The 142,059-nt window shown below is 41.9% G+C and overlaps 8 protein-coding genes, 1 long non-coding RNA gene and 1 pseudogene across 17 annotated transcripts; 5 read left to right on the forward strand and 5 right to left on the reverse strand.

The window, feature by feature from the left end:
• The first annotated feature begins 4,708 nt into the window (after positions 1-4,708).
• Positions 4,709-23,073, forward strand: LOC118360805 (ras-related protein Rap-1A-like). Of its 3 annotated transcripts, XM_035740235.1 has the most exons (10): positions 4,709-4,890; positions 10,637-10,795; positions 13,881-13,989; positions 15,651-15,739; positions 15,863-15,931; positions 16,016-16,072; positions 16,578-16,718; positions 20,890-21,033; positions 21,225-21,343; positions 22,323-23,073. In XM_035740235.1, the coding sequence occupies exons 4-9, from the start codon at positions 15,683-15,685 to the stop codon at positions 21,312-21,314; spliced, it is 558 nt and encodes a 185-aa protein (XP_035596128.1). In that variant the 5' UTR covers positions 4,709-4,890; positions 10,637-10,795; positions 13,881-13,989; positions 15,651-15,682; the 3' UTR covers positions 21,315-21,343; positions 22,323-23,073. The 3 variants fall into 3 exon arrangements, with proteins under 3 accessions (XP_035596128.1, XP_035596129.1, XP_035596130.1); XM_035740236.2 differs by lacking the exon at positions 10,637-10,795 and having other exon boundaries at positions 4,725-4,890; XM_035740237.2 differs by lacking the exons at positions 4,709-4,890; positions 10,637-10,795 and adding an exon at positions 10,902-11,045.
• Positions 23,074-29,333: 6,260 nt separating this feature from the next.
• LOC118360807 (XK-related protein 7-like) lies at positions 29,334-42,411 on the forward strand. Its single transcript, XM_035740244.2, has 5 exons — positions 29,334-30,457; positions 30,661-30,783; positions 30,985-32,550; positions 39,210-39,409; positions 39,961-42,411. The coding sequence occupies exons 3-5, from the start codon at positions 31,934-31,936 to the stop codon at positions 40,917-40,919; spliced, it is 1,776 nt and encodes a 591-aa protein (XP_035596137.2). The 5' UTR covers positions 29,334-30,457; positions 30,661-30,783; positions 30,985-31,933; the 3' UTR covers positions 40,920-42,411.
• On the forward strand, positions 30,140-31,044 carry LOC118360808 (protein LKAAEAR1-like). The gene is made up of 3 exons (XM_035740245.2): positions 30,140-30,457; positions 30,661-30,783; positions 30,985-31,044. Exons 1-3 carry the CDS (start codon positions 30,140-30,142, stop codon positions 31,042-31,044), a joined length of 501 nt encoding a protein of 166 aa, XP_035596138.1.
• A 1,556-nt stretch (positions 42,412-43,967) lies between the features above and the next one.
• LOC118360806 (CDK5 and ABL1 enzyme substrate 2-like) lies at positions 43,968-61,700 on the forward strand. Of its 4 annotated transcripts, none has more exons than XM_035740241.2 (9): positions 43,973-44,635; positions 46,867-46,962; positions 54,561-54,638; positions 54,902-55,007; positions 55,081-55,252; positions 55,352-55,449; positions 55,714-55,820; positions 55,983-56,187; positions 59,432-61,700. In XM_035740241.2, exons 1-9 carry the CDS (start codon positions 43,995-43,997, stop codon positions 59,600-59,602), a joined length of 1,674 nt encoding a protein of 557 aa, XP_035596134.2. In that variant the 5' UTR covers positions 43,973-43,994; the 3' UTR covers positions 59,603-61,700. The 4 variants fall into 4 exon arrangements, with proteins under 4 accessions (XP_035596131.2, XP_035596134.2, XP_035596133.2 ...); XM_035740242.2 differs by having other exon boundaries at positions 43,985-44,635; positions 59,462-61,700; XM_035740238.2 differs by having other exon boundaries at positions 43,968-44,635; positions 55,714-56,187.
• Positions 61,082-64,209, reverse strand: LOC118360809 (proteasomal ubiquitin receptor ADRM1-like; annotated as a pseudogene).
• Positions 64,210-66,009: 1,800 nt separating this feature from the next.
• On the reverse strand, positions 66,010-69,779 carry LOC118360813 (uncharacterized). Its single transcript, XR_004820925.2, has 4 exons — positions 69,649-69,779; positions 69,345-69,446; positions 68,944-69,027; positions 66,010-66,092 (listed from the first exon to the last, which is right to left on the reverse strand). It is a non-coding gene; the product is annotated as an uncharacterized LOC118360813 (long non-coding RNA).
• On the forward strand, positions 66,085-81,849 carry LOC118360812 (protein SOGA1-like). Of its 3 annotated transcripts, XM_035740247.2 has the most exons (10): positions 66,085-67,634; positions 68,088-68,180; positions 73,178-73,402; positions 74,494-74,652; positions 76,943-77,008; positions 77,092-78,297; positions 78,436-78,576; positions 78,778-78,864; positions 79,743-81,017; positions 81,265-81,849. In XM_035740247.2, exons 3-10 carry the CDS (start codon positions 73,184-73,186, stop codon positions 81,352-81,354), a joined length of 3,243 nt encoding a protein of 1,080 aa, XP_035596140.1. In that variant the 5' UTR covers positions 66,085-67,634; positions 68,088-68,180; positions 73,178-73,183; the 3' UTR covers positions 81,355-81,849. The 3 variants fall into 3 exon arrangements, with proteins under 3 accessions (XP_035596140.1, XP_035596141.1, XP_035596139.1); XM_035740248.2 differs by lacking the exons at positions 66,085-67,634; positions 68,088-68,180 and adding an exon at positions 69,664-70,363; XM_035740246.2 differs by lacking the exons at positions 66,085-67,634; positions 68,088-68,180 and adding an exon at positions 71,488-72,664.
• Positions 81,850-87,427: 5,578 nt separating this feature from the next.
• LOC127913020 (golgin subfamily A member 6-like protein 2) lies at positions 87,428-108,705 on the reverse strand. The gene is made up of 4 exons (XM_052484212.1): positions 108,210-108,705; positions 99,340-99,727; positions 87,601-87,690; positions 87,428-87,431 (listed from the first exon to the last, which is right to left on the reverse strand). Exons 1-4 carry the CDS (start codon positions 108,247-108,249, stop codon positions 87,428-87,430), a joined length of 522 nt encoding a protein of 173 aa, XP_052340172.1. The 5' UTR covers positions 108,250-108,705.
• A 1,504-nt stretch (positions 108,706-110,209) lies between these two features.
• LOC118360815 (microtubule-associated protein RP/EB family member 1-like) lies at positions 110,210-114,841 on the reverse strand. 2 transcript variants are annotated; one of them, XM_035740250.2, is made up of 8 exons: positions 114,674-114,841; positions 114,070-114,203; positions 112,737-112,882; positions 112,441-112,633; positions 112,190-112,237; positions 111,865-111,977; positions 111,507-111,659; positions 110,210-111,377 (listed from the first exon to the last, which is right to left on the reverse strand). In XM_035740250.2, the coding sequence occupies exons 2-8, from the start codon at positions 114,188-114,190 to the stop codon at positions 111,321-111,323; spliced, it is 831 nt and encodes a 276-aa protein (XP_035596143.1). In that variant the 5' UTR covers positions 114,191-114,203; positions 114,674-114,841; the 3' UTR covers positions 110,210-111,320. The 2 variants fall into 2 exon arrangements, with proteins under 2 accessions (XP_035596143.1, XP_035596144.1); XM_035740251.2 differs by lacking the exon at positions 112,190-112,237.
• Positions 114,842-119,224: 4,383 nt separating this feature from the next.
• On the reverse strand, positions 119,225-136,714 carry LOC118360816 (DNA (cytosine-5)-methyltransferase 3A-like). The gene is made up of 25 exons (XM_035740252.2): positions 136,613-136,714; positions 134,813-134,961; positions 134,012-134,157; positions 133,607-133,829; positions 131,676-133,483; positions 130,494-130,665; positions 129,640-129,699; positions 128,633-128,700; positions 127,753-127,908; positions 127,062-127,145; positions 126,794-126,946; positions 126,592-126,699; positions 126,298-126,433; positions 125,956-126,066; positions 125,800-125,841; positions 125,588-125,667; positions 125,320-125,432; positions 124,951-125,219; positions 124,596-124,741; positions 124,256-124,346; positions 123,895-124,043; positions 123,294-123,379; positions 121,442-121,511; positions 121,125-121,243; positions 119,225-120,846 (listed from the first exon to the last, which is right to left on the reverse strand). Exons 2-25 carry the CDS (start codon positions 134,940-134,942, stop codon positions 120,705-120,707), a joined length of 4,662 nt encoding a protein of 1,553 aa, XP_035596145.1. The 5' UTR covers positions 134,943-134,961; positions 136,613-136,714; the 3' UTR covers positions 119,225-120,704.
• Positions 136,715-142,059: the final 5,345 nt, after the last annotated feature.

The following is a 142,059-nucleotide window of genomic DNA, read 5'->3' on the forward strand; positions in this document are numbered from 1 at the left end:
GAACTCAGATGCATCGTTTCCATTGACCATCCTTGAGATGTTTCTACAACTTAATTGGAGTCCACCTGTGGTAAATTCAAATGATTGGACATGATTTGGAAAGGCAAACACCTGTCTATATAAGGTCCCACAGTTGACAGTGCATGTCAGAGCAAAAACCAAGCCATGAGGTCGAAGGAATTGTCCGTTGAGCTCCGAGACAGGATTGTGTCGAGGCACAGATCTGGGGAAGGGTAGCAAACATTTCTGCAGCATTGAAGGTCCCAAAGAACACCGTGGACTCCATCATTCTTAAATGGAAGAAGTTTGTAACCACCAAGACTTTCTTTGGCTGCCCAGCCAAACTGAGCAATCATGGAGAAGGGCCTTGGTCAGAGAGGTGACCAAGAACCCAATGGTCACTTTGATAGAGCTCCAGAGTTCCTCTGTGGAAATGTGAGAACCTTCTAGAAGGAGAACCATCTCTGCAGCACTCCACCAATCATGCCTTTATGGTAGAAGGGCCAGAAGGAAGCCACTCCTCAGTAAACGGCACATGACAGCCCACTTGGAGTTTGCCAAAAGACACCTAAGTGTCTCTTAGAACATGAGAAACAAGATGATCTGTTCTGATGAAACCAAGATTGATGTCTTTGGCCTGAATGCCAAGCATCACGTCTGGAGGAAACCTGGCACCATCCCTACGGTGATGCATGTTTTTCAGCTGCAGGGACTGGGAGACTAGTCAGGATCGAGGGAAAGATGAACGGAGCAAAGTACAGAGAGATCTTTGATGAAAACCTGCTCCAGAGCGCTCAGGACCTCAGACTGGTGTGAAGGTTCACCTTCCAACAGGACCCTAAGCACACAGCAAAGGCAACGCAAGAGTGGCTTCGGGACAAGTCTCTGAATGTCCTTGAGGGGCCCAGCCAGAGCCCGGACTTGAACCCAATCAAACATCTCTGAAAAGACCTGAAAATAGCTGTGCAGCGACGCTCCCCATCCAACCTGACAGAGCTTGAGAGGATCTGCAGAGAAAAAATAAATAAAATATAAATTAGTAAACATTTCTACAAACCTGTTTTTGCGTTGTCATTATGGGGCTTTGTGTGTAGATTGATGAGGGGGGAAACAATTTAATACATTTTAGAATAAGGCTGTAACGTAACAAATTCTGTAAAAAGTCAAGGGGTCTGAATACTTTCCTTTGTTTTTGTCAAAATTGCTCAAGCTCAGTAAATTTGTTTGGGAGTCATTGATGGACAGCAATATTCAAACCTTGTCTCTGATTTTCAAGCTGATTTAAGTCAGGACTAAGGCTGGACCACTCAGGAACATTCAACCTCTTGGAAAGCCATTCGGTGTGTCTTTGTTGTTGAAAATCAGAGACAAGGTTTGAATATTGCTCTCCATCAATGACTCCCAACGTAATCTACTGAGCTTGAGCAATTTTATATAGCGCAATAAAGACATCTGAATATTTTCTATAATTTTTCTTTAACTTTTAAAATGTGGAGTAGTTTGTGAAGATACAGTTGAAGTCGGAAGTTTACATGCACTTAGGTTGGAGTCATTAAAACTCATTTTTCAACCACTCAACAAATTTCTTGCTAACAAACTATAGTTTTGGAATGTCGGTTAGGACATCTACTTTGTGCATGACACAAGTAATTATTCCAAGAATTGTTTACAGACAGATTATTTCACTTATAATTCACTGTATCATAATTCCAGTGGGTCAGAGGTTTACATACACTAAGTTGACTGTGCCTTTAAACAGCTTGGAAAAGTCCAGAAAATGATGTCATGGATGCTTCTGATAGGCTTATTGACATCATTTGAGTCAATTGGAGGTGTATCTGTGGATGTATTTCAAGGCCTACCTTCAAACTCAGTGCCTCTTTGCTTGACATCATGGGAAAATCAAAAGAAATATGAAATCAGCCAAGACCTCAGAAAAAAAATGTGTAGACCTCCACCAGTCTGGTTCATCCTTGGGAGCAATTTCCAAATGCCTGAAGGTACCATGTTCATCTGTACAAACAATAGTACGCAAGTATAAACACCATGGGATCACGCAGCCGTCATACCACTCAGGAAGGAGACGCGTTCTGTCTCCTAGAGATGAATGTACTTTGGTGTGAAAAGTGCAAATCAATCCCAGAACAACAGCAAAGGACCTTGTGAAGATGCTGGAGGAAACATGTACAAAAGTATCTATATCCACAGTAAAACGAGTCCTATATCAGCAAGGAAGAAGCCACTGCTCCAAAACCGCCATAAAAAAAGCCAGATTATGGTTTGCAACTGCACATGGGGACAAAGATTGTACTTTTTGGAGAAATGTCCTCTGGTCTGATGAAACAAAAATAGAATTGTTTTGCCATAATGACTATCGTTATGTTAGGAGGAAAAAGGGGGAGCCTTGCAAGCTGAAGAACACCATCCCATCCGTGAAGCACAGGGGTGGCAGCATCATGTTGTGGGGTTCTTTGCTGCAGGGGGGACTGGTGCACTTTACAAAATAGATGACATCATGAGGAAGCTAAATTATGTGGATATATTGAAGCAACATCTCAAGACATCAGTCAGGAAGTTAAAGCTTGGTCGCAAATGGGTTTTCCAAATGGACAATGACCCCAAAGCATACTTCCAAAGTTGTGGCAAAATGGCTTAAGGACAACAAAGTCAAGGTATTGGAGGGGCCATCACAAAGCCCTGACCTCAATCCTATAGAAAATTTGTGGACAGAACTGAAAAAGTGTGTGCGAGCAAGGAGGCCTACAAACCAGACTCAGTTACACCAGCTCTGTCAGGAGGAATGAGAACAAAATTCACCCAGCTTATTGTGGGAAGCTTGTGGAAGGCTACCTGAAATGTTTGGCCCAAGTTGAACCATTTAAAGGCAATGCTACTGTAACGGATGTGAAACGGCTAGCTTAGTTAGCGGTGTGCGCTAAATAGCATTTCAATCGGTTACGTCACTTGCTCTGAGACCTTGAAGTAGTAGTTCCCCTTGCTCTGCAAGGGCCGCGGCCTTTGTGGAGCGATGGGTAACGATGCTTCGAGGGTGACTGTTGTTGTTGTGTGCAGAAGGTCCCTGGTTCGCGCCCGGGTATGGGCGAGGGAACGGTTTAAAATTATACTGTTGCATTGATGCTGTTGACCCGGATTACTGGTTGCGGAGGAAGGTCAAAAGGGGGGTGAGTGTAACGGATGTGAAACGGCTAGCTTAGTTAGCGGTGTGCGCTAAATAGCGTTTCAATTGGTTACGTCACTTGCTCTGAGACCTTGAAGTAGTAGTTCCCCTTGCTCTGCAAGGGCCGCGGCCTTTGTGGAGCGATGGGTAACGATGCTTCGAGGGTGACTGTTGTCGTTGTGTGCAGAAGGTCCCTGGTTCGGGCGAGGGAACGGTTAAAAATTATACTGTTGCATTGATGCTGTTGACCCGGATTACTGGTTGCGGAGGAAGGTCAAAAGGGGGGTGAGTGTAACGGATGTGAAACGGCTAGCTTAGTTAGCGGTGTGCGCTAAATAGCGTTTCAATTGGTTACGTCACTTGCTCTGAGACCTTGAAGTAGTAGTTCCCCTTGCTCTGCAAGGGCCGCGGCCTTTGTGGAGCGATGGGTAACGATGCTTCGAGGGTGACTGTTGTCGTTGTGTGCAGAAGGTCCCTGGTTCGGGCGAGGGAACGGTTTAAAATTATACTGTTGCATTGATGCTGTTGACCCGGATTACTGGTTGCGGAGGAAGGTCAAAAGGGGGGTGAGTGTAACGGATGTGAAACGGCTAGCTTAGTTAGCGGTGTGCTCTAAATAGCGTTTCAATCGGTTACGTCACTTGCTCTGAGACCTTGAAGTAGTATTTCCCCTTGCTCTGCAAGGGCCGCGGCCTTTGTGGAGCGATGGGTAACGATGCTTCGAGGGTGACTGTTGTCGTCGTGTGCAGAAGGTCCCTGGTTCGCGCCCGGGTATGGGCGAGGGAACGGTTTAAAATTATACTGTTACACTACCAAATGCTAATTGAGTGTACGTAAACTTCTGACCCACTGGAATGTGATGAAAGTTGAAATAAATATTTCTCTCTACGATTATTCAGACATTTCACATTCTTAAAATGAAGTGGTGATCCTAACTGTCCTAAGGCAATGAATTTTGACTAGGAATACATGTCAGGAATTGTAAAATACTGAGTTTAAATGTAATTTGCTAAGGTGTATGTAAACTTCCGACTTCAACTGTAGGTAGGAAAAGAATACAATGTATTCCCTTTTGAGATGTAATTTTAAGGTAGAAAAATGTGAAGACCGTGAGAGTTCAGGTGGGCCTTTGCGCTTCAGCAAACAAAGGAAAGGAGGGGTGCTGTGAAAGGGCTTGTACTAGGTACTGAATGTCTGTTTGAACAAGTAGAGATGGTTTATTTCTGAGAACTCCAGTGGGAAAGTATGCTATCTAATTGCACGCTACAGCATTCTGTTTGCCGACATTATCCAAACACAATTCGTATGGCAGTAGACCTACTTGATAACTATAGGCTATTTATTACTTTGTTGTATAGTTTTTGTCACAGTCCTCAGTTTATAATGTGGAGACCATGGCAACAAATTTGTAATCTCTTATTTAATAGTATTTGCACTCAGTGTGTGCATGGTCGCCAAAATACTCAGATGATCCATATGGTTTTATGCCTGGACTACAACATTGTGAATACCCAGGTCGCCTTGAAACTACAGTAGCGTGCACCGTCCGTTGCCATTTATGGTTTGAGAGGTTAGCTAGGGAGTGACGTTTGTTAGGGAGTGACGTTTGCAGTGCCGAACGAGGTTCATTGAAGTCTTGGTTGAAGTATATTTTCGACCTAGATTCATTGAAGTCAGCAACTCCAGTGAGGCAGCGGGGAGACCAAAACACGGTGAGTAACGATTATATCAGGCCATAACAACCGTTTTGGGCTAATCAATACGCCAATATAGATCGGTGAAAATGTTAGAAATGTGTCAGATGGCAAAGTAGGACAGCTAACTATGGTAGTTGCTCGCTAGTTACAGCAAAAGTCTAGGCCGGGTGGAAGGGAGGCTAACGTTAGCGAGCTAAAGCAGTTAGTTACAACAGCTAGCATAACAAGCCGAAGGGAGTTGGTTGTAGCTAATTCGTCTTAGTTTACTAGCTATTTGGCAATTGATGAACATACCATTTAACAAATTAGCCACTACGTGGTTGGCTCACCCAGATCGTGGACTGTTAGCTAGCTGTAACTTTAAATCGGCCCAGGGTGGTAAACGTAGGGGTTAGCTTAGCTAAATAGCTAGGAAGGCAACTTCGACAGCTAACTAAATAGTAACTTGGCTGGCTAAGTTGGATACAGATTGTTACACCAGATAATGCGATTTAACCAACGATTTTTGGTATCCAAAACTGGGAGTTACAGGTTAGGTACTCTTTGGTGTGATACATAGAATTTCCTACCAAGTAAAGGAATAATCCACCCCAGAAATACAATCAATTTGATGAAAGCCTATGTTCAGTGGGTAAAAACATTATCTCCATGATTTAACTTGTAAGTGGTCTGTTTGAAATCTTGTAGGAACTTGTCATATATATTCTTAACAAAAATATAAACACATGTAAAGTGTTTGATCCATGTTTTTTGAGCTGAAATAAAATATCCCAGAAATGTTTCATATGCACAAAAAGCTCTCTCAAATGTTGTGCCCAAATTGGTTAGTGAGCATTTCTCCTTTTCCAAGATAATCCATCCATCTGACAGGTGTGGCATATCAAACAGCATGATCATTACACAGTTGCAGCTTGTGCTGGGGACAATAAAAGGCCACTCTAAAATGTGCAGTTTTGTCACACAACACAATTCCAATGATGTCTCAAGTTTTGAGGGAGCGTGCAATTGGAATGCTGATTGCAGGAATGTCCACCAGAGCTCTTGCCAGAAGCCACCTCCAACTTCGTTTTAGATAATTTGGCAGTGCGACCAACCGGCCTCACAACTGCAGACCCAGTGTAAGCAAGCCAGCCCAGGACCTCCACATCTGGCTTCTTCACCTGCGGGATCATCTTGAGGCCAGCCGGACAGCTGATTAAACTGAGGAGTATTTCTGCCTGTAATAAAGCCCTTTTTGTAGGGAAAACTAATTCTGATTGGCAGGGCCTGGCTCTCCAGTGGGTGGGCCCCTGGGTGGGCCCCTGCCCTCCCATGGCTGCGCCCCTGCCCAATCATGTGAAATCCATAGAATAGGACATAATGAATTATTTCAATTAACTGATTTCCTTCTATAAACTGTAACTCAGTAAAATTGTCGTTTTATATTTTATTCAAAATACAAAATACATGGTTCTCAATTTCCTCCTTAACTGTAGTTAATGGTGAGAAGGTGAAAAAAAAACAGGAACAATTTGTGCTCTTTATGAAACACCATTTTCCACCACCATGCAAAAGTGGCTAATGCCTAGGAATGCTAGTCCTGGATATTGCGTTCAGCCAATCAGGTTGCAGCAGTCTGTTTACCCCTGGCTGAATGCAAGGCGCAACATCAGTAACATTAACCACTAGCATGGCAGTGGAAAATTGTTTCAAAAAGAAAGTATGCATATTTTCCTATTTCCTCTCATTCTCGCCATTAAATATACTTAAGGACGAAATTGACGCCTTAGCAGCCTGAATGGAGAATTGTTGTTAGGTACGAACCATAAATATGACTATCTGTCGGCCTTTAGGCTAGTTCTCGTCACTGGAGATAGGGGATAACACACTATCACATTTTAATAACGCTTTTTAAACAATTACCTGCTTTTCAGATCACCAAATCAGCTAATAAATGGTATTGGCATACTTGTCTAGAATACACCCATCCACCTATATCGTCAGGACAATGTATATACTTCGCTTAGATGTGCTCAATCTAAACAGTGTGTATCTGTGGGAACGGACCGTTGTTGCCATAACAACGTACTCTTGCACTCTGGGTGAGAGAGACTCCTAAATTGATAGTGCAGTTTGTTTAGGCGATTCAACAGCGAAGCCAGCTACTTCATATGCGGATATTAACTGGTATTATTGTGTGTAGTTACGTTTGCTACTTAGCTAGCCAGCCAGCCCAGGGAGCATTGCATTGTGGATTTAGTAGTTGACTTGAGCTGCAACAGATTTCCACAATTTTCACATGCTGCTACTAAACTTAACATTTGTTCACAAAAAATACGTAAAATTTTGCGCTATACGTGCAACACAGCATTCCTAAATTAGCTCACAGTGTCCGCTGTGTGGATCGAGCCGTCAAGCAGTCATTTGAAAGAGTAACACAATTTCACCGAGACAACTCAAATGCGAAATCCATTAAAACCAAGATAATGGAATTGATTGCCCTTGGTAATCAACCGTTCTCTGTCGTGGGTGATGTTGGCTTTCGCCGACAATTCGAGCACCGGTTAACACTACCAAGTGCGCTATTTTTCCGATGTTGCCCTAACGGAGTTACACAGTAATAGCGTCACTGCTATGAGCTTCACGACACACATACTATGGAACTCCGTTTGGGTCTTTGCGTGTCTCAAATTATACAGTAGCCATGTCAAAGCTGAACAAAAAAGTTAGCAAACACCAGCCACAAATTATGTTTACAATACCGCGTTGGTAATAACGCATCATTTGTTCGACCGTAACTTCTGGGTTATCTAGTTTTGGCTTGGTACCTAGTACCAATACAACCAGCCTGAAAACAATTGTCAATAAAAAATGCAGTCATTTTCATTATTCTTAGCAATGATTTAGGAATCCTTGTGAGAAAGTATTAGCTTGTTTGCCACGTGTTGTTCGCCTATTGAACTTGAACTTCAGTTCATAAAAATAAATAGCTAGCCAGCTACTTAACCCTGTTGGACAAAGCTAACGTTATAAGCAGCCAGCTAGCTTCATCTGGCTAGTGAGGCTCGACCGGACCGGGTTATGTGTTGTGAAGCTAGCCACAATAAGGATTAGGCACAATAGTGGAATTTGCGGTTTGCCTTCAAAATAAAAGAATGTCATTGACAGTGATGCAAATGAATACGAATAGAATTATGCCAGACTTTTATTTTCAAGTCCACTATTGTGGCTAATCCTTATTGTAAAACTAGCTTCACATAGATGGTCCAACCACCATTAATCAAATAAGAATAGTCTTTTGTAAATTAGCGTTATTTTAGATGACACCTAGCTATATAGTTAGCTAGCTAACAGATTGTTCTTCCCCAAAAACATACAAAACGACATTGTTTAAATCCATGAGCTAGCTAGCTTTTTTTGTATGACCAGCACTGTAGCACTTTACGAGCATCATAGCATACGTATTGGCGAATCGTTGTGACGTATGAAATACGAGTGAAAGCGTAATCAATGTGTAATAACTACGTAAAGAAATGTATGAACGCGTTAAATTATTATGTAACGTGCAGTCATATTCAGGTCCTGGTTGGTCAACAAGCTTATTTGACACGCTAAATAGTATATTTGTTGACACGCAAAGACCCAGGCGGTGTTCCATAGAAATCCTGGTTGAGAATGAGACCACTGAACAAATGAACAACAAAACAGCGCAGCAAGTAAGTGAAAGAAATAGGTTTTGATGATGTTTTACTGGTAATAGGGACGGACATACGTAAATGCGAACAAAATAACTTTATGGTCTGTGTGTGTGTATAACCATTTATTTAACTAGGCAAGTCAGTTAAGAACAAATACTTATTTACAATGACGGCCTACCCCGGCCAAACAAGGACAACGCTGGGCGTATTGTGCGCCGCCCTATGGGACTCCCAATCACTGCCGGATATGATACAGCCTGGATTTGAACCAGTGACTGACTCTTGCACTGAGATGCAGTGGCTTAGACCGCTGCGCCCGTGTAACTATTTAACTGTACTAGAATGCTTAAGGCGTAGGCGGCAGCAACGTAGCCTAGTGGTTAGAGCGTTGGACTAGTAACCAGAAGGTTGCAAGTTCAAACCCAGAGCTGACAAGGTACAAATCTGTCGTTCTGCCCCTGAACACGGCCCTGTTCCTAGGCCGTCATTGAAAATAAGAATTTGTTCTTAACTGACTTGCCTGGTTAAATAAAGGTAAAAAAACATGTTTTAAAGGCTGCAACATTTTTTTAAATCGGTTATCGGTATCAGGGTTTTTTGCAAGGAAAATATTGGATATCAGTATCGGCCAAAAATGTCATATTTGTGCATCACTAGTAAATCAGTCAATTGAAATGAATTCATTAGGCTCTAATCTATGGCTTTCACATGGCTGGGAATACAGATATGCATCTGTTAGTCACAGAGACCTTTAGAAAAAAAGATAGGGGTGTGGATCAGAAAACCAGTCAGTATCTGGTGTGACCACCATATTCCTCATGCAGCACGACACATCTCCTTCGCATAGAGTTGATCAGGCTGATTTTGGCCTGTGGAATGTTGTCCCACTCCTCTTCAATGGCTGTGTGAAGTTGCTGGATATTGGCGGGAACTGGAACACGCAGTCGTACATGACGATCCAGAGCATCCCAACCCTGCTCAATGGTTGACCTGTCTGGTTAGAACTGGTACATTTTCAGCTCCCAGGAATTGTTCAGATCATGGGGTTGTGCATTGTCGTGCTGAAACATGAGGTCATTGTTGCGGATGAATGTGTATGATAATGAGCCTCAGGATCTAGTCATGGTATCTCTGTGCATTCAAACTGACACTGATAAAAATGCAATTGTGTTCATCGCCCATAGTTTATGCCTGCCCATACCATAACCCCAACGCCACCATGGGGTACTCTGTTCACAACATTGACATCAGCAAACCGCTCGCCAACACATACTGTCTTCTGCCCACTACAGTTGAAACTGGGATTAATCTGTGACGAGCACACTTCTCCAGCATGCCAGTGGCCAGCGACGGTTAGCATTTGCCCACTGAAGTCTGTTATGATGCTGAACTGCAGTCAGGTCAAGACCCTGGTGAGGATGACAAGCACGCAGATGAGATTCCCTGAGACGTTTGGCAGTTTATGCAGAAATTCTTTGGTTGTGCAAATCCACCGTTTTATCAGCTGTCTGGGTGGCTGGTGCCAGACCATTCCGCAGGTGAAGAAGCCGGATGTTGAGGTCCTGGGCTGGCATGGTTAAATGTGGTCTGCGGTTGTGAGGCCGGTTCAACGTACTGCCAGATTCTCTAAAATGACAGAGGTGGGTTATGGTAGAGAAATTAACATTCAATTATTTTGCAACCGCTCTGGTGGACATTCCTGCAGTCAGCATGCCAATTGTGCACTCCCTCAACTTGAGAAGTGTCACATTTTTTTATGACAACTGCACATTTGAGTGGCCTTTTATTGTCCCCAGCACAATGTGCAGCTGTACAATGATTGTTGTTTAATCAGCTTCTTGATAAGGCACATCTGTCAGGTGGATGGATTATCTTGGCAAAGGAGAAATACTCGCTAACAGGGATGTGAAAAAATTGAGAAATACATTTTTTACATATGGAACATTTCTGTGATATTTTCTTTCAACTCATGAAACGTGACTTGTTTATATTTTTGTTCAGTATACAATAATTGTTTTGCAACATGAAAGTAATCCAACAATGTGTATGCCGCTATCTTGTCTATTTCAAATCTTCTCTCATAGGTTATGATCAAACGTAGCAGGCATAGAAGGATCCCTGAGCGGAGTCCCTACTTCTGTTTTTTTATGGGAAACTGAAGTTGGGTTGAAAATACTGTATCCCTGAAAACCAGAAACATCCGCTTTCTTCCGATTCCGTGGAGAGTGCATTGATCGAGACAGGTGAGTGTCATCATGACATGCTGCACTTTGGGGTGGAACCACCTGTCTCAATCAATGAGGGGGGGAAAAATTCAATGGAGAAGATGGCGACGTACACATTGTTTGATTACTTAATGGAGCAAAACATTTCTTTGTTTTAGTAACAAAGCCTTTTTAAAATTCAAATGCACCACCTGCAACTGGACACTGACATTTTAGAAGATGCATCTTTGGCAAAAATCGAGAACAAAGCTAGTATCGCCAAGTAAAGGTTGGTAAAAATGTTGGGCTACACCAAACAGTACCTAACCTGTAATTCCCACTAATGGATAGGGCTGTTACGGTGACCGTATTACTGCCACACCGGTGGTCATGGGTAATGATGGCAATCAAATTACCACGTGTCTGTTTTGTCAAGGTAATTAGGCTTCTCCAACTCTGATGCTGCTGATGGTCATTAGTAGCCTACCAAACTTGCTAACTGCCTGGTACTCAGCACTCTATTGTCCCTGTTTAGACAAATGCATGATAATGGTCCATTATAAATCCAAACAAATTTCACACATATTATTAATATATGTAAAGATGAGATTAAGTCAAGAATAGTCTGATGGGTGACAATATTAGCCTTTCACTTGTGAATTATGGCTAGTTTAAGGCAAGAAATAGCACATGCCTTTTTTTGGTGTTTTTTGTGACTTTAAAAATAATCATAGTCGCACACCTCATGTAGCCTAGCCCATAGGCTTATATGTTTTGTTAAGATTTGTATCACAACTAAAGTTGCCAAATAACTTCTTAAAATGTAGCACATAATCTGCTTTACAACGGGTATAGACCCTAACTGGCATACATGTGCAGTGCCTGAGTTTCAAGTTTGGAGAAGATAATTTTCACCATATAAATGTACCTTTACAATAAAAGCAATACATGCATAATTGCAATTGCGGTCACTTTTGCTAATGGTGTGTTCATGCTAATGGACATTTGTGCTTATAGCCTACTGCTATGTGCGCATTGCTGCCCTCTTAATGTGATGCAATAGCCTAATAGTTTATCACCATTTTAAGCTAGATGTTCTGATTAGTTGCGTCAGGCTCATTGCATTAAAACAGTTTTTTTGATGCTAGTGGTCTGTTTGGAATATTTCTTTCTCCAACAGAATAGGTCAACTTTTGAACTATGGGGGATAGTAGATTGACTTAGGCTTTTGTATTTTAGGCCTACTCATATGGTTGGCTGACCAAGTAAATGTGGACCGTTATTACATCGACTAACCTGTACCCCCGCACATTGACTCGGTACCAGTTCCCCCTGTATATAGCCTCGTTATTGTTATTTCATCATTTTTTACTTTAGTTTATTTGGTAAATATTTTCTTAACTCTTTCTTGGACTGCACTGTTGGTTAAGGGCATACTCTAAATGAAGCATATAGGAATACCTGTTTCTTTGTTAACCGCTCAACACAGTATAGCCGCATGTGCGCACTCCCTCAAATCGTTTGAAGAAAATATCCTTTTTATTTTATTCAGTTGTTCTATTCTTCATACTATAAAATAATGCCATGGAATTCGAAGCAAATCTTGTCTGCTAAATTAACTAGTGTAGACCACGGCCCTATTGTATAGCCAGATCATAGCCTAACATAAGGACAACTTAAGCTCAGTGACTTTCAACGTGGCACCGTCATAGGATGCCACCTTTCCAACAAGTCAGTTCGTCAAATTTCTGCCTGCTAGAGCTGCCCTGGTTAACTGTATGTGCTGTTATTGTCAAGTGGAAAGATCACCATGCGCAATGCCAACCGTCGGCTGGAATGGTGTGAACCTCGCCGCCATTTGACTCTGGATCAGTGGAAACGTGTTCTCTGGAGTGATGATTCACCCTCTGGTCGTCCAACGGACAAATCTGGGAGAACGCTCGCTGCCACAATGCCTAGTGCCAACTGTAAAGTTCGGTGGAGGAGGAATAATGGCCTGGGTCTGTTTTTCATGGTTTAGGCCTCTTAGTTCCAGTGAAGGGGAATCTCAATGCTACAGCATTCAATGGTATTATGGATGATTCTGTGCTTCCAACTTTATGGCAACAGTTTGTGGAAGGCCCTTTCCTGTTTCAGCATGACTATGCCCCTGTGCACAAAGCGAGGTCCATACAGAAATGGTTTGAAGAGATTGTTCTGGAAGAACTTGACTGGCCTGCACCGAGCGCTGACCTCAACCCCATTGAACACCTTTGGGGTGAATTGAAATGCTGACTGGCCCAACATCAGTGCCCGACCTCCCTAATGCTCTTGGCTGAATGGAAGAAAGTCCCTGCAGCAATGTTCCAACATCTAGTGGAAAGCCTTCCCAGAAGAGTGGAAGCTGTTGGAGCAGCAAAGGGAGGGATAAACACCATATTAATGCCTATGATTTTGGAATGAGATGTTCGACGAGCATGTGTCCACATACTTTCTGGCAAAGTAGTGTATGTAAATAGCAAGGGTGGCTAGTGTTGTCTTTTGAGAATTATGATTTGATGCATGACATGCCATTCAGGAGAACATCCATGCGCAATAAAAGCAAATAATTAACCACATTCCCATCAGGTGCCCCTTTGTATGCAGTTAAGATTGTTGAAAAGATGTTATCCATAGATAAAATAATTGTCTCTCAATTTAGAGAACTCTAACATGTTTAAAGTGGAAAATGTTTTATAATCTGCCAGAAACTCGCTCTCACTCAGAAGTCTGAAAGAAGACAGGAATGATTTGGCTGTCTGACTGATAAGCAAAGTCAGCTTTTATGCAGTAAATTGCAGCTCAATTTTGAACAGAAATCTGAGTAAACACAGATAACCTTATGTTGCCCTTTCATTGGCACATTCTGCATGAGTTTCTTTTGTAGTCCTAACAATGGTCTGGTTTTCTTATCATTTAGGCCTTTTTCAAGTTAAGTGAGTATTTTGAGACCATATTGATGGTGATTAGTAATGTATGCCTACCGTTTGACAAAATGTTTCCCACTCCCTCAAAGTGCAGGCCTAAGATTATTTTCAAAAAGTGAACTGCAACTTATATATTTCTTCTGTCTTTTTCCTATCTTTGTGGGGATTCTCTGGCATAGCCTAAATCCTTTGGCTCCCACCACAGCCTCCACACCTGTGTGTCCTGGGAACTGCTAGCCTTCCCTCACCAGATGTAGTGGGGAGTTGTCGTTTCCAGCCTTGTACACGGTAGGTTATGTCCTTAAAAGTGGGTGTTTTTGCTGGAAAATTAGTTTGTGCAGATACTATGCTATATGCTGCTTGGGAATGATCAACTCGCATAGCGTTAGTAAAAAGAACAACAAAAAGTTGTCTAGCTACAGGTTTTCAGTCCAGTTAACCGCTGTCTACTGTGTTAACTGGATCTGAACCCTCAATGACTTGCAAGATTTCAAGAGGCTAGTGTTCTCACTGCCAGTGGGCATGGTAGATGTGCCAACATCCTGTCAACATGGAAACACTCTCCATATCAACTGTGCTTTGCAGGAATTCTAAGATTGGGATTGACCATGTGAAGTTCTACAAGCATTTATTTGCTTAAGTGCTACTCCAGATGTGTTATCTCTAATCTGAAAGAGGCTACTAAAGGCTGTGGCCACGTCAGATATAAATGAAATGCCATTTTGAAGCGTTTTTGGCTGGCACTTTGTTTAGCATTCTTACTGTGTCTGTGGGTTCTAAGTATGCTTCGAGATTGGAGCTGATATCGGAATCAAACACACACTGCCTTTCTTGGTCTGGTCATTATTTTACATCAGTGGTCATTCTCTTACTCTAATCTCTTTTCTGTTTTCTATATGCACAACATTTTCACAGAGGGGGGTGTATTGCAATGGCCTGAGGATTGAATGGACCTTTGTAACATCCCTCATACTGCCCATCTGTACATTGTAGGCTTGTGGTGCTGCTGTCCTTTGCAATTTGTTAGATTTGTGTAGGGGGTTAGGATTGTTTCTCTGCACATAAAACCAACATTTTCTCATGGAGTAGCTTTTGCCATGGTGGTTATCCCTATTTGACAGAAGACATGTTGATTTATTGGTGGAAAATATGCACGTTAAACACGTTGTTTCCAATATGGTCCCCAATGGAATAAGCACAATGCAGACGAAACCAAAATAGGTTTTGTGGGGATAATATTCTGGGGGGGAGTGTATCTCTTGGCAGGTGCCTCACATTTACATGGCTGGCTCCAAGAATATCAAGTCATACATGCCTGACTGTTTTAAGAGTTTTATAATGTTGTGCTAATTTTACAAGCGCTACTTATCACTGTGCCAAGCTGATGGTTGGCGACTCCTCGCCCCACACAGCCTGCTCCTAAGCATGCTAATGAGATTAAGCTATTTGTGGTACTGCGGCTATTACCCACCAACTCCATAGAGACTGAGCTGTGTGACAATTAGCATCAGCTCACTGTCACTTACTCAAGTGTTAAAGACGTAGTGCATAATCCCGAGGGTGGAACAAATCTCTGGGTTATTTTTGCTCTTGTCTATTTATTTCCTTCTTTTGAAAAGGGAACATGGCCTCGTCATGTCAGCTGATGTCCTTGGGTAGTGGGTAGGATGGAGGGATTCTTTTTTTGCCAGAGGGAGAGGAGTTTCAGTTCCTGAATATGTGTTGTCAAAGGGATACCACAAGCAGACCGTTATGTTCCGGCTGAGCTATGTATGAGTAGTTAGATAATGGGCAAGCTGAGGGGAATGAACAACTGCCAAATGTTACTTCTAGATCTGATGAAAGACATTATTGGGTTCTCATCTGTGGCTGGCAATGTGTTTAATTTATATAAATAGTGACGTAAGTAGGCCTAACCAATGCTCTCTCTCTTGTCTCTCCTCTTGCAGACCTTTCTGCTGTCTAGTAAAGTAACCCCACCATGCGTGAATACAAGCTAGTGGTGTTAGGCTCCGGAGGTGTCGGCAAATCTGCACTGGTGAGTAGTGCCTTGCCTCGGTTTCTATTAAGGCATTCTGGGCGTAAGTGATTTGAGTGGGCATTTGCTTTTGAGAATTGATATCACTATTATGTTCTTCTTTCCTTGCTTATTCTCTTCCAGACAGTCCAATTTGTACAAGGTATTTTTGTGGAAAAATATGACCCCACAATAGAAGACTCATACAGAAAGGTATGCTGCCCTAAAGTTACTAAGAGCTCCATTGCCACCACTCAAGTGTCAAAATGGTACTAAACTTTACTCCCTCTCCCACAGCAAGTTGAAGTGGACGGGCAGCAATGCATGCTTGAAATCCTTGACACAGCTGGAACAGTAAGTAGAACATGTCCATGTTAGCCGTGGTAACAGATTGTATGACGGCAGTAAACGTTAGCCGTGGTAACAGATTGTATGACGGCAGTAAACGTTAGCCGTGGTAACAGATTGTATGACTGCAGTAAACGTTAGCCGTGGTAACAGATTGCATGACTGCAGTAAACGTTAGCCGTGGTAACAGATTGTATGACTGCAGTAAACGTTAGCCGTGGTAACAGATTGTATGACTGCAGTAAACGTTAGCCGTGGTAACAGATTGTATGACTGCAGTAAACGTTAGCCGTGGTAACAGATTGTATGACTGCAGTAAACGTTAGCCGTGGTAACAGATTGTATGACTGCAGTAAACGTTAGCCGTGGTAACAGATTGTATGACTGCAGTAAACGTTAGCCGTGGTAACAGATTGTATGACTGCAGTAAACGTTAGCCGTGGTAACAGATTGTATGACGGCAGTAAATATGACCAGTATGTCATGGAGTCTTTCGTCTGCTGTTTTACAGGAGCAGTTCACAGCAATGAGGGACCTGTACATGAAGAACGGTCAAGGCTTCGCTCTTGTATACTCCATCACTGCACAGTCCACGTTTAACGACCTACAGGACCTGAGGGAACAGATCCTGAGAGTAAAGGACACTGAGGATGTGAGTATTGTAGTTATTCAGGACTCGGCCACTGTCGTTGACACTGAGGATGTGAGTATTGTAACTATTCAGGGCTCAGTCACTGTCGTTGACACTGACACGTGACCCAAACCGGCTGCACTCGTGCTCCATTGTGCATAAATGTATATTGTCCCCCCACACCAAACGCGATCACGACACGCAGGTTAAAATATCAAAACAAGCTCTGAACCAATTACATTAATTTGGCGACAGGTCAAAAAGCATTAAACATTTATGGCAATTTAGCTAGCTCGCTTGCATTTGCTAGCTAATTTGTCCTATTTAGCGAGCTTGCTGTTGCTAGCTAATTTGTCCTGGGATATAAACATTGAGTTGTTATTTTACCTGAAATGCACAAGGTCCTCTACTCCGACAATTAATCCACCCATAAAACAGTCAACTGAATTGTTTCTAGTCATCTCTCCTCCTTCCAGCCTTTTTCTTCTCTTGACTTTATATTGTGATTGGCAACTTTCATAAATTAGCTGCATTACCGCCACTAACCTCGTTCGTCTTTCAGTCACCCACGTGGGTATAACCAATGAGGAGATGGCATGTGGGTACCTGCTTCTAGAAACCAATGAGAAGATGGGAGATGCAGGACTCACAGCGCGATCTGTGTCACAAATAGAACTGATTTCGATTTTAGCCCTTGGCAACGCAGATGCTCGTTAGCGCGCTCGAGCAGTGTGGGTGCAATAATTTAATAATATAGAATTCTACATTTATTTTGCAACGCGGGTATAACCACGTAATAGAAGTCAGTTCTATTTGTGACGCAGAAAGCTCTGCAAGTCCTGCCTCTCCCTTCTCCTCCTCGGTGTAGTCAGTCTGGGAGGATGTGAGTATTGTTGCTATTCAGGCCTCCGTCACTGTCGTTGATGTGCTTCCAACACTTAGGCCTTGTTGTCAATGTGTTTATTACAGCTGTTACGATCACTATGATTTGTATGCAGTTATGTTCTAAAGTGCCTTCATAAATTATTCACACATTTACTTTTTCCACACATTTTGTTGTTACAGCCTGAATTTAAAATGAATTAAATTGAGATTGTGTCACTGGCCTACACACAATACCCCATAATGTCAAAGTGGAATTATGTTTTTAGAAATGTTTACAAATTAATGTAAAATCTGAAATGTCTTAAGTGAATAAGCAAGCTCTTTGTTATATAATATAATAATAATAATATATATAATATATGCCATTTAGCAGACGCTTTTATCCAAAGCGACTTACAGTCATGTGTGCATACATTCTACGTATGGGTGGTCCCGGGGATTGAACCCAAACGCAAGCCTAAACATTAAAATAAATTTGGGGGAAAAAATTAATTTGCTTAACAAGTCACAAGTTGCATGGATCATGTGTGCAATAAGTGTTTAACATGATTTTTGAATGACTATCTCATCTCTGTATCCCACACATAATTATGTGTAATGTCCCTCATTCGAGCAGTGCATTTCAAATGACAGATTCAACCACAAAGACATGGGATGTTTTCCAATGCCTCGCAAAGAAAGGCGCCTATTGGCAGATGGGTACAAGTAAAGAAAGCAGACATTGAATATCCCTTTGAGCGTGTTGACGTTATTAATTACACTTTGGATGGTGTATCAATTCACCAAGTCACTATAAAGTTACAGGCGTCCTTCCTCACTCAGTTGCCGGAGAAGAAGGAAACTGCTTAGGGATTTCACTGAGGTCAATGGGGACTTTAAAACAGTTACAGATTTTAATTGTTGAGATAGGAGAGAACTGAGGATGGATCAACATTGTAGTTACCTCACAATCAAATCAAAGTTTATTTGTCACGTGCTCCGAATACAATAGGTGTAGATCTTACAGTGAAATGCTTACTTACAGGCTCTAACCAATAGTGCAAAAAAGGTATTAGGTGAACAATGGGTAAGTAAAGAAATAAAAAGACAGTGAAAAATAACAGTAGCGAGGCTATAAAAGTAGCGAGGCTACATACAGACACCGGTTAGTCAGGCTGATTTTGAGGTAGTATTTACATGTAGATATGGTTAAAGTGACTATGCATATATGATGAACAGAGAGTAGCAGTAGCGTAAAAGAGGGGGTGGCGGGACACAATTCAGCCCGGTTAGCCAATGTGCGGGAGCACTGGTTGGTCGGCACAATTGAGGTAGTATGTACATGAATGTATAGTTAAAGGGACTATGCATATATGATAAACAGAGAGTAGCAGCAGCATAAAAGATGGGTTCGGGGGGGGCACACAGTGCAAATAGTCCGGGTAGCCATTTGATTACCTGTTCAGGGGTCTTATGGCTTTGGGGTAAAAACTGTTGAGAAGCCTTTTTATCTTAGACTTGGCACTCTGGTACCGCTTGTCATGCGGTAGTAGAGAGAACAGTCTATGACTGGGGTGGCTGGGGTCTTTGACAATTTTTAGGGCCTTCCTCTGACACCTCTACTGCAAATCTACCATTCCAGTGTTTTACTTGCTATATTGTATTTACTTTGCCACCATGGCCTTTTTTTTGCCTTTACCTCCCTTATCTCACCTCATTTGCTCACATCGTATGTAGACTTGTTTCTACTGTATTATTGATGGTATGTTTGTTTTAATCCATGTGTAACTCTGTGTTGTTGTATGTGTCGAACTGCTTTGCTTTATCTTGGCCAGGTCGCAATTGTAAATGAGAACTTGTTCTCGACTTGCCTACCTGGTTAAATAAAGGTGAAATAAATAAATAAAACCTACCCTCTGTAGTGTCTTGCGGTCGGAGGCCGAGCAATTGCCATACCAGGCAGTGATGCAACCAGTCAAGATTCTCTCGATGTTGCAGCTGTAGAACCTTTTGAGGATCTCAGGACCCATGCCAAATCTTTTTAGTTTCCTGAGGGGGAATAGGCTTTGTCGTGTCCTCTTCACGACTGTCTTTGTGTGCTTGGACCATTCTAGTTTGCTGTTTGAGTGGACACCAAGGACCTTGAAGCTTTCAACCTGCTCCACTACAGCCCAATCGATGAGAATGGGGGCGTGCTCGGTTCTCCTTTTCCTGTAGTCCACAATCATCTCCTTAGTCTTGCTTATGTTGAGGGATAGGTTGTTATTTTGGCACCACCCGGCCAGGTCTCTGACCTCCCTATAGGCTGTCTCATCGCTGTCGGTGATCAGGCCTACCGCTGTTGTGTCATCTGCAAACTTAATGATGGTGTTGGAGTCGTGCCTGGCCATGCAGTCGTGGGTGAACAAGGAGTATAGGAGGGGACTGAGCATGCACCACTGGGGGGCTCCAGTGTTGAGGATCAGCGTGGCAGATGTGTTGCTACCTACCCTTGCAGAGGGAGGTGTTTAGTCCCAGGATCCTTAGCTTAGTGATGAGCTTTGAGGGTACTATGGTGTTGAACGCTGAGCTGTAGTCAATGAATAGCATTCTCACATAGGTGTTCCTTTTGTCCAGGTGGGAAAGGGCAGTGTGGAGTGCAACAGAGATTGCATCATCTGTGGATCTGTTCGGGCGGTATGCAAATTGGAGTGGGTCTAGTGTTTCTGGGATAATGGTGTTGATGTGAGCCATTACCAGCCTTTCAAAGCACTGCATGGCTACGGACATGAGTGCTACGGGTCTGTAGTCATTTAGGCAGGTTTCCTTTGTGTTCTTGGGCACAGGGACTATGGTGGTCTGCTTGAAACATGTTGGTATTAGACTCAATCAGGGACATGTTAAAAATGTCAGTAAAGACACCTACCAGTTGGTCAGCACATGCCTGGAGCACACGTCCTGGTAATCCATCTGGCCCCGACGCCTTGTGTATGTTGACCTGTTTAAAGGTCTTACTCACGTCGGCTTCGGAGAGCGTGATCACACAGTCGTCCGGAACAGCTAATGCTCTCATGCATGTTTCAGTGTTGCTATCCTAAATGACAGTGAGAAGCAATCCTGTACAGACATTGGGGGAGCATGTCAGAGAAGATGGTGGCTTTGAGATAGAAATGTCATAGCTGATGTTTGCCAGTTTCAGCCATGCTCTTATTTCTGCCTCATGCAGAGTTTGTATATGATTGATTCATTGTCACATTATGGAGACTGATATGGCTTATATTTTTGTTTTGAAAAGAATGAGTAAAGAACTGTCAACATCTTCTCTCTATTTCTCACTATTTTGTATCAGGTCCCCATGATCCTGGTAGGCAACAAGTGTGACCTGGAGGATGAGCGTGTTGTGGGCAAAGAGCAGGGACAGAACCTGGCCAGACAGTGGAACAACTGTGCCTTTCTAGAGTCCTCCGCTAAATCAAAGATCAACGTTAATGAGGTAAGTCCCACTGCTTTCACTTCCAGTCACCTAGACTGAATTAAAGTGTTTTATATCTCTTAGTTGAAAGGAATTGCACCAACAACAAAAAAAAAAGTAATTATTGTCAAGTTAACAAGTGTGATTATCTGGAGCCTATGACAGAGTTAGTTAATGCATCTCTAACTACCAGCTCCTTTGCTCCTATTTAGATTTTCTATGACCTGGTCAGACAGATCAATAGGAAAACGCCGATAGAAAAGAAGAAAGCAAAGAAGAAGTCAAATTGCACACTGCTCTAAAGTTCTTACTTGCAGCAGCTCTGAGCCAGGTGAGATCCTGAACCTATATGTATTATGTTTTTTTACTGAGTCTAATTTGATCATAATCCCATGAGTATGTGCTTGCATTGATATTTTTGCTTTCTATCAGAATAACCCACGTTCTTCACAGTCACGCATTCCATGTGCAATTGCTCTCACATGGAGTGTACTCTCCCCTACGTATTCATTTGGACAGTGAAGCTAAAACCTTTTAACATGGCTCTATACTCCAGAATTTCGGATTTGAGGTCAAATGTTTTATTAGGCGACATTAAAGAATGTCACCTGTTTATTTGAGGGTATTTTCATCTGTTTTGCAGCTATGAAATTAATGCACTTTGTTTCTCGTCCCCCCATTTGAAAGTGTCATAAGTATTTGGACAAAGTCACTTAGTGTATTACATTTAGTCAAAAGTTTAGTATTTGGGCCCATATTTCTAGCACGCAATGACTACATCAAGCTTGTGACTCATTTTTTGGGGGGGTATGATATTTGTCTCTTAATTTTCTCACTCATCGTTCATGATGATATGTAATCACATTAGCAATGCAGCCATATTACTGTAGAAGTGTTCAGAAACATTCTAATTTACATTGACTCAAGATGACAATACATTATTTACCATTCATTTCTATTGGGCACAACATAATCTTAAACACAACCAAAACAAACTGCAAATGCATCTGACAAGTTTGTAAAGTCACAAGCTTGATTTAGTCATTGCGTGTTAGCAATATGGGACCAAATACTAAACTTTTGACTATATTTAATACACTATAAGTGAATTTCATGACACAAAATGCTAACCTGCAAATTAAAGGTGACATTCTGTATTGTTGCCACATAAAACATTTTCTCAAATTCAAAATACTGTCGTATGGAGCAGAAATTCAACGTTTTAGCTTCACTGTCCAAATAAATACGTATGGGTGTGTAAATCAAAGCACCTCTGGACTACCATTCCTCTGTGTCTCTATTACCTGTAGGAAACTGAATTACACAACTGTTGCCCATTTGGAAGGTGCCAGCATTCCAAGACCTTTCAGCAACATTTGGAGAAGTTTGACAAAGGCAGACAAGTAATTATCTTCCTCACCACTCTAATAATGGAGGATTATTCTTCTTGGATACTCTTCTCTGCTTCTTAATGGTTACAGACCTTTTCCTCTTTTTTTATTCTTTTTTTTGTCAATGAGTCAGCCTTGTGATGAAGAGTTTTGCCTTTCCCCTGTTTTGGAAATTACAATTTAAAAGAAGAGACCACCATGCGGATTTGGGGAATTATGTTGTTTTGAATGCAAATATTGTCAGATCTTCGGCACATTTCAAATGACAAAACTTTTGCAAAATACATCATGGGAAATGTTGGCCTTTTTCATTACCATACCCTTCTGCACTAATTGTGTCTACAGTAATGCATCAATGTCCATCTGTTTTCTTTCTCCTACTTTTAAGTACTTTTATTCATCAAATAACATATTTCCTAAGTGACTTTGTTTTATGGGAAGCTGTAAGGCTTTCATATTTCCCATAATATATTCTGATTACTTTTTTGCATAATGAAGCTGTGGAAAATGTACATTTTATAGAATGGGGGAAATGAAGAGACTTGATTTGTTTGTCTTGAGGCTGAAAATATATTGTACTAAAAACCAACTCTAATATTGCTTCTTGTTACCCTGTCACAAAAGATTTTCCAGCTTTTATGAATGATTAAATTTTAGTACATTTTCATTATATTTTGTCAATGTCTTTTTTATTCCTCTACATAATAGTAATTAAGTCAAAAGGTCAATCTGAAATGAACATGCTCTCTCTCAATAAAAAAATACAAGTACAAGTGTGTTACCCAAACTCAGTCATGGGGACCCCAAGGTGTGCATGTTTTGTTTTTTGCCCTAGCACTATATAGCTGATTCAAATAATCAACTCATTATTAAGCTTTGATTATTTGAATCAGCCAGCTGTGCAATGCTATGGCAAAAAACAAAACGTGCACATGTTTGGGTCCCCAGGACTGAGTTTGGGAAACACTGGTTTAAACAGGTGTGTGGTGTGAAATGGATTGTTTTTCAGTGTTTGTAGAGTCTGGTCTCGGGACTACAGTGTCTTGGTCTCGGATCCATTTATACACGGTCTTGGACAATGAGGACATGTAATTTCATTTGAGAGCAGACGAGACCAGGGACCTCATTTATAAGTTATAAATGTATGCATGAGTCATTTCTGGAAGACTGCGCACGCACAAATATTGAGATTCATAAACTTGGCGCAAGATCAGACCTGTTATAAAACTGTATGAATGAGCATTATAACCACCTGAAAAACACCCATTATTCACCTTTTTATGGTGATTATGGAGCCCCACAATGCAGGTGTCATAATACCCATAACCTAGCAGTCAAACCGAAATGGTTGCAATCGTTTTTCCACCATACATTTTTCCCATAGGGGATTTTTAGAAATGCTTGAAATAAGGGCTGTGTTATGTGATATCTTACTCTGGTGTGATGTTTTGATAACCATGTAAATCTCTCAAACAAGGTGACTTTTATCCATATATTCTGCTCTATTTACTCTGATTAGAAAATGCTAATTAGCTTCAACATAGACATGCAAAACTACAAGCTCCTGCATCTCATCTCTAGCTGACACCTTTGCTAACAGCTATTGTCAATTTGAAACGTGCACAAAACAGTCCACAGAATTGTCAATTGAAAGAAATGTTGCCAATGTATTAATTAATAAATTTAACTAACAGTTAATCCAGAGATTCTTACCTTTGTCTGGCAGTCTCTTCCAGATATTCATGGCGTTTGTGGTTCTTTATGATGGCCACATACGCAGCTAATTAGCATTTCATTTTGGGTGGGGGTAAATCCAGGCCATTATATATTGATAAAAAGGCACCTTGTCCTAGAGATATTTACACCGCTAACAAAACTACATGAAACACAGCCCTTATTTGAAGTGTTTCTAAAATCCCCTATGGGAAAAATGAATTGTGGAAAAACGATTGGAACCATTTCCCTGTTTGACCGCTAGGTTTTACAGGTATTTTGACTCATACTGTGGTACTCTATAAGGCCCTTCTTTTCTGTATAATTTGGAAGTATTGGAATTAGGCTGAGACATCCTAGGAAATAGTAATGGCAAACTTGATCAAATGTCTTTGGAGGTTGCAGAATATTTGCGTTGCAGATACATTTTCTGTATCTATCTCTGAAAAAAATACACACTTACAAATAGTTTTGGACCTGTAAACAGCATTCAATAATGTTTTGCATTTACTTTTTCCCAAACCTAAATATACTGCACTGCCCGCGAATTCTAAAACATTTTCTACTGGGAAAAATGTAAACTACTACTTGCAGTGGCAGCCTACACACTTCGTTGTGAAAGATCAACTGTCTGTTCGCCTGTCAAATTATACTATAGGCCTGTGTTATAAACCGCTCTCCCTGTCGGCTGCATAGAGCAAAAACAAATTATAATAGTTTATATAATAGGTCCAATTAAATGAGATGCGGATAGTAATTTGTTGTATGCTACTTCGTGAATGTGAACTCATCATAGCCAGAAAATGTGAGGAATTTATTCTGCAATGGTTATGTATATGTATTATGTATTATGTTTATGAATTAAATACTGTGTACTCGAAATGTGACATGACAGTATTCAGACAGCATACAAAGAACAGACGGTTCACTTTTTTTCAATCGTTAAACTGCACATCGGATCGCATTGAGCAAAATACTTGAAATAGCTTATCTATTAAATGAGAGGTGAGAGGAATGGTCGCCTATCCTAACTGGTTTTATAGGCATTTCAACTATTTTGCGAGTATGAAACCATCACATTCAGAAATGAGGAGGAATGTATTTTGCAATGAAGATGGAAATAATAGGAAATAGATGCCTATTTCTAATTATTTTAGAATCCAAAGATAAAATAAATAGGCCTAGAAGTTTGCTCTTCTCATCAACAGCAAATGATTGCATATTATTATATTTAGCTACCTGTTTTTTTGTTATGAATAACAGTAAATCTTGGTGGGGCAAAAAAAATGTTATCCAAGCCAGCAATGCCACGACACAACACAGCACTAAACAATACAATAATTGCACTATAACGGTGACAAACGATGCCCACAAAATGTCATGTGCCTACAGTATTGGCCAAAAGTTTTGAGAATGACACAAATATTAATTTCCACAAAGTTTGCTGCTTCAGTGTCTTTAGTTATTTTTGTCAGATGTTACTATGGAATACTGAAGTATAAATACAAGCATTTCATAAGTGTCAAAGGCTTTTATTGACAATTACATGAAGTTGATGCAAAGAGTCAATATTTGCAGTGTTGACCCTTCTGATTCAAGACCTCTGCAATCCGCCCTGGCATGCTGTCAATTAACTTCTGGTCCACATCCTGACTGATGGCAGCCCATTCTTGCATAATCAATGCTTGGAGTTTGTCAGAATTTGTTGGTATTTGTTTGTCCACCCGCCTCTTGAGGATTGACCACAAATTCTCAATGGGATTAAGGTCTGGTGAGTTTCTTGGTCATGGACTCAAAATATCAATGTTTTGTTCCCCGAGCCACTTAATTATCACTTTTGCCTTATGGCAAGGTGCTCCATCATGCTGGAAAAGGCATTGTTCATCATCAAACTCTTCCTGGATGGTTGGGAGAAGTTGCTCTCGGCAGATGTGTTGGTACCATTCTTTATTCATGGCTGTGTTCTTAGGCAAAATTGTGAGTGAGCCCACTCCCTTAGCTGAGAAACAACTCCACACATGAATTGCCTCAGGATGCTTTACTGTTGGCATGACACAGGACTGATGGTAGCACTCACCTTGTCTTCTCCAGACAAGATTTTTTCTGGATGCCCCAAACAATCGTAAAGGGGATTCATCAGAGAAAATGACTTTACCCCAGTCCTCAGCAGTCCAATCCCTTTACCTTTTGCAGAATATCAGTCTGGCCCTGATCTTTTCTTCTGGAGAGAAGTGGCTTCTTTGCTACCATTCTTGACACCAGGCGATCCTCCAAAAGTCTTTGCCTCACTGTGCGTGCAGATGCACTCACACCTGCCTGCTGCCATTCCTGAGCAAACTCTGTACTGGTGGTGCCCCGATCCCGCTGCTGAATCAACTTTAGGAGATGGTCCTGGTGCTTGCTGGACTATCTTGGGCGCCCTGAAGCCTTCTTCATAACAATTGAACCGCTCTCCTTGAAGTTTTTGATGATCCGATAAATGGTTGATTTGGATGCAATCTTACTGGCAGCAATATCCTTGCCTGTGAAGCCCTTTTTGTGCAAAGCAATGATGACGGCACGTGTTTCCTTGCAGGTAACCATGGTTGACAGAGGAAAAACAATGATTCCAAGCACCACCCTCCTTTTGAAGCTTCCAGTCTGTTATTTGAACTCAATCAGCATGACAGAGTGATCTCCAGCCTTGTCCTCGTCAACACTTATACCTGTGTTAACGAGAGAATCATTGACATGATGTCAGCTAGTCCTTTTGTGGCAGGGCTGAAATGCAGTGGAAATGATTTTGGGGGATTCAGTTCATTTGCATGGCAAAGAGGGACTTTGCAATTAATTGCAATTCATCTGATCACTCTTCATAACATTCTGGAGTATATGCAAATTGCCATCATACAAACTGAGGCAGCAGACTTTGTGAAAATTAATATTTGTGTCATCCTCAACTTTTGGCCATGACTGTACATAACGCTATTCCATTAGCAGAGCTTTCTTTTCAGCACCATTGAGTGAATCCTTACCACCGCTACACCTGGCTATCAGAAGAGCCTTGTCTGGCAGCTAAACAGTTATTATGCCTCATTTACTGCCTTTTCTAAAAACATAGCTGATATGGCTGTCTTGCTAAAACAAATGTGGCTTCTACTGACTACCGAGATGTACAAACTATGGCATAAGGGAACGATGAGCAGATAAGATGCAATGAGCAAGCTAAGATGAACGTAGTCAATATAACTATTTGTTCAGCACTTTTAAAATGTACAGCAATAGAATTCAGAACATGGACCATTCTTGCAGTATTCTCCCTGTACACCAAGTCAGAACTGTATGATAAATAAAGGGGGCATATAAGCAGACAATGAAAGCTCTTACAATATTTGATTATGCCATTTCTCTAAAACAGACTATAGGTTACATGTGCACCACCACCGACTCAGAACAGTAGGCTATGTTATGAGGGGGAAATGGACCAAATTATTAGGGTGATGCACATGGGCTTCTAGCAGTTTACTACACAACATACTTTCTCAGCTACAGTATACATATCTCCCTGGCATATTACATCATTCATGCAGCAGCATACAATACATTTTTGGACTCACCTTGTTGTGCTGTGCTCACTTGAACGGGAACGTGGCGCGACGGACCTTCTAGTGGGCAAATTTTGTCATCAAACTTTGTCATCAAAGTCTGGCGTTCTCTGGATTTATGGTGCTTTCAAGACAACTGGAAACTCAGAAAAACAAGGTTGAATCATAACGTCAGTGATCTTCATGTCGGAGCTCTAGAAAGAGCACTGAGTTCCCGACTTGGAATTCCGAGTTGGATGACCGTTTAAAATGTATTTTAAAATGTATTTTTTTTTGTATTTGCGATTTCCAACTTGTTGTGTAATGTTTTTGTCCAATGGCGGATGAGCACCGATACATTTTATTTAGAATTTCTCTTCATATGAAAATCATTGAAAACGATTTGCCCAAGTAGATTGTCAACTTGATTCATGATGATGACTGCTTGTCTAGCTTGCTAGTTAATATTTTTGAGAGTATGATGTTGACATGATCAGTCCAATCAAAGCTAACGTGATTTGACGTCATTTTATCTGGGACCAATGACCTTGAGTCTTTTTGGATGGGCACTTCTTTATTTTTTCAATTAAAATTTTTATTAAGTTTTCTTATTTTTCAATCAACCAACAAAACACATTCCACGTTCACAGATGTGACAGACTTTAAAAAATAATAATAACTAACAATAATTTAAAAAATATATAATAATAAACAAAAAAACCTTGCAACAGCACTATCAAGGTTCTTATTAGCTATTTACAGCCTTGGCTGAGATGACAAGCAAATAATTAGTTTTTACAGCACCTTACACAACATGTATCTGCTAATTTCCCTAATCACCCCCTTCACTGTGTCCAATTTCAAATATAGTTGAGTAGTGGAGACCAGAGTCTATCAAACTTGGGCTGTCTCTTGCAGAGGTCATAAGTGAGATTTTCAAGAGGAAGAAAGTCAACAATCTGGTCAATCCACATTTTAAATGTAGGAGAACTATTAGAAGCCCACAATAGAAGAATACATTTCTTAGCAAAGTATGTGATAGTCATAAACACATTTTCTCTGTCAGGATCAACAACAAAGTCCTGCTGGGCATTAAGAAGATCGAGACACGGGGTCATATTAAACTGAACATCTAGTATTTTCTGTGCAGCAGTATGTATAGATTGCCAGATTTTGGCAATCTCTCTACAACTCCAAAATACATGCATATAGGTTCCACTTTCAGAGGTACATCTTTTGCAGTTAGGAGAAATGTCTGTTTTCATTCTATGGAGTCTCAGTGGGGTGTAATAAAATTTGTACAAAAATGTGTAATTCAATTATTTATTTTTTTCATGAGTAGAGGAGCAGTATACCCTGTCGCAAACCTCCGCCCATAACTCATCACTGATAGTCAGTCAAAGGTCCTTTCCCCATTTTATTTTCAAATGAGTAAAGGAGGAGCCTCATTTCTCAGAAAGGAGTCTATAGGAGATATATGAGATTTTGCCTTTAATGGATTGTGCTGTAGCAAGAAGGGTTTCAACTTCATTCAGCTGAGCTCTAAACCTCCTCTTGGAAGTAAATTAGGAAATGAGATGTCTAATTTGAAGATATAAAAAAAAATGTTGGATCTTGGCACATTGAGTTCACTGCAGAGCTCTTGAAAGGATTTCAGCGTAGTGGGTTTCTAATGAAATAGGCCTGAAAAGGTCCTGATTCCTAGAGTATGCCAAAGATTTAAGTTGGCATCACTCAGGGCTTTTGGCAAGTCTGGGTTGCATACTATAGGCGAGTGAGAACATATTTGGGAGGAAATGGGATGGGCACTTCTAATGTACAGTGCCTTGCGAAAGTATTCGGCCACCTTGAACTTTGCGACCTTTTGACACATTTCAGGCTTCAAACATAAAGATATAAAACTGTGTTTTTTTGTGAAGAATCAACAACAAGTGGGACACAATCATGAAGTGGAATGACATTTATTGGATATTTCAAACTTTTTTAACAAATCAAAAACTGAAAAATTGGGCCCCTGAAACACCCTTGGGATCACGGCCAGGGTTAAATGCCTTGCTCAATGCAGAAGTTTCACCTCGTTGGCTCGGGGATTCGAAGTAACAACCTTTGGGTTACTGGACTAATGCTCTAACGGAGAGGCTATCTGTCCCCATCTTTATCCGTTGCAAATGCAATATGTCACGGTAACGTCTCTGTGGTGACGAGAGAAAACAGAACGAATCTCATAGAATTAGAACGAGACAATTCGTTCTACTTCCATAGAGTCGGCCCTCAGCCTAACACTTATCAACTTCCCGCGTGTCTGAAATACAACAATGTTTCCAACGTTAGTAATGCGCTAACTGCTGTCCCCAATTGTCACAGTTCATCCTCCATCTAATTCATGCCTATTATTCATGATTAGACGTTCCTTTTAATTAAACTTCAAATGGCTTAAAAGCCAAAAGATTATCTTAGAAAATGACCGACGCACCAGCCAAGCCCCATACCGTCGTCTGCAGGAATTGGAGAAATGCTACAGCAGCGGAACTTCGTGAGATGTGCCCACAGCAAAAGGCCCGTTATTTGGCTTATGAGGAACCACCTAAGGAGGCGCAGGGTGTGATGGCTGTAGCGCGGCAGAGGGTGTGTGCCAGGCTGACAGAGTGGAAAGACAGACAGGCCAATGTGAATGTTGCGCAACAGTCAGAAAGAGCTAACACAATAATCGGTCAACTGAAGGCTGCAGAGGCGCGCAACAGGGTTCGCCTTATGAGGCTGCGTCACCAGAACATCAGGGTAAGACCATAAAAGTTGTATAGACGTTTTTTCAACTTACAACAAGCCACCAACATATATCTCCATAGCATCCATAGTACTTTTTGTTTTCTTTGCTACAGTGTATGTTCCACTGTTTACATTGAATGTGAAAATATAGGCCTATACAGTATCTTTCAGTCTTCTATTTACCTCAACCTGCTTGTTTCATTATTGCTCTCAAGACCCAAGATATAAGTCTGATGATCGCCTGTCAGCCCACTGCTCAGAGGGCTGTACGGCTGGAGCTTTTACTGCCACAAGAAGAGACAGGACTCAATGTTCCGGATCCTTTTGACAAACTCCAGGTTAGCAAAGCCATATCTAAAGACAACGTTAGCATACTGAGCTAAAGCCTGACCTCATACTAACATGACTCTTCTGCAAGAACCAGGCAAGGTACTGTGGATATGACTGTCAGAGTAAAAATATAACGAGTATGTGAATCATGGAAATGGCAACAAATAAAACACTTACCTATTCATTCAGTTCTTTCTGTATATTTTTAGAGGAAGAGGGTTGAGCAGCTACTGGATAAGAGCTGGGGAACTCTGGAAAGAAGGTGGTGATGGGATGACAATCGGAGATTAACATGCTCTCTTAATAAAAAATACCCACACTGAGCCTGCCCAAGCTAATCAACTTCATTGTTCTGTCTTGCTTTGTCTCATACATCCTCTCTGCATTTTTTTTATACAACAATCTTAGCCCTACTGATTAACTTTGTAGATTTTTTACAACTCTGCTTCACATTTTCACCAGTAGGTGTCAGTATAATAAGAGACTGTACCAGGATCCATAGGCGCCTGCTTTTTGATAGCCCTATGTCACATCATCATATGAAGACATTTTAAAAGTACAGTATCTTTGTGGCACATGGATCATGTAGGCCTAAATTACACCGAGGAGGAACCAGCTTTTTTTATAGCAAATTACCAGTAGGAAACAAAGGACCGAATATACTTGTAAATTGACTTAATATATTTTAGCAGGAAAGATATTATATTTCAGATACATATCCCAGTCATATTTGTATGTATTTTTCCCAAGGGAAATGTTCAAACAAAAAAATAAAAACGCACACATACACGTACTACATATATACACACAGCAACAACACAGCCTCCATATAATTCATTTCATAATAAATTATAGTAAATTGACATTTTAACATCTGATATGTGTTCTCATAACGCCCATCTCAGTATTGTTCGGTTCGGCACTGATGGAACGTCCAACTGTTTCGTCATGGGCCCCCTGCCAGTGCAAATGCAGTATTTAATAAAACCGCCCAATCATTAATCTTATGATCGTGCTTGCTAAAATTTCACACTTAATTTTCGTTATATGGTAGAGCTAAATCAATCAAATTTTTGTCAGGATTTTAAAAATTAAATATCGTTTTCGCCTTCTCACCTCCATTCGCCTTTTATTCCTCCCTTCCTTTCTCCCCCACACATGCATGCATTCACACACATACGCGACCCCCTCCTCCCTTCCATAATTTCCCCATCTCCCTTACCCACTCTCTTCTCTACAACAAACATGGCCGCTAAATCTGATGGTGCACCCGTCTCGTTGCAAAATGACATCCTGCCCGAGGGTCTGCCCGGTTCAGATCAACGTTCGCCTCAGTGCCACCCTGATAGGAAGCGCTACTCACTCCACGATTGCAGCTGGACGCTATGTGCCCTTTTGGTGTTCTTTTCGGACGGGGCCTCAGACCTGTGGCTGGCAGCGGATTACTACCTCAGCCGGAACTACTGGTGGTTTGCATTGACACTGGTCTTCGTGATCGTCCCATCTGTGGTGGTTCAGGTGCTGAGTTTTAGGTGGTTCGCCTATGATTATTCGGATAACAACGACAGTAGCACAGCCGCAGCAGCGGTCGCAGCATCGTGCGCCGAGAGCCATTTCACCACCAAGGACAGCGATCAAACGGGCGCTGGCCGCGATGCTGAGTTCGGGAAATTGCCTACGACGGGCACTATGGGAGGAGCCCGGGGTTGCTGCAGAGCCTGTATGTGGCTCTTTCAATGCTTCATCCATATATTTCAGCTAGCACAGGTCTGGAGGTAAGATCACCCATGCTCTCTCATATACGGATACTGTACTGGCTTGAGCGTGTGTGTGACAGGGTTCTGCGAAGATGGTGATCAAAGCATTCTAAAAGCCCTAGTAGCCCTACTAGACTACGATGTCTGGGTTCGTTTTAACAGCTCAATCTTGACCTAATTGTTAAACGAATTTAAACTCATCCAGAGAGAAGCCTACTGTATTCACAATAGGGCCGATTCCGATTTAGGAATTTACGCATATCCTACACACTTCTCAGTAATTCCTATTCAGATTTACACAAGAGGTCCACATAGCACATTGGGGTCGATGAAACAATGACAACGTTCACATGCACACCAATATCCCGTTATTATTAGGGATACTCAAGTATTCTGTTTTGAAGTTGACACATAAACATCATATCCCGTTTACAATAACCCGAAAAAGGCTCGTATCTCAGTTTTGAGAAACCCGTATAAAATGCATGGGATATGCTGATTTTAGATGGGAAACTGGCATGTAAAAATCTTATCTCCTTTACTGTTTTTTTTCTGGGTCTGCACAAGCTCTGTTTCGCATATCATTGGTGTTGTGTGATGATATTTTCATCTGATTGTCTTAAAAAAGTAGGCTACCTGCACAGTTGGATCCACCATAATAATGTATTTTGCTGATACTACCTACTGGCTACTTTCACCCTCAATTTAGACAACTTTCTGCTTATAATTTCCGACATTTGGTAGGCCAAATGATAATTTCCGACATTTGGTAGGCCAAATGATAATTTCCGACATTTGGTAGACCAAATGATAATTTCCGACATTTGGTAGGCCAAATAATAATTTCCGACATTTGGTAGGCCAAATTATAATTTCCGACATTTGGTAGGCCAAATTATAATTTCCAAATGATAATTTCCGACATTTGGTAGGCCAAATTATAATTTCCGACATTTGGTAGACCATTTGTTTGTTAAGTATAGTTACATGCAGCTTCTCTTTTGTCATAACTTCTTGCACCAGAAGACTAAATAAAGTAGTTCTCACCTGAATAATGTTTTACATTGATATAATTAATACATTAGTAATAAAAATTAACACCAGTAAAGTTGTATATTTATTTTAGGGACCGGGAAGAAAACTCACTAACTCCAAAACAGTGGAAAGATTGGTCCTGTGCAAAATGTCATCAGTTCGAATGGTTTTAGGGAAATTAAAATCTGAGAAAACTATTAAACATGTTTCTGGTAAGACATCAGTTTGTTTTAGGTGCATATTTCGGGTTGAAATAGTGTCTGCTTGCATAACAGTGTCAAAGACAACATATTACACTTGCATTTTCTCAACAGATGCTGAAATAAATAAATATTTCTCCACTCCTGTTCCCAAGACAAAATTAACATTTATTGTATAATTTCACTGCAAAAAATGCATCATTCTGTAGGAGTTAATAGGATATTATACTACATGTGAAGTTATAGGCCTACAGTGAATACACATTTCAGTTACTATTCCATTTAACCCATATGAATTTAATTGAGGAATATTCAGTTCATTCATTGATACAGGGGTGGCAGGTAGCCTAGTGGTTAGAGCATTTGACTAGTAACCAATAGGTTTCAATATTGAATCCCCGAGCTGACTCGGTAAAAATCTGTCGTTCTGCCCCTGAACAAGGCAGTTAACCCACTGTTCCTAGGCCGTCATTGAAAAAAGTTAAATAAAAAAATGAATGGGTCCTGAGAATTAATGGGTCCTGAGATCCTCAAAAGGTTGTACAGCTGCAACATTGAGCACACTGGTTGCATCACTGCCTGGTACAGCAATTGCTCAGCCTCTGACTGCAAGGCACTACAGAGGGTAGTGCGTATGGCCCAGTACATCACTGGGGCTAAGCTGCCTGCCATCCAGGACCTCTACACCAGGTGGTGTCAGAGGAAGCCCCTAAAAATTGTCAAAGACCCCAGTCATAGACTGTTCTCTCTGCTACCGCATGGCAAGCGGTACCAGAGTGCCAAGTCTAGGACAAAAAGGCCTCTCAAAAGTTTTTACCCCCAAGACTCCTGAACAGGTAATCAAATGGCTACCCGGACTAAATGGCTACCCGGACTACTATATTTCAAATGGCTACCCGGACGATGCAAGCATGGGTGAGGGACGTAAAACCGCAGGACCAAAGTCGTGTCTCTGTACACATACAGAGGGAAGCCTGGTTTCCCTTGGCATCCATGAATACACGCCACTGCATGTCCCAAAAGCACAACGTTAGCCTAATATGATCCACTAATACTCAGACCCTCAGGAACTGTTTAAACGGTCTTGGCAGAGGAAATAAATGGAAATGGAATAGAAGGATGCAAAATGTAAGCAACTCATTGAAGAAAAGTAACACCAAAGTGGCAGTAATAAATATATATATGGGTATTACTTAGCTTGGATGTCAAAATTTCATCCATGCATATTATCCAGTTAATAAATGTAATCGAAAATGTAATCTATGTAATCCCCAAAAGTAATTATTTATCATAAACAATAACTAGTAATGCTGTATACTCAAAGAAAAGGTTCAAATCTCACCTTTCTGGTAAAAATAGTTATAAATTGCTGAGGTTTAGTCACTATTGAGGACACAAGCTCAAGTACACAGTACAAATATGATAAAAATATGAAATATTTGATATGATGTATTTCCTATTCAACAAAAGGCCTGAAATGACATATACTTTCTAAATATAGCATAATGAAACGATAAAACGACTAACTATAAGATTTCACCTGCCTTATAACTATAAATACATATTTGTATGTAAAAATGTGCATATTTTCTAAAGGTCTCTCTTGATCAAAACTTCTGCCCCCATCTTTGTGAACATATCACAGAGCTCTAGGAACCTTTCATCTCATGTTAATATTGTCCGTCTGTGGCGAACAGAAAATGTTTGTTTCAAATCTATTATTTATTTTTGATTAATGGATATAAATTGATCTCTGAATGTGCTATCATGATGAAACCACTCCCTCCTGCTGCGCTACTACCTAATGCTTGCAGGCATGTGCTTTGTCAGTGGCTGTGATGTAGGGTTGGACAGTCGGAAGAGCGAATGAAATGGTAGGAGGGACATCCCAGCTTCAAGTGGTTTCAGATTTCACATCATACGTCACACGGGGTCAAAAAAAACATTACTGTGTATGTGGGAACCAGGTCTATCGCTCAATGCAAGCCATTTCGATATCCACTATGGTATCCACATATCAATTTATAAGCAAAAATGTCAGACAGAACCGGTACCAGAACCACACAGGTCCGCTAAAAACGGACCTTGCATCTAAGAGGTTTTAAGAGGGCACACAATTCAAATTCGGAATAATGGCACGGCTCTAGACCTTATTCATGGTTTCCTCTCACATACAGTTGAAGTCGGAAGTTTACATACACCTTAGCCAAATACATTTAAATTCAGTTTTTCACAATTCCTGACATTTAATACCTGGACTTTGTTGTCCTTAAGCCATTTTGCCACAACTTTGGAAGTATGCTTGGGGTCATTGTCCATTTGGAAGACCCATTTGCGACCAAGCTTTAACTTCCTGACTGACATCTTGAAATGTTGCTTCAATATATCCACATAATTTCTCCCTCATGATGCCATCTATTTTGTGAAGTGCACCAGTCCCTCCTGCAGCAAAGCACCCCCACAACATGATGCTTCCACCTCCGTGCTTCACGGATGGGATGGTGTTCTTTGGCTTGCAAGCCTCCCCCTTTTTCCTCCAAACATAATGGTGGTCATTATGGCCAAGCAGTTCTATTTTTGTTTCATCAGACCAGAGGACATTTCTCCAAAAAGTATGATCTTTCTCTCCATGTGCAGTTGCAAACCATAGTCTAGCTTTTTATGGCGGTTTTGGAGCAATGGCTTCTTCCTTGCTGAGCGGCCTTTCAGGTTATGTCGATATAGGACTTGTTTTACTGTGGATATAGATACTTTTGTACATGTTTCCTCCAGCATCTTCACAAGGTCCTTTGCTGCTGTTCTGGGATTGATTTGCACTTTACGCACCAAAGTACCTTCATCTCTAGGAGACAGAATGCGTCTCCTTCCTGAGGGGTATGACGGTCCCATGGTGTTTATACTTGCGTACTATTGTTTGTACAGATGAACGTGGTACCTTCAGGCGTTTGGAAATTGCTTCGAAGGATGAACCAGACTTGTGGAGGTCTACAATTTTTTTCTGAGGTCTTGGCTGATATCAAGCAAAGAGGCACGGAGTTTGAAGGTAGGACTTGAAATACATCCACGGGTACACCTCCAACTCAAATGATGTCAATTAGCCTATCAGAAGCTTCTAAAGCCATGACATAATTTTCTGGAATTTTCCAAGCTTTTTAAAGGCACTGTCAACTTAGTATTTGTACACTTCTGACCCACTGGAATTGTGATACAGTGAATTATAAGTTTAATAATCTGTCTGTAAACTATTGTTGGAAAAATTACTTGTGTCATGTACAAAGTAGATGTCCTAACCGACTTGCCAAAACTATAGTTTGTTAACAAGAAATTTGTGGAGTGGTTGAAAAATGAGTTTTAATGACTCCAACCTAAGTTTATGTAAACTTCCTACTTCATCTGTATAATTGAATTAAATGTATTTGATAGCAGGCATGTTCACAAACCTTTTGTGGAGAGCTTCCTACTTCTGACTTCAACTGTAAATGTGGTGGAATTATTAGGGAGAAGTTGAAAATGTCTGTGAAGACACTTGCCAGTTGGTCTAAGCATGCTCCGAGTACACGTCCTGGAAATCCACCTGGCTCTGTGGCCTTGTGATGTTTAAAGGTCTTGCTCACAATGGCAATGGAGAGCGGGACCACACAGTCCTCCCGAACAGCTGGTGCTCTCATGCATGCTTCAGTGTTGCTTGCCTCGAAGCGAGGCATTTAGCTCGTCTGGTAGGCTCGCGTCACTGGGCAGCTCGCGGCTGGGTTTACCTTTGTAGTCCGTAATAGTTTGCAAGCCCTGCCACATCCGACGAGTGTCAGAGCCGGTGTAATAGGATTCAATCTTAGTCTTGTATCAATCTTAGTCTTAGTCTTGTACACCCCTGTCCCTCGTCTTACCAGACATAGCTGCTCTGTCCTGCCAATGCACGGAAAACCCAGCCAGTTCTATTTTATCCATGTCGTCGCTCAGCCACGACTCGTAAAACATAAGATATTACAGTTTTTAATGTCCCGTTGGTAGGATAGTCTTGATCATAGATCATCCAGTTTATTTACCAGTGAAAACGTTGGCCAATAGGACGGAAGGTAGTGGTGGTTTACCCACTTGCCAATGAATTTTCACAAGGCACCCCGACCTCCGCCCCCGGCATCTCTGTCTTTTCTTCACGCGAATGACGGGGATTTGGGCCTGGTCTCGGGAAAGCAGTATAACCTTCGCGTCAGACTCATTAAAGAAAGAATCTTCATCCAGTTCGAGGTGAGTAATCGCTGTTCTGATGTCCAGAAGCTCTGTTTGGGTGGCTTCCCGAGTGGTGCAGTGGTCGAAGGCACTGAATCACAGTGCTAGTTGTGCCACTAGAGCTCCTGGTTAGAGTCCAGGCTCTGTCACGACCGGGAGACCCATGGGGCGGCGCACAATTGGCCCAGGGTCTTCTGGGTTAGTGGAGGGTTTGACCAGCAGGGATGCTTTTTTCCCATTAGCGACTCCTGTGGCGGGCTGGGCACAATGCACGCTGACACGGTCGCCAGGTGTACAGTGTTTCCTCCGATACAGTGCATTTTGGCTGGAAGGACGCGCGGCTCTCGACCTGCGCCTCTCCCGAGTTCGTATGGGAGTTGCAGCAATGAGACAAGACTGTAACTACCAATTGGATACCCTGAAATTGGGGAGAAAAAGGGGTAAAAGTTATTTATTTTTATTTTTATATGGAAAATAAGCTATTTTTGGTCATAAGAGATGGTAGCAGCAACATTATGTACAAAATAAGTAAAAATAAATAGCACAGTTGGTTAGGAGTCCTAGAACAGGATGCTTTTGGATTACTTTGAAAGAGCATAATCATTAGTGGGCAACTATAGCATACAATTATGTGTGCACTGTGTGTATATGACATGTTATACTAACTCCTTGTTCACTGGGCTCATTGAGATACTGTAGTGTAGAGCTCTCTTCTGTCCCATGATCCCATCATCTCTCTAGCCATCACAGAGAAACACTTCTCTTTCACAAAAGCAGACGGAGGTAATAAAGTAACAAAAACAGTCCCTGCATTTCACTACATTTAAAGAGGTCAAATGAGAAAGTATAATTTTATATTGTCAAAGCAATCACGTCTGTAGCCCGGAGAGGAAAGGATGAAGTGACCAGACCCGCTCAGTGGCACTCTACCAAGAGATGACATACCATTACCAGTTATTCTGTCTGGATGGAGTGACAGTCCCCAGGCTGTCTGGAGAGTTTGATGTTCAGTTGCTAGAATGAGGCTGGACTGAGGCTGCAATGAGCCATCTGTCTTGGGATGGTGCTGGCATGTGGATGAAACAGATTGATATGGAGCGTCTCTCGATAGCTGGAGATTCTTCTCTCGCACAAATTATGATATAATTCTAATATCATACTCATGCCTTTCCCTCTCTGTCCCTATCCCCTCACCTCCCCTCTGATGTTTCACAGGTATGTCCATGCCCTGTACTTGGGGGTGCAGAGTCGCTGGCGTGGGGACCACGAGAGACGTCACTTCTACTGGCGCATGATGTTTGAGAGTGCTGACATCAGCATGCTGCGTCTGTTGGAGTCGTTCCTGAAGAGCGCCCCCCAGCTGGTCCTGCAGCTAAGCATCATGGTCCAGGCCAGCCAGGTCCTCCCGTTGCAGGGTGAGTCACGGTCTGAACACAAATACTGACCTGAACCTTAATAATTACCAGTGACATCACCATCTCAAACTACCCCATACAATCCACTGTGACCTTCACATTGATGGCCGGCATCCTAGCGGTTAAGAGCATTGGGCCATTAACCGAAAGGTCGCTGGTTTGAATCCCTGAGCCGACTAGGTGAAAAATCTTATGTGCCATTGAGCAAGGCACTTAACTCTAATTGCTCCTGTAAGTCCTTTACCTTATCACTCACTAACGATAATCACCCTCTCAAACTCCCCCATATAATGACCTCACATAGTCACAACTGCCAGATTTTCAATCCATGCAGTTAGTCACCATTCTTAATTTTACAACAACAAAACAATCCCTTCACACAGAGCCACTAAGGATGAGTTCATATTTTTTTGTGGCCCCCACTCCCATCAAAGTTGCCCATACCTGCTCTAAAGAATTCCTTAACCTACAATAGAGTCTTCTGATTCACACAGACTCAATCTTAATTATTCTTTCTCCCTGCCTCTCCCTGTCTCTCCCTCTTTCTCCAGGCCTCTCAGCCTCTGCCTCGCTGGTGTCCCTGTCCTGGATGATCGCCTCATACCAGAAGGTTCTAAGGGACTCCCGGGACGATAAGCTGCCCATGTCCTACAAGGCCGTCAGTGTGCAAATCCTGTGGCACCTGTTTACCATCGGAGCCCGTACGATGGCCTTCGCCCTGTTTGCCTCCGTATTCCAGCTCTACTTCGGTATCTTCATCGTGGCCCATTGGTGCATCATGACATTCTGGATCATTCAAGGCGAAACAGACTTCTGCATGTCCAAATGGGAGGAGGTCATCTATAACATGATGGTCGGCATAGTGTATGTTTTCTGTTGGTTCAGCGTGAGGGAGGGGCGCACACGCTGCCGTATGCTCATCTACAGTGTGGTTGTATTCATTGAGAATGTGGCACTCACCACATTCTGGTATGTGTACCGTGGCCCACATACCTCTGACTTCAGTGCCCTGATCATAGTGTGTATGGTGGCCAGTAGCTATGCTCTGGGCACCTTCTTTATGTTAGTCTACTACTGCCTGCTGCACCCTGACGGTCCTATCTCAGGGTGGTTATGGGGGGTACCAGAGGAGATAGCAGTGGAGTCCTGCCTTTCCCCAGCTTCCTCTCTTCCTCCAGATGTAGTAGCGAGCCCCCCCAGGACTCTGCAGAGGACTAAAGGGGGAGACCGTGAGCAGATGGGAGGGGCTAATGCAGATGTGTTTCTGGTACGAACACTTAAAAGAGGAGCCAAGCCAAATCTCCCACCCCTCATCCCTAGGACAGAAGGGCCAGTCATCCGTATAGACTTGCCAAGGAAGAAGTACCCTGCCTGGGATGCCCACTTCATCGACCGCCGTCTGCGCAAAACCATTCTGGTGCTCGAGGCTGCTGCTCCGGTCACACCAAGGATCCAGTACCGCTGTCTGGGCTCAGCCACAGAGGTGATGGAGTATGAGACCACAGTGTGAACCGCTTAGAGTACAGTTACTCAACTGGCTATCATCCAGCCGGCAAAGCCCCACAGTGGCACACAGCTAACTAACTCTCTCTGAGGATCAGTTCTGCTCTAGTCCCGCTCTGTGCTGTAAAGCATCAAGAATACACTGGCTGGGAGAGGGGGAGTGCGTGGAAAGGGTTTCACATCAAATGTCTGGGATAGAAAGACGATGTCTGATGTGGCCTAAGTAGGTGACCACGTGAGGTTTGTATTTTGGTGCCGTGTCAGTATAATTTCTCCGGTTAGGGGGATGGTACAGGGAGAGTTATGGGCCAAGGGTCAGAGATCAGTGAAAGTGCAGAGGGACACAGAAAGAGGAGCTGGATAGCTGTCAATCAGAGGGAAACCATCCTCAATGAACTTGCTCCAAAATAATGTCCTCTCAAGCCAAGGCAAATACCATCAGAGACAATACCTAAACATTTATGAATACCTATGACAATACCTCTGTTAATTTATTATGATTATACACCATAACAGTAGATATGTCACATGGTTAATACATACCCGTCTAAGTGAGCTACTGGAACAGGACATTTTGACTGCTGTGTGTGATTTGTCATAGCTATTTATGCATGTTGAAGTAATCTCAAAGCCTTAATAAGTGGTCTAAAATCCATAGAACAATTTCTAAAGAGAAGAGAAATTGAGAAGATGTATTGGGATGAATGTTCAATACACTTTGTTGTCATACAGTTAGTGTGGTATTATGACAACATTTGTGTAGTATAATAAACATGAGGCTGGATACTGAATGTGCAGGATTGCAGTACCATGGATTGCTGTATTTTGTCTAACTTGTCTGGACTCTGGTTGCCCTGTAGAAAATAGTTTAGATATCTTTCAATCTTCATGATGATGATACAGTGTGTGCTTCGTGTGTATCTAGGTGGTCATTGCTCCATAAAGAAATGTTCTGTCTAACACTAAAAATGGAGTGCATTGTATCAACTTTAAATCCAGAAGAACAAGACAGAAACCTTGTGGCTAAGAAGTGGAAACAAGGTTGAAACTGGGAGCATTTGTATATGAGGTGTATGCGTGCGCGTGTTCGTGCACATTTGTATGTTGTACATTGGGGTTCATATGATATTGTGTTGTAGAAAGATTAAGCTTTAGTTCTTAAATGCTGTCCAGGTAACTCAATTATCCCGCTAGCACTAAGATGAATACATTATCTCCACACAGAACCATCAACACAGCCACAGAACTATGAAGCCACGGCTCCACGTTGGTGCTACCTGTTGAGTCTGTTTATAAACACCACAACTTACCTTATACAGTGGACTGGATTCATCCATCAAACCATTCTGGTTTGGGTGGGCTGTACCTCAAATACACATACCAGAATGAAAGCCTTAAACTGGTCAAGCCAGACCTGTTGCTGGTGACTGCAGAAAAAAAGAACAGAGACTTTCATTATGTTGTTGTTTGGAAAATAAAAGAGCAATGTGTTTACCTTCTCCATGACCAATTCATTCTTTCAATGTGTGGTTTTCAGAAACCAAATGCAACCACAGTTATCCAAAATATGGCCAATTATCCAAAACATAAATCCGGATTTCAGGTCAGGTAAATGCAGTTATCCAAATACAATAGAATAGTTTAAATGTGAAGCAGACAATCAAACAGATAGGAAGAAACAGACAGATCCATCTAATCATTCTGCTAAAGTGACAGATTATTCTGATTAGACTGTTCAGTGGTAAAAAGCTAAATCATGTCTCATATAGAAGTAGATCAGTGGATTATGAAACAATACCCTGCTGGCACCTGAGCCCAGGCAGAGGTCATTGGGTCAGGTGAAGCTGTCTACATAAAATTATTACATTTTTTATCATCATAATTTTCAACTGAAAGTGGTTCACTTAACAGCCATTCCCATATCATATACACTCCCATATGTATTAATTTGGACAGTGAAGCAAAAATGTGTACATTTGGCTCTATACTCCAGAATTTTGTATTTGAAATAAATAAAATGTTTCATATGAAGTGACAGTACGGAATGTCACCTTTTGTGTGAGGGAATTTTCATACACACCGGTTTTACTGTTTAGAAATTAAAGCACTTTATGTCTCTAGTCCCCTTCAAAAAATGCTAACCTCTCACCATTACCAATAACAGGGGAGGTTAGCATTTCTCACTCATCATTATTCAGGATTCATTCATGATTATCCATAATCATGGGAGAATCCACATTAATGTAGAAATGTTCAGAAACATATTCTATTCTTATTTCAAATAAAAGTGACTCTAAAATGACACAATACATTATTTACCATTCAGTTCCTACTGGGCAAGACATTATCCGAAACACAACCAAAACAAACTGCAAATGCTTCCAACAACAGTTTGTAGAGTCACAAGCTTGACATAGTCATTGCGTGCTAGGAATATGGGACCAAATACTAAACTTTTGACTACTTTAAGATACTATAATTTCATTGTTCCAAATAAAACTTATTCAAAATGGGGGGACTAGATACACAAAGTGATATCTAAACAGTAAAACAGATATATATGAAACATTTCATCTCATATCCAAAATGCTGGAGAATAGGGCCAAATGTACACATTTTTGCTTCTCTGCAGCACAATGTTATTCAATATAAATCATCACCAACCTTCTGGGTAAAGCAGGCTATTATTAAGTAACATATCCCTATACAATAAATTGGTGATTAGGATGAAATTAGTAGGACCATAGTTAATAGAAAAATCTATTAAAAGATGTCCAATGTTTTGCTGATTAAATGCATAGGGTCGAACGTAATTACAATACCTTGACTATTATGCATCTATCCGTTACAATCTATTATTATCTGTTGTTACATTGGTGGAGTTCGTTTTGCATAGCCCGGTGCCCCGGGTGGATGGCTATCTCACTTAAGGACCAAATGAATGGTCCTAAATTAACAACTCGGCTAACCCGGGACACCAGCCCGCGCAAAACGAACCGAATAATGTATCAATCAGTTGTTACAATGCATCGCCATCAACTCACAGCCAATCCCCTAAAACCAAACCGTACTTATTTCAATAATGATACGTTTGAACCAATCAGCTTATGGTGGGCGTGGAGAGGTCCTCTCGCCGGCTAAATTCATTCCTCAACGAGCACAATCGTTCTATTATACTAGAATGGCGACTGCTGTTTTCGGTCGTCAATGTACAACAGGCAGTAATACTGCAAAATCACACAAAGAACACCTGCGAAAAGGTAAGGATTCACGACGGAGACAGGCGGCTCTTTTGTTCCTCAACAACATATCTTTAGACGGAAGGCCTTTGTATCATCTCAGCAATGGAAACCACGGTCAAAGGGAGGCCGCCGAGCTCCGAAGTCGAGACGCCACCGGGGCACAGGCGACTGGACACCCTCTTTTCTCATCGAGTATCTACGGAACCGTCTCCCTTGTGGCACCCTCCTTGGCCGGTGGCGCTGCTCCTACTGTGGCGGGGATCAGTGGACTGAGCCCAGTCCCTCCTAATTTGGTCTTGTCTACAGACACGGGCTCAAGTACTGCTGTGCGGTGGAGTGAGGTGTTTTTTGAGGGAGTTGACCCCATGGTCCCACCAGATACCCATCTGTCCCCCACCTCTGGACCTCAGACATTCAATCCAAGTGCCAAATCATCATTTGCGCTCCAGACTCAGAATTCCGTTCCGGGGGATACACAAAGGTGGGAAATAGTATCTAACTACTACGTTTGTATTATAGGGTGGTAAAAAATAATGGATTAATCTGTCATAACCATCAGTCACGACTAACGTTAGGTGTTACTCACTCTGCTGTTGTATTCATTGTAACCAACATGGGCTGTTTCAAAGTTTGACAGAATAGGCCTGATTTATAAATGTGGTCTATTTACTTCCGCATATTTCATTTCAATATAGAAATCTACGGTAACGCAAATGGCCACAGACTAGACCTTACGTCAATTTGAGTTATTTAAATCTATTTCTCAAAGCAATCATTAGAACACGTCTTAATTGTCAGCAGCCACATTGGAAAAAAAGATTTCCCTGTCAAAGTCCTTTAAAAAAACTCTGCTGCGACAAATGTAGCTGAGGAACGCTCAACTCTGTTCTAGTATAAAGGCTGAGTTGAGTTGATTCAATAAGTTGTGCAGCACTTGTAGCTGAGGAACGCTTAGCTCCTTTTAGCAAAGCTAGTATCTTACGCACTAGTATTGCTAGGAATTGGCTTGTATAAAAAACGAAATAGCCCGTCAAAAGGCGAGAGGTTAAATACAATTCAATTTACTGCGAGTCTGCCCTGCAGATTGTCCATAGGGTTGGTTGGTCCTTATGCAGGGGGAAATTGGTCGCGCGATTTACTAGCAACAACCTTTATCATCAGTCGATACATGTACATATGTCAATTCTGAAAACGCTTACCTGTACCCGTTTGTTATGTACAACCGCGTTCCTTCCGCGGGATCCGAAATTCACACGTTTAATAAACCCTTATCGAATACAACCACTGACCTTTTCCTAATTTGGGTTGCTCAACTCAGCGCGAATGCTCATGTGCCAATTGTATCTCCGCTTACACCGAGGACGCTACGTCAGCAACACAAATGTGAGAAAAAGTAGGTATTGTTTACGTTTTTATAAAATAAATTTAGGAATTTTAGCACCGCGCGGAAGGACCGCGATTGTACAGGACAAACATACGTACTGTAGGCCTACAGGTAAGCGTTTCAGAATTGAACTTTTTTCAAGTACTGACTGCTGGCAAACTCAATGTTGTTACGAGCAAATCGGCGCCCAGTTATCAACATTCAACCCTGCCTTGATATAAGAGAACAGTTGGACGATCGCTTAGCTACTTATAGCAACGCTAGTATTTACACACTAGGGTTGCTGGAAATTGGCTTGCAAAAAAACGGAATCGTCCGCCAGAAGTTAAAATATTCTGTCCATTGTCTGTATAGTTGGTCCTTGTGCAGAGGGAAATTTGAGAACACACAATGGAATATAAAATTAAACGGAATTTCCACACGTGGGTCTGTTGTAGACCTATGAAGTTCCTCTCCTTACTCGTGTCAAAGTAAAAGTCCCCTACCATTTTTTTTTGTGCAGGTTTGGCGCACGTGCTGGACTTTTATTTTGACATGAGGTTATCAGAGCAAGTAGGTCTAAAAAAATACCCATGTTTGAGAAATCTCTTTAATTTATGTTCTATTAGATTGTTTTCTTCTCGATTTCCCCCCTGCACAAGGACCAACCCTATGGGCAATCGGCAGGACAGACTCGGAGTAAGTTGAAATTGAATTTTATTGAACTTCTCGCTTCTGAGGACTATTAGTTTTTTACATGCTAATTCCTAGCAATGCTAGTGTGTAAGATACTAGCAATCAAATTGTGTTGGTCACATACACATATTTAGCATCTGTTTCTAAAAACAGCTAAGCCTTCCTCAGCTACAAGTGCTGCACAACTCATCACTAAATTAAACTATTTAGTTCTAAATTAAACATATTTAGTTGGTATTGGTTTGTTTATTTTATCATTCTGTAATGCTGTGCTGACATTAATTGTTGTCAGGCCTGTGTTATCATCTCACCTTCTCCTGCCACCACATCTGTCTTGCTCTGCATCTTACCTCTCCATCATTCTCTCTGAACATGTTTAGAAAAACAAACATATTACTTCAACTCCCTCTCACACAACATTGTGATTTTGGCATTATTATTCAGACATGTCATGTAAATGAATCTTTAAGGTCTTCCTTAGTTTATTATTTCAAGAAAATGGTTCATTCTTCCTCCATATTTGTCTACCTCCATATTCTAAAACTCACTGACAAATTATATGGTACTGTTGCTACCTGTTGGTCCAGATATTAGACATTACTAATGTTGACGTTTAATTGACAATTATGTTTGTGTTCTCCATTTTGTCTTAGATCACGGAATCATTCGGGCTCTCCAAAACCTGTCAGGGTGGCCAAGAAGGTCCACTTTATCAAGAATATGAGGCAGTACGACACAAGAAGCAGCAGGTGAGTTTAAGTAGTAGATCGGGGGGGTGCAGGAGATGTGTGGTGTAAACTGTGTATTCTAATGAAGTGAACAACCAAAACAAAATGTATAAAGCATTCTTCTATAGGCTCAACAAGTGGTATCAAAAAAGTAATTCTAAATGGCATTGTAGTCACCCATGACATACAGGAAATGAATTGCATTCATAAGCATAGGCTTTATAGAGAAGAGGGAAGAAGATTGCAAAGAGACCTGCTGGAACTTAGATAACGCTCTTAAATGAGTAACAGAACGACTGTGTGGATTGCAACAGTGCATTTAATCAAATCAAAACACCAAAAAGGTGTCCTGTGGAAATATAACCCTCCCTGGCATTAACAGTAAAATAACCCATAGTTTAGTCCCATCTTACATATCACACTCAAGCTGCACTCAACCTATTCTCACTCTGTTTAACTTAGTCTCTTATTCAATGTGTTTATTATGAATGAGGAACCTGGGTGAGGCTTATAGGGCTACAGCCTAGTCAGGTTGTCTTAGAAAGAAAAGTTTCCCTGGAGACACAAAGATAAGACACACATTTTTCTAAACTTATCTGTTTCAACAAGGCAAACCGTTTTAGAAGACCTCTCATTTCTCCCTACCTGAAAATTACTTAATCATAGACAATATCACATCAATAGTCGTTTTTGCATGTTTTCCTGAACTTAGTGCAAAATGCAAATACAGTATTGCACGTTGCTGGCATGTTATAAGATGTTTTGCAATAACCAGAGCGATGTATTTAGAGAGATGGGACATTGCGGTTTCTATATCATAATACATTTACATGGTACTGCAGCCATGTTGGCGCACAATTAACATTACATGTGGAATATAATGCCTAGAAGGAGCATTATGGTGCATTTACATGACACTGGATGGTTCCGACCTTGAATATGTGGACACCTATAAGTACCTAGGTGTCTGGCTAGACTGCAAACTCTCCGTCCAGACCCATATCAAACATCTCCAATCGAAAATCAAATCAAGAATCGGCTTTCTATTCCGCAACAAAGCCTCCTTCACTCACGCTGCCAAGCTTACCCTAGTAAAACTGACTATCCTACCGATCCTCGACTTCGGCGATGTCATCTACAAAATCGCTTCCAACACTCTTCTCAGCAAACTGGATGCAGTTTATCACAGTGCCATCCGTTTTGTCACTAAAGCACCTTATACTACCCACCATTGCGACTTGTATGCTCTAGTCGGCTGGCCTTCGCTACATATTCGTCGCCAGACCCACTGGCTCCAGGTCATCTACAAGGCCATGCTAGGCAAAGCTCCGCCTTATCTCAGCTCACTGGTCACGATGGCAACACCCATCCGTAGCACGCGCTCCAGCAGGTGTATCTCATTGATCATCCCTAAAGCCAACACCTCATTCGGCCGCCTTTCGTTCCAGTACTCTGCTGCCTGTGACTGGAACAAATTGCAAAAATCGCTGAAGTTGGAGACTTTATCTCCCTCACCAACTTCAAACATCAGCTAGCTGAGCAGCTAACCGATCGCTGCAGCTGTACATAATCTATTGGTAAATAGCACACCCATTTTCACCTACCTCATCCCCACAGTTTTTATTTATTTACTTTTCTGCTCTTTTGCACACCAATATACCTGTACATGATCATCTGATCATTTATCACTCCAGTGTTAATCTGCAATATTGTAATTATTCGCCTACCTCCTCATGCCTTTTGCACACATTGTATATAGACTCCCCTTTTTTTCTCTGTGTTATTGACTTGTTAATTGTTTACTACATGTGTAACTCTGTGTTGTCTGTTCACACTGCTATGCTTTATCTTGGCCAGGTCGCAGTTGCAAATGAGAACCTGTTCTCAACTAGCCTACCTGGTTAAATAAAGGTGAAATAAAAAAATTAAAAAACACTTAAATGAAATGGCAGTCCTGTTAGACCTCCAGTAAAGATGGTATCCGCAGGAGGGGAAACTGTGCCACTGACCACCCAACAGCCGTAGTTATTGTTCCTGTTTTGTTAACGAAGCAGAACTGGGAGCGGCGTGGATTTGGTTAAAAAAAAAGTTACGTGAATTGCATATGCTGCTGTTCTATTGCGTGTGCAATGATGTCCGAGGGGGAAACAAATGTGTCCTTTGTTTGCAGTTGTAATATTGCTAACAGACGTGTCACTTTCACTGTTAAGGATTCCAGCTTTAACGTTACATGTGTGTTATATTAATAATGTGATGTACTGAATGTCTACAATTAGAACAATATTCAAAATGATAACATTTGGCCCAACTCTCTTAATATACAGTGCATTCAGAAAGTATTCAGACCCCTTGAATTTTTCTACATTTTGATACGTTACAGCCTTATTCTAAAATTGATAAAATTATTTTCCCTCTGCAATCTACACACAATACCCCATAATGACAAAGAAATAACAGGTTTTAGCAAATGTATTAAAAAAAAAACAGATACCCTATTTACATAAGTATTCAGACCCTTTTCTATGAGACTTAACATTTTTATAATTATTTATTACAAAAAAACACAAGGGGTAACATTAAAGTATTAGAACATGAAGGGCAAACAATACAACATCAAGACACTATCAAACATGTATCAGTCTTTCAGCAACAGAGCCATCCTTATGTGTGAGGGAGCGTGTGCATGATAGTGATATGAAATATGTCATAGTTTCCTTTTTCATGATCACAATCTTGTGACCCCCCCCCACAGTTCCCCAATAGCTGCCCCTCAACCATTCGAGACGGAATAAAAAAAATACAATTAATTTCATTCCTCACCCCCCCATGCACCAACAACTAAGAGAATGAACAAAAGGGAAAGACCGAAGAAAACAGCAAACAACAATGCAAAAAAAAAAAAAAATAATAAAAAAAACAAACAAAGGACATCAAGGACAACTGATTTCATAACATCAATGCCTACTTTATGTTTGTGTGCATGTCTGGCATTATTGAATGTATGTGTGTGTTCTTGTATGTGTGTGTATATGCATGTGTACAAACACCTGCATCAGCCTCAGGCAAACCGGCATTAGTTGTAAAAACACTGCCACTAACATGCTGACCAGATCGGACACGTCGTGTAGCCGAGCATCGCAAAATAAATGTAGAAATCCATGTTATTCAATTATTGCACCTACACTGCTCGCACGCGCCAACGAGCGTCTGCGATGCCAAGGGCTAAAATAGAACTCCTTTCTATTTCTGAAGTGGTTCTTGCTGAAAGTCCTGCCTCTCCCATCTCCTCATTGGTTTATAGAAGCAGGTACCCACGTGTCATCTCCTCATTGGTTATACCCACGTGGGTGATTGAAAGACAAACTGTTTTGCCGGTTGTCGTGGTAATACTATGAAAGTTTAAATGCCGACCACCATATAAGTTCAGAGATGAAAAAGCCTGGAAGGAGGAGAGATGACTAGAAACGATTCGGTTGGCCGTTTTTATGTGTGGATTAATTGTCGGAGTAGAGGACCTTGTGCAGTTCAGGTAAAATAACAACTCAATATTTATATCCCAGGACAAATTAGCTAGCAACGGCAAGCTAGCTAAATAGGACAAATTGGCTAGCAAGTTAACTAGCTAAATTGCCATACATGTTTAATGCTTTTCGACCTGTCCCCAAATTAATGTCATTAAATCAGAGTTTGTTTTGATATTTTAACCTGCGTGTCGTGATCGCTTTTGGTGTGGGGGGACAAAATAAATCTCTGCACGATGGCGCACGCGTGCAGACGGTTTGGGCTCCGTGTTAGTGTCATTCAAATGTACTTTTATTCTGTTTTATTTGGACTTATTATTATTATTATTATTATTATTATTTGACTGACCCGGTTTCTCCAGATCTCCTAACAGTACTATTTCTAGGGTCAATTTTAGATCAATGCAATGCATTTTCATCCATTCCTGAACCCAAGACCAGAAACAGGCTACCTGAGGGCAATACCAAAATGAATGATCTATTGATTCTATATCCTCACAACAAAATCTGCAGAGCTTTGATGATTTTATGCCCCAAATATTAAACATTTTGTTGGTGGCAAGAATTCTATATAATAATTTTATCTGAAAAGCACAAAGTCTTGAATCTTGCGTTGTTTTATATAATAACTCATACACCCTGTACCATGGAATCGGTACATCAAATCTCTTCCCAACTATTTTGCAATCTGTATGGCACAGTTGGCAACATCCTGGTCCTCAAATGAAACTGGTATACATTCCTATTTATGCTATTTGTATTCCTCTGCCAGTTTTGATCCTTTATATCAGGCAGACAGACCAGTTCCCTACCTCCTCCCGCTGCCACCCGCCTCCTCCATTTTTGGGGCAATGCTGTAATCAATTGGTTGTACTCTTGGATTGAGCAGACCTTCCCGTACAATTCTGATAACTCCACGAAGGACATACCATTACAATATCATTTAAGAACAAAATACCCTTTTCAAACATCTTTCCCATAAATACAGGTATTTTATCAACCAGCACATTTGAGTTCAGCCATAATGTGTTCTATCTTTCCAGTGGGATGAAATTGTAGCCAACTCTGCAATGCTTGTTTGAAAAAGACATACTTTTTTCAAAGTATCTAACTTTCAATTAATCGAAAAAAAGACATGGCAATCTGCACAAAGGCAATTTAAAAAAAATGGATGAGCTTTTCTTAGTAATCTACTTGAGAACCATTTAGGGTTAAACTTTTGAATGAGTGAAGCTTTTAGAGAGATTTAGTGCTTTTATATTTAATAATCTCAACCCACCCAATTGATATTCATTATATAGATAGGCTCGTTTTATTTTGTCTGGTTTAGCATCCCAGATAAAGCAAAATATGTTTTGCTCATATGATTTGAAAAACGAATCATCAGGAGTAGGCAGCGCCATAATTGAGTAAACTGAGATATGACTAAGGAGTTAATCAGGGCAATTTGCCATAAATAGACAGGTATTTACCTCTCCATGGTTTGTGGTGGCTTCTGCTTTTACCAAATGAGGAGAGTTACAAACTTCACACACCAGTCAGAGTTATACTTAAACTACATATTTAATAATAAGAGCTTTGCAATAACAATTTGACTTTCAATGATGCGCCATCTCTAATGAACCATTTGAAAGTACCAACAGAAAAGTACAGATCCTAAGATCTTTTACAGACAAGATACACCCCTCTCAACCTACATGATGAACCACAGATCTTGGGAACAGTTCACAAAGGGACTTTATAATTGAGAAAGGAGTATTCCTTAGCCAGATAACATTCACTATAAATTATCATTCAGTTTGGTCCCTAAGACGAGGTTCTAATCTTGTTCCTGGATAAATCAATTGTCAACTCTAACATCTCAAGTAGACCCCCTCTTGACCCCACTTCTGGACGAGCTCACTGAGGAGAGTGAACCTCTAGGTCATACACTATTCCAGAATAAGTACAACTTCAGAGAGGACATAAAATGGTTCCAGATACTGCCCTACACCCCAATGCAAAAGAAGGGAGTGACTTGCACAGACATTGTGGAGACAAGTAATTGGTTCCCCCTTAATCACGCCATCTCTTCACATGGTTTAACAGATACATTCACATATGAAGACAATGTTCCATCCTGTCCTCTACCCTTTCTGATATTCTGCATAGCACCAGCGACATGTAAAAGACAAGCCTGACCTTTCCCCTCGCTGGGCCCCAAGTGACTGAGCCACATCTGAGGGAAGAAATGCAACTGCCAACACTAGAGTCTATTAGAAATACATTCCAATAAAAAGTATATCACATACGAATATAATGCAGATATGACATCTTAATTACTTATGTTACCCAACTAATTCTGATTCATACACCACAGGTTGCAGGATCTTGTCTATTTTTACAAGTTTTCTATTGAAATTCATAGTGGAGAGCTTATTTATATGTTTTGTGATATGAATACCGAGTATGTCTACTTCACCATCAGCCCATTTTATAGGTAAGCTGCAAGGTAATGTAAAAGTTGTATTTTTAAGGATCCAATACGTAACATTGTACACTTATCATGATTAGGTTTTAGTCCAGAGAGTACAGAAAAGGTATCTTTAATGAGACGCTGCAGGGATTTAGCTAACGGACTTAACATAAAACTTGAGTCATCGGCATACATGGACACCTTTGTTTTTAAGCCTTGGATTTATAATCCTCTAATGTTGTTGTTGGATCTTGTTGGAGCATTTCGATGGCCATAACGACTAGATATGGTGACAGCGGACACCCTTGTTTAACTCCTCTTGACAATTAAAAAAACTCTCTGAGAAGTAGCCGTTATTTACTATTTTACACCTGGGGTTGCTATAAATTATTTTTACTATGAGACTTGATATTGAGATCAGGTGCATTGTTTCCATTGATCATCCTTGAGATGTTTTACAACTTGATTGGAGTCCACCTGTGGTAAATTCAATTGATGGACATGATTTGGAAAGGCACACAGCTGTCAATATAAGGTCCCACAGTTGACACTGCATGTCAGAGCAGAAATTTTGGAATTGTCCGTAGAACTCCGAGACAGGATTTTGTCAGTGAACAGATCTGGGGAAGGGTACCAAAACATTTTTACAGCATTGAATGGCTCCAAGAACCGTGGCCTCCATCATTCTTAAATGGAAGAAGTTTAGAACCACCAAGACTCTTCCTAGACCTGACCGCCTGGCCAAACTAAGTAATCTGGGGAGAAGGGCCTTGGTCAGGGAGGTGACCAAGAACCCCATGGTCACTCTGACAGAGCTCCAGAGTTCCTAATCTCAGCAGCACTCCACCAATCAGGTATTTATGGTAAAGTTACCAGACAAAAGCCACTCCTCAGTAAAAAACACATGACCGTTCACTTGGAGTTTGCCAAACGGCACCTAAAGGACTCTCAGACCATGAGAAACATCTCAACGATGTTCAATGGAAACGGGAGGCACCTGAGCTTATTTTCGAGTCTCATAGCAGGGTCTGAATACTTATGTAAGGTATTTCTGATTTTTGGTTTTAATACATTTGCAAAAATGTCTTAACCTGTTTTCGCTTTGTCATTATGGGGTATTGTGTGTAGATTGCTGAGGAAATTGTTTTATTTAATCCATTTAATAATAAGGCTGTAATGTAACAAACTGTTTTGAAAAGTAGGGGTCTGAATGCTTTCCGAAGGCACCATACACATTGTACTAATAAGTGCATTACTAATGCTGTAGTTAACTGTAGTTTGGGGCATTCTTGAATTGCGGTGGGATTTGGGCACTACATACATTTAAATTTAAAAAGGCTTTCCATTCTAAATCAACTAATATGCGTTTTCTTTTTACATTAGGATAACGTGCCACCAGTAGGAGTAGTAACACCAGTGAGACATTTTTGGTTATTCAGGATTTTTAAAACTGTAGCCCAGATACTCAAATCTAAGGTCATTAACTCTTTAAAAATGTATTTCAATTATATGGTTAGGGCTGCAATACAGTATGTTCCTTTGTGGGCGACCCGACCCGTTTATTATGTGACTGTAGCTGTTGTTTGTGTAGACTGACACTGCGAATGTTCTGTGTGCTTGTACTTGCTATCTGTATCCTGCAGGATCATGATGATTTGTGCCAAGCGGTCTCTATGTGCTGCTTTCTCAGTGCTGCCCTATGGAGAGCGTATTCACCTCAGGTACAGACACATAGCCCTAACCAACTACAGCCCACCTCTATCCCTCTGTCTCACTATATGACCCAGCCATCCTCTCGTGTGTCCTGAATCGCCATCAGGAAAGGAGTTGCGTTTTGATGATAACAGGTTTTAATGTGGAGCTGCATAATAATTATATAATGTATGCCATTTAGCAGACACTTTTATCCAAGTGACTTAGTCATGCATTCATACATTTTACGAGGCATGATGGTGACATGAGTAGATTCTTTCTGCACACCCAGTGACCCAAAGTTGGAGGTGCACAAACGACAGCTGTCCTCTGGGGTGGCATCTGACCTGTTCCCTGGCCTGGAGGGCCTGGGGGTGGAGCTAGGTGCATATGGAAAGGTAAGGTTGAACTGGAGAGTAATTGCACACTGCCTGTCTGTGCTTTGTTTGTAAACGTCTCTTTCCTCATCAGACGGTATCGTACGCCCAGTTCCTTTTCCCCACTAATGCCTTGGTGAGACCGAAGAGCAGTGGAGCACTAGAGCCCAGCACAACACAGACCCCCCTGTCACGTTACCAATGCAACGGCCAGAAGAACTACACCACCCCGTCTCGACTCAACAGCACCATAGGACAGGACCTGAGTACGCTCCACTTCACTAGAATACAGGTTACATGCATTCTCTCTTTGGCAAATAGTTTTTGCAATATTACTGTCTTCTCATTTAATATCATTTTTACAGATATAGAAGACCTGCCAGACTATGATCCCTACCTACTCAGTGACCCTCAGTGGCCTTGCGGGAGACACAAGAGAGTTCTTATATTCTCATCATATGTGGTAAGCATTCCTATAACATTATACATGTTACATACACCTCACCACATTACTTTGTGTCTAGACAATACATCACATGACACACTGACAATCCAGAATGCTCGGATTTTGTTCAGTAGCACCATTATCAACTTAAAACATTCCATATCGTAAGGGATTTTATTGACAAGTAAACTTAACTGCACATAGTAAACACCATCATAATGCAATCTCTATGAATAGGATGAAAGCCAAGTTCTCATATTTATCTTGTTCCCTGTCTTCCAGACGACTGTTATTGAGTATGTAAAGCCGTCGGACCTGAAGAAAGACATGAATGAGACGTTTAAGGAGAAGTTCCCCTATATTAAACTAACCCTCAGCAAGATAAGAAGGTGTACGGTGCATGAACACGTTGTGCATTTTTGTCTACTGTCTGTTTCAATCTCTGAAAATCACATTTGTATCTTTGTCTCCAAACCATGCATTTACATATGCAAATCCTGCATATCTGCCTACCATACACACCCATGTGTAACCTCCCTCCTGTTTGACAGCCTGAAGTGGGAGATGCGTGCGGTGGGAGAGGAGTGCAGTTTGCAGCCGGTCACAGTGGCCATGGCATTTGTGTACTTTGAGAAACTGGTGCTGCAGGGCCGCCTGAACAAGCAGAATAGGAAGTTGGTGTCTGCAGCCTGCGTCCTACTGGCAGCCAAGATCAGCAGTGACCTGAAGAAGCAGGAGGTCCGACAGCTGATTGATGTGAGTGAAGTCGTGTTTTTTTACACGTACAGTTGAAGTCAGAAGTTTACATGCACTTAGGTTGGAGTCATTAAAACTCATTTTTCAACCACTCTACAAATGTCTTGTTAACAAACTATAGTCTTGGTAAGTCGGTTAGGACATCTACTTTGTCCATGACACAAGTAATTTTTCCAACAATTGTTTACAGACAGATTATTTCACATAATTCACTGTATCACAATTCCAGTAGGTCAGAAGTTTACATACAGTGGGGGCAAAAAAGTATTTATTCAGCCACCAATTGTGCAAGTTCTCCCACTTAAAAAGATGAGAGGCCTGTAATTTTCATCATAGGTACCACTTCAACTATGACAGACAAAATAAGAAAATGTATTTGCAAATTATGGTGGAAAATAAGTATTTGGTCACCTACAAACAAGCAACATTTCTGGCTCTCACAGACCTGTAACTTATTCTTTAAGAGGCTCCTCTGTCCTCCACTCGTTATCTGTATTAATGGCACCTGTTTGAATGTATCAGTATAAAAGACACCTGTCCACAACCTCAAACAGTCACACTCCAAACTCCACTATGGCCAAGACCAAAGAGCTGTCAAAGGACACCAGAAAAAAATCGTAGACCTGCACCAGGCTGGGAAGACTGAAACTGCAATAGGTAAGCAGCTTGGTTTGAAGAAATCAACTATGGGAGCAATTATTAGGAAATGGAAGACATACAAGACCACTGATAATCTCCCTCGATCCGGGGCTCCACGCAAGATCTCACCCCGTGGGGTCAAAATGATCACAAGAACGGTGAGCAAAATTCCCAGAACCACACGGGGGGACCTAGTGAATGACCTGCAGAGAGCTGGGACCAAAGTAACAAAGCCTCCCATCAGTAACACACTATGCCACCAGGGACTCAAATCCTGCAGTGCCAGACGTGTCCCCCTGCTTAAGCCAGTACATGTCCAGGCCCGTCTGAAGTTTGCTAGAGAGCATTTGGAGGATCCAGAAGAAGATTGGGAGAATGTCATATGGTCAGACGAAACTGAAATATTACTTTTTGGTAAAAATTGAACTTGTCGTGTTTGGAGCACAGAGAATGCTGAGTTGCATCCAAAGAACGCATTACCTACTGTGAAGCATGGAGGTGGAAATATCATGCTTTGGGGCTGTTTTTCTGCAAAGGGACCAGGACGACTGATCCGTGTAAAGGAAAGAATGAATGGGGCCATGTATCGTGAGATTTTGAGTGAAAACCTCCTTCCATCAGCAAGGGCATTGAAGATTAAACATGGCTGGGTCTTTCAGCATGACAATGATCCCAAACACACCGCCCGGGCAACGAAGGAGTGGCTTCGTAAGAAGCATTTCAAGGTCCTGGAGTGGCCTAGCCAGTCTCCAGATCTCAACCCCATAGAAAATCTTTGGAGGGAGTTGAAAGTCTGTGTTGCCCAGCAACAGCCCCAAAACATCACTGCTCTAGAGGAGATCTGCATGGAGGAATGGGCCAAAATACCTGCGACAGTGTGTGAACCTTGTGAAGACTTACAGAAAACATTTGACCTCTGTCATTGCCAACAAAGGGTATATAACAAAGTATTGAAATAAACTTTTGTTATTGACCAAATACTTATTTTCTACCATAATTTGCAAATAAATTCATAAAAAATCCTACGTGATTTTCTGGATTTTTATTTTCTCATAGTTGAAGTGTACCTATGATGAAAATTACAGGCCTCTCTCATCTTTTTAAGTGGGAGAACTTGCACAATTGGTGGCTGACTAAATACTTTTTAGCCCCACTGTACACTAAGTTGACTGTGCCTTTAAACAACTTGATGTCATCAGAAATTGATGTCATGGCTTTAGAAGCTTCTGATAGGTTAATTGACATCATTTGAGTCAATTTGAGGTGTACCTGTGGATGTATTTCAAGGCCTACCTTCAAACTCAGTACCTCTTTGCTTGACATCATGGGAAAATCAAAAGAAATCAGCCAAGACCTCAGAAAAAAATTGTCTGGTTCATCCTTGGGAGCAATTTCAAAATTCCCGAAGGTACCACGTTCATCTGTATAAACACCATGGGACCACGCAGTCGTCATACCACTCAGAACGCATCTCCTTCCTGTCTCCTAGATGAACGTACTTTGGTGCTAAAAGTGCAAATCAATCCCAGAACAACAGCAAAGGACCTTGTGAAGATTCTGGAGGAAACGGGTACAAAAATATCTATATCCACAGTGAAACGAGTCCTATATTGACATAACCTGAAAGGCCGCTCAGCAAGGAAGAGCCATTGCTCCAAAACCGCCATAAAATAGCCAGACTACGGTTTGCAACTGCACATGGGGACAAAGATTACTTTTTGGATATATGTCCTCTGGTCTGATGAAACAAAAATAGAACTGTTTGGCCATAAGGACCATTGTTATGTTTGGATGAAAAGGGGGGAGGCTTGCATGCCGAAGAACACCATCCCAACTGTGAAGCACGGGGGTGCCAGCATCATGTTGTGGGGGTGCTTTGCTGCAGGTGGGACTGGTGCACTTCACAAAATAGATGGATTCATGAGGGAGGAAATTATGGATATATTGAAGCAACATCTCAAGACATCAGTCAGAATGTTAAAGCTTGGTCGCAAATGGGTCTTCCAAAAGGACAATGACCACAAGCATACTTCCAAAGTTGTGGCAGAATGGCTTAAGGACAACAAAGTCAAGATATTGGAGTGGCCATCACCAAGCCCTGACCTCAATCCTATAGAATATTTGTGGGCAGAACTGAAAAAGTGTGTACGTGCAAAGAGGCCTACAAACCTGACTCAGTTACACCAGTTCTGTCAGGAGGTAAAAAATAATAATTATCTCTACTATTCTGACATTTCACATTCTTAAAATAAAGTGGTGATCTTAAGTGACCTAAAACAGGGAATTTTGACTAGGATTAAATGTCAGGAATTGTGAAAAACTGAGTTTAAATGTATTTGGCTAAGGTGTATGTAAACTTCTGACTTCAACTGTACATATTGGTCATTTAGCAGACACTCTTCTCCAGAGCGACTTACAATCAAGTAGCACTCCTAACATGCAATTGTATTATTCAACCTACCCATTTGAGCATTGCATACATTTTAAGAATTGTGTTTTAAAATGTATGGATCATTTCTCACGTCAGGATCACTTGAAATAATATAATTATTACGGTAATCAGAGCATTGGGCAGTAACGTAGGAGGTTGTCTTCTCGTTCTTAGCACCCCTTCTCTTTCTCCATGGTTGAGCAGAAGCTAGAGGAGCGTTTTCGTATAAACCGCCGGGAGTTGATTCCATTGGAGTTCCCTGTCCTGGTTGCCTTGGAAATGGGGCTCTACCTCCCTGACAGCAAGGTAATGCCGCACTACCGCAGGCTGGTACAGCAGGGCTAGACTGGAGGTGGCCCGGAGAACTGGCCTGTGACAGTTTTGATATTTAAGTCCTGATGATATTGATTGGAAATGCTGATCCTGAATCAGCACCTTGAGAGATGCACCTTCTACCCTAGAATCTGTTCAGGTGTAGCAGGCCAGCCCAGCTTACAATGCTCCTTATAAAAATAAAGTTTAGGTACTCTATTTATTTGATTGAATGCAATCCAATATCTTGATAACTTGATATGATAATATCTTGGTAATAGAATGAAGGATTTTTAAGAATATTTTCTGCAAAGCTGTTGGACTTTTTTCCTATGTTTTGATTCTTGTTGGGTCAGCTTGTTCTAAACTTCTTTCTGGGTGGTATATGGCATTCTGATGTGAATGTTTTTTTCATAGAAGGGTTCAAAACCATGTTTATTTGTACAAAAAGTACACTTTAAATATTTGCTAAAAATTAGCTCAAAAACTGAGTGTAGGATGGCAACCCGGTGGGGGTGTCTGAAAGAACACGGAGGACTTTTACTATTCCCTAGTTTAGCTCTTTAGGTCTTAAAGGCATTGGTGCTCGGATGAGTGGCAATGAAGGGTTACATGTGATCAGATGACAGATGTAGATGGGTTTTAGTTGTCAGCACACGCATCTGTTTGTATCCGTTGTACGTACTGGTTTGGTTGCTTGTGAGAAGAGGGCTAATGACTGAAGGTGAGAGCACAGATCTCCCGAGGGTTGACTTGTTCAAAGTTTTAAAAAACAATCAAAAAATCAAACCAGATTAAGACTTGCAGTGCATTCAAAATGCATGACAGTGCTTTGTTATAGATGATGTCACAGATCACGTTAAAGGTGGTGATTGTTCCTTCTAATCCTCTGTACTTTCATTTCTAACTGTGGGAAGAAGTTTTAACTTAAACTCTATTTAAAGTATGTGTCTAAGGTCCTCATTATGTGATGTTGATGGTTGCCATATCAGTTTGAAATCATTTAGACGCCCTGAAGTAATTCCCTGTCCAAAGGTAGAGAAATTTTGTTTTTTTGTGTGTAAATTGTGCCTGGTATTTGTATCTTTGCTCATTATAGCTTGTGTTGATCTTACTATTTATTGACTCACATTGGACTTAAAAGGCCTCATGTGATTGAGATGACACTCTGGCCAGCCCAGAACTCTCATCCTCAGTTGTTTGTATTCTACCATTTGTTTAGGACTTTGCTTGGATGGTATTTATTACCCTTTTCTTTGGTTGGAATCTCAACAGTTTTGATCATGTCAGTTCTGTAGCTAGCAATCAGTCTAATTGTGTAGACTTTAAATCACCACTGTGCTGCCTCAACTCAACTGCCTCTTTGATGTTCTATTTCACAAATTACTTTTCTGCTGTGAATGGTTTTGTTAAGTTGCATGGTTCAGTCAAACTTCATATCAGTACTTGGTTGGTATTGTATATCAACACCCAGGTATAGGATTTGCAATAAGTATTCTTACCATATTGTTCAAAGTACTGGATCATCCACAAGCCAGTTGTCATTTTTTTTAGCTCAGGAAATATCTTTGAATTAATGCTTTATTTTCCACTGATCATTCTGAGATCATGGGATTTATCAAACAAACTCTGGAATGAGAGCAGGTAGAAACCAGTTATTTGTGTGTCCTAAAAAGTGTATTTATTTACAGTATTTCTTGTGTATTTCTCTTAATTTGCATTGTATAATGCCACTTGACAAAACAGTAAGAAGTGCCTAAAACCACCATGAGTTAAATGACGTATCAGTCCTATCCAGATATTATTCCCTCTTGTATTTCACTCTCTTATTGCTGTTGGTGTTTCACCGTATCTGTGAATATCATGGGAAATTGGACTCTGCATAATGTGAAGCTCATTGTTCTTTGAGTGATCTTGGAAAAAACGTTTTGTACGGTAATGTGCAGGTTTCTGCTGTGGTGTGACTGGATGTCTTTGTTTTGCAAATGTATGCTTAAATCACCTCATGTAATTGGTTTAGAATGTGAAATGGTAGAACTTCTGACAAATTTGTGATCATGGATGGTGTCAATTTTGTAAAAGTATATTTTTAAATCAGAAAATATATTTAAACATTTTCTAACCATTAAGACCACATGACTGGAGTGTTTTATTTTAGATTTTTTTTTTAGGCCAGGAAGCTACAGGTCACATTGGCACGTGTAGCTGTCACTAGTCTATCAAGGCCCAAATTCTAAACAGTCACAATATCAGGGAACACATTTTAATGTTGTTGATTCAAGCTCTGATTTGAGCATGTGTGCATCAATTTGTTATAATTTTAACACCCAATTTGAGGGTAGGTGTCTTTACATTCCATTAAATATATATTCTGATAGGAAATGGTAGACCGCTTCAGTGCTCTAAATAACAAATCAGCTAGTAAATTGTTTTAATAAAATATTTAGTCAAACTGGACTAACACAGGTACTAATCCAAACTCATATCTTTGTCATCATCCTTGTCTTTGGAATTATTGTCCTCATGGTCAGACCTGCTGTCTGTCTCCATGGCTTTAGCAAAAGCCTCAATGTCTGGAATGGAGGAAAGCTCAATTAGAATTTCACTCATGAAAACAGCCGGTCATAACCTCTTATGGAAATCTTATTCAAAATGGTAGACACTAATGTTATATAGGAATATCTGCACAGGCACACGTGCATGTTATGTGTTCTCTAAACAATGAAACGACAAACAAGGTCCCTGGGTTCATGTTTTGTGGGCCGATACAGGACACTGACCTCCTTTGTTATCTTCTGTTGGCAGCCCAAACTGGTTCATTAGAGGCCCCAACTGCCCTGAAGCCAGGGCACTACTGAACAGACCCATGGCCTACAAAGAGAATAATCACTGCTTTACATCATACATACTCATACAGTAGTATATGAAATTTAGCACTCGAGTGGTAACTAAAAGAAAGACCAGGGTCACTTTATCATACTATAGTAAGTGTTCTGAGAACACGGATACTCAAGTGTGCTCCACAGAGCAGTTTTTTTGTGTGGTATACCTGCTGAAACTGTGGGGAGGTGAGTATGTGGTGGAGTTGTTGGTGCTCTGAGGCAGGGCCTCTCCTGACGGGAGGAAAGGCAGAAGCCTCTCCTGGACCTCCGCATTGGCCAGGATAGGAGCCATGATCTCAGGGGTCACAACACTATCCAGGTTCACTGTAGAGAGAACAGTCATTCATATTTCATACAGACATCAGACAGGTGATCAATACAGAGGGCCATTCTCAACTTCAGTCATGTATCTACTGCTGTAAGGCTTTATTTCCCTGGTAACAGCATGATTACAGTCCCTTATTTCATTGTAAATGTCTTCAAGAGACTCCTTATTGCGCTGTCAACTGTTCTAAACTGTTGAGCTGCTCTATAATTTAGTTTAGTCCCTCACCTCCCTGCCCGGCTGCAGGTACATTCATGGTTGCTAGGATACTCTGCAGGTCACTCAGCTGGATTGACTGGGTGAGGCCGGCTGTGAGGGAGGGGGCAACAGGGGTGGCGGGTGAGGCCATGGGTGACACTTCTAAATGTAGAATAAGCTATCTGTAAAAGTTGGCCAAGTATTGAGTGTGTAGTCTAAGCTGGAGAGAGACAAGTGTATACATGTACTAAATTAATTCATTTAGTAGTGAAGTGAGTGTTGGCTTGTGGTACCTTGAAGAGGAGTTGCCGGCTGCAGGACCTCCACTACTTAGCAGGCTGGCCAGGCCCGGTCCAGCCAGAGCCCCAAGACCTCCTACAGACAGACACATGACAGAAATAGGGAGCAGATTTTTCATTTGTCTCCCAAATAATCCTGTTATGATAGACATCGTTGCAATTATTAACAACTCAATAGTCAGGCACTCCAGTCCAGAACACATTCTCAGTCAATCCAGCTAATCCAGCTATCGGGTGTTTAAAGCACATTGCTACGAGTGGTAAAAAAAAAAAGACTGTACACTAAACAATAGCTACTTATCAAGACCTCCCAGTCCAATGAGCTGGTTGTGACTCATGTTACCGAGGAGACTCTGCAGTCCACCCTCGCCTAGGACAGAAGAATGCTAAATGTTCCCGAACGGATCAACACATCATGCACAAAGGAGACATCCGTTACACTCACCCCCCTTTTGACCTCCTCCTTTTCCGCAGCAACCAGTTATCCAGGTCAGCAGCATCAATGTAACAACTTTATACCGTCTCCTCGTCCATACCTGGGCGCGAACCAGGGACCCTCTGCATACATCAACAGTCACCCTCGTAGCATCGTTACACATCGCTCCACAAAAGCCGCGGCCCTTGCAGAGCAAGGGGAACTACTACCTCAAGGTCTCATAGCAAGTGACGTCACCGATTGTAACGCTATTTAGCGCGCACCACCGCTAACTAAGCTAGCTGTTTCACGTCCGTTACATGAGTCTTTCATATACCCTGATGAAGACAGCTTGGCTGTCGAAACGTTGGATATTACATTTTTGCATCTGAACTCCTAGAGTGTGCGGCTCTCCTTTATTTTCAAGTTTTCTACTCCGCTAGCCAGCACCTCGCCTAAATAGGTGTGCGTTTCTTTTTCTTCTAGACCGAGTCCTTTAGGTACCTTTTGGCAAACTCCAAGTGGGCTGTCATGTGCCTTTTACTGAGGAGTGGCTTCCGTCTGGCCGCTCTGCAGAGATTGTTGTCCTTGTGGAAGATTCTCCACAGAGGAACTCCAGAGCTCTGCCAGAGTGACCATGGAGTTTTTGGTCACCTCCCTGACCAAGGCCCTTCTCCCCCGATTGGACAGTTTGGTGGGGCGGCCAGCTCTAGGAAGAGTCTTTGTGGTTCCAAACTTCTTCCATTTAAGAATGATGGAGGCCAATGTGTTCTTGGGGACCTTCAATGCTGCAGAAACTTTTGGTACCCTTTCCACAGACCGTGCTTCGACACAATCCTGTCTTGTAATTCCTTCGACCTCATGTCTTAGTTTTTACTCTGACATGCACTGTCAACTGTGGTACCTTATATAGACAGGTGTGTGCCTTTCAAAATCACGTCCAATCAATTTAATTTAGCACAGGTGGACACCATTCAAGCTGTAGAAACATCTCAAAGATGATCAACGGAAACAGGATGCACCAGAGCTCAATTTTGAGTCTCATAGCAAAGGGTCTGAATACTTATGTAAATAATCTATTTTAGAATAAGGCTGTAATGTAACAAAATGTGGCAAAAGTCAAGGGGTCTGAACTTTCCCGAATGCACTGTATTTGGTGGTGAGTGGAAATGCCAAATCGACGCTTCAGATTTATACATTCGGTGAAACATCTGGCTCATTGTTCTATCTGTGACTGTGTTGTTGTTGTTGTTGTTGTTCTTGTTCTTGTTCTTGTTGTTCTTCTTCTTGTTCTTGTTCTTGTTCTTCTTCTGTGGATGTTATGTGACAGTGGGCAACCACCTTACCGCCACCAACCGGACTGGAGTGTGTACCAGAGACAGGAAAAATCTAAATCCTACCTGTTATTCTCATCTCGAAGAACTAGCATATGTTCCACTCTCTCCATCTCCTCCTGACAGTGATTACACCTCCCAGTGAGATGTTTTCCTACCAATTTCAATGAACTGCTGAGCCCTGTGTGTCCCAGTCTCAGCCTTGTGATTAAACTTTCTTCCTTTCTCTTGACCAGAGGACCTCCCTGCCCCCACCTCTTCCTGGATCTTATACAGGTGTCTTCCCTTTCCCTCCCTGTTCCACAACTCTTGCCATTTGTTTTTAACCACTGTTCTTACTAACCCCTAGTTTTATAAAACCATGGGTACAATAAATAACACGATCAGAGATGAGTGGGATTCTTTCAGTTAAATTAGCAAGGCCATTTAGGATGACTGACACCTGTGAAACTAACATAAAAATCAGAACATTCTGCTTCCCTCATGTAACTAACTGTCTTAGCCTCAATTTTCTGTCTTTCACATTCAGGTTGCTCAAATGTTCCCTTTTTCACTTGCAAAATGAAAGTAAATAATTTTAGTCACATACATAATTTCTTGATTTCAGAGATTCTGTTGGGGGAGAGGTTTGGCTAAGTTTGGAAAACTGTCATAATTGTGTCCTCAGCTGCCTCACATTGTAATACTGAGAATGAACAGGATAATCAGGCCTTCATCCACTATGGGTAGTATTGGAAACCCTTCTAGTCCCTCCTAACCAATCAGTAAATGTTGGGACAGTGTAATTCCTATCAAAGTATCTCCCGTGTACAGCCAGTCCTGGGGGTTTGTTCCCAACCCGAAACCACCTGTAAATTAAAAAATAAAATGGTACAGAAATATGTTTTAGAGAAATCATTTAATTAAAATTGGAATATATTAACATGACAATACATTCACATTTCTGGGCATACTTATTATTGTTGCATAGCGAACACACCTGGTTGACCACTCTTCTCCATCCTTAGAAGGTTATTTGCATGCAGCTCGCTGTTTTTCCTCTAGTCTGTCCTTTTCTACACTTGCTGCATCTGCAATATATAAAACCACCTTATAAAACAAACCCATGTGCTCCATTTTGTGTGTTTATCAATGAGTCTTGAATGTTGTTATGGAATCGTGTGTAAGTATCTGTGTTCCAATGTGAGTTAATACCCAGGTCTCCATTCTCCATGGCTCTGACGTCAGGTCTTAGATGACATTCTTACGCTGCCTATAGCCTCACCATGCCAGGCTCCAGTTCATTCAGAGTCATGGTGAAATGATACATCTATACCACAGAGAGCGTTAGCAAGGATCAGATATAAAGGATATAAATCATATCCCTAATGTGTGTGTGTGTATGTTTCCTCTTCTGAATGTGCAGGTCATGGAGTTATTCTCCATAGTTAGACACTTCCTGGTATCACAGAGACGGTCTCTCGAACCTCAGGCATATCCTCAGTCTCCTTTTCTCCAGCACTTGCTCCTACATACAATACTATACACATTAGCCTACTACAATCTACAGACAGTTGCATTCACACAAACTTTAAAGCAACATATATAACCATAATAACTAGGACTGCTGTAGCACACTAAGTCAACAGTACTTACAAATACAGTTATACCTTACCTTCCCCTAAAACCACTGCATGTTTATGTAAAGGGAAGAAACACTGTTTAAGAAAAATGTTTTGCCATTGTTTAAAAACAGTTGGACAAATCACAGGTCTGTGTGCTCGCTTGTTTATTTTTCTTAGTATCCCCCTTCTCTGACTTATTGTTGACTTCATACACTTTAGGCTCCACACTGTACATACACTCTGTCCACTTCCCATACAGCACACGGCGCCATACAGTTACCGATGTCTGATATTATAAAACCCCCAAAAACGTATTATTCAGTGAAATTATTCAGTTTACACTGTGCTGTGGTTTTTGGTTCGTTAACTTCACAATTTATTTTTCTAAGCTGCGCTCGCATTCTACACGTGGTGTATTTCTATATATTTTTTCCTATGGAGGGGGTAGGCATGCATCGACACGGCCTTCCAGGATACAATCAAAGGCACTAGACTAGATCTAAATAAGAGGACTCTTAGTCCTGACACAATAGAAGTCTCTGGGCAAAAACGGGCAAGGTTTTTGTCAATTATGTCCTCCATTTTTGTTACTATCACCCTCAGCAGATGAGATGGCTCCACCAGTCTCGTGTTCTCAGTGTGGCACTTCCTGTTGATAAAGGATGTTGCATCAGAAGATCCTTCAGCATAGTTATGCTCAGAACCCATGTGGACCAGCAGCCTCTCACATGCCTTGCAGTCATGGAGGATTTGCTCTTTCTGCACCTCATGTGCACGCCATCCGCTTATATAGCTCAGGATCTCATCCATCAAACAATCACCATCTGCATCCCCCTTGTGTTGATCTGTGTATTGTGGAAATCATATTTGTGAGTAATACAAACACCTATTTTTAATGTTGTTTGTGTTTTATTGTTTACCATTGTAATTGCTGTAAGGTCACTGAAGCAGTGGGAAGATTCTCTGAGTTGGCCTGCTTCGTCGGGACGAGAGCCGGAAGCACGTGGGGTAGGAAAAGTGGTGTCTTTGCCGTGGAGTAGTTTTTTATTTATTTAACCAAGCAAGTCAGTTAAGAACAAATTCTTATTTACAATGACGGCCTACACCTGCCAAACCTGGATGACGCTGGGCCAATTGCGAACCGCCCTATGGGACTCCCAATCACAGCCAGTTGTGATACTGCCTGGATACAAACCAGGGTATCTGTAGTGACACCTCTAGCACTGAGATGCAGTGTCTTAGACTGCTGCACCACTCGGGAGCCCAGTAGGTTGTCATCTGGATCTATCTGGCAGTTTGTGTTACTAGTACAGGCAGAGGGGTTGAACCTGTGCCCACCTTTCTCCATAATAACAGAACAGATTTTAGAAGAAAAAAAATACAACTGAAACATTAGGATAAATGTTTGAAATACCCTCTGATTTTTCATCTCCTTATTTCCTTTTATGTTGTCATCTGAAGGTGAATGCAGGAGATGAAGGCAGAAGAGGAAGGCCCAAGAAAACATGGCAGGGAACATTGGAGAATGAGCACCTACAACAACTAGCACAATGAGTGAGTGATTCAATGTAGAGGGCTGCGGGTCCTGACAGAAATCATTGCAGCGTGGTCAGCATCTTTCATGCTGCACGTGGGAGCGAGCGGTCAGACAGACTACCTTGGGTTTAAATTTTTTTTTATTGTCCCATAGATTATTTGGAAACAATCGTCTTTCTGCTTTGTATGCGTTAGCCTAGGTCTACATATATTGGACCGCGGCTGGGTTTGGGACCTCTAATTCAATGTAAGACTCATGATTACGCTACATAAACAGACATGATATTACATTGCAACTAACAATTTACCTCTAAGCTGTCCTGATTAAGTTTGTTATTTCATTATTTCATTATTTTTAGGACACTCCTCGCTAGCATGGTGGAGTAGTTCCTGACCTAAAAAGAAATTGGTGAATATTTTTTATGATCCTGTTTTGGATGTATTATACTTTGTCAAATACACAGGAGGTTGGCGGTACCTAAGTTGGGGAGGACAGACTCGTGATAATGGTTGGAGTGAAATAAGTGAAATGGTATCAGATACATTAAACACATGGTTTCTATGTGTTCAATGCCATTTGCACCGTTCCAGACGTTATGAGCCATCCTCCACCGATGAAATAGTGTGTCTAGTGGTCAGAATGGGAGTCCAAATAGTCCTGCATCACAGGAGTAATATATAATCTTGGTTTCTGCAAAGCATGACAGTGAGTGGGTCCTAGTCTAGTTTGAGTTGGAAGAAGTTTGGGCATATTTAATGTATTAGTTTTAAATCAACTTACGTAAATTGCTTCCGAAGGAAATCCAGCTTTAAGCTGTTCTCTTGTCTGAGAGCCCTCTTCCATGAATTTCTATCCCAGCAAGATCTAGAAGAAAAATGCTTGCGTTAGTTTGATAGTGATCTCTATGTGCAAGGTTTTGAACTGTGTAATACACCTTGTACGTATTTAACCTTTATTTAACTAGGCAAGTCAGTTAAGAACAGATTCTTATTTACAATGACGCCCAAACCCTAACAACACTGGGCCAATTGTGAGCCGCCCTATGGGACTCCCAATCACGGCCTGTTGTGATACAGCCTGGAATCGAACCAGTCTGTAGTGACACCTCCGATATGCAGTGCCTTAAACCGCTGTGCCACTCGGGAACCCTACTGATTGCATTTACATTTGATTGAACATACCTTGAGTTCAGAACATCAAACAACTTGTTCATTTTTTCCGGGAACAGGGCTGTGCATTCCACCTCCTTAGGCAGTTTCCTAGCTGCCACATCGTTTGCATTCCTCAAATAAGTGAAGCATTGCTTATTATTACTACATCATGTTTTATGATGTTCCAACTTTTCATGCCAACATGTATTAATATTGGTATAGTTATGTGGTAGTACAGTACTTTCAAGCAATAACAGGTTAGTGTAGAGTCTTGAATGTATAGTGTATGAATTTGTAAATTATTGTCGATATTTATGTTTGTGTGCTTCTTTACCTGCAGAGACAGTGTGGCTAAACACCTGTGTTGCCAGCTTCACTCGCATGTTTGTGTAGGGTGGCAGATTAATGTGTTTGTCCGTCAGTTTTTGTACCATCCTGATTGGGTGCCCTTCGTCCAGCTTGTAATAGCGTTGTCGCACAAAGGCCAGGTTCCAACGGGAGCACGGGTTGGGGACAAGTTTGGAGGAGTGGTAGCGGTTCTTCACCGTGATGTCGTTGAGACCACGGTAGTCGATGCACGTCCTGCCTCCCCCGCTGGCGCAGGGTTCTTCTTTGTGGACAAGGACAAAACCCTGCGCCGGCCGCGAGGGAGGCAGAAGGACAGATGAACCCTGCAGCTAGGGAGTCCTCAATGTAGGTCTCCATAGCCTTGGTCTCCAGGAGAAGGTCGATCCCGAATTCATAGGTTCGGTGCGGCGGAAGTTAAGTGGCCTGGGCTTTACTGAACACCTCCCGGAGGTCCTGGTACTCTGTGGGAATGGCGGAGAGGTCCGGGGAAACTTCCGAACCCCCAGGAACACGGCCCAGGGCAGGCTGCGCTGACGTCAGGCAATGAGTATGGCAGAATGTTCTCCAGCCCATGATGGCACCAGCAGACTAGTCAATAAGGGGGTTGTGTCGCTGGAGCCAAGAGAATCCAGATACCACGGGAACCTGAGGAGACTTAATAAGCAGGAATTGGATCATCTCGCTGTGGTTCCTTGACACAGGTAGGTTGATGGGGGTGGTATTGTGGGTGATTACGTACCAATAAAACTTTTTGACAAATTGAATATACTGTATATCTCGATATGTAATACAGCTGTTTGTTGGGGTTATGTACTCTTGTTTGTATATTTCTGTTTTGTATTTGTTTTATTCAGAATGTAAAAAATTATGGACTCCGTTGTCGCTCCGGGGACACAGCACTGATAAAGGCCAGGAAACGAGTTGTCACTAGTTACCACAGCCACAAAGTCAACATTGTCTATATCGTAAACTTTAATGAAATCAAAAAATGTGCTTTTTGGTTTTAATTTAAGGTTAGGGTTTGGAATAACGTTAGCAGTGTGGCTAAGGTTGGGTTTAAAATCAGATACATCACATCTGATAGTCTCAGTGGCAGCGTTGCAAGAGTTGTAATTTCTATTTTCTGGCCACTTGAGGGAGTCATTTATCAAAAAAGAACATGGGCGCACCGGACGCACTGGGGCCACCCGGAACCTCAGCCGCCCAGAACTGAATTGAGTACACCCATTGGATGGGCTGTTTCATTTTCCCATAAATTTGTCTAGAAAAAATAAGATGTTTGCATGACAAAATGTAGCCCATCACAGCAATAGAATAAATTAAAATTGGGATTTCAATATAACATTCCATTATATTCTATTTTGGAATGAAATTGAGGAATAACTGGAACCGCCTTTATAGCAATTCAACGTCTATTCCATGTTGGTTCAACATCAACATACGTTGATTCAACAAGTGTGTGTCCAGTGGGTAGCCTCATAATTAATTAGGCTATTACTCCATGACTTTCTTATCGTGATGTGTGTTTTGTCCTATATTTTAATTTATTTTGACCCCTGTCCCCGCAGGAGGCATTTTTTCCTTTTGGTAGGCCGTCATTGTAAATAAGAATTTGTTCTTAACTGACTTGCCTTGTTAAATAAAGGTTAAATAAAATAAACAGTATCAACCGGGGTTTCCTTTCACTGGGGGCGGGGGGACATGTCCCCTTCACATTCTGAAATGTACTTTTTATCCCCACAGTTTTATCATTGGAATGTGATACAGAACGAGGCAACGACTTGATACATAAAATAAAAAAATATGTCCCTCCACTTCTAAAACCAAAGTTGCGCCCATGGTATTAACGTATGACCAATAGACCGTAGCCTATGATGTTGTGTTATGCTCAGTGCAGAATGCATGATGTGCAAAGCTGGCAATTTCATTGGCGAACCCCATAATTTGCCACAGTGCGCGCGTAAAAGATGGGCGGGGTATGCTTACATTTCTGGTCACGTTTAAATCAAGCAATGTGACAGCACACACTTTTGACCGACTGGCCGAAGGATGAACTGAAGTGCGCTGGTCTCTCCTTCCTTCTGTCATTCGCTTCTACAGAAAATAGCCATGGAAATTCTGTTATAACTCATTCCGTTTATTTTGTTGGACTCAACAAAGAATAATAGACTGTATTAATTAATTAAGGGCAATTCTTCATTTTATGCACTAGGCTATATATTAAGAAAAACGGAAAAGAAATGAATAGCAGAGATGTTGACAGTCCGGTGCCAAGACAGGCGCACAGGGGAGAAAGACAGCCCAAGGCACAACAGGGTGTCAGCATGAAGAAAAAGAGAACCCCATCGAATGCACCGCCCAAACATGCCTCAGACTCATCCAGGTCAACAGGGACTGTCCGGAGCATCATGGGCAAAGGGAAAGAGATTAAACTGGAGAAAGGGAAGCGCACAGGAAGGGGCGCACCATCCGTTACGGAGTGCCAAAACAATCTAAGCACACCGAGAAAACGATATGAAGCTAGCAATGCTTCGGAGGATTTGAACAATGATTCAGGTTGTGTGTCGGGGAAGCTATCCTACTCGGACAGAAGTTCTGACATTTCTGACTGGACGGAGGGATTTCTGACTGCATCGGAGGGAAACCAACTTTCTGCGGACACTCCGTCTCCAAGTTGCGAGGCAGGACCAAGTGGCGGAGAAAGAGAGGCAAATAGAGACAGGTTGAGTGGGAATGCACAAATCAGTGTACGCGATATGAGCACTGGAGGCAGCGCATTCAAACGGCTAGGCCTATCACAGGAAAATTCTATTATGCATTCTGTCTGGGATGGAAACCATTATCCTGGATGCGGAGGGTCCGTTCTTGGTTTCCTTCCCTCGCTGAATGTCAGTGGAGCGTCCATGGTGAATTCAGAACCGACCCGGGAGCTCGTGGACGAGACGCACGAGGATCTTGTCAGAGAAAACGACGATTTGAGATCGGAAAATCAGTATTTGAAAGTAAGATAATTAATTAAATGTACATGTCATTACTCGTAAAATGTGTGTTTTTTTTTAAATTATTTCACACATTGCCTCTAGGGGCTTGGTCCCTCTTATCATAAAGAAAATATGTTGAATATCGACTGATTTGAATACAGATGAATACTGAAGGATTGAAACCAGAACGCAGGCACGCACATGACATCAGTTGTTGTCAAGGTTAGACAGACAGACATTCCTTAGCAGAGCATCTTAGATACTTTCTGTAATTGGCCATGTCAACCTTAATTACTAGCATTCGGACTGCAGGAGCCGCAGCACGCACAAGGACCATCAAAAGTCATCACTCACAGTGGGCAAAATTATAATTATCTGGCTAATTAATTGGGCCCTCAAAAAAAATGGGCCATGTGTTAGAAATGCCAGAGTCGATTTTTGGTCCCATTTCTCCCCTACATAGTACACACACACACACACACACACACAGTGATGCTGTTGATGATGATGATGATTGTTGGTTGTCCTGTCCAGGATGAGATGGAGGAGATGCGCTGTGAGATGCTGGAGATGCGGGATCTGTTCCTGGAGGATGAGGTGTGTCAGCTTCAGGAGCTGCGGCTGCAGCTGGAGCAGGCCAACAAGTTGTGTCGCATCCTGCAGTACCGCCTCCACAAGGCCGAGCGCCGTAGCCTCAGGGTGGCCCAGACTGGCCAGGTGGAAGGGGAACTGGTCCGCTCCCTGGAGCATGACGTCAAGGTGAGGGGTCTGCGTGTTTATGTGTGTGGAGTGCTCACTCAAAGCAACTTTTCATTTTCAGGCATCTTTGTCCTGTAGGGACTGTACTGTAATCCTTCCTTCTCTTGCTCTGTTGCATAGTGTTATCAACAGGGTCGAGTGATTCATTATGATTCCAGTCAATGTACCAAACCCTGAAAAAAATCCCTTTGAATGGCTGTACATTCCAATCTACTGTTTCATGAGTTCAGGGTATTTTACATAAACTACACTGCTCACATCATATGACTCAGTTTTTTAAGCGCACACTTAACTTTACAGTATTTAACAATGTTTTATGGCTCAGCTTACTGTTACATCCTGTCAGATGTGCTTCAAGAAATGTGAAGTATGTCTGTTTAATGTATCTGTGAGTGTGTGTGCTTTTGTTTGAGTTTTGTTGTGGTGAAGTGGCATTTTTGTGGTTGCCACTTGCCATGAACTGCCCAAATAAAGACTTTAAAGAGACATTATGACAAATACAATTACTCCGACCGACCAGCCTCAAGGGGTGAGTGGGTAGATCACTGTGGAAGGTTTACTGGCATGTTGGCTGATTCCTCTGTTAGAGGCTGCAATGCTCAGTTTCTTTGCTCAGCTGTGTGTGGTGATAGAATGCCCACCAGTAGCATGGCAGGGAATCTGGTACTTTTGGCTTCCCCCTCACCCCCTCTTCCCCTCTTCACATTCTAACACGGAGATCTGTCTTTTTTTATTACTGCCAAAATATGTAAAAATACTGATACAGTATAGTTTCTCTTGGAGAGTAAATAGCACAATATAATAATGTGCTGAACACCACCTTACAATCACATGCATCATCTGGACCTGCCTTAGGTTGCTCCTCAAGGGATGTTTCATTCATCTTATTACAATGCAGAAAACACAGGGTTGTTGTTTTGAAAGCTGATATCTGGAAAATTGTCTTGTAATTTCTATGACAAAGGCACAACATGATTGTTATCTAATGCACTATTACGTCAAAAACAACTTCTAATTCCCTCCAACAAAGACAGTTGTCTGTTAGTGTTTTATAGTATTTAAAGTTTGTTGTGGTTGACTTCTGTTCACAGGTAGCAAAGAGTGTATCCCTCCGCCTGCACAATGAGTTGGAGTCCGTGCAACAGAAGAACTCCCGGCTGGAGTGGGAGAACGATGCGCTTCGGGAGAGGCAACAGGAGCTGGAGGTGGCAAAGCAAGTTCAACAGGGCGAGATGGAGAAAGCCAGAGAAGTACTGCTTTTACACACCACCACCAACTGTATTAGTTTAATTAGCATATACCCTGCCCATTTCCCTCCCCAAAGACCAATTTGTGCCACCCATAATTGAGAAACTTACATGCCAAGTATAGACCATATATTGTGTTCCCTACAGATGATAGGAAAGAGCAGAAGCTCTGAACTATCCATTCAGACCCCAGTCCCACCTACAGGTTATTGAAAATGTGTCATTTTAGTATTACTCCAATGGGTTTCCTCAAGGAGAAAACCTGCACTCTATGTCAAAGATAATAAAACAAAAACTATAGTAAATACTACAGTCATTTCTGCAAAAACACTACAGTGTATACTACAGTTCATAACGACATGCATTAATTACTTTAGTATATCCTACAGTTTTCTTTTACTACAGTATTTATACTATAGTTACCTGTAAATGTTACAGTATAGTACAGTAAATACTACATTATTCACTACAGTGAATACTACAGTAAAGTCCACAAAAACATTAAAGTGAATACTATAATATCTATACTATAGCATACTACAGAATTCTTTCATGTATAAGAGTCCTATTCCTTCATGTAGTACTCTATACACTTCAGTTATCCCATATCAACCAGTTACTCCCCATGCATCCTACTGTCACTCTGAAGTGAGGTGACACATGACCCTGACTGGATCCTAGGACTTTGCTGGGCCTAAGGCTCAGGGCATGGCTAGTATCTGACTGCTGGGCGGTGGGCACTGAGTGAGGTAGAGTGGTACTGCATGTAAATCAAATAACATTTTATTTGTCACATGCGCTGAATACAACAGGTGTAGGTAGACCTTACATTGAAATGCTTACCTACAAGCCCTTAACCAATAACCCAGTTTAAAGAAGGAAAGAAAAGTACAAAATAAAGGTAAGAAATAATTAAAGAGCAGCAGTAAAATAACAATAGCGAGGCTATATACAGGGGGTACCGGTACAGAGTCAATGTGCGGGGGCACCGGTTAGTTGAGGTAATTGAGGTAATATGTACATGTAGGTAGAGTTATTAAAGTGACTATGCATAGATAATAACAGAGAGTAGAAGCAGCGTAAAATAAGGGGGGCAAAGCAAATAGTCTGGGTAGCCATTTGATTAGATGTAAAGGAGGCTGAACTTGGGGGACACAGTTGACATTTTTCTCACTAGGGACTACAGAGAGAGAGAGAAAGAGGGACCAAAATAGGTAAATAGTTATCTCTCTCTCTCCCCTCTGGTCCTATTAAGCATGGGTAAATCTGGGTCAGGAGGATGAATTACAGCATCAAAAAGGCTGTGGCTTAGGTACTGGCTTAGTGCCATACTATCACTGAACTCCATGTCATCAACTGGTAGCCATGGAGTCACCCATGCAGGTCTTTCTTACTGACAGTGCAGTGCAGTCCAGCTACCCGTGTTTAAATTTAATCCAGGATTCGGTGCTTTGTCCTCAGCTCAGCCTAGTCTGCTCATCTGAGACAGCTGCTACTCCTTTTGATCCTGACTAGGAAATCCACTTAGATGACCTAATCTGGGTAGACTATTACCAGGGAACCTAGTCAAGATCAGTGTAAAGGAAGATTAACATTTTAACGACCACCACTGTTACTGCAGTTTGCCTGTCTTGGTTGCTGCCTTGCTTTGAGACTGAGACCTTAAGGGTGGTGATAGTAATATCATATTGGTTGTCACAGTGCCGTTTATTGTTGTTCTTTTACACCAGACTCATCCACTGTTCACTGCCTCGGGGTCTATTTATTACCGACCTAGTTTTGATGGGGCTATTCCCACTGCAATACCTCAGTAAGATTATTATTTTGAGTACATTAACCCCAGTGATACCTGCTTGAGACATGAGAAAGACAGAGACTGACACGGTGACACCAACCTACATTCCTCTCATACTCTGCAGTGCAAACATTCACAACTCATACAGGATGTTAATGTTGGGACGTTATAAGACATAGACAAACAGTGTGTTTGTAATGGAACAAATTAATTTGTGTATACATGTGCTTTGACTCTCTTGGTTTGTTTCTCTTGGACATTAAATGCTGTGTGTAAACATTGATATCCTGTAAGAATCTCTAAGAATATTCTAAGATACAGACAGGAGTGACAGACAGGAAGGAGACAGGGGAGGAAAGCTGAAAGAAAGTTGGTTTATTAGGATGACATCTATATCCTCTCCTCCTCTGTTATGTTTTCATAGGGTGGTAACTATGCCGTTTATGATACTGTTGAATCATCAGAATTCTTTGACATTTGTTTTACTTTACTTCTCAGAGTTCTCTGAAGAGGAAAAATGTCAGATCACCAAACAGCAAGACTGAGAAGACGCTGTCTCCCCAGGTAAAGATCTAATATTATATTTTCATATGAGTGACTTCATTAGAGTACATTTATGTAATCTTTAATCACATTTGACTCCTCAGGATGACAGTGCTGATCTGAAGTGCCAGCTTCACTTTGCCAAGGAGGAATCAGCTCTCATGTGCAAGAAGCTGAGCAAGATGGTGTCGGAAAGTGAGTGCATGCGTGAGGTTCTGTCAAAGTACCGCTCGGCCTATGGAGACGTAGATGCTGCTGCCCACTCCTCTGAGGGTGGTACTGCCAAGTCCCCCCACACCAGGGAGGCAGAGGTCAAGGTTCACCTGCGGCTGGTGGAGGAGGAAGCGACGCTGCTGAGCCGCCGTATTGTAGAGCTGGAGGTGGAGAACCATGGCCTCCGGGCAGAGATGAGCGACATGAGGGAGAGCGTATTAGGAGGAGGAGGAGAAGAGGAAGAGGAGCAGCCACAGAAGGCAGCCAGGGACAATGGGGATCTACCACCGCTTTATGTGAGGGATGTAGAGGATTGTGAACAGAGCTTGAGGAGGGAGTGTATGCAGTTTGAGCAGGAGAAGAGGGAAGAGCAGAGAAGGAGTGTGATTGAGTGTTTTCAGGAGGAGGTGATGGAAATACAGCGTAGAGACCAACCTCAGACGGAGAGGTTGAGTCCCCTCAGTCAGATCCCTCGAAAGGGGTCTGTAGGTGGGGAATGGGAGCCCCTGGACAACCAGCAGAGTTATACACGCAGAGGCAGTGTTGCCCATACCTTGAATGTGAAAGACCATGAGGCCCTCCTTGTCTTGCGAGATCATGCCTGCCTTGTAACCTCAGCTATCCAGCTTTTTGTCTCACCGGCCAAGAATGGCCACAGCTCCCCTCCCTTATCTCCCCACATCTCTCGGGCAAAGTCTTACCCTCAGGGTAAAGCCCAGCCTCTGGCTCTGGACCCACTCATGCAAGGACACCTTCATGAGACTCTGGAGCTCCTGCAGGCAATGCTGTTAGCCTTAATGGGGAGGGTGGAGTTATTGGTGACACAAGGAGGAGAGTTGAGGGTTGAAGGAAATTGGGATCCCACCGCAATCCCATCCCTGGCTGATCAGGACACACAAAACAACACAGAGGTCTCAGCCAAGAAGGAAACAGGTGAAGGCCTGCACACAGTAGTGGTGAAGGAGAGCATAAGACGAGCAACACGGTCAGATCACCTCGACAGCTGCAGGGACCCCATGATGAAGCTCACTTTGAAGGTCCTCTGGGTCCTCCACCAGCGCGGTGTGGGGAAGAGATCTGGCCTGGAGGGCAAAGAGGTATGAGGGAAAGAGAATGTAGGGGAACATGAATTGCAACATACTGTAACTGAAATGTTCATAAATCACTTTATTTTAGTAAGTCAAAATGAAAGCCAAGATTTCAAGTATGTTAAACTTGTATCTTTTTTTTTACAGAGCAGAGATCTTACGACTATGTCTATACTACACGGGTTGCTGCAGTACTTGGGCACAGAGCTGCAGGACTCAGAGGACAGCATGGCAGGACAGGATGCGAAGGCCACATGGGCATCAGACTGGAAAGGCTTAGTCTCCAAGGTGAGCTAATGCCACTGTCCTGCTGTGGGCTCAGCCTATGAAGTCACTGTCCAATTACATAAGTTGATACTTAAGATCATTATCCCTTACAATGAGGGATACACCACTATTATGTTCTAAAGCAAGTGGATCAGACAGATATCCTGATCCTGAGAAATCATCACAGACTGTAATACCTCACTCTTTCTTTTAATAACTCAGATGGAGTGCAGCACTGGTAAGACTGAGGCACAGGAGTATCCAGACCAGCCAGGCCATCCTAGAGGAATACAGAGTGAGATAACTGAGGTAAGGAAGTATTTTATTTTCTGTTTCCTCCAGCCACCAGGCTCCCATGTTTATATGTCCTGTGTTGTGTTGTGTTTGGGAGCATGTGATTGGATGTGATTCAGCAGTAAGCCCAGCTGATGTCTTCTATCTGGCAGGGGTTCTCCCTGGCCTGCCTGCATACAGTACAGACATCATGAGATCAACAGTGCCACGGTATTTAGGCTATGCTCTTGTGGGGGCTACTGCTAAAAGCAGAACTAACATGTGCATCCACTGCATTACAACACCCAGACAGACCCAGAGAGGGATTATGTGAGAGGGGGAAAGTGAGCAATGAAGAGAAAAAGAGAAAAAGAAAGAGCCAGAGAGAGAGAAAGGGGAGAGAGAAAGGTATAGTGTGGGGGAGAGAAAGTTGGAATGAAGTCTGGGTATGTGTGGATAGAAAAGAAAGCACACTGAACTCATGACTCACTTTCTCGTGGTCGGTGTGTCATTGTCCATAAACAATGAGTAAAACATTCACTTTTTTATAGTCCATCTACGTCTCTTCATCACATCCCGTTGTTTCAAAACAGGGAAGTGGTTTTCCTCCACATGTTGAACAATAACTTAAAACAGGTTTGTGGTTACCATTATTACATTTTAATGTAAAGAAGATCATTTTTCTGGCAAACAGAATAGCAATTTAAATCAAAAAGATCAATTGCAAATATTTCAGCTGTTGATAGGAGAGAGACAGAAATACGAGACAACTAGCTAGCTACTAGCCCGTGGTGTTGCTAGGCCCAGTGAGCCTTTGAATTGGGAAGAGCAGATTTATTTCTTTACATGGCTGCTTACCCTAGGTTTCTGTGCTCTTTTCACCATAATATGAAGATACTTTTATTTCCCCACAGACAAGAAATAAGACCAAACCAGACCGCTCTATATTAGGTTCCAAGAAGAAGAACTGGTGTTACCTCAGCCAAGAGGCTGCCCAGCTAGACAGAGAAGACCCCTTTAAGACCTGGGACCACCCCATCATGCCCCCTAGCTTCCCTAATCTAAACTTGGACCAGTTGACCCTGGACAGTAGCTGCACTGCCCCAGAGAAGACTGTCCTCCGCATCTACTACAGTCCCCTGTCTGCACGGAGAGTCCATCTAGCTCATCTGAGGCACATTACCAACACTGATAGAAATTCTACTACCAGTGTAATCTCTGCCAGGCTTAGTACGTCCCAAAACTCTCTTACTCCCTTATGTCTGAGGGTCTCCGCTAACTTGAGCGACGACATGAAAGAGATGACAGCTAGCTTACAGGCAGTTCACTCCAGTTCGCCGGAGAGGAGGAAGGGGAGGGTGATTGTGAGTGGGGGATGGACAGTGGACGTGGCCACCACAGGGACTCAGACCCAGATGCACCCACAGATGGTGAGTGTGGGTCTACAGACGGATGGGCCCTACAGTGTAAGTGCAGTGAGAGGCAACCCTTTACGCCTCTCTACCCGCACTCAACAGATCTCGACTTCCCTTGAGAGGCTCCCAGGGAGGACCGAGAGGTCCAAGTCAGGCTCCACCTCCCCAAAAATGTACTGCAGATACTCTGCCTCTGCTTCATCTTCATCGTCCATCTCCCCTTCCTCCACAACTGGTTTCACCACCACCTCCATCTCCTCCACCTCCTCCTCTGCCACTCCTGGCAGAGAGAGTGTTTTGTGGAGCCTTTCCCATCGGGGTCCTGCTGGGCCAACCTGGGCCCGCCCCATCAATCCCAGAGCTGGTCCAAGGCTTATTCACCATAGCACAATAAACAGTGAATTGAGCAGTGGAGGGAACAACACTAAACCCACCAGAAAACCTGGTGGTGCCAACCGGTACGGCCTAGTCACAGAGTTCTTGCGCAAAATGAGTGGTCGAGCAGACAAGCCAGCACAAGCAACAGCACCGGACGGGGGGCAGAAGGGGAAATGCAGTCCAAATCATAAAACCCTGGAGGTTGTGCCCACTCGTCGCCCTGCTGCACCAGTACACAGGAACGGCAGTGTCTCCAGGATTGGGAACCAGAGGTTCATGAAGCAGAGAGAGGAAGCGTGCCGCAGCCAGAAGGAGGATAACTGCCCCAGTCAGGCCCACAGTCAGAACCAGGCTCTCAGAAGAGACCTGAACCTGGAGAGTAAATTGACACTGGAAGTGAGTACTGTAGGCCTACCCAACACAGGATCCACACACTGAACACATACTGTACCTCACATATATTCAACTTACTGGCTAGTGGCTCATGTCTGTCCACACATACTAGTTACCTTGCTTGGTTTTGAGAAGGATCCAAAAACTAAACAAATACTTTACTCACTGTACTGAGCCTCACTCTCATATTCAACTTACTGGCTAATGTATGTTATTCCTCTGTCTCTCCCTCCATCCATCTCTCTCTCAGGATGGGAACTATGACTGTAGCAGTTCCAAGTCCTTGTCCTTCTGCTTTGCCCGATCATCTCGCCTTGGCCCTGACCAAGCTACAGCATAATAGATATTCCTCCGCTGTAAACGGCTGTGGGTCAGGAGAGCCCAACTCCAACTGTGAGTAAGGGGGTGGAGCAGTATCACCTTGACACCACTGGACAGCTGATAAAGATTACAAGGGACATGGAGAATCCAAGGCCTGTGTTCTGGAATTCTGCTTTCAGTAATCAGGATGAATGGATAGAGGGAAGTACTTTAGAACCCATTATGATAGGGGGTATAGTTATTTGAGATACATACATGTCTATTATCTGCCTGTAGGAGTTATGTAAGAAATTCTGTGCTAGAAAAACTATTTTTTTCTTCTTTCAGTTCAGCCCATGGCACTTCACCTTTTTACAATATGCAACAACCTTTTTGGACACACCAAGGCATTTACAATTGTCAGTACTCATTGATTTTGTATTATCTTATAGAACTAAATAATATTTTCTACATCTGTAAGAATATTGTCGGAATGAATAAACTACTATACTATGCAATTCTGTACTGTAATTAATGCTGTCCATACTTGTACTGTATGTACAGTGCTGTTCGGAAAAGTATTCAGACCCCTTGACTTTTTCCACATTTTGTTACGTTACAGCCTTATTCTAAAATGTATTAAATTATGTGTTTTTCTCATCAATCTATACACAAAACCCCATCATGACAAAGTGAAAACTTTTTTTTTTTTACAAATGTATTATATTAAAGTAAAAAAACAGAAATAAATACCTTATTTATATATGTTTTCAGACCCTTTGATATGAGATTTGAAATTGAGCTCAGGTGCACCCTGTTTCCATTGAGCATCCTTGAGATGTTTCTACAACTTGATTGGAGTCCACCTGTGGTAAATTTAATTGATTGGACATGATTTGGAAAGGCACACACCTGTCTATATAAGGTCCCACAGTTGACTGTGCATGTCAGAGCAAAAGCCAAGCCATGAGGTCGAAGGAATTGTCCGTACAGCTCCGAGACAGGATTGTGTCAAGGCACAGATCTGGGGAAGGGTACCAAAAAATGTCTGCAGCATTGAAGGTCCCCAAGAACACAGTGGCCTCCATCATTCTTAAATGGAAGAAGTTGGGAACCACCAAGACTCTTCCTAGAGCTGGCCACCCGGCCAAACTGACCAATCGGGGAAGAAGGGCCTTGGTACGGAAGGTGACCAAAAACCCGATGGTCACTGACAGATTTTCTCTGTGGAGATGGGAGAACCTTCCAGAAGGACAACTCTCTCTGCAGCACTCTACCAATTAGGCCTTGCTGGTAGAGATCGGCCAGACGGAAGCCACTCCTTAGTAAAAGGCACATGACAGCCTGCTTGGAGTTTGCCAAAAGGCAACTAAAGAATTCTCAGACCATGAGAAACAGGATTCTCTGGTCTGATAAAAACAAGATTGAACTCTTTGGCCTAAATGCCAAGTGTCATGTCTGGAGGAAACCTGACACCATCCCTACGGTGAAGAATATTGGTGGCAGCATCCTGCTCTGGGGATGTTTTTCAGTGGCAGGGACTGGGAGACTAGTCGGGATCGAGACTACAATGAACGGAGCAAAGTACAGAGAGATCCTTGATGAAAACCTGCTCCAGAGCGCCCAGGACCTCAGACTGGGGTGAAGGTTCACCTTCCAACAGGACAACGACCCTAAACACACTGCCAAGACAACGCAAGAGTGGCTTCAGGAAAAGTCTCTGAATGTCATTGAGTGGCCGATCCAGAACCTTGACTTGAACCCAATCGAACATCTCTGGAGAGACCTGAAAATAGCTCCCCATCCAACCTGACAGCTTGATAAGATCTACAGTGAAGAACGGGAGGAACTCCCCAAATACAGGTGTCAAGCTTGTCGCATCATACCCAAAAAGACTTGAGGCTGTAATCGCTGCCAAATGTGCTTCAACAAAGTACTGAGTAAAGGGTCTGAATAATCATGTAAATGTGATATCCGTTTTTAATAAAATAGCAAAAATATTCTGAAAAACTGTTTTTGCTTTGTCATTATGGGGTATTGTGTGTAGATTGATGAGGGGGAAGAACATAACTATTTAATCAATTTTAGAATAAGGCTGTAACCTAACAAAATGTGGAAAAAGTCAAGGGGTCTGAATAGTTTCCGAAGGTACTGTATATGTACCATAGCCATGTGGCTGTCTGTTAGTACTCTGTATTGGTTGAGCATGTCTGACCAGTGTTACAAAGTCATAACCTGCTGGCCCTGGTTCTGATCAGTGGCCTGAGCAGGATATAAGAGCAAAGTAGACAGCTCACTTTGAGACCTACCTCAGCCACAGAAATGTGGGTCTTAGAAGCGGTGAGAAGGACAGGGTATATGGCCAGCTGTTCATTGTGTGTCACATGCACACAAACAAAGCGGAAATCACACTAAGCAGTTAATGAGATAATATAATAATAATAATAATATCAGATGTCCTGTCACTGTGTAGTCATGGAAGACTTACTGTTCCTGCCTCCCGCTCTACATTCCTCTCTGACTTTCACCCCTCCTGATGTCAACAACAGTTTTCCCAGATCTTATCCAATTGCATAGTGCAGTAAACAAGAGTGTCATCATAGAAAGATCACCCCTGTCTGCTGAGTGTAGGACTATGTAAAACTATGTATTTGATACCATTCCACTGATTTCGCTCCAACCACAAGCCCGTCCTCCTCAATTAAGATGCTACCAACCTCCTGTGGTATACAGACAAGATTTACTTGAGTCCCAGCCCATGTGGGGTGGAGGGGAACGAGGCAACTGATGTACTGGCTAAACAAGCACGTTTCTCCCTGTCTCTGGCCCACACTCCAGTATAGTAGGTGGCGGTAATGCACCATAACGTTGACGGCCAACTGCCGATGAACCCCACAGAAGAAGACGTATTTTCTTTCAGTTGGACAAGAAAACATCGCACAGACACATACGGTGTAGTAGATTAAAGTATATATTTGCACATTTCAATACATGTATCAGCTTCATGAGCGACAATAGCATTCTACGCGTGAAATGGAGTCTGCTTACAATCGGTTCGATTCATATGACTTCGAGGTGGATTTCAATTTCCAGAGTGGTTTGAAAAATCTTCAGGCTTCCAGCGAGGAAACTGTTTTGGGGATTAAATTATTATTTTACAATCGGTACGTGCTGCTGACATCATTTTACCAATCATATACATGAGCACTAAATGGTGAATACATAGTACTTTATTTGTTTATTATCAAAGAGTACGCTCAATAACTCAATTGTTTACATTTTTGTTCGTGGGGCATAAAACTGACGGATTCGGCGCTGCCAAATGTCACATCGATAGCTAAAATGCCGGCAACTGTAAATAAAAGCCCACCTGCAGCCCACTATGTTTATTAATGGTTTTGCCAGACCCGTCCAGCGATGTAGTTGAGGATAAACGCCGTTTACGCACCTTTTTTACATTTGTGAAATAGCTTTTACTCGCCTTTTTATTTAGTTAATTATACTTTAACCGCGTATTATAGCGTCACTCATCACTCTGTCCAACTGGAAAATTTGCCTACGAACTACCTTGGGCCAGGCCTATCGTGTGACAAGTGGGTGAGAGGTCGCTGACAGTGGGATATTTTTTCAACATCCATCGACTCCTGGGGTGTCAATAGACATCCCCATTCTTCCTGACTCGGAGAATGAGTGTACAACTAGTAAAAGTCGTTGATATTTCAGTCAGCTGTCTAGCTAGATATGTAGCTCAAGGGCTCTTTGGCTGTAAAGATGGACTACTATAAATTCTCATAACAAAATACCTTTTCTTAACAGTGAGTAGTGAGACAGACAGTGATGAGTCAGGCTGCAATGAAGGAGGCAAAGGAGATACACAGCAAGAGGTAGTAGCATTGAAGCAAGTATGGAGAGAGGTTAGTAGTACAGTGCTTCTCAAATTTGGGATCCAGGACCCATGTGAGGTCCCCTAAAATGTAAATAGTGTCCCCTGAGAGAATCTTTAATCTTAATAAAACACATTCATAATTTGTTTCTCTTCAAATGGGAAAGGAATACAACATTTTAGAATGAACTAAGGGCCTTTCACACTGTCAGAACATCCTTTCATGTTATGTGTTGGGACAGCCTGTGTGAGCTAAAAGTTAGTGAAATATAAAGACTCTTATGTACTCGGAAACAAAAATGTAAAAGCAAGAATTTTCAGTGTTGACTTACCACTCATATATGTAGTAAATAAGTAGTGAAACATATTATTGAGTAGAACATCTAACACCATTCCCAGACCAAACGTGCGCCATTGTGTGCAAATTGATTTTGTCCCTCAACACAAAACGCGATCACAACACGAAATATCAAAACAAACTGAACCAATTATATTAATATGGGAACAGGTCGAAAAGCATTAAACATTGATAGCAATTTAGCACGCTAGCTAATTTGTCCTATTTAGCTAGCTTGCTGTTGTTAGCTAATTTGTCCTGGGCTATAAATGTTGAGTTGTTATTTTACCTGAAATGCACAAGGTCCTCTACTACGACAATGAATCCATACATAAAACGGTCAACCGAATCATTTCTAGTCAACTCTCCTCCTTCGACTTTTCCTTTGGACTTTATATGGGGATTGGCATCTAACTTTCATAGTATTACCACGACAACCGTCCGACCTCAGTTCATCTTTCAAAATACCCACGTGGGTATAACCAAGGAGGAGATGGAGAGGCAGGACTTGCACCGCGTTCAGCATCACATATAGAACTGACTAATATTTTAGCGCTTGGCAAGGCAGACACTCATTGGCGCGCGTGAGCAGTGTGGGTGCAAGGCATGAATAACGTGTATGTGTAAATGTATTTTGATATGCTCACGCACGCGACGTGAGCGGTGTCGTCAGAATGTAAGCTAGTGATCAATAACACTTTTTTATTAGGTTTTTGCGATATACTGCCATCTTGTGGTGACTAAACAATTGCATATAGGAACTATTACAAAGCGATGGTCCTTTAAAATAAATATTAGTGCTTGAAAAAGTACTTGAAAGTCTTTGAATTTGTCTTGCCACTGTCTGTTTGAACCCTGTAATGGGATATTTCATTAGAGCAAATGTACTTTTTATTTTCAACAGGATCATTTGTTTACAAGTCTCCCAATAGTAGATCCTAAGTTTTTCTGTTGACAAAAGTAAAACAGTTGTACTCTCCTCTGTAAGCCATTTTCTTCGAAAACCATGAGGTATTGAAATGACCATGGCTATACATCTTAAAGATTGTGACTATTTGTTTGTTTTTCACATTCTTCATTTATCCTTGCTAGATTTGTCGAGCCCATTGACTTGGATGGGTACAAACAATGGCGTGTAAGTTCTACTGCCCTGTCCTCGACATCCTCCATGGGTGACAACATTGTACAGTTGGAGAAGTTCGACCACTTGACTATTGCAGATTCAAATTCTGATATTTGTGAAAGTACCACTGGTGGGACCTCAGCGAAGACAGATGCAGCCCTTTCATTCGAGGAAGTGTTCCGGCTAGTCCAAGCAGGAGAGGAGGTCCCAGGCCTGTCAAAGCTGGACATAAAACCTAATAACCAAACTCCAACTCCCTCGCAGATGGAGAGGAGGCCAAAACCCTGGGAGAACTCTAAGACACACATGTGACTTGTACACATTACTTTTTCCCCTACTGTCCACCTTTGAAGAAAAGTTCATTTTTACCAAGCTGTTAATATCCTCTAAACTTGCAATAAAAACATTAAATTTTTTGCTTTTCACCATTTGATCAAATAAGATAAAAATCGTCATGGCATTGCATTGTTCCTGTAGAACTTTCTCAATCTGATCTGTCTAAAACAACTACACCAAACATGTTAAATAGTTCCAGTTTGACTCCTTTTATTTCCGAGGATAGTGTATTCAGCGAGGGTGATATTAGCACCTTGGAGTTGCTGGTTGTGAAGGAGCAGCCATGTAGTGTGAGTGGGGCCAGCGCTTAGTGTTCATCTTCTGCTTGGTGGCAGTATCTGCCCTCGTGACCTGTGCTGATGGTCCTTCAGAAGCTCTGGGATGGGGGGCTGTGTGATTGGGAGCAGAATGCTGTAGGGCATGGCCTTGTAAACTCAACTACAGAGAGACAATGACATAAAATAAATAAGCAGGCACATCCTTATCCCTTTTGAACAACAGAGATAGTGACTAATTCTCTCTAAAAAATGACAGAGCACTATACATCTGAGGCCAGGAAACGGTCCCATAGAGTCAGATGTAGGGTCTTTACTATATGTCTTCTTACCTGCTCTTGACTGCTGAAGGTTGGAGGTCAGAGCCAAGGAACAGAAGGTGACGTCTCACTTTCTGTTTGTATGCCTGTCCTGAAATGCTGCTGGTCAGAGAAGGAGAGTTAAGGCAACACTCAATCGTTAGGAAAAGTAACAAGAAAATGTGAGTTGCAGTCAGTACTTTAATGTGATGTGTGTTGCAAAAGTGAGTCACCCAGTAAAATACTAGAGTAAAAGTATTTGGTTTTAAATATACTTTAGTATCGAAAGGAAATGTAATTGTTAAAATATACTTAACCCTTGTGTAGTGTTCATGTTTTTGTTATTCACCCAATGTTTGCGGGTCTGATGGACCCACAACATTATTGTTTAAAAAAAAATACAGCCATTACAATTGACATAAAAATACTTAATGAATACTTAATGTTTACTTTTATCAATTACAAGCAGTATAGACAGCATACTGTATGCTGTATAGACAGCATACAGTATAGACAGCATACAGCTAGATCACATTTGTCAATAAAAGCGCTATTCATTTTATAAAATTAGATTTTTTGTTAAAAAATCATTTATAATATAAAGACATGGGTGGAATAATCATGTTTATCTTGAACACATATAAATGAAACAAGGTTTTTATCACTATTGATGTTTATTGCTTTGAACTGAACAAATTGGAAGGACAAATTTTACATACTGTATTTTATGGAAATTATAAATGAGACCCATTGAAAACAAATTAAGGCTGGTCTACACACCACACGAGGAACAGAGTTTTACTGCGTGTGTGTTGCAAAGATATTTCTTGCACTTGATGCATGTGTACTGTGTCTTCCTGTCTTTCTTGGGTCCACACACATTGTAGCGCTTCTTCTTGTTGCTACCGGCTGCAATCTAGAATGATGAAAACACTAAGTTCGGGAATTTTACTAACATCTCACTCATTCACATATATTGTTACAGTAGGCCAAGGTAGGAGAGTCAGACATGCAGACATGAAACAACATCACTCACACTTACTTCCGGTATTGGAGTTGGGTGGATGGGGCATCTTCATCCTGAATCCTCCTCACACTAACTATGACCTTAACACTTTTAGATAACCCTAAACTTAATCCTAACCCCAACCCCTAGCCTAGCTAAAGTTAGCCAGCTAGCTAATGTTAGTCAATTAGCTACCTAGCTAAGATTTGAAATTCGTAACTTATAGTACATTTAGAAAATGTGTTAAATACAATTTGAATTGTAATTTGTAACATATATGTGATGGACATCCACAAATTAATACATACCATACAAAACGTAACTTACACTATATGACCAAAAGTATGCAGACACCTGCTAGTCAACATCTCATACCAAAATCATGGGCATTAATATGGAGTTGGTTCCACCTTCGCTGCTATAACAGCCTCCACTCTTCTGGGAAGGATTTCCACTAGATGTTGGCACATTGCTGCGGGGACTTGCTTCCATTCAGTCATACTTTCGTATATATAGTGCAAGGATCATCAACTAGATTCATGCGTGCCATTTTTTTTTCTTGAGTGGATGGTTGGGGGACTGGAACATAATTACAAATGATTTGTAGACTGCAAATTGCCCACAAGAAACCCAAACAGATACAATATTTGACTAAAGCATAATAATTTCAAACCTTGCTAACATTTGTATTTGATCAGGTGTTTCCCAAATGAAAAACACTTGGAGCTGATTTCCTGGTGTTTTCACATGTTTTTTATGTCCAACAATATATATATATATTAAATCAGCTAAATAAAACCAGCTGCAGGCCAAAACCGGGGAACCCTGATATAGTGTATCATACTAAGTGTCTCAGATTTACAGTATGTACAGAATAATACGAAATGCTCTGAGACCAGGTTGTTTCCAAAGGCCCAGACCATAATGACTGACCATAGCCAAACCAAATGTTCTAAAACGTTGTCTCCTGCTGAACGCGCCTGAGAACGGCAGCATGGAGGAGAATAGTCAGGATGTTATAGGATGAACAGGGATGAAACATTGGCTGTCGGGGTTCCGAAATACAAAACTATGTTGAAAGGATATAAGACATATTTCATGAACCAAAACAATATTATTAAAACATTAATGTGCATTTTGTTATAGAGCGGGTGATCGGCATCTTGAAGGGGAGGTTCCATATTCTTGATGGGCTACTTCCTTTTCAGTTTGTGAAAATAGGGAGTTTCTTTGAACTTTGATAAATATGTCAGCAAGTGTGGTATTCAACAATAACATGTTGGGGGGTGGGTAGTGTCCAGACTCCTAATTCAAGAGCTCAAATTAAAGAAAAATCTTAACATGAAAATCAAAGCAGTATACCTGGTCAACTTAGTCAATTAAGCCAAATCATCCGTTATTGTTAGCTCATTAGACACATTCCTTAGTGTTGATATGATTGACTTAATACATGTCCCAGCATCTACCTTACTGAACTGCTCTCCACCCTGCACTGTGTGTTAAAAGGCAATGCAACAATGCTCTACCTCAACGTGAGCAAGACGAAGGAGATGATCGTTGTCTACAGGAAAAGGAGGGCCAAACACGGCCCCATTCAAATCGGCGGGGCTGTAGTGGAGTGGGTCAAGAGTTTAAAGTTCCTTGGTGTCCACATCCCCAACAAACTGTCATTGTCCAAACACACCAAGAAAGTTGTGAGGAGGGCACGACAAAGCCTTTTCTCCCTCAGACTGAAAAGATTTGGCATGGGTCCCAGATCCTCAAAAAATCAACAGCTGCACCATCGAGAGCATCCTGACCAGTTGCATCACCACCTGGTATGGCAACTGCTCGGCATCCGACCGTAAAGCGCTACAGAGGGTAGTGCATACGGCCCAGTACTTCACTGGAGCCAAGCTTCCTGCCATCCAGGACCTATATACTAGGCGGTGTCAGAGGAAGGCTCAAAAAATGGTCAAAGACTCCAGTCACCCAAGTTATAGACTGTTCTATCTGCAACCCCTCGGCAAGTGGTACTGGAGCGCCAACTCTAGGTCCAAAAGGCCCCTTAACAGCTTCTTCCCACAAGCCATAAGACTGCTGAACAATTAATCAAATGGCCACCTGGACTATTTACATTGACTCCCCCCCTTCACACCTACCTACTGTACATGTACAAATGACCTCGCCTAATCTGTACCCCCGCACATTGACTCGGTACCCTGTACAGGTGTAGTCGGAAGTTTACATACACTTAGGTTGGAGTACTCCACACATTTCTTGTTAACAAGCTTAGGTTTGGCAAGTCGGTTAGGACATTTACTTTGTGCATGACACAAGTCATTTAGCCAACATTTTTTTACAGACAGATTATTTCACTTATAACTGTATCACAATTCCAGTGGGTCAGAAGTTTAAATACACTAAGTTTGACTGTGCCTTTAAACAGCTTGGACAATTCCAGAAAATGATGAAGCTTAAGAAGCTTCTGGTAGGCTAATTGTCATCAATTGGAGGTGTTCCTGTAAATGTATTTCAAGGCCTACCTTCAAACTCAGTGCCTCTTTGCTTGACATCATGGGAAAATCAAAAGAAATCAGCCAAGACCTCAGAATGGAGGAAAGGCCGCTCAGCAAGGAAGAAGCAACTGCTTCAAAACCGCCATAAAAAAGCCAGACTACGGTTTTCAACTGCACATGGGGACAAAGATGGTACTTTTTGGAGAAATGTCCTCTGGTCTGATGAAACAAAAATAGAACTGTTTGGCCATAATGACCATCGTTATGTCTGGAGGAAAAAGGGGGACGCTTGCAAGCCGAAGAACACCATCCCAACCGCGAAACACAGGGGTGGCAGTATCATGTTGTGGGGGTGCTTTGCTGCAGGAGGGATTGGTGCACTTCACAAAATAGATGACATCATGAGGTAGGAAAATGATGTGGATATATTGAAGCAACATCTCAAGACATCCGTCAAGAAGTTCAAGCTTGGTCGCAAATGGGTCTTCCAAATGGACAATGACCCCAAGCATACTTCCAAAGTTTTGGCAAAATCGCTTAAGGACAACAAAGTCAAAGTATTGGAGTGGCCATCCCCAAGCCCTGACCTCAATCCTATAGAACATTTGTGGGCGGAAATGAAAAAGCGTATGCGAGCAAGAAGGCCTACAAATCTGACTCAGTTACAGCAGCTCTGTCAGATGGAATGGGCCAAAATTCACCCAAATTATTGTGGGAAGCTTGTGGAAGGCTACCTGAAACGTTTGACCCAAGTTAAACATTGTGATGGCAATGCTACCAAATACTAATTGAGTGTATGTGAACTTCTGACCCACTGGGAATGTGATGAAAGAAAAAGCTGAAATAATTCCTTCTCTCTACTATTATTTTGACATTTCACATTCTTAAAATTAAGTGGTGATCCTAACTGATCTAAGACAGGGAATTTTTACTAGGATTAAATGTCAGGAATTGTGGAAAACTGAGTTTAAATGTATTTGGCTAAGGTGTATGTAAACTTCTGACTTCAACTGTATATAACCTTGTTATTGTTATTTTATTGTGATACTTTTTATTTTATTTATTACTTAACTTTATTTTGTAAATATTTTCTTAACTATATTTCTTGAACTGCATTGTTAAGGGCTTGTAAGTAAGCATTTCACGGTAAGGTCTACATCTGTTGTATTAGGCGCAGGGTAGCCTAGTGGTTAGAATGCGAGACTAGTAACCGGAAGGTTGCAAGTTCAAACCCCGAGCCGACAAGGTACAAATCTGTCGTTCTGCCCCTGAACAGGCAGTTAACCCACTGTTTCTAGGCCGTCATTGAAAATAAGAATTTGTTCTTAACTGACTTGCCTGGTCAAATAAAAATGTGATAAATAAAATTTGAATAGATTCTTGTAGACTGCTTCTATCTCCTGAGAATGCAAAACATGAATTGTGACATAATTTATTATGTTATTTGTCATGTGATTCAGACAAAACAATGAATTTCAATAAAAATCTGATAATCTTATACTTTATACCTTATACTTTTTCCTATTTATACAGAATAGTCTTTTAATGAACCACAATGTGTTTTACCTGAACGTCCTTGTCCATCTCTTGTGCTGAAGTTCCGACAAGCCACGGGTAAATGTGCCTTGCACAGAATCTGCTGATGGTGTCCACTGCCTTAATGATAAAATCCTCATATCGTGGGACACGGAAAATTAAACTTTGCTGGGGAGTCCAGGTGATAAAATCAGCTTGACAGACAAACATCTTCAGCTGCACCTGTGAAAACAAATGGGAAAAAGTAGCATGCGCCTCAGCCCCATGACAGTCTAACAGTATAGGCTCTATCATGGGGCTGACCTTCAGGCTGGTGTAATTCCACTTAATTGTATATGTATAATGACGTATAATGGTAATAAGATTAAAATTGCACAGTGACCATACCTGAGTGTGGAGGAGGAAAATAAAGTATTGAGATGTCCCATGGTCAGTTGAGTGGTCATTTGCCCATTTAAAGGGATACTTTGACTCAAGTACTCCTTCTCCACAGCACTCACATGATATGTATCCATCACAAGAAAAGTCTAGATATGGCATGTCTTTAAAATTATACAGCCTGCCTTTTCCGCTTTCAAGTTAAAATGCATCTTGTATACCTGGTCTGATACTGTCTTTGTAGAGGTTTGTTATATGGCAGTGCTCAGACCTAACACTTATTTGTATGTCCACCTCATGGTCCTTGCCCCATAGAATGCATGGTGTTTTGAGTTGGTTGTCAACTGATTGACTTTTGCAGAGGTCTTTAATAAGTGCTTGGAATGGTTCTTCCGGTGATGTGTGAATAACCATGTGTGCAGAGGAGCCTGTGATCCGTCCTGCACTATGTTGGTGCCAAGCCTTACAGGCAGCCTGATCTTTTGTTTCTTCCTCCACCTGAGAAACTTGCTCATCTGTAAAACCTTGTAGACTATTGTCATGATGTTGCCCTGTCTGTGAGGTTTATGACCCACATAAAGGGGTTTATGACCCACATAAATACCTTTCCCCCTTTTCTCTCTCTACTCTACAGAATAAACTCTTGGAAAGCCCTTTGTTAACATAGAGAGAGTATGGTAACATCAAAAGGTTGGGAAGGGAACAATATTTCGGTAATCCAACCAGTTTAAGGTATCCGTTGGTACTTAACCTCTGCGCACGGAACCCGGTAGCGGGATGAAATTCGAGAACATACGGGTGATAGCTACATAAATAGCCATTTTAAACATTCATGAAAATACAAGTGTCTCACATGTCTCGAAAGCCTAGAATCTTGCTAATCCAACTGCGTTGTCAGATTTAAAAAGGATTTAATGCGAAAGAATGTGATTATCTGAGGATAGAGCCCCATAAAAAACAACTATTTCAACCAGCACAGGCGTAACAAAATCACAAACTGCAATAACATAAATAGTTTACCTTTGACGATCTTCCTCGGTTTGCAATCCCAATGCTCATTGTTACACAATGAATGGTCATTTGTTTGATAAAATCCATTTTTATAGCCTAACACGAAACATTTTGTGAACCGCTTGTGTCGTGAATTTCGTCTCATTCCATTTTCGACGACACATTTGAGGTAAATACTCACACAAAATGTGACTTTTCCAGTCATGTTTGGTTTGTTTGTAACACAACCAAACCTGATGGGTCATTTCGCGGGACGTATTGACTGAAAGAAACCGATTTGAAGACAAGTAATGACATCATTGTGCACCAATGATTTATCCCACTGTTTCGTTGATTGACAGTATTTTAACCCAATGACCACTGATCGTCTTGAAATCTACCTGGGTAGATAGCCAATGAGCTGAGGTAAATGGCAATATGTAATGTTTATGTGTTGGAAGACCAACCCATGTAGTAAACTCCGGCGTAAAGAGGTTCATTCGCCATTGATGATTCATACCGGAAGGAGCAACGCATGTGTCTCCTGACCCCTCCTGTCTCAGCCTCCAGTATTTATGCTGCAGTAGTTTATGTGTCGGAGGGCTAGGGTCAGTTTGTTATATCTGGAGTACTTCTCCTGTCCTATTCGGTGTCCTGTGTGAATTTAAGTGTGCTCTCTCTAATTCTCTCTTTCTTTCTCTCTCTCGGAGGACATGAGCCCTAGGACCATGCCTCAGGACTACCTGACATGATGACTCCTTGCTGTCCCCAGTCCACCTGGCCGTGCTGCTGCTCCAGTTTCAACTGTTCTGCCTTATTATTATTGGACCATGCTGGTCATTTATGAACATTTGAACATCTTGGCCATGTTCTGTTATAATCTCCACCCGGCACAGCCAGAAGAGGACTGACCACCCCACATAGCCTGGTTCCTCGCTAGGTTTCTTCCTAGGTTTCGGCCTTTCTAGGGAGTTTTTCCTAGCCACCGTGCTTCTACACCTGCATTGCTTGCTGTTTGGGGTTTTAGGCTGGGTTTTTGTACAGCACTTTGAGATATCAGCTGATGTACGAAGGGCTATATAAATACATTTGATTTGATTTGATGTTACGCACAGCACTATTTTGGTAAAGCGCATATTCAGCTGTTTATATATCAATCAGTATGACGACTAAGTCAGGAAAAGCTAAATCTAAGTCTAGATATACAGATGTACACACAATTTTAGAAGAAATTGATCGAAGACGATTAATTTAGCGATTCCCAAATGGAGGAATATTTTTTGAACGGAGAGGACATCATTTTGAACTGGTAAGTTCTTCTCATGCTAATGCCGTTGTTTGAAATTAATAATTTAAAATATTATTTGTGAAATGAAATAGCCTATTTGAGGCCGTTGAGGGGAGGGCAGGCCCACAACAATGGCCAAAGTGAAATGGAGACAGTAGATACAGCTGGTCTGTTGTAATATAATAAAGACAGTAGATCTAGCTGGTCTGTCATAATATAATAGAGACAGTAGATCTAGCTGAAATGTCATAATATAAATGAGACAGTAGATCGAGCAGGTCTATAATAATATATTCAACCTTATGTTCCCTGTACTCTATATATATATATATATATATATATATCTGTTTATTATACCTGTTGATACAGGGCTCATATGTGAAACTATTCTAACTGAACATTTTCTTTCACAGGGACACTGACTCCAAATGGGAGCCCCCAGTGCTAAGGTGTCCATCCCCCACTGAAGCTGGTTCATCCAGCTCCTGCCACAAGTGGTGTTTATCTGCCCAAATTTATTTCTGCAGGCATGGATGTGCTATGGCACCTGGCATCAGCAGCATAAGATTGTGTAGAGGACTGAGGGTCTTCCAAATATTGAAAGTGTTATTTTGTAAATGTATATATATTTTGGTATTTTGTATGTAGTTATTCCATTCAAAATGTATAACTTCACCAATTTGGCCACTTGGGTACATTTGGGCTACTTGTGTGGGACACATGGGTGACTTCATGATAAATGTCATGTGGAACACTCATTTTGGAAGTTATCATTCTGAAACTTTGACAAGTACTGTTGCCCTCTTATGTTTTTCACTGAAATTGTCCCCATCATCCTATCTGAATGTTTGTTTTATCTTGTTCATTTTAAAGATTATGATACAACAATAAAAATAAAAAACGTATGTTTTTTTCATTGTATTATCTAAACCAGATCTATAGTGTTACATTATCCTACATTCAATTCACATTTACACAAACTTCAGAGTGTTTTCTTTCAAATGGTACCAATAATATGCATATCCTTGGTTCTGTGCCTGAGCTACAGGCAGTTAGATTTGGGTATGTCTTCAGGCGGATTTGAAAAAAGTAGGGGGGTAGCTCTAAGAGGTTGAAGAATATGATGTCAGATCATATTGTCGTCTGAGACATTGTCGTCTGAGACATTATTACTGATGATAGGACGACATAAATTGTATCTTGGAATGTCTACACATTCTAGTTATCAGATTCACATGAAATTGTCGTGCAATTTAAATGTTTAAATATGAAACTGTTTGTGAAAATATTAAATGTCATTTTAGTTTTAAAATGGGAGAATTGTTTTCATAAGTGAAATATGCTCACTCAGTGGCCACGCCCACGTGAATAGGCATTGGTTGGAAATTATGAACCAACCTCTTTTCTACATTTCTATAAGAGCCCCCGTGACCCAATTCATGGCTGACTAAGCCAACCTCAGCGTGAGCTCTGGTTGCGAATGGTTGAACGACTATAACCTAATGAAATTAACATTGTGTTCTCGATGATGTCAGGACTGATGTCCATACATTTTAAAGGGTGAATTTCAACGTGGAGTTGACGATCGCCACGCTGGAAGGATGAATTTGGACTATACTAGCCAGAATATACCATGAGATTATAGTATGGCAACTTGGTATGAACATTGAACTCCTATTCACTAAAGAAGTGATACATCCTAGATATCGAGTTATCAGGAGCAGCTGTAAATGTGCGTGACAATCTCTTCAGAACGACAGGGTACTACAAAGTATCCGTTCTACCACACGACGACAGACTACAAGGGAGACAAGGTAGATCTCTGCTGGGCAACCCAGCCTTCCATCTTCGACCAATCTATCGAAGCGCAGCTCAGAGTAAATGTATTTCTTGCATTTTCCTTTTCCAAATGGGCGGTTATGTAGAATGCATAAAATTCTGTATTTACGATAGCATAGCTTCATAAGGTCCGATAGAGACCCAATGCTTTTGTTCCTCAGTCTTCCCACTTTCATTCAAACCCAACCCCCTTTCTTTGTGTAACCAGCGGTCATATCGATTTTCGTCCACTACAGACGTTTTCTTTTATGACATAATTAATAATCAACGTATGATCCATCCTGTGTATATGTAATTCTGTATGACTATTTAGGTGTTTAGTAAATAAATATTTAAACCAAATGCATTGCTGATTCAACTTGTTAGCCAGGGTTCGTGAAGAATTTTACGACATTCAGATGAGACTGAATAAGCTGACAATGAATAAATTGACTGCTATTGATATAAAATATTACCAGGTCTTTAAGGGTTTATTCGGAAGACAACAGCTCTATAAACATTCTTCCGTGGTGCCCTGACTTCCTAGTTAATTATATTTACATGATTAGTTTAATCAGGTAATATTAATTACAGAGAATTGATTTTATAAAATAGCATGTCATATCATTTAATCCATAGTAAAGACATGACAGTATTGAACCAGGGTTTGGTTGTGAAAATATCAGCATGGTCCTTGAATGGTCCCTTATCAATGAGAGCATCTGGCGCAGCTGCTTTTCCTGTGAAGTTAAAGCTTTGGGGATGGGTCTCCTTTCCCTACCTCTTCTGTGTTGGTTAATTTATTTACTATCAAATGAGGAGAGACAAACTTATCACACAAGTCAGAGTTATACTTAAACTAAATCTTTAATCACTTAATAAGGGAGCAGGTCAATACAACGCAAACATATAAAGTTAATCGATTTAGTGCTCTACGATTATGATGGCTGGTCATAGCTGGTCGACGATTCACGCTCAGATGATTTGTTGAGATCCCTGAGACAAAAGTACAAAGGTCTTGTATAGCCAAGATACAGCCCTTTCAACCTATATGACGAACAACAGATATATAGAATGGGTCACAAGGTTAAGATCTGTATGAAAGATACCTATAATACATAGCAGACAGTATCTGCTGTGTCAACAGTTTCATTGTGTAGAGACCAGTGTCTGGCCCTCCGACTCCAAACTGGAACCATCTCTTCCAGGTACAGTATAGAACAGAAACATTAACTCATGCTCTGGAATGCTCTTTAGGTTTTATCACCCAAAAGACATTGTAAATCTCGTCTGAGGTGTTATCTCCCAGAGGCCCATCCTCAGTAGAACACACACACAATAGTTAAGAGAATACTCTATTCTGTTAAAACAACCATTTGATGCAATACAAGTATTATAATATAGTCTTGAAATTTTCCACCATACTTCTTAGTTAATTTTTCTTCTACTGTTTAGGTGGATACCAGGCACAGGCAATGCTAGTACATGCCATGCTTGTGTAACCCAGGCAGACAGAGGCTTCCAACTTGCAACAGGACAGCAGCAACTTTTGAACAGCTTTCGCCTAGTCTAAAGAATAAATGAAGGCAGTCAGTTATGCTACCAATTCCATTTCATTTCCACCAATCCAGATTCCAATGCTGAAAAAGTACTGCTCTTTCAGGAAGTACATTTTTGGAATTTAAATGGCATTGACCCCCAACATGAAGTCAACTTTCAATATTTTCTGAATTTAAGTGCACTTTAAAGGCATGTAGTTACTGTTTTTTGCTTACCCTGCCATGCTGTCACAATGAGCAGCTTTTATCTTCCCATCATTTTTAACAGCCAGCCAGGTGTTGTGAGGCTTGTCAGTAACCCTCGAGGATGGTTTGACCCTGGTCTTGAAAATAGTGCTGCCAGAAGCTTCAGATTTTACACGGTAAATCACCTGCTCCCATCCACAGAGATCTGTAGTTCTTCATTTTATTTGCTGTGTAAGTCTTTGGAGTATGGAGCGCTGACCCAGGTGCCATCAAATCCCCGACACGCTCCGTCGGACGAATATCGTACCTAAAGCACCAAACTAGCAACTCCCTCATTACTCTCTCCTCCAATTTCCCCATTAACTCCTTCACAGTCTCTGCTTCGCTCACCTCTAACACCGGCTCTGGTTCTGGTCTCCTCCTTGGCTCCTCACGATAAACAGGGAGAGTTGGCTCAGGTCTGACTCCTGACTCTGCCACACTCTCCCTGAGCCCCCAATACATTTTTGGGGCTGACTCTCGGGCTTCCTTCCACGCCGCCGTGCTTGTCTCTCCAACTCCATTCTCCTATAACCTGCTTCGCACTGCTCCAGCGAATCCCAGGCGGGCTCCGGCACTCTCTCTGGGTCGACCGCCCACCTGTCTATTTCCTCCCAAGTAGTGTAGTCCCGATATTGTTGCTCCTGCTGCCGCTGTTGCTTCTCCTCATACCAGCGCCTCTCAGCTCTCTCCGCCTCCAGTTCTTCTTTGGGGTGGCGATATTCTCCAGGCTGATCCCAGGGTCCTTCTCCGAACAATTCATCCTCCCATGTCCGTTCCTCCTTTCGCTGCTTCTGCTGTCGCTGCCTGTTGACACGCCGCTTGGTCCAGTTGTGGTGGGTGATTCTGTAACGGCGTTCGTCTGTAGAAGGAGAAGCGGACCAAAATGCGGCGTGGTGGTTACTCATGTTCTTTAATGAAAAAATGAACGATACATGAAATAACTTAAATCTACAAAACAACAAACGAAACGTGAAAACCTATACAGCCTATCTTGTTACAACAAACACAGAGACAGGAACAATCACCCAAACACACAGTGAAACCCAGGCTACCTAAATATGGTTCCCGATCAGAGACAACGAGAATCACCTAACTGATTGAGAACCGCCTCAGGCAACCATAGACTATGCTAGACAACCCTACTCAACCACAATCCCAATACCTACTAAACCCCAATACAAAAACACACCACAAAATAAACCCATGTCACACCCTGGCCTGACCAAATAAATAAAGAAAACACAAAATACTAAGACCAAGGCATGACAAGAGGCCTGTAATTTTCATCATAGGTACACTTATGACAGACAAAATGAGGGGGGAAAAATCCAGAAAATCACATTGTAGGATTTTTAATGAATTTATTTGCAAATTATGGTGGAAAATAAGTATTTGGTCAATAACAAAAGTTTATCTCAATACTTTGTTGGCAATGGCAGAGGTCAAACGTTTTCTGTAAGTCTTCACAAGGTTTTCACACACTGTTGCTGGTATTTTGGCCCATTCCTCCATGCAGATCTCCTCTAGAGCAGAAATGTTTGGGGGCTGTTGCTGGGCAACACAGACTTTCAACTCCCTCCAAAGATTTTCTATGGGGTTGAGATCTGGAGATTGGTTAGGCCACTCCAAGACCTTGAAATGCTTCTTACGAAGCCACTCCTTCGTTGCCCGGGCGGTGTGTTTGGGATCATTGTCATGCTAGGAGGTTTTCACTCAAAATCTCACAATACATGGCCCCATTCATTCTTTCCTTTACACGGATCAGTCGTCCTGGTCCCTTTGCAGAAAAACATCCCCAAAGCATGATGTTTCAACCCCCATGCTTCACAGTAGGTATGGTGTTCTTTGGATGCAACTCAGCATTCTTTGTCCTCCAAACACGTCAAGTTGAGTTTTTACCAAAAAGTTATATTTTGGTTTCATCTGACCATATGACATTCTCCCAATCTTCTTCTGGATCATCCAAATGCTCTCTAGCAAACTTCAGACGGTCCTGGACATGTACTGGCTTAAGCAGGGGACACGTCTGGCACTGCAGGGTGAGAGTCCCTGGCGGCGTAGTGTGTTACTGATGGTAGGCTTTGTTACTTTGGTCCCAGCTCTCTGCAGTTCATTCACTAGGTACCCCTGTGTGGCTCTTGGCTTTTTGCTCACCGTTCTTGTGATCATTTTGACCCCACGGGGTGAGATCATGCGTGGAGCCCCAGATCGAGGGAGATTATCAGTGGTCTTGCATGTCTTCCATTTCCTAATAATTGCTCCCACAGTTGATTTCTTCAAACCAAGCTGCTTACCTATTGCAGATTCATTCTTCCCAGCCTGGTGTAGGTCTACAATTTTTTTTCTGGTGTCCTTTGACAGCTCTTTGGTCTTGGCCATAGTGGAGTTTGTAGTGTGACTGTTTGAGGTTGTGGACAGGTGTTTTTATACTGATAACAAGTTCAAACAGGTGCCATTAATACAGGTAACGAGTGGAGGACAGAGGAGCCTCTTAAAGAAGAAGTTACAGGTCTGTGAGAGCCAGAAATCTTGCTTGTTTGTAGGTGACCAAATACTTATTTTCCACCATAATTTCCAAATAAATTCATAAAAAATCCTACAATGTGATTTTCTGGATTTTTTTTCTCATTTTGTCTGTCATAGTTGAAGTGTACCTATGATGAAAATTACAGGCCTCTCATCTTTTTAAGTGGGAGAATTTGCACAATTGCTGGCTGACTAAATACTTTTTTGCCCCACTGTAGATGGTTGAAAGGATCCAGTCAGTGGTAGCGTGGGGACAGGGGTGTATATCCCAGATTTCAGAGTATGTAAGGGGTTAACTGATTATGTGTCAGTGTATGCAGCCGAGTTGATGGCCATGATTACAGGTCTGAGATGGGTGGAGGAGGTGAAAACACTCAGTGGAGATCTACTCTGATCCGGCTGCAGTGTTGAGCAGTGTGAAGACGGGCAGGTCGGTTAGGGGAGACTTGTTTGTGGAGATGATGGTACTGTTAATGGGATTGGAGAGGATGGGAGTGGTGATAAGCTTTTGCTGGGCCTGTCATGCCAAATAATGTCCCCCGGACAAATAGTGTCCCCCTCTACGTCACAATGGGATTCGATAAACTATTAGTGTCCGTGCTATATCAATGGTGTGATGACCTTCAAGGTCATTACAGCCAATGAAGAGAAAGAGGTGCGGCTCTGTTCTGGGCCAGCTGCAGCTGAACTTGGTATTTCTTTGCAGAATTTGACCATATGCAGTGTTGTATTACTCAAGACAGGACTCACTCAGACCATACTCAAGACCAGACTCCGGTCTCGAGTCCAGTCTCAAGACCACATTTTGAGTTTCTCGGTCTTGTCTCAGTGTTGGATACATTTGTACTTGGTCTTGACTGGGTCTCCAGGACTCCTAATTTCTTCCGGAGACTAGCCGAGACCAGTGGAGTAAAAACAAATAATTATCAGCTTCCATTCAGAAAGTGCATAAAACCGCTTCACCAGGCCAAATATATACACTCCTTTCTTGAAACATTAATACCTGCAGACTTTATATCTATTAGAGCCATCTTTGCTCAGTGGATAACCTATTGAACCTAGGCCTTCAATGTGTGACAGGTTCGTGATGGTGAAATGACAACAACGGTAATACCAGCGCACTCATGTAGGAGAGTGCACTTTTTGTAAAACACAAAGGGCCAGTGCCATAGTGGAGGCTATACGCAGGTATGCCTCCCCCATGCACAAAGTTTCAGCAGAATATCATCTGCAGGCAGCAATAGCAACAGCTCTCAACTGGTTTTGGCATGGAGCAGCTCACAGAAGAATGACATTGGTAGGCGGTAGGGTAGGTAGGAAAGACCTACCAAACTTATATCTACCAGTAAATGCTAACTAAGACAACAATGGGTATGCAAACCAGGTATTGAAAACGTTTGGTCCGAAGTCTTTGTTAGTAGGCTATTTGTGATGCCCAATTCAGTCATCATGCCCTGTTTGTATCAGGGGCGTAGGAAGATTGAGCAAAAACAAAAAAAGAATACATTATTATTACAAAAATACTCCTCAGCAACAATGTTTCACACAAGTTATTTTCAAAGAGATGGATAACAACAGTAAGCAAACTCCAATAAAAAACACAGTACCACTCACCAGATGATCATTTGAAACACAACTTCTTGTTGAAATTTAGGAGAAATTAGCCACAACATCCTCTTCAATAACACCTGCCACAGCCGCTGCAAACTAGCCTACAACAAAAGATAGCTAGCTTGACCTTGGGAAAACTACTGCTCGCTGTTGTGCAGTGACCTGTTGGCCTTTGAGAAGGCAGAAATGTCCACATTTTTTGTAAAAACGGTCCCACCCATTTCAAGTAAAAATGTAATTGGTTGATTACACTGACACTCCAAAATGTTGCCCTAATACAGTTGAACGGCAGATGTCTTCCATCTTCTGATGGCCTAGCCAACCGAGTGGTTTCTGTTTTCTTTTTTTCCCAAAACAGACTGCAACTCTTTGTTAAGGGTTTCAGTGACTTCATTAGAGGTGGTTACTGATGTGTATATGGTTGAATCATCAGCATACATGGACACACATGCTTTGTTTAATGCCAGTGGCAGGTCATTGGTAAAAAATAGAAATTAAAAACTTCCATTAAATAAAACCCTCTGAGTTATATTAGAAAGTTCTGAATGTACAATATGACAGAGGTTGAAAAGCCGTAACACAAACGTTTTCTCAACAACAGGTTATGTTAAATAATATCAAAAGCTGCATTGAAATCTAACTGTGCCGCTCCCATAATTGTATTATCACTGTCTTTCAGCCAATCATCAGTCATTTGTGTCAGTGCAGTACATGTTGAGTGCCCTTCTCTATAAGCATGCTGAAAGTCTGTTGTTCATTTGTTTACAAAGAAATAGCATTGTATTCGGTAAAACACCATTTTTTCCAACAGTTTGCTAAGAGCTGGTAACAAGCTGATAGATCTGCTGTTAGAACCAGTAAAGGCTGCTTTACCACTCTCGGGTAGCGGAATGACTGACTTCCCTCCAGGCCTGACGACAAAGACTTTCCTCTAGGCTCAGATTAAAGATGACAGATAGGAGTGGTAATAGAGTCAGCTTTCATCCTCAGTAGCTTTCCATCTAAGTTGTCAATGCCAGGAGGTTTATCACAATGGCGTCAAGTGATTCAACACGAATTTGAAGATGGAGCAGTTTTTTAGCTACATGGTGACATTCAACCTATATGTTTCAAACAGAATATAGTGAAGAGGATTTGAAAAAAAGAGTTGGATTTAACTAGAAGCTCAGCTACAGCCAAGGTCATCACTAATAGTAGGCAGAACAATAGAAGGAGTCAAAATTCACCCAAATCTGAAAAATGGCCAAAGAGCATTAGCTGAGCTGAAACACTAGTGCGAGGCTATAGCAAATTGAATTGAAACTAACCTTTGCTGAGCCTCTTCGGATCGATGCTTAGAATTCAATTTTCCCTAAATGGCACCAAAAAATGTGTACCTTCATATTTTACCACTATAATCCGTTCTTAGGACAAAACGGAAAAATACAACTTGTGTAGAAAGTAAACATCCACACCTCAGTGTCAAGTGTGCTTATGTCTGCGTAATGAGGAAGTAGGAAAAATGATAACTTCAGACTATTTCAGATCTAGCAATCGATGACAGCAGAGTACGCTGCCCAAATGTATGTCATAAGAAAGAGATTATCCTAAAATGGTGTAGAACTTCAAAACATCAAAATACATACATTTTGAGATATTTTGCAAAATAGAAAGACATGTCCCTATTTCCCAAAAACAATGGCAGTCTGAAAGTTTTAAGAGCAGTCTTTTATTTAACCAGCTTACCATTTATCTGCTACCATTTGCCTTTTAGTGTTTAAATTTGTAGTTTGAACTAGGCCTCAATGTGAGTGTGGAAATAAATTAAGAACTGAAAACTGCTGTTCACAAATGCTCTCCATCCTACCTCACTGAGCTCGAGCTGTTTGCAAGGAGGAATGGGAAAAAATTTCAGTCTCTCGATGTGCAAAACTGATAGAGACATACCCCAAGCGACTTACAGCTGTAATCGCAGCAAAAGGTGGCGCTACAAAGTATTAACTTAAGGGGGCTGAATAATTTTGCACGCCCAATTTTTCCGTTTTTGATTTGTTAAAAAAGTTTGAAATATCCAATAAATGTCTTTCCACTTCATGATTGTGTCCCACTTGTTGTTGATTCTTCACAAAAAAATACAGTTTTATATCTTTATGTTTGAAGCCTGAAATGTGGCAAAAGGTCGCAAAGTTCAAGGGGGCAGAATACTTTAGCAAGGCACTGTACTTGTCCTCTTGCTAAGTTGTGCACCGGGGCCTCCCATTTCCCTTTCTATTCTGGTTAGGGCCAGTTTGCGCTGTTCTGTGAAGGGACTGGTACACAGCGTTGCACGAGATCTTCAGTTTCTTGGCAATTTCTTGCATGGAATAGCCTTCATTTCTCAGAACAAGAATATACCGACAAGTTTCAGAAGAAAGTACTTTGTTTCTGGCCATTTTGAGCCTGTAATCTAACGCACAAATGCTGATGCTCCAGACACTCAACTAATCTAAAGGCCAGTTTTATTGCTTCTTTAATCAGAACAACAGTTTTCAGCTGTGCTAACATAATTGCAAACAGGTTTTTAAATGATCAATTAGCCTTTTAAAATTATAAACTTGGATTAGCTAAAACAGCGTGCCATTGGAACACAGGAGTGATAGTTGCTGATAATGGGCCTCTGTACACTTATGTAGATATTCCATTTTTTTTTAAATGGACATTTCCACCTACAATAGTCATTAACAATGTCTACACTTTATTTCTGATCAATTTGATGTTATTTTAGTGGACAAAAAATGTGCTTTTCATTCAAAAACAAGGACGTTTTTAAGTGACCCCAAAATTTTGAACAGTAGAAATATACACTGCTCAAAAAAATAAAGGGAACACTAAAATAACACATCCTAGATCTGAATGAATGAAATATTCTTATTAAATACTTTTTTATTTACATAGTTGAATGTGCTGACAACAAAATCACACAATGCAAATTTATCAACCCATGGAGGTCTGGATTTGGAGTCACACTCAAAATTAAAGTGGAAAACCACACTACAGGCTGATCCAAATTTGATGTAATGTCCTTAAAACAAGTCAAAATTAGGCTCAGTAATGTGTGTGGCCTCCACGTGCCTGTATGACCTCACTACAACGCCTGGGCATGCTCCTGATGAGGTGGCGGATGGTCTCCTGAGGGATCTCCTCCCAGACCTGGACTAAAGCATCTGCCAACTCCTGGACAGTCTGTGGTGCGACGTGGCGTTGGTGGATGGAGCGAGACATGATGTCCCAGATGTGCTCAATTGGATTCAGGTCTGGGGAACGGGCGGGCCAGTCCATAGCATCAATGCCTTCCTCTTGCAGGAACTGCTGACACACTCCAGCTACATGAGGTCTAGTATTGTCTTGCATTAGGAGGAACCCAGGGCCAACCGCACCAGCATACGGTCTCACAAGGGGTCTGAGGATCTCATCTCGGTACCTAATGGCAGTCAGGCTACCTCTGGCGAGCACATGGAGGGCTGTGCGGCCCCCCAAAGAAATGCCACCCCACACCATGACTGACCCACCACCAAACCGGTCATGCTGGAGGATGTTGCAAGCAGCAGAATGTTCTCCACGGCGTCTCCAGACTGTCACGTCTGTCACATGTGCTCAGTGTGAACCTGCTTTCATCTGTGAAGAGCACAGGGCGCCAGTGGCGAATTTGCCAATCTTGGTGTTCTCTGGCAAATATCAAACGTCCTGCACGGTGTTGGGCTGTAAGCACAACCCCCACCTGTGGACGTCGGGCCCTCATGGAGTCTGTTTCTGACCGTTTGAGCAGACACATGCACATTTGTGGCCTGCTGGAGGTCATTTTGCAGGGCTCTGGCAGTGCTCCTCCTGCTCCTCCTTGCACAAAGGCGGAGGTAGCGGTCCTGTTGCTGGGTTGTTGCCCTCCTACGGCCTCGTCCACGTCTCCTGATGTACTGACCTGTCTCCTGGTAGCGCCTCCATGCTCTGGACACTACGCTGACAGACACAGCAAACCTTCTTGCCACAGCTCGCATTGATGTGTCATCCTGGATGAGCTGCACTACCTGAGCCACTTGTGTGGGTGTCTTGATATTTGCCTATAATTTCCACCTGTTGTCTATTCCATTTGCACAACAGCATGTGAAATGTATTGTCAATCAGTGTTGCTTCCTAAGTGGACAGTTTGATTTCACAGAAGTGTGATTGACTTGGAGTTACATAAGTGTTCCCTTTATTTTTTTGAGCAGTGTATATATAAACAAATCAAAATATATTTTATATTTGAGATTCTTCAAATAGCCACCCTTTGCCTTGATGACAGCTTTGCACACTCTTGGCATTATCTCAACCAGCTTCACCTGGAATGCTTTTCCAATAGTCTTTAAGGAGTTCCCACATATGCTGAGCACTTGTTGGCTTTTAGTTGAATGCATCCAGTTGTACAACTGACTAGGCATCCCCGTTTCCCTTTCCCTAATACTGGTTGTTCTCCATTTCTGTTATCATGTATTAGGGAAAGAGAAATGGGGATACCTAGTCAGTTGTACAACTGGATGCATTCAACTGAAATATGTCTTCCGCATTTAACCCAACCTTCTGAATCAGAGTGGTGCAGGGGGCTGTCATAATCGAAACACCCAGGGGACAGTGGGTTAACTGCCTTGCTCAGGACCAGAACGACAGATTTTTACAATGTCAGCTTGGGGATTCGATCCAGCATCCTTTCGGTTACTGGCCCAACTCTCTAACCACTAGGCTACCTGCTGCCCCTGTAAAAAAAAAATCCTAACATTGACAGTGCTCAGCAGCGAGAACCTCTCATTCCAGTAGTTGAGTACACCATCGTGGCTGATTGACAGGTAGCGTCCATTGTGGGTACGGCCCTTAGGACCCCTGAGGTCCGGCCATGATCCCCAGAGTCTGTCTGTCTTCTTTTTTTGGCTGGGGGCTTGAATGGGTAGAACTTCAGCCGGACAATGACCTCACAGTGTGCACTACACAGGCACAAATATTTCAAGGATGCACACAGTGCACACATACTACTTAGGAACCTGTAAAACATAGCCTATTAAATGCCACTTATACAGGCACAATCTTGAGTGGTTTGGGAAGGTAGAGTGGTCTGTACTCTAAAATAATGTAGTTTAGATATTCATCCTGTATAAACAACACAAAGCTTTTGTTAAAGAGAGTAAGATTTTGAATGTGGTAACATGTTTTTCACATACCAGAGGAGTTGGTCAACTGATGATAAAACAGCACTCCCATTCATTGTCTTGTTTTCCTCTCTCACCCAGTCCACACTGCCATCACAGTTGGTGTCCACCTTCATAAAGATAATGTCCAGATCCTCATCATCCACATCGCATCACGAAACTGATCCATATCCAACCATGACATAGAGAATGACTCAATGCTATGCCTGTTTGTATGACAACACTATGTAAAAATGTGCAGCCGGTGGGTGAAACTGGCAGGGATCCACTAGGGGCTAAAATTGATACTGGAGTAGACCACTAGTTATGGGGAGGAGGAAAAATATGGTCAGGTCACTCACCCCCCTCCTCCATCCGTGTCAGACTCTCTGAATATGCTTTCGATGTGGTGAAGTTGCTGTTTGTTGATCTGATTCTCAACTCCCCCGAGCCTGCATGTCCTCCTCCCCGAGGTCACTGTTCTTCCCGAATGCTCCGTCTCCCCCGCCATACCCTGCAGAGGGAGCATATAGAGGACCTCAGTCAGGATTAAGTCCACATTTGATATTAAAACCATCTTAGATCATTTTTCACTTGAAAATGTCTTAGGAATGAGAGATTAATAAAAAAAAACTGAACAAAATGTGGGTGACAAGGTCACAAAAACCAAATTAGAATGGAAATGTCTGTACCAATAAAAAACAAGCACTTTTGGGGAGCACACCAGTATGTGGATTTACTTTGTTCTGGATTTACCTGAGCTGTGGTGTGTTTCTGCTTGTCATCAGAGGTGGAGCTGTGAAAGGTTTTGATTACACAGGCAATTTTATTCAATGAATAGTCAAGGGATTCCAAATGTGATTTAGTGATCAAACACATGCATTTACAGTTTAAACCTAAATTGATATTACCGTCTGACCTTCTTCACCGTGCCCCTGTGACAGTCCACAAGCTCACACTGGCCATGGCTGTACACCTTTGACACTGGCTCAAATTCTCACAGAAAAGCTATTTTGGTCTTCATAACATTGTATTCAGTGGTATCTAGAGGAAGTTTCTTTTTCAACAACAATTCAACCAAATTCTGACTACAGCAATCAAAATGTGGGGGATAAAAAAAAAAGTTGTTTTCCCAAGCTTTTTTCTGTTTATAAAAACACCCTACTCTTGATGGCCCAAAGATGACAGTCGGGAGACAGCAAGGAAGGGGAGACGGAGAAGTCCTTACTATTTGACACAATTGTTACACGAAAAAAAGTTGACCAGTTTTCCAAATCTGTTTTGCATCTTGACACACACTGAGAAGCTTCTGTATGAAGAGATGCAGGAAAACATGTCCAATGACCCAGTGAATAGCCTTGTAGACAAACAACCTCTGCAGTTACCCAAGGCCTGGGCCCCATACTGGGCCAAGCAGATGGAAGCAGAAACTGGATGCCAGATCAAAATGCAAGAATGGGGGTCAGTAAAGGACAACAGAATGAAGAGGCAAACCCAGCGTGAATGACAAGGCAGAACACGCCAGGGTCAGAACGAGGAAAGCGTTGGAGGTCAGGAGAATCCTGGTGCTTACAGCAGAGGGAACGAAAACATGAAGATGCCAATGGAGCTGGTGATTCTCAATGGAAAATACCAGAATCAAGACATGAATAGGTCCTCTGTCTCACAGTGGCCGCCACAAGGCAGGTTCTCCCTATTGCGGACCCCCAGAGACCAGGCAGGGAGCCCCATCAGGAACAGCATCCGGCCCATCCAAAGGGATGCCCTGTTGCTCAATGATGGCAGCATCAACACCACCCAAAAAAAAAAAAACACCCTGCTACCAACGTCTCTGCTTGGGTCCCCATCACGCAGTGGGGCTCTAGACCTTTATTGTTTTTATGGCCCTTTACTCTGGGTATGCTTACATTTAATGATCAGCCAATATCACTATTTCGTTTTTGATTTCTGCAGTTACTCTACCAAGGACCAACTGCCAATAGCAATGCAGAAGTCTGTCAGGACATTTTAATGGAGAAAGAAATCAAATTAGAAAAATTTATACATTTGAGTTTTTAATAACATAAAACTTGTCAAAACAAGTTATTTCTTCAACCTAAAAACATTTAATTTCTCCAATCAATACTTCATTTCTAAAGACAAGAGATGCTTATGGAAACCTTATATTGCTCCCAAGTTTAAAACAGACTCCCGAGGTCTAAAAGACAGCTCTCAGTTCCTCTGCTAAGAGCATATAGTTCTGCTCTTATTGTAGACTAGAAGGAAGTATTTCTTCAGTGTGGACAGGCAACCATACATCCGGTCTTAGCCTTACATGAGGAAGTAAATTAGAACATAGTTCAGTAGAGATGCTCGTCTCTAGTGTAAAACTAGCCTACATACAACACACAAATGTCAGAATGATTCTATAATTTAGCATTTAAGTAAAAAGTAAAGTATTTTATTTAAAGGTTATCAATAAAACATTACTTTTTTTACTTAAAAAAAGTAATGTGATGAATACCTCCCCAGATAAACAGGAAACTAAATACAAATGCTGATCGCCTAAACCACAAATTTGAACTCAAGTATAATGAATATGCGTAAACATACCATAAAAATTACAATAATTTCCATTGGCAGAGTAAACATATTCATACATCTTTAATAATTAATCATATTTGCAAATATATCAAAATCACCTAGTACAGTTTTGTTTAGGTCAATTGGAAATAAGGAATAGAAAGACCTGAACATATTTCAAAAGTAACAGGCCAAAGTTGAAAGGCACAGCAGAGGCCAGAATAAGAACAAGGCAGAAAAGAAACCAGAAAGGAATGGCCCTATTAGAATTTCATCCAGGGTTCTTCTTCTCTGGCAGCTGGATCAGCAGGCTCTCTGAAAAGTATTATGGTCCAAAAAACACTTGGACCAACAAAGACTTGGACCAAGGGGGCAGCCAGTGTATGATCCAAAGGCAACTTAATCCACAGTGGCAGTATGTGTGAGTAAGTGCATGTTCATTAGAGCACACGAGTGCGTATGAATGTACATTGCACATGCAAACGTGTGTTCACTAACCTGTGTGTGTGTGTGTGTGTGTGTGTGTGTGTGTGTGTGTGTGTGTGTGAGATTATGGCATGGACTAGAGTTGTCCATTTTTCATCAGAACTCTTCTGGTTCTTCTCCTTCAGCATCGGAATCAGGAATAACAAACCCCTCCTGTAAGCAGGAAACAATTTTTATTTAAATATTCAAATACAAAGCTAAAAATTATATGAAAATGAACACTGAGCCTCTCAGCTGTTTGTGTGTGTGTCAAAGAGAGTATTCTGGTGAGGTGTCACTCACATCAGTGGCATATAGAACATCCATAATCTTCTGCATAGTTGTATCTGCCTCTCCATCCACTTCTTGGCAGATGACCTCAATGGACCTCAGCTTTCCAAAATAAAAGTCTCTCTCTTTCTCCATGTCCTGGACAGTGGCTTTCAGGGAACTGACCTGAAGTGAGAGTAGCAGAGTGATAGAGTGATGATAGGAGAATGAATGGGCGGGGCTGTCATGATGTTCATGTTACAACTAAACAAGCTTCAATTTCAATAAACTATTCAACTAGCACACAAAAAGCCATACAGGAGATTGAGGGGAAATCTCACCATCTCATCAAAACAACTTATGTTAGCTTTGACACTCCGAAAGACCATACCTCTTGGGATAGCTCCTCCCTCTCCACATCCCCTGCTGCTCCGGGCCTACGCAAGGCACTCCCTGCTGACTTGGGCGGGGGTTTGGTCACTGTTGTTGTAGACCTCATGGGAGCTAGATCAAACACAAATCAGTTAAAAAAATAGAAGAGAATAATATAGCTGTGGACTGTGTATGCCCTCAACCTTAGACGCACAACTGCACATTAACATTAACACCTACTGACTCCAGTGTCTAGCCATACAGCAATATTCCTTTCCACAGTGACCATGACAGCCCACCATAGGTGCCCATTGGAGATCCGTTTGACCATTAAACCACCTTACCGACTCTTGCAGCTGGTTTGATAACAGGTGGGGAGCTGTGGGGCTGTACTGAAATAGAAATGCATACAGTATGCATTTACGGGTCCAAGCATCAAAGACACTGGATCAATATTTTTTTTGTTCCACCAGCTGACAGAGTAACTTGGATTATAACGTGACTTAGACCCCTCATTGCTGCTTGCAGCTATATTTTCAATTAGGTATTTAGAATACAATCAAAATGTTAGAAATTATAAATGCGTCTCCCTCACCAGTGCTGGGCTTCCTGGGCTTGGGTGCGACCTGTCCTGGGTTGGGAGTAGGAGCAGTGTCCTGGCCTTGGCGAGCACTGACTGGGTCATACTCCTTCCCATCATAGTTGGCATCAAATAATTTCTTGAACCACTGCACAAACTCAAAGTTGTCCTGGAACTTGCCTTTTATCAATTTATCAACAGGAATGATCTGGAAATATATTAAAAAGTGTCACAATCTCAATGGCTGAAATGTAGGAATAGCTGAATAGCCAACAGTACACAGAGGTAAAAAACAACAACTATGCACTCACCTTGTCAACCCCAATCTTCTTAAAACTGGTCTGTAGAAGTTTGAAGTTGTGGAGGAACTCAGTCTCTAGTTTGGCCTGGAATTTAACCTTCTTCAATGGTATGCATCCAGGGAAAAGCATGTCCATGAACTGACAGTAAGCAGCACCTGTGTGAATGTGATAACATAATTCCATTACCAGCTAATCAGGTTTCAACTTCTATAGGCTATAATACTCTGCTCCTGCCATTACCTTTCCCCAACCCACTGCAAGGTACACTACATGACCAAAAGTATGTGGACACCTGTTCATCGAACATCTTCCAAAATCACAGATATTAATATGGAGCTGGTCCCCCTTGCTGCTATAACAGCCTCCACTCATCTGGGAAGGCTTTCCACTAGATTTTGGAACATTGCTGCAGGGACTTGCTTCCATTCAGCCACAAGAGAGTACATTCCCCGTGACGGCCCAAGCTACTGTGGAGAGTACAATTTCCCTAGATGGTGAGTAGTTTCTAAAATGGTGGTATATTAAAATATAGGCCTATACATATATGGGGTATTGCACAGGAGGTTGATGAGGGAAGGACAGCTAATTATGGCTGGAATGGAGTGGTGTCAAACACATGGAAACCATGTATTTGATACCATTCCAGCCATTACTTTGAACCCATCCTCCCCAATTAAGGTGACACCAGCCACCTGTGGCCGATGGTGGTGTAGTTAGCGGCCAAGCAGGCTCAAACTTCCAGCGCATAACTAGCGGTCGAGCAGAGGGTCCATTGATAATACGGTACCACTACTTTCAACCAACCTTCACCTGGCGATACTGTCTTTGTTCTCGATTCTGAGGGCACCGGTGTCTTAAACTTCAGTTTCCAGTTGCAGGTGGAACTTTTTAAAAAAAATGAACATTCAGAAAGATTCAATTCACTTTTTCTATCAAGTGAGAAATGGCCTATCACATGTGTGCAAATATTTGTTTGGGTCAAGTGCTGTCATCTTGTTCGACATGCAGCTACCGCTGCTTTGCTTAGAAATGACAAGCTCCCGCAAAGATGGGAAATACGAGATGTCTGGTCGCCATGTCCGCTTATAACCTCACATGTAGCAAAAATACTACTTATACATTTTCTGAATATTCCGTTTTTTGAGTTCCACCTGCAACTGAAAACATGAATTTATAAATCACAGGTGCCTTCAGAATCTAAAACGAATGAAGTATCTCCAAGTAAAAGGTTGATCGAAAATAACCACACTTTGAATGAGCCATCGGATCAACAGCCATCACAAGCCAGTTAGCCATGCCAATGAACGTACTTCTGGTTTGACCCAGACGTCATCTTACTGACCTGAGCACAACTGCTCAATCTTGGAGTAGTTCATCTGTACAGACTCGTTGATCCAAGAAAGCATATCATGGCGACTAAGGTTGTCGCCGGTCACAGATGTAGAGTAAACGTTCACAGCCATCTTCTAACGTTAACTTGGTAAGGGAAGACATGAGAATGTAAGTTACGTTAAGGAAGGAGAGGAAGACATCTAACTTAATTATTTTACATTACCTAGAAACCCGTTACATTTTAGCTAAGACACGCACAACTATTTATGGATAACATTAGCTAGCTAGTCAAAGCTTTAGCTAACGTTACGCCCTGCTAAATTATCGGGTTAGCTAAACTAGCTATACTTATGTTAAACGAGTTGGCCATCGTTGACAGTGAGTTAAGTACGAGCGAACATTAGTTATAGCTATTATGTTAACACGTTATACCGCTAACGTTGGTATAAAAAAAAATCGAGTTTCATTTTAGCTAATCCGGAACTGTTAGCTACCGATACAACAGCTAGCTATCAAACACACCCATCATTCAACAACGACATCATCGCTAACGTTAGCTATCTAGCTAGTTTTACTGACCATTAACCATTTAAGACACATGCTTTTGAACTTACATTGTCTTAATTTTCCAACAGATAAATCAAATGACTCAAAAATACAAAAATGTTAAAATTTGTAGATACTTTCTCGCCGTTCCCCGGCGGCTTATTTCGTTAGTGTCTTGGCTCTTGCACAGTTGTGATGTAGCTAGCTCGCCTGAACATTGGAATATCTCAAATTGAACACCTCGCATCCTCGTCTCCTTCTCAAAACCCATTGGAGGAGAAGGTCGGAAGGGCGGTGCCTCTGGCTTTCTCCTCCAATGAGTTTGAGAGCCGAGAGAGGACGCGAGGAGGATACAAATGAGATCTTCCCCACGAACTCGTCTTATTCTTTAAAATGTATTAAGGGATCGCAACCATAGACTGTAAAAAGATCGCAACTAACTGAAAGGTGCATACACTGCCACCTATGGCACAGGAGTGTGAAACCAGTCACGGTACCACAGATGAAACAATGAGCCTGATATTTTACCTGCTTTATACATGTGAAGCATCTGATAGGGGTTTTATTCACTACCAAATGTGGTGATGAGAGGAAGCCCAGTGGCGGGTAGTTGGAGAAAATGGAGCAAGATGGATTTTAGCCGACATGACGCTCATTTTCTCATCGATTCAATATTTGATCTCCATACAGTTTTCTGTTTCCAAAACTAGAATCTGTAACAAACAGAGTGGAAGGGTTTGGTTGACTTTACCATTTGCCGAACAATTGCGTTGTTTAGAAGGAGCGCAAGGGCGAATTGAGTTCTTGCATACCCGCACTTCAGAGTAGGCGTTCCCTAACGGAAATATGCAAATAAATGCTAGAACACGAATAGCATCTCACTAGCTCGTGCTTGGCTCTGCCCACCTCCTCACTTGTTCTGCCCTCTATGATTAATTTGCTCCCATTGGAAAGGACAGGCTCTGGTCTATCTTGAGTTAGTTATACAAATCTTTGCCTATACTACTACTACAGGTAACTACCAAAATAACGGAAACACCAATAGTGTCTTAATAGGTCATTTGGCCACCACGAGCCGCAAGAATAGTGTCAGCAACGCTATTGGAGGGATGTGACACCATTCTTCCACAAGAAATTCCATAATTTGGTGTTTTGTTAATGGTGGTGGAAAAACTCTGTTTCAGGCGTCGTACCAGAAACTCCCCTAAGTGTTCAATTGGGTTGACACCTGGGGACTGAGAAGGCCATGGCAAATCGTGTTACATCAGCAAGTTGAGCAGTCTTCGTCACTGAAGCTCCTGCCAAATGTGTGCAAACAATCACCCCTCTTTCAAAAGTCACAGATCTCTTTTTCTAGCCTGGTAAACAAAATAATGGGCACACATTTTTTTTAAATGACCCTAAGCATGATGGGAGGTTAATTCCACACCTGTGTGCAAGCACCTGCTTTCAATATACCTTGTATCCCTCGTTTACTCAAGCGTTTCCTTTATTTGGGCAGTTACCTGTATATTCTATTTATTTTACCTTTATTTAACTAGGCAAGTAAGTTAAGAACAAATTCTTATTTTACAATGACGGCCTACCCCGGCTAAACCCTCCCCTAACCCGGACAACGCTGGGCCAATTGTGTGCTGCCCTATGGGACTCCCGATCACGGCCGGTTGTGATACAGCCCGGGATCAAACCAGGGTCTGTAGTCACACATCTAGCACTGAGATGCAGTGCCTTAGACCGCTGCGCCACTCAAAAGCCGAACTCTTAGCTACCTAACCCTGCATTTCTAATAAAATAAATCAAATCAAAGTTTATTTCTCACGTGCGCCGAATACAACAGGTGTAGGTAGACCTTACAGTGAAATGCTTACTTACTTACAGGTTCAAACCAATAGTGCAAAAAAGGTATTACGTGAACAATAGGTAGGTAAAGAAATAAAACAGTAAAAAGACAGGCTATATACAGACACTGGTTAGTCAGGCTGATTGAAGTAGTACAGTGGGGCAAAAAACTATTTAGTCAGCCACCAATTGTGCATGTTCTCCCACTTAAAAAGATGAGAGGCCTGTAATTTTCATCATAGGTACACTTCAACTATGACAGACAAAATGAGAAAAGAAATCCAGAAAATCACATTGTAGGATTTTTTATGAATTTATTTGCAAATTATGGGTGAACAGGGAGTACAGGAGGGGACTAAGCATGCACCCCTGGGAAGCTCCAGTGTTGTGCTCCATACAAACCTACCTACCCCCCCACACCCCCTCCCTTTATACATCATTCAGTTCACAATAGACTAATAATACATGCTCAACCGTTTCCTCTACCATAAACCCATCACACATTCCAGTACCATGTCAATTTCAAAGAAGAATTCAATCCCACATGCCCTAATAACATCCTACTCAACATAACTTCCTCCCTTCTGTTCCCATTACATGGCACTAGGTTACCGCCCATACAGATTTCCTTGTACTATAAAAATGTATCCCCTTAGAACTGGCATCCTATTGCCTCTGCCAGCAATCCAACCCAGTCTTTCAGATCAATGTTTTAACCTCTCCTCTACCAAGCTGCTCCTGCATATCCACTTTGTTAATTTACATTGCTTTCTTTTCAATTATACAGTATCTACTATAACATTTCCATTGACTCCTGTATGAGCAGAAATCCAACAAAACCTCTGTACCATTTCTTTGTAATTCTAACAAAATCGTAATTACTTCAAACCATAAATCGTCTCGCTCTGATTTTCCAGATATTAAACTACACAAAACGGATGCAGAATACCTTCATATTTATAATCTTCTTGGTTGCACATCCTCTATCCATTGCAATCCAAAAAATATTGCGACCATTTCTGTTGAATATACTGATCGATTATTTGTTAGTCTCTTGCATAGATTAACATCGAACTCAGGAATAAATACACCTGTTCCTGTATTCACGTCAATGGGATCCTTCAAACCATCTGTGTACACTGCCAAACAAGAATACAACGTATTACTAATATATTGATCCACTATTATTCTTACTTGATCTTCTTCACACCACTGTTTCATTTCTTTGTTCAGGTTAAGATTAATATATGGCCTTGTATAAAACCACAATAGCACATTTCACCTACAGGCTTGTAGTGTACACAACAGGCTATGGTCCCAGAGACCACTGTCACGACTTCGGCCGAAGTTGGTCCCTCTCCTTCTTCGGGCGGCGTTCGTCCTCACCGGCTTTCCAGACACCACCGATCCATGTTTCATTTTCATTTTGTTTTGTCTTGATCAAACACACCTGGTTTCCATTCCATTAATTATGTTCCTTATTAAACCCTCTGACTTCCCTCTCTGTTTTGTGCGTTATTGTTTGTCATGTGGGTTCTCGTTGTTTGTTCCTTGTTGGAATCTGACTTATTTGAGTATATTTTGGACTATTACTCATATCGGTCTCCTGCGCCGGACTCTGCATTTTTCCATTCACCAATGTCCTCACAACCACCTATAAGCTTTAAGTGCACACACACTATAATATAAAATCAATAAATTAACCGACTGACAAGGACAAAGTACAAATAATACCATTTGGGAAGTTTATTTCTAATCTAACATGACTGTAGATGTGGGACAAAAGCTTTACATGCAGTTATGAGACTGTGACAACTATACATTAAACTAGTCTGTGGACAACTACACATGTTTTATACAACCTGACCAATATTAAACATACCATGCAAGAAAATAAGAAAACAATTGAATAATATAGCACCAACAGGAGTCTAGTGAAGACCCTAATAACATAATACTTTTATACCAATACCTCAAATGTTATCAAAACATACAGTACACAGAACGATATTGTGAATTCCCTTTGTGTCATTAAAAAAAACAAATGAATAAGGCCAGCATCTTATGTACGTAAATCACAGTCCAGAAGGTGTTCAACTGATGGTGCTTATTAAAAACAGATGGTAAGAAAAAACCCATTTGGTATCGAGTATGTGTTCGGTCTCGGAGTTAAGAGAAGTTTGACGTCAGTCACCACACTGACACACTTCACGAAAGGAAGGTATGGAACTGACAGACAGCATGAGAGGAAGGTATGGAACTGACAGACAGCATGAGAGGAAGGTATGGAACTGACAGACAGCATGAGAGGAAGGTATGGAACTGACAGACAGCATGAGAGGAAGGTATGGAACTGACAGACAGCATGAGAGGAAGGTATGGAACTGACAGACAGCATGAGAGGAAGGTATGGAACTGACAGACAGCATGAGAGGAAGGTATGGAACTGACAGACAGCATGAGAGGAAGGTATGGAACTGACAGAAAGCATGAGAGGAAGGTATGGAACTGACAGAAAGCATGAGAGGAAGGTATGGAACTGAGAAAGCATGAGAGGAAGGTATGGAACTGACAGAAAGCATGAGAGGAAGGTATGGAACTGACAGAAAGCATGAGAGGAAGGTATGGAACTGACAGAAAGCATGAGAGGAAGGTATGGAACTGACAGACAGCATGAGAGGAAGGTATGGAACTGACAGACAGCATGAGAGGAAGGTATGGAACTGACAGACAGCATGAGAGGAAGGTATGGAACTGACAGACAGCATGAGGAAGGTATGGAACTGACAGAAAGCATGAGGAAGGTATGGAACTGACAGAAAGCATGAGAGGAAGGTATGGAACTGAGACTGCATGAGAGGAAGGTATGGATGCTGGAGGGGAACAAGGGTTCAAAACCTAATTATTAGTTAAGAATCTCAATAACCCCAAATGATAAACAATACTTATGATTTCAGAATGTAGAGTAACTTGTTCTATGAAAGATGGTTGTGGTATATTTCAACAAACTTGCTGAGAGGTGAACAGAACACTGAAGTTAAAACCATCACTTTAACTTAACACACAGTTTACTGGTCATAACATCACACGTCAAACACAGGCATGAAACCGAAGTGGGTATTTTATGAGTAGGCCCTCCATGTGACCTTCATCAACACCCTAAGAACATACAAGGTCATTTTAAAATGGTTGCTTTCACAAACTTACACGCTGCCTGTCTGATTTACTGAAAGGATTACGACACAACGTTTATGATGTATTCCTTTCCTCAGAGCTTTGTCCAGCTCCCTTTGAAATATTAAAGAATTAATAATAATTACAGGAGAAAAATAGTTCTACATGTGTTGTTCCTGGGTTTAAAACAATCGTTTAGTAGGCACTTGCAATTAAAACTGTTCCTCTGCCCACTGCTCCAAGAGAGAGGGAGAATGTACACATCTTACTAATTAAATCAAAGCTGTTAGGACTGGCTTTCAGCAACTTTTTCTTTGAAGAAAATAAGCATGCAGGTTTATATAGCATTCACATGCTTGACTATATCACCCAAATTAAAGTCTATAAATGGCAAGTGAGACAATGCAAGTCAAAATGTGTGTCCTGTGACCAACTATCATTAAAAACCTAAACATACTCTAGCACCACAGAGAGAGTAACAATGGTGAATATTGGGCAAGTTAAAATACAAACAAACACTCAAGGCACATTTTCTGCCTTGAATTTCAGATTTTCAATTCTCAGAGGATCTTTTTTTCCAAACAAGTAACAAAACATTAGAAGGTTCAGTCATATTTACAAGTGAATATGATTTTATGACTATTTATAAAATTCAATTAAATACAGAAAACTGCAGATTTAAGACACAGATCAGTATTGAGGTAGATAGTGGGCAGGGTTTGAGGTCTGATCTCACCATCATTGACCAAATGTAAACAAAACATCAAATACATGATTGACAAACTTGAACTACTCCAGACAAACCGAAATAACCAAAGTGTCGGTGCATTCTGGGAATACTGTGATCATATGACCACAATGCATTGAAACAGCTGCTCATTAACTGAAAAGGAATAAAACAGACAATACAGACAGTAGTACAAAAAGACTAATATGATTGAGGTCAGTCTGATAAACACAGGATAGTTTCATTCACTGAAAAGCAGGGAAGGATAAGTATAGTGTTTTTATCCTCCCCTCTCCAACAATCAGACATTTCATGTTGCTGTTGTTGTTGACAGTGCAGCATACAGGAATGTGAGGTTCCTACTCACAGGCAAAGTAGTCCTTGAGTGGAGCGAAGAGGTGCCTGATAACTGGTACACTCCATGATCGGCCCAGTACTTTTTGCCGCTGGCTCTGACCCATATTGTTGACATCAGTGTAATGCTTGGGAAAGCCAAAGATCCTGCAGGAAGGTCAATCATATAACGTGGAAAATGTTAGAACAATGTAAAAACAACCTGAGCGTAAGTGTATTTGTAGCAGAAAATACAGATTACATTCACTTAACTACCACACTATAAGACCATTGACTTTGACAAGTGAGAGCCGTATCTATGAACAGTTATGGTATTAGAATAATGGTAACTATAACAACTTATAAACAATGTAATTACACTGTAATCACTTCTATATTCTATGCTGTCCACCCCTACCCCTTTACTCTCAATAATAAAGGCTTACTTCTCCATCTCTGTGCACCAAAGGGAGTCCTCCTTGCCATTAAAATCGACGGGTAGGGGTCCCATCTTCCCCTGTCTGATGGAGTTGGACTTGGTGGTGATGGTACGAACTTTGTTATACTATAAGGGAAAGAACAGACGGATAACAATCACAGCTTTAACCATGTTCCAAATATGGACATCCCATCTGATGCTAGAAACTCATTCATACATTTGAAAATATGCATTAGAATTAATCTGAACTTCAAACATTTAACTTCAACCTCTTGCTAGTGAAGTACTGATGGCTAAAACCATCTAGAAAAGCTTTAGTGTTACCTTGGCCGTGCGTCCAAGCTCCGGACAGTCCTGCAGGTTCACCTTGTCATCCAGAGAGGTAGCTAGAGGTCTAAGGAGATAAACACATACAGATGAGTGAACTCTCTGCCAAACCATCTTAAAGTAATTTTACTTCATGTAGATGACTTGAACATAAGAAAAACAACATGATATTGAGTGCATGTGTTAGTGTTTATCAGTAGGCGTGTGTGTAGATGTATGGGGATGTGTCTATGTGTTAGTTGTATATACAGTTGAAGTCAGAAGTTTACATACACCTTAGCCAAATACATTTAAACTCAGTTTTTCACAATTCCTGACATTTAATCAGGGTAAAAATTCCCTGTCTTAGGTCAGTTAGGATCATCACTTTATTTTAAAAGAGTGAAATGTCAGAATAATAGTAGAGTGATTTATTTCAGCTTTTATTTCTTTCATCACATTCCCAGTGGGTCAGAAGTTTACATACACTCAATTAGTATTTGGTAGCATTGCCTTTAAATTGTTTAACTTGGGTCAAACATTTCAGGTAGCCTTCCACAAGCTTCCCACAATAAGGTGGGTGAATTTTGGCCCATTCTTCCTGACAGAGCTGGTGAAACTGAGTCAGGTTTGTAGGCCTCCTTGCTCGCACACGCTTTTTCAGTTCTGCCTACAAATGTTCTATAGGATTGAGGTAAGGGCTCTGTGATGGCCACTCCAATATCTTGACTGTTGTTAAGCCATTTTGCCACAACTTTGGAAGTATGCTTGGGGTCATTGTCCATTTGGAAGACCCATTTGCGACCAAGCTTTAACTTCCTGACTGATGTCTTGAGATGTTGCTTCAATATATCCACATCATTTTCCTACCTCATGATGTCATCTATTTTGTGAAGTGCACCAGTCCCTCCTGCAGCAAAGCACCCCCACAACATGATGCTGCGACCCCCGTGCTTCACGGTTGGGATGGTGTTCCTCGGCTTGCAAGCCTCCCCCTTTTTCCTCCCAAAAAAACAATGGTCATTATGGCCAGAGGACATTTCTCCAAAAAGTAGGATCTTTGTCCCCATGTGCAGTTGAAAACAGTAGTCAGGCTTTTTTAATGGCGGTTTTGTAGCAGTGGCTTCTTCCTTGCCGAGTGGCCTTTCAGGTTATGTCGATATAGGACTCGTTTTACTGTGGATATAGATAATGTTGTATAGATATAGATACTTTTGTTTCCTCTAGCATCTTCACAAGGTCCTTCTTTGCTGTTGTTCTGGGATCGATTTGCACTTTTCGCGCCAAAGTACATTCATCTCTAGGAGACAGAACGCTTCTCCTTCCTGAGCGGTATGACGGCCGCATGGTCCAATGGACTTGCATACTATTGTTTGTACAGATGAACATGGTACCTTTAGGCGTTTGGAGGATGCTCCCAAGGATGAACCAGACTTGTGGAGGTTTACACATTTATTTCTGAGGTCTTGGCTGATTTCTTTTGATTTTCCCATGATGTCAAGCAAAGTGTCACTGAGTTTGAAGGTAGGCCTTGAAATACATCCACAGGTACACCTCCAATTGACTCAAATGATGTCAATTTGCCTATCAGAAGCTTCTAAAGTCATGACATCATTTTCTGGAATTTTCCAAGCTGTTTAAAGGCACAGTCAATTTAGTGTATGTAAACTTCTGACCCACTGGAATTGTGGTACAGTGAATTATAAGTGAAATAACCTGTCTGTAAACAATTGTTGGAAAAATTACTTATGTCCTAGCCGACTTGCCAAAACTAGTTTGTTAACAAGAAATTTGCGGAGTGGTTGAAAAACAAGTTTTAATGACTCCAACCTTAGTGTATGTAAACTTCTGACTTCAACTGTATGTTTACCTGTTCATGCCCGGGAGGTTTCCCCAGAAGTAGCGAGCTCTGTGAGCTGGGCTCACTTTTACTGCATCGATCAGGATGGGATTGCACTGGACACAGATGAGATTATTAGTCATTATGAAATGAATACGCAAACATACAGCCAAATGTATTGACCAGAGAGAGTGAGAAAGATCCAGAGAGTGAAAGAAGGAGAGAGACAGGCCTCATTGACCATTGATTAGCGTATTCTTATAGAAATACCTAGTATCTTTATTTTTTTATTTTTTTATTTCACCAGGTAGGCTAGTTGAGAACAAGTTCTCATTTGCAACTGCGACCTGGCCAAGATAAAGCATAGCAGTGTGAGCAGACAACACAGAGTTACACATGGAGTAAACAATTAACAAGTCAATAACACAGTAGAAAAAAAGGGGGAGTCTATATACAATGTGTGCAGAAGGCATGAGGAGGTAGGCGAATAATTACAATTTTGCAGATTAACACTGGAGTGATAAATTATCAGATGGTCATGTACAGGTAGAGATATTGGTGTGCAAAAGAGCAGAAAAGTAAATAAATAAAAACAGTATGGGGATGAGGTAGGTGAAAATGGGTGGGCTACCTCAAGGAAGCGACAGATGTCAGCCTTGTCATGACCGCTCATGGCCACCACATTTTCAAAGAGCCAGAAGAATGGCCGATCATCATCTTCCCTTGGCCTCATCATGGTCAGCATCCTGTAATATTCAAAGAACAGCCTACCTGTGCCCTCTGGAAACAGAGACAGAGAAAACCAATGAAACACCATTAAAACACGTTTACTAGGCCAATGGAAAGGTAAGCATGTACATGTAACAGTAGGCTACTCTGTTAACTGCTGATAAAACAATGTGAAAACGGACTGGATAAAGTGCTTCAGACACTTGCTCTCTACATTGTCTAGAAGAAGCACTCTTTTACTTTAAAGTCAGGAGGTTCCTTACCAAATAAGCCCTTCCGAGCAGGGTTGACGCAGGCCAGATCATTGTAGGGGCTTCCTCCAATCAGGAGGTCAAAAGGACCCCATTCAGCCAGCTAAAGCAAACACACAGACACACAAAGGTTACCCTCTTAGAAGAAAAGGGTTCCAAAAGGAAAGGGTTGTACATGGAACCCAATGGGGTTCTACCTGGAACCAAAAAGGGTTCTTCAACGGGTTCTCCTATGGGGACAGCTGTAGAACCCATTTAGGTTCTAGATAGCACATTTTTTTTGTAGAGAATGACCATAGGAGTGTGTGTGTGTGTGTGTGTGTGTGTGTGTGTGTGTGTATGCTGAACTCACATGTTTCCTGGTGATGGTGCGTACGTCGTTGATATGCTCTATCTGGCCCTGGTGTTTGATCATACCCACAGCAATTGAGTCCCCGCAGATCTCAGAGGCAATGTAGCGTTTTATGATGAAGCCCAGGTCTTTGAGCACCAGGTAACCTGCAGGAGCACAATGGTCATACACAGCCATCCAACACCATTAACCACACCTAAAAAAGACCAAACCCTAGCCTTTCTGCACACAGTAACCTGTCAGATAACAGAAGAAACACCTGCCATTGCATACATCCTCATACAACACATCACAATCACTCATCTGTAACAATCTCCCCAAGAAGAATGAAAGCCCATATTGAGAATGTACAAACCTGTGGCAATCCCATCAAAGAGAGACAATACCCGGATGGGTCTGCGTTGATGTGTAGGGATGGAGGGATATATCCTGTGGGGTTCAAATTTGAGGGCACTGTTGTTGACGAAGAACTGTTGAACACGCACGCTCCAGTCAGGCCGTAGCTTGAGTGATCCGTTGCACTGGGATGGTAAGCACATGAAGCAGCTCCACGGGTCCACGTCCTTCAGTTGGTTAAAGGTTCCATCGCCAACCAAAAAGTTCAGGCAGTCCTTACAGAAACACCTGAGAGAGAGAGAATGACAGAGAGGATATAATATGCATGTAAAAGAGGAAATGGGAGTGAAAGAAAAGAGGGGAAAATGTACTCTTGAGCCGTGCTTACCTGCAACAGCTGGCATTGCCACACAGAATGACCTCTTGGCCAGCACAACAAACAGTGCAGTAGGACTGGTAGCCATCTTTGTCGTATCTGTACAAAGTCTCAATAAAGTTATCCTGTAAAAGTTACAAGGGGACAGCTTTACCATGGGGATGAGGTTAATTAATGTCAACAATCTTTCAAATGATAAGCAGACATGATCTAACATGTCTACGTTTACATAAATAAACTGAACAGTCATTAAAGGACTAGGAAGACGTAGTTGGTTTACCTTACACTTCTGGCAGAGACTCCCTTCAAACAGTGGGTGGAAGGTGTGGATGTGCAGGGTTCCACATGATAAACAGAATTCTGAGGTGATACAATAATTAATTGTATACATTAGTATAGTAAAATTACTGATTCCATTATATGCCATATTTCAAAAGCGCAGAGAAATACAGAGCAAGAAAATACAATTACAGTGGAAAGAAATCAAAATACCTTCAATTTTCTTGCCTTTCATAACCTCTTGTAGCATTGCCCCTATGAACAACAAAAAAGGAATTGAATTTATGTAAATATAATTATTTAGTGACAGAGTAATTAGAAAAACTGCCCTCATTAATGAATATGGATTACAGTGGGTATAGGACTTACCTCTGCTGTAGACCTGAATCCCAGAGGATGGTCTCTTCTTATTCACATACTTCTTCTTAGCTGGGGGTTGGTAGTCTGACAGAGCTGAGTCTGAAGATTCTGCCTTCAAATCTTTGGGAATGAAACAAAACAAAAAGAAATTGAGATGACCTGCTAATAGAAGTGTAAGTACAGTGTTACTACACAGGAATAAGTGTTACCCTGTTGTGGAAATATAATAGAAGCAACACAAAGCACTACGGGGTGAAGTTTCACCTAGGTACAGAGCTTGGTCAGCTTCCCCTTTAACCATTTGTGGGGAGATCACCGTCTAGGAGCAACTTCACTCTAAACCACACATACCTGCAGGGGCTGGGGGGTTGAACCCATCTGGTCCAGTGGGCTGGAATCCACTGTGGGCCCAGTCCAGCATCAACTTAAGCTCCTCTTGTTTATTCCCCGCTGCAAGAAAGGACTTCTCACAGCGTTCACCAGCCAACTGCACAGACATGAAATGTGAGTGGTAAGTAATGTGGTGCTTGGTGGTATTATACAGTATGGAATATTGTGATATATATATATGTTAAGGTAACAAACAGTGATGTACAGAGCTTTACAATGGAATGTCATACAGTGATAAAATAATTCCAGCCCTACCTCAAGGACCTGGTAGAGGGCATCTTTGTAGGTGGGCAAACTAGCATAGGAATTCTTGCAGAAGCCCTTTGCAAAAGCTGCAAAACACAGAAGCTTCTCTGTACAGATCTGAAACACAAAACAAAGGAAGGATTCAGATCAAACATCAATCTGTTCTGCAGATCAATCTTATTATTTACAACGAGTCAAGTCAAGTCCTCACCTCGGAAAACATGCCGTCTCCAAACCACTCTACCCGGCGCATGGATGCAGGCGGTGTTTTGTTGGACTTCCAGAGCACCACCACTCCAGGCCACCAGGAGAAGCTCTTCACCTTTCCCCACACCAGCTCTCCAGTGGGGAAACCCTTCCCATCCTACAGGGTGAGACCCCGGGAGATGGAGGGTTATTCACATGGGTTTACATGATAAGGAAGCATGTTGCCATGCATAGCAAATATTTGTGATACTAATTGTTGTGAAAGTAGGAACCTGGTAATCAACGCCCTTCTTTGCTGCCCTGCGACTCGGAGTAAACACATTGGATGTTGATGTTTGATTCTCATTCTTCAGGGGCTGAAAATCAAAAATGTTTATGCTTGAATACACAGATAAAATAGTCTGAAGACAATGACAAACACATTCACAGATTAACCTGAAAAATGTAAACAAAGACATTTGAAAGGGTGTCTAATGGGTGACTGCAATTGTAAATAACCGTTTCTTTATTTTATTTTTTATTACATGTAATACGCTACTCTGGTACTTGGTTTGTCAGAATTTATTTAAGCGACCCAATCCAGCTGACCATGGTGCACAATTGAGAATGATAAAGGCGAGGAAATTGGAGACTACCATGTCCATAAAAAGTGTTAGAAGGGAAGTCAGAACGTTAGAATCGGAATCACAAGAGCCACGCAAACAAATGATGATGTGCCAATGACAGCCAAGCACACCTTTATAATGAAATATACATGTTCTGTTGTTTTGACAGTACTGCGCCTTTCACTGTCCCATTCGCCAGAGGTGCTCTCCTACAGAAGATATAGGAGGACGGGCTCATTCTTATGGTTGGAATGGAATGAATCCATGTGTTTGATACCGTAGCCATTACAATGAGCCTGTCCTCAGGTATCTCTGCCCACCAGTCATCACAGGTAGGAGCACAGGTGAGAGTACCTACCGTCACAGCCTCAGACTCCTGGTCATTTTTGCTGTCGTTGTCAAGAACCTGTGGCTTGGCCCAGGCACCAGCACCGGCACCAGCCTGAAATACAGCTCTCGCCCGTGGCTTCTGGCGTAAGTTGCTCTCCCAGCCATAAATGCCCCTAATGTTGCCCTGATGGACAACACACATGCACACACACACACATATTAAACACATCGAGCACCAACACACACATTTACGCATCAAGCACTCACACACACTCACCTTCTCACATCCAATAACTAGCCCACTACTACAAACCATAAAGCAGATCACGTGAAAAAACTTGAAAGAAAAATAAAAAGATAAAAAAGCTACTGATGAGGTTAGTTTGTTAGACAAGGGTGAAACGCTGGCATGCACTTGTCCTAGGCATAGTTTAAGGTTTTGAATTCAAAGAATGTCAAATCTTAGTGAACGGTTGATTGGACAAGCAACAGCAGAGTTAAGCATACTGCTGACCTCTATTTAAAAAGGCCTGTAGAGAAAAGTTTACCATAATGTCAAGATTTGGAGACATCCATGTACACAAAAGATTCATGAACACTTTGCTTTGTTTGATTTGAAAGAATTATATTGTTTCCATTGTCAGGTGTTGTCACATGCAGTTTACTTGGGGTTTAATTTGTCACACATCCCCCCACTACAGCAAGGTAAAAACAAATAATATATGTCTATGTCTGTTTTCTACTGGGAAGATCTATTATGCGAAGTTGATTTATGAGTCCCAAGAAAACAATAACGTCACTCTTAGCTAAATCTTAAGTTACTATATACGTCGAATTGGTTCACCCAATACTGCCAGACATGAAATATGGTGAAGAAAAAGAAAGAACAAACTAATACTAAACATTACCTCCATAGTATTTGTCCAAATGACATCATCCTCAACGAACACAGTATGTTCCTCATTCTTTGGTCCATCTACAAACACAAATTGTATTAAACAAAATAACATTTAATTTTATTTTTTTTGCCTGAAATTGTCCAAAAGGTGAAAAGACAGCGCATAGACAACTAAAAAGAGACAGGGTTTCATTGAAAAGCATTGAGAGAAATTTGAATTTCAGTTTACATTGACTGAATTGAAAAGAACCCCAACCATGGGAAGAGCTGTAGGCGGATTGTGAAGCATTCTCTGGTAATGCGTCACCTGTACACTGCTTAAATCGAGTATAAAAGGTCAAATACAGCGGTTTTTATCTCAATAACAAATCATTTCTTAAGTACCCTAGACTGATTGTTTTCAATTAAAATGGTCAAGAAGAGCAGCAGGCTAAAACTCCATCCAACCAAAACAGGCTGAATTCAGGCAGTCTTTTCAAACAGCTCTTAAACTAAAAGGGCATTATTATCATTTTCACAATTTCACAGTATAATTTCAACCTCATAGCATGGAAATACATAGAAAACACAGGGGGGGAAAAAAATCACTGCACTGGGCTTTAAAGGGGTCAATCAGCAGTTGAAACAATGACAAAGTGTCGTCCCCACAACTGTTTCGGTAGAAATCTGAGGGACGGAGAAATGTAACCACTTTCAAATTCATAGACAAGTCTATGGATTCAAGGACTGACCATCCATGATATCAACAGTATCATTTTAAGGCTTTAAAGTGTTTGCTTACATTTACTTTGTTTACAAACATTGGAGTAAAACAAGCTTATATTTTGGGTTCTGATAGGAAAAGACAGTTGAAATAAGCTCATGAGGCATTTAGAAGTTATATTCTTCAGGAATCAATGGGTACATATCATTCATTTATAAGTCCAAATGTGGATGTAGCAACTGCTGATTTCCCCTTTAAGTGATCTAGATGATTACCAATGATCATCTTCAGTAACTGTCAATATCTTATCTTACTGATTATCTTCTGCAGCCGCACTGTGCATGGCTTCACTGTCCCATTAAGGTAATTCACCCCTGGAAAACAACACATTGATGCTTCCATTATTAACAGGGATCCTGTAATAGAAGTATGTGAAACACTGAATCAATGGACAGTGTAAGATTACAACCCATATAATACTGAATTCTGCCATCATGACTGCAATATTAGATGATTAGATGTGTAACTGTTTTGGTGCTGTGTCGGGTGTCATGTCAAAATGCACTTTTGCTCTCAGGGCTTGTGCATACCAGACAATGCTAAGGGCACCACACACATGTATAGATGATGACAAATGGTTTCTAATATGTGACAGTGCCCATGTCAGGGTAGTTGCATGCACACGTTTTGAAATTCATATGAGAGGCATACAATTATAGCTAACTCAACCAATGGTATGATACGTTGATAGCATCCCCTCTATGATAATACCATCCCCTTTAAATAACAATAATGATTTCTCACAAAAATATATACGTCTGTCTATTCAGTCTGTTAAACTTACACAACAACTTCTATAAGACTGTCCAGAAATGTAAACCTGAAGCATGCTCATGCTACACTAACCTACCCCAACAATGGAGAGCTGGCACCATCCTGAGCATCTCAACCCATTAAAGCTAACCCTTTCATGTGTTAATCCACGTGATAAGCTGCTTGCTGGTACACACACACAAACTAATGCTAAACCAAAATGGAACTGTACCTTTAAAAAAGCATTTGAGTGCTCTTGTGGGTGCAACTCAACACATTATTAATATACTTAATTATTATAATTATATCACATTCTATTATATTCCTATCCCAGTCCCCTAATGAAATAACGTACCTGATGGAATCTTTCTGGAACGACCTCGACTTTCCTTCTTCCTGCCAAGCCCGTTGACACTGTTGTTGTCTGAGAGAGTGCTATCATTGGTAAGGTCTACTTTCTGAATGGAGTCCAGCTCACTCTCTGTCACACTGTCAGCGAACTGGTCAGCATCCCCATTCTCCACAGCCTGAGAACACAGACACAAATAATATAGATGCAGAGACTGACTGACTGACTGACTGACTGACTGACACACACACACAGCTTTTGGACAGACCTCTTGACTTTTCCTACATTTTGTTAGGTCACATTTTGTTAGGTCACTTAATCTAAAAGTGGTTACATTTTACCCCCACATCAATCTACACACAATAGCCCATAATGACGAAGCAAAAACAGGGTTTTAGAATTTTTTGCTAATAAAAAATAAAACCCGAAATGTCACATTTACATAAGTATTCAGACCCTTTACTCAGTGCTTTGTTGAAGTACCTTTGGCAGCGATTACAGCCTCGAATCTTCTTGGGTATGACACTACAAGCGTGGCACACCTGTATTGTGGGAGTTTCTCCCATTCTTCTCTACAGATCCTCTCAAGCTCTGTCAGGCTGGATGGGGAGCGTTGCTGCACAGCTATTTTCAGGTCTCTCCAGAGATGTTCGATCGGGTTCAAGTCCGGGCTCTGGCTGGGCCACTCAAGGACATTCAGAGACTTGTTCCGAAGTCACTCCTGCATTGTCTTGACTGTGTGCTTAGGTTGTTGTGTGCTTAGGTGTACCTTCGGCTCAGTCTGAGGTCCTGAGCGCTCTGGAGTAGGTTTGCGTCAAGGATCTCTCTGTACTTTGCTCCATTCATATTTGCCTCGATCCGGACTATTCTCCCAGTCCCTGCCACAACCATGCTTCATCGTAGGGATGGTGCCAGGTTTCCAGGAGTGTCATAGCAAAGGGTCTGAATACTGTAAATAATGTATCTAAAAAAATCTAAAACCCTGTTTTGGCTTTGTCATTCTGAAATGTTTTTATTTAATCAATTTTAGATTAAGGCTGTAACGTAATAAAACGTGGAAAAGGTCCAGGGGTCTGAATACTTTCCGAAGGCACTGTAAGTACATAAATGGGACAGTACCAACGCAATAACTTCCATGCAGGCATGCATTGACATACATGTGTGTGATGCTTTTTATCTTTCACATACCTGTGTGAAGACTTTCTGAGCTTCAAGTGGGGGGCAGGGCATGGCTAAGAGGGTCAAAACAAGTTTCCTGAAGATGGTGGTCGACCCAGAAGCCTTCAGCACAGTGCTCCAATGTTGCTCCAGCGAAGGTGCTGCAGAGTCATTCTGGACCCCTCCATCACATCTGTTTTCTCCCTCGTCCCCCTCTCCCTCCTCTGCCAGCTGGTATTCCAGGAACTCCTTGTTCAGCTGGCTGATTTCCTCGGGTGAGCTGCAGAGCCCCAGTTTGGCCCCCAGCTCTCCCACAGCCTTCCCTGTCACTTTCAGCCTGCCCTGAGGGCTCAGTAGCTGGGCCATGCTCCTCAACACACCGTCACTAAGAGGCAGCACCTCCGCCACGCGGGCTGTGAGCGCTGTGTAGAAGGACAGAGCCTGTTCCTGTAATAACTGCAGTGCTTCACTTCCTGTCTCTGATGACTCACACAGGAAGTCCTCCACTACAGCCCCACCCACATTCAGCTCTGCCCCTGGCAGGTGGAACTTTGTGGTCTTGAGGAGAAAGGCGTCACGTTCCTTGAGGAAGAGCACGACGGCTTGAGGACGGAGGAAACTGGAGGCATAGGAGCGCAGGAGGCCGCTGGCATCCTGTAGGATCTGCACCAAGTCAGCCCGGGCTGAGCCCTCATGGTGATGCAGTCGCTCCTGGAAGACACGGAGGGGCTCTAGGGCCTGGTCCAGAAACATGAAGATAGCCCTGAGTTTGGGGTCCTGCAGCTGTGTGCAGATCAGCTTAGCCTTATTATCTATGTTATCCTCTTCATTACAGGAGCTGAAGTGGGAGATGAGATCGGTCCACATTCCCAAAAACTTCCTGACTAACATGCAGAAGTTAAGGCAGCAGGTGGTGAGGGGAAGGGTGAGGCCATCAGTACCGCTAATGCTGGAAAACAGTTCCTTCAGGTTGTCATCCTTGGTGGAGCAGGAGGAGTAGTAGGAGTAGATATCCACAATAAGCTCCTGGGCCTGAGTGGAGAGCTCCGACACCCCAGCATGGCAGGCTGCATCAGCCACTCCATACAGCCCACTTAGCACCAACATGTTGGTGTTGAGTTCCCTGAGTTGTGAGCATATTGGCTCTGAGGCAGAACCATTACCATCTGAGTAGAGAGCAGCGAGGTTAGCTGCAGGAAGCCCAAACCTCTCCAAGGTCTCCACCAGAGCTGCAGCTGTTTTCTCTCCAGCATTGTCATCATCTGGAGGCTGCAGAACATCCAACAGCCTGATGCAGTGCCTGGCTTCCTTTACATCAAAATACCCCACTAGAACTACAGAAGCCATGTCAGTCTGCCCTAGCGCCACTCCTCCGTACATGTATATGCAGTAAGGAGTCTTTTGGCAGGCAGACACTATGTCCTCTGGGTACTGTAGTCCCAGGACATACTGGCCGTATCTGTTAGACACTTGGTCCTCAGCCGCGGAGGGACCAGAGACACAGTTGGCTTGAATGAAGCGAAAGACCAACTCACTACAGGGTTGAAGGTCACTGCAGCTGCCCTGACTGCTTTTCCCTGGCTCTGGCGTTAGGGTGCCATCACTGGCAGCCAGGGAAAGCTTGCAGTGCTTCTTGGACTGTGAATGACGCTTCAGGTCAAACAGACCTGAGTGATAGATGTTGAGGTTAAGATCGCACAGACTGCAGTAGGCATAGATCTCTCCCAGAGTGCTGGCCCCCACCCAGGAGTAAGTCTCCCTCCATATATCCTCATAAATAATACTTTTCCTTTGATACTTCCCTAAAGCTTCTTCCTCTGTGTCGGTTTCCAACACCCCTGTCGAAACAAGGAAAACACAAATTAATTAACACAAAAAGATCAACAATAATCTATCTTGATTATACGGTCAGAAACAGCACAAATAATATTTCAACCCATGATATGTAAAATACTGAACACCTGATTGACTGGGACTGTGGCTGGCAGAATTGTGGCCCTTGAGGTGAAGTCTCTGAGGAGAATGTAAGCAGAATATGGCAGGCTGGATGTCCTGGCCTTGGCGAGCCTCTACAGGGTTATACACCTGCCCTGCCAGGTTAGCCTGGAAAAACCTCTTGAACCACTTCAGGAATATGAAGTTGGGCTGGAACTTTCCGTTTATCAGCTCCTCCACTGGAACAGTCTAAAGGGGAGGGATTTAGAACAATAAGCAGATACCACAAAGAAACTAAGGGAGAATCCTCTGCCCATATATAAAATATTAACATACAATTTAAAAAAAAGATCTTTGACTTAAATGTGATGGACAAAAAGCTATGGGTGTAAGTAATTTATTTACGGAAACAAAATGGGGTGTAGTCAAACCTTGGTGACACCAGTCTTGTTGAAGCCAGCTTGGAGCATATTGTAGTTGTGGAGGAAGTCTGACGTATCCTGGGCCTGAAACTTCACTGTGCTGAGGTCGATGCACCCAGGGAAGATCCAGTCCATCAGCTGGCAGTAGCAGGAACCTTCACACCACAGCCACACAAAAGAGGTTTAAGACCCTCTAGTAACCAGGGACAGCAGGACAGAATAGCCTGTAGTCTCCAACAGGTTAATCACGAGCTACCAGTAGCTCGCAGCCCAACTATGAGTAACAATTCTGAAAGTACATGCAATTTTCACATTTTTCCACCGCAATCTGTCATAATAAAATCTCACAAGTATCAGACACTGCAAGCTCCCAGCTACCTTCTAATTAATGTAACACTGACATTATCCCACTCCTGATTGGTCACTATTGGCTTAAAAAGACAAACCGAACACAATATCTGCCAATTAAATGGCAGAGAACATGGTGCACTACTTTCTCTTGCACACTAAGGACCCGGGGAAGAGTTTGCAGGGGAAAGGAAGAGAAAATAACGTGCTTATTTAAAAGCTAGAAAATAATGAGTAGATCACAACAGGTTTAATTCTTTTTAAAGTAGCTCTCATGCTAGAAAAGTTTGGAGACCTCTGCTATAGTGAAACGTGTGCTTTTCATCAGACATTAGAAAGAAAGGTACCTGTCCACTAAGTGTCAGGAGTCTACGTTTTTCTATATGATAAAAGCATTGTAGACGGCTCTATGATTCTTGTTATAGCATAGCAATGAAGCTGTGTGACCTAGTGAGACAGTACCTGAGCTTATGTGCTCCACCCGGGTGAATTTGATGTCCAGGGTCTTATTGAGCCAGTCCAGCAGTTCAAAACTGCTGCATTTCTCTGCAGTGGCATCTGGGGTCTGGTCCAGGTCCACATTTGTCGCCATTTTTTCTGTTATTTAAAAACTGACATAAAAACAGAGACGTTTCACATGGACATCAAAGCATTTCTATCAAAATATAACATTTGAACCTCTGTAATATATATTTTTTTAAGTACTGGTTTCAAATGTTGTACACCAAAAACAAAATGACAATCCTTCTGTATTTAAGCCTATATTTTCTTGGGTCAAATTTGTAATTACCAGTGTCACATTTTGATTTCTTGACAACAGTATATCTGTCATCTGAAGCCATAACAGCCCCCAATCAGGCAAAAAGAAGACGGGGACCACTCTTTCATAGGAAAGTCCAAAGCTCTATGTTGTCATATCAACTATCATACCTATTCCATAATTAAACCAACCCTGTTCCCCTTCAAGGGGCAGCATGGGGTATTGGGGTAGACAACAGACCAATGGATGGGGCCACTCAATCTTTTGTTCTACAAAGGGCTGCTTGACTTTTTGTTGTTGTGTGGCAATAGTCAAAGGACAGTTCTTCTCCAAATCAATCCTACTATTTTACACAACATATTTCAGTGATATTAGGCTATCCTTCATAAAGTCCTAATAGTTGTACAATATTAAACAGACCCCTTTAGGGGTTCATCATAAGACTGACTGAAGGCCTCGGAAAAGGGAAACTGCCAATGCAACGGGTAGTTTTATTAGGTTTAATTATTGTGTAAGTATATGGGTGTGTTACATAGGCGAATTCAAATGATCAGATCCATGGGAGAATATTGCAGGCACACGTTTGCAAAACGTGCAACCCACATTGCTTTCCCTGTCTGTTAGTTCTGAGTTCGACACGCTGGGTCATCACTAGTTACCATAGCCACAGTCCTAATTTTGGCTAAACACCGCCTCTTTCAACAATTTCTCTTCTTAAAATTGGATTTTAAACCTAACCCTGGCCCGAACCACCCTGCTAACCTTATGCCTAAACGTAACCTTAAACTACAACCAAAAAGCACATTTTTGTTTTTATGCATTTTTAAAGATATCGCCACTTTTAGCTTTGTGGATGTGGTAACTAATGTTAACCGCCAGCTGGTTTCATTTCTCCCCCTTCCTATGTGTATAAAGAACTCTCGCGGGGTAATTTTTGCCGCGAATGTTCCATGCAAAGGAAGAGCAGAGGAGTCTTTTCTTGATCTTTTCTCCGATACAGGTTACTGCCAAACATGCACACTGCAGCTCAGGATTTGTTAATACTGTAGCCTAGCTTCTATTGTCAACAAAGCTGTTGCCTTTATACTGGTGGGTAATCCAAGACATTATGAAACTTCTGTACTTTTTAAAATCTAATCTTGTTCTTCAGCATTGCCCTCTAATCTAATATTCCCTAACAGACATGTAAACAAATACTGTAGGCCTATTAATTCTAAAAGACAGGGCATTACTTCTACTGACATTGTATGATCAAATACAGTAGGCTACAGTAACATCGGGATAAGCATGCCAGTTCCTAGGCTGTTGACTTGTCTTTTGTGTCGTCAACCAGGCTTTGTGCTTTTGTTAATAGGTGGTAGTAGACCAATTGGCATACACAATGTTGGCTATAAGCAATAAATATACACGTAGTCATAGCGTCACCATTCGTGTCGCATGCGAAGTCGTACAGTGGAGAATGATAACTAGTGGCTTTAAAATATGAATCATGGGTTACCTACCTTTGTTGTCCTTCCTCCTGGTAGACTGCCACCGGGATGGAGAACCACGGGCTACTTCCCCAATACTCTCTGATGACGTCTCCCCAACCTGGCTATTCTGATTGGCGGACTGTACGAAAAGGGGACGTCCGGTATGGCTATACATACAACGGTAGCTAGAGTTAGAAAAAAAAGGCAAGGCCCGGATGTTGAAATTGTGCAAAATTATACAATTGTATTTTATTCGCGTTTGCTCGACGATTTATGGAAACACTGTTAAAAGCTTGTGCGTAATGTCCCGTTGGCGACCGATTGATCGGTGCAAACTTTATTGCCAGTTCTTGACTAAGTTGGCCGACCAGGGAAAACCAGTCGTGGGCTATAAAGGGCCTCGAGCACGACTGAAAAACCTCCTGAAAATATGGATATCACCATTGCTAGACTTGATCTGAAATAAATTTGAGTAGAGACCACCTCCCAGGCCGTGGCCATGGTACCCATGTAAGCCCTGGGGTGGTACAGAAGAAAGGGGGCCTCGACCCCAGGAGAAGGGTCCCCCACAACACCCAAGCACAGGAACCCGAGGGACAGGATGGTTATTGATTCGGAAGAGCAGGAGGAGGCGAGCTTGTACAAAGGGCCGAAGACATTTGTACACATTTTAAACAGCTTTTACAGTTTGGATGTTTTACAAGAAAAAATATTTTATTCATGGTTGTTTCAATTGTTTTTAACAACATGTAATTTTTAACAAATGTAAATGTAATATTCAACTGCTGTGTTTTATGCTTTTATGCCATTGTATGTCTTTTTTAATTTGATTTTTTATTTCACCTTTATTTAACCAGGTAGGCTAGTTGAGAACAAGTTCTCATTTACAACTGCGACCTGGCCAAGATAAAGCAAAGCAATGCGACAAAAGCAACACAGAGTTACACATGGGATTAACAAATGTACAGTCAATAACACAATAGAAAATCTGTATACAGTGTGTGCAAATTAAGTAAGGAGGTAAGGCAATAAATGGGCCATAGTGGCGAAGTAATTACAAATGAGCAATTAACACTGGAGTGATAGATGTGCAGATGAGGATCTGCATGTATAAATACTGGTGTGCAGAAAAAAGCAAAAACACATGCGGATGAGGTAGGTAGTTGGTTGGTATGGGTTATTTACAGATGGGCTGTGTACTGCTGCAGTGATCGGTAAGCTGCTCTGACAGCCGATGCTTGAAGTTAGTGAGGGAAATATGTCTCCAACTTCAGTCATTTTTGCAATTTGTTCCAGTCATTTGCAGCAGAGAACTGGAAGGAAAGGCTGCCAAAGAGGTGTTGGCTTTGGGGATGACCAGTGAAATATACCTGCTGAAGTGCGTGCTACGGGTGGGTGTTGCTATGGTGACAATGTGAGCTGGGATAAGGCTGAGTTTTACCTAGCAAATACTTTTATAGATGACCTGGAGCCAGTGGGTTTGGGGACAAATATGTAGCGAGGACCTGCCAACGAGAGCATATAGGTCACAATGGTGGGTAGTATATGGAGCTTTGGTGACAAAATGAATGGCACTGTGATAGACTGCATCCAATTTGGAGGCTATTTTGTAAATGACATCGCTGAAGTCAAGGATCGGTAGGATAGTCCATTTTACGAGGGTATGTTTGGCAGCATGAGTGAGGGAAGGCTTTGTTGCAAAATTGGAAGCCGATTCTAGATTTAATTTAGGATTGGAGATGCTTAATATGAGTCTGGAACGTGAGTTTACAGTCTAGACAGACAACTAGGTACTTATAGTTGTCCACATATTCTAAGTCAGAACCGTCCAGAGTAGTGATGCTGGGCGGGTGCGGGCAGCGATTGGTTGAAGAGCATGCATTTAGTTTTACTAGTGTTTAAGAGCATTTGGAGGCCACGAAAGGACTGTTGTATGGCATTGACGCTCGTTTGGAGGTTGATTAACACAGTGTCCAAAGAAGGGCCAGATGTACAGTATACAGAATTGTGTCGTCTGCATAGAGGTGGATCAAAGAATCACCCGCAGCAAGTGCAACATTGATATATACAGAGAAAAGAGTCGGCCCGAGAATTGAATCCTGTGGCACCCCCATAGAGACTGCCAGAGGTCCGGACAACAGGCCCTCCGATTTGACACACTGAACTCTGTCTGAGAAGTAGTTTGTGAACTAGGCGAGGCAGTCATTAGAGAAACCAAGGCTGTTAAGTCTGCCGATAAGAATACGGTGATTGACAGAGTCGAAAGCCTTGGCCAGGTCGATGAAGACGGCTGCACAGTCTTTTATCGATGGTGGTTATGATATCGTTTAGGACCTTGAGCGTGGCTGAGGTGCACTCTTGACCAGCTCGGAAACCAGATTGCATAGTGGAGAAGGTACGGTGGGAATCGAAATGGTCGGTGATCTGTTTGTTCACTTGACATTCGAAGACTTTAGAAAGGCAGGGCAGGATGGATATAGGTGTGTAACAGTTTGGGTCTAGAGTGTCTCCCACGTTGAAGAGGGGCATGACCGCGGCCGCTTTTCAATCTTTAGGAATCTCAGACGATACGAAAGAGAGGTTGAACAGACTAGTAATAGGGGTTGCGACAATGGCGGCGGATAATTTTAGGAAGAGAGGGTCCAGATTGTCTAGCCCAGCTGATTTGTATGGATCCAGATTTTGCAGCTCTTTCAGGACATCATCTGTCTGGATTTGGGTGAAGGAGAAGGGGGAGGCTTGGGCCAGTTGCTGCGGGGGGTGCAAAGCTGTTCGCCGGGTTTGAGGTAGCCAGGTGGAAAGAGTGGCCAGCCATAGAGAAATGCTTATTAAAATTCTCGATTATCATGGATTTATCGGTGGTGACAGTGTTTCCTAGCCTCAGCGCAGTGGGCAGCTGAGAGGAGGTGCTGTGTACACTGACTGTGTATATTGGTTCCTGACTTCCCTGAAAAGTTGCATATCGCAGGGACAATTCGAAGCTAGTGCAGTGCGCCACAGGATGTTTTTGTGCAGGTTAAGAGCAGTCAACTCTGGAGTGAACCAAGGGCTATATCTGTTCTTAGTTCTACATTTTTTTAAAGGGTACACTTATTTAAGATGGTGAGGAAGTTGTGTGATGAAATGACGTACAAAAATATATTTGAGCTGTTTTTAAAGGAAATGCAACAATACAACTTTTCCAAATGAAAAAAAAAGAAAATTTCCTGAACTAATTTTGGGTGCTGGTACTGATTATATTTAGGCGCAGGAGCTCCACAGTAGTTTTGAGATAACATTCTATAAGAGCAGGGGTGTCAAAGTCAAATGGACGGAGGGCCAAATAAAAACTTTAGCTACAAGCCGAGGGCCGGACTGTTCGAATGTTCATTGAAAAATGTTTAAATGACGCATATAGTCTAGTGAACCTAATTGAACCTACTGAAAACCTAACAAATATATTCCAATATGATCAGATAAATAAAGCAATATTTTCTTATGGCTCTGTCAGTAATCTTTAATTTTCAACAGACACAAAAGACAAATTTCCTTTATATAAAAATCCCCATAACATGAACATTAAATGAAAGAAACCGGTATTCAAGGCACCATCAGTAGCCTATATTTTCTATTTTAGCAAAAGTGGGCTAAATTTACTTCAAAGAAAAAAACAATAATAGCAATTTTCTATCATCCACTCAACTGAAATATTTTTAAAATATAATTGGATTGAAATACAATAAAATAAAGTGCAAAAATCTATTAATCAAAAACAACACTTTGTTTAAGGAGAAGTAACATGCAGTGAAAACAAATATTAAACTTTAACTTTTAAACTTGAACTGAGTAAAAACTCTAAATATGTGATTGCACAGTAATGTTCACTTGTTTGAGGTTGAGGGTGATACTTGGTGGTGTCCCATCTTTTCCACAAGTTCATCAATGTTCGGGGTAAGGCTCTGAGCTGAGGAAATCCTCAGAATTGAGTGGAGGTGTTCAGCAGTAAGTCGACTTCTGTGTGATGTTTTGTTCAAGTTCATCAAAGAAAACAGTTGTTCACACAGGTATGTGCTGCCAAACATAGACAACGTTTGAGCAGCCTGGATGCGCAGCTGGGGCATTGTGTCGGGAGGAAACGGGCGAACTCCGCAGCACCCACTGCCGCATATTTTGCCCTCAGTGCATCATTGCATTGGAGGTCAATCAACTCCATTTGGAGGTTTGGTGGTGAGCTTTCCACGTCAACAGCAAATGGGTTACCGAGCAGTTCCAACCTGCTTTTTTGTGCTTCAAAGTCAGCAAATCGGCGTCGAAAGTCAGCGGCAAGCATACCTATTTTATCAGCCAACTGTGCGCTCGGGAACGCACTGGTAGAGAGCTTCTCTTTCATGGTCTGGCAGCTGGGAAAGTGGCTCAAATTTTCTTTCCGCATCTGCGTCTCCCACAGAGTCAGTTTGGTTTTAAATGCCTTCACTGTACTGTACATATCAGAGATGACACGATCCCGACCCTGCAGCTGCAAGTTCATTGCATTCAGATGACTCGTAATGTCACACAGAAAAGCCATTTCACACAGAAACATTTCGTCTCGGAGTTGTGTTGTGTCTTTCCCTTTGCTGTCCAAGAACAGACAAATCTCCTCACGAAGCTCGAAACATCTTTGAAGCACCTTTCCCTGGCTTAGCCATCGCACCTCTGTGTGATAAGGCAAATCACCATGCTCCGTTTCTAACTCCGTCAGAAATGCCTTGAACTGGCGGTGATTCAAACCTTTGGCTCTGATAAAGTTAACTGTGCGCGTGATGATGCTCATTACATGCTCCATTTTCAAGGCTTTACCGCACAACGCTTCCTGGTGTATGATACAATGATAAGCTGTCAGCTCACCTGTCGCGTTTTCCTCTTGCATCTTTTCCCGTATCTTCGCCACCAGTCCGCTCCTGTGTCCACACATCGCAGGTGCTCCGTCGGTTGTCAAACCCACAAGTTTTTCCCAAGGCAGCTCCATCTCATTTACACATCTTGACACCTCTTCATACAAATCATGCCCCGTAGTTGTGCCATGCATAGGACGTAAAGCCAAAAACTCCTCTGTCACGCTTAGGCTGGAGTCCACTCCGCGGATGAAAATTGACAACTGGGCAATGTCAGAAATGTCGGTGCTCTCATCCACAGCCAAGGAATATGCAATGAAATCTTTTCCCTTTTTCACAAGCTGCTCTTTTAGATTGATGGACAACTGGTCTACTCTCTCGGCAATGGTGTTTCTGCTCAGACTCACATTTAAAAAGAGTTGCCTTTTTCTGGGCAAACTTCGTCACAAACTTTAATCATGCAGTTTTTGATGAAATCCCCCTCCGTAAATGGCCGGGCTGATTTAGCGATCTCTTCTGCCAAAATAAAACTGGCCTTGACAGCAGCCTGGCCTTGTGATTTGGCTTTTTTGAACAGAGCCTGTCGAGATTTGAGGCCTCGTTTTAATTCCTCTGCCTTTTGTA

This window comes from Oncorhynchus keta, chromosome 28 (assembly GCF_023373465.1).
Source record: "Oncorhynchus keta strain PuntledgeMale-10-30-2019 chromosome 28, Oket_V2, whole genome shotgun sequence".
NCBI classification, from domain to species: domain Eukaryota; kingdom Metazoa; phylum Chordata; class Actinopteri; order Salmoniformes; family Salmonidae; genus Oncorhynchus; species Oncorhynchus keta.

What these genes read in the sequence shown, in the direction of transcription:
- LOC118360815 (XM_035740250.2), bottom strand. Translation starts at nt 114,190, where the DNA reads ATGGCTGTGAACGTTTACTCTACATCTGTGACCGGCGACAACCTTAGT. An exon ending in GGGAGGAGCTATCCCAAGAG is followed by an intron (nt 111,660 to 111,864) that starts GTATGGTCTTTC and finishes CTCTCACTTCAG; the next exon opens with GTCAGTTCCCTGAAAGCCAC. An exon ending in ATGTTCTATATGCCACTGAT is followed by an intron (nt 111,378 to 111,506) that starts GTGAGTGACACC and finishes TCCTGCTTACAG; the next exon opens with GAGGGGTTTGTTATTCCTGA.
- LOC127913020 (XM_052484212.1), bottom strand. Translation starts at nt 108,249, where the DNA reads ATGGGAGTGCTGTTTTATCATCAGTTGACCAACTCCTCTG. An exon ending in TCAGTTGACCAACTCCTCTG is followed by an intron (nt 99,728 to 108,209) that starts GTATGTGAAAAA and finishes CTCCTTCTACAG; the next exon opens with ACGAACGCCGTTACAGAATC. An exon ending in GGAAGGAAGCCCGAGAGTCA is followed by an intron (nt 87,691 to 99,339) that starts GCCCCAAAAATG and finishes TTCTCTGACCAG; the next exon opens with CAGCATTTCAGGACAGGCAT.
- LOC118360816 (XM_035740252.2), bottom strand. Translation starts at nt 134,942, where the DNA reads ATGGCGACAAATGTGGACCTGGACCAGACCCCAGATGCCACTGCAGAG. An exon ending in CCACAGTCCCAGTCAATCAG is followed by an intron (nt 133,484 to 133,606) that starts GTGTTCAGTATT and finishes TTGTTTCGACAG; the next exon opens with GGGTGTTGGAAACCGACACA. An exon ending in AACCTCCCGGGCATGAACAG is followed by an intron (nt 121,512 to 123,293) that starts GTAAACATACAG and finishes TTATCTCCTTAG; the next exon opens with ACCTCTAGCTACCTCTCTGG.
- LOC118360808 (XM_035740245.2), top strand. Translation starts at nt 30,140, where the DNA reads ATGACCGACGCACCAGCCAAGCCCCATACCGTCGTCTGCAGGAATTGG. An exon ending in TGCGTCACCAGAACATCAGG is followed by an intron (nt 30,458 to 30,660) that starts GTAAGACCATAA and finishes ATTGCTCTCAAG; the next exon opens with ACCCAAGATATAAGTCTGAT. An exon ending in ATCCTTTTGACAAACTCCAG is followed by an intron (nt 30,784 to 30,984) that starts GTTAGCAAAGCC and finishes GTATATTTTTAG; the next exon opens with AGGAAGAGGGTTGAGCAGCT.
- LOC118360807 (XM_035740244.2), top strand. Translation starts at nt 31,934, where the DNA reads ATGCATGCATTCACACACATACGCGACCCCCTCCTCCCTTCCATAATT. An exon ending in CAGCTAGCACAGGTCTGGAG is followed by an intron (nt 32,551 to 39,209) that starts GTAAGATCACCC and finishes GATGTTTCACAG; the next exon opens with GTATGTCCATGCCCTGTACT. An exon ending in CCAGGTCCTCCCGTTGCAGG is followed by an intron (nt 39,410 to 39,960) that starts GTGAGTCACGGT and finishes CTCTTTCTCCAG; the next exon opens with GCCTCTCAGCCTCTGCCTCG.
- LOC118360812 (XM_035740246.2), top strand. Translation starts at nt 71,903, where the DNA reads ATGAATAGCAGAGATGTTGACAGTCCGGTGCCAAGACAGGCGCACAGG. An exon ending in TACAGAGTGAGATAACTGAG is followed by an intron (nt 78,865 to 79,742) that starts GTAAGGAAGTAT and finishes ATTTCCCCACAG; the next exon opens with ACAAGAAATAAGACCAAACC. An exon ending in AGAGTAAATTGACACTGGAA is followed by an intron (nt 81,018 to 81,264) that starts GTGAGTACTGTA and finishes TCTCTCTCTCAG; the next exon opens with GATGGGAACTATGACTGTAG.
- LOC118360806 (XM_035740238.2), top strand. Translation starts at nt 43,995, where the DNA reads ATGATACGTTTGAACCAATCAGCTTATGGTGGGCGTGGAGAGGTCCTC. An exon ending in GGAGAGCGTATTCACCTCAG is followed by an intron (nt 54,639 to 54,901) that starts GTACAGACACAT and finishes CTGCACACCCAG; the next exon opens with TGACCCAAAGTTGGAGGTGC. An exon ending in AGGTCCGACAGCTGATTGAT is followed by an intron (nt 56,188 to 59,431) that starts GTGAGTGAAGTC and finishes TCTCGTTCTTAG; the next exon opens with CACCCCTTCTCTTTCTCCAT.
- LOC118360805 (XM_035740235.1), top strand. Translation starts at nt 15,683, where the DNA reads ATGCGTGAATACAAGCTAGTGGTGTTAGGCTCCGGAGGTGTCGGCAAA. An exon ending in TAGAAGACTCATACAGAAAG is followed by an intron (nt 15,932 to 16,015) that starts GTATGCTGCCCT and finishes CCTCTCCCACAG; the next exon opens with CAAGTTGAAGTGGACGGGCA. An exon ending in GAGTAAAGGACACTGAGGAT is followed by an intron (nt 16,719 to 20,889) that starts GTGAGTATTGTA and finishes ATTTTGTATCAG; the next exon opens with GTCCCCATGATCCTGGTAGG.